This window comes from Anomaloglossus baeobatrachus, chromosome 7 (assembly GCF_048569485.1).
Source record: "Anomaloglossus baeobatrachus isolate aAnoBae1 chromosome 7, aAnoBae1.hap1, whole genome shotgun sequence".
In the NCBI taxonomy this organism is placed as follows: Eukaryota; Metazoa; Chordata; class Amphibia; order Anura; family Aromobatidae; genus Anomaloglossus; species Anomaloglossus baeobatrachus.
Window position 1 is genome coordinate 215,479,688 of NC_134359.1, and position 144,179 is coordinate 215,623,866.

Sequence of the window (144,179 nt, forward strand, 5' to 3'; positions counted from 1 at the left end):
GGAGGCACAGTGGTTCTCCTCCTCCAAATAAGTTCAGAGTGCAAAAATCAGCCAGTAAGGTGATGGCATCTTTGTTCTGGGAGAAGGCGAGTGTGCTGCTAGTGGACTACCTTCAAAAGGGTTCCAACATCAATGCAAGATATTACATTGAACTTTTGGACCAATTAAAAGCAGCTCTGAAGGCTAAAAGGTGCGGCAAGCTATATAAAGGAATCTTGTTCCTGCAAGACAATGCCTCTGCTCACACTGTACAAGCAACCACGACAAAACTGGAAGAGCTTGGCTTCCAGCTGGTTGGCAATCCACCTTAATCACCAGATCTAGCTCCCTCCGACTATGATCTGTTTCCAAACCTGAAGAAATACCTCAAGGGTACCGAATTTCACACCATTTCTGATGCCATAGCTCCTACGAATGCCTGGTTTGAGGCACAACCGAAATCCTTCTTTTTGCTAGGCTTACAGAACTTGGAATACCGATGTAAGAAGTGTGTTAACATCAGTGTAGAGTATGCGGAATAAATGTAAAGTTTCATCATCCTATCTTGTTTCTTTCTGAGTAAAGCCAAAGACTTATCAGCAGCCCCTCGTTTTACCATTAGACATATACTCCAGTGTTCTGTGTTGTTTTGCATTCTGATTTGTGGAGTGGCTTATGGATCTTTTTCATACTATTCGGCATTCATATGATCCTAAAACATTTGTCTACAATATGCACACATTGGTATAATATTTTTTTTCAAAGGATCTAAATATGCAGCTTGCAACACTCAGGAGCATTGCAATCCTGGAAAGGAGTTTTGAGCTCACTGAGCGGCTCTGGCTGGGGACAGTGATATGGAGGAGGGTGGAGTTGGGGAAGTTCAGGACCCAGAGGTTGGTAGCTGGGTAACAGTTAGAAGAAGGGGTAAAGGGAACAGTGTCAGGGAGTAGGGATGGGCGAACCAGAACTGTAAAGTTCGGGGTCCGTACCGAACATTTGATGTTCGTGCACACGACCCCGAGTACGAGCTTTCTGTGACGTTCGTGTTACAGTTTGTGTTACAGTTTGGGTCCAGGGGCTGTTAAAAAAAAAGCACGCTATTAAAAAAACAATATAATCATACTTACAGGTCCCACGACGTGTCCTGCAGACTCTGTCTCCTAGCGCTTCTGCTTCCACATCCGTCCGATCATTGCTATTTACCCCAGTAAGCACCTCTAGCTAAAAGGACCTGCCGTGACCGTGACGTCATACCCATGTGACCAGTCACGTGTGAATGTTGTATTACCTCATTGGCTACAAACTGGTCACGTGAGTATGACATCATCAAAGGTCCTGGTGCGCCATGATGCGAGTGTCATCGCATCACAGCACACAATCTCCTGACAGCAGCGGGTCAGCTGCATGTATTTCCATGCAGCAGAGGCGCTCTTGTCCTGAGAGTGGGGTAATGCAATGCGAGACGCAAGTGCAATTATCCCCTCACTGTCAGCCTCTGCTTCATCGCTCTGTCCAGAGCGATGTAGAAGACCTGACATGGCTCTCTATGCTTCTCACTCTGTATAGACACTGTCTGTGCACAGTGATGAATGAGAGTTAACTTTACGCTTTGCTTCTCACTGTGTATAGACACTGTCTGTGCACAGTGATGAAGCAGAGTTGACATTGCTCTTTGCTTCTCACTATGTATAGACTGTCTGTGCACAGTGATGAAGCAGAGTTGACATGGATCTCTGTGCTTCTCACTCTGTATAGACACTGTCTGTGCACAGTGATGTAGCAGAGATGACATTGCTCTTTACCTGACTGGCGATCAAAATATGGTGGGAGCTCACGCATTTTTTTTTTAATTATTTTTTTAACTAAAAAAAAAAATGGGCTTCCCTGTATTTTGATTGCCAGCCAAGGTAAATCAGGCAGATGGGGTGGCAGCCCCTAGCTGTCTGCTTTATCTGCTCTGAGAATCAAAAATACCACCAAGCGCTACGTAATTTTTATTTAATGATTTATTTATTTTTACAGTACTGTGATGTCAGGTAATCAAAATACAGGAGTCAGGAGAAGAGGGAGGAACGACCCAGCACCAATTCCAATGTAATAAAATCCCAAAACTTTTAAAATTTTCATTGAAAAACTATTTTATAAAAACTTCCATGATAAACACCAAAGCATAGGCACCTATGCTTTGGCGTTTATCATGGAAATTTTTGTAATATAAAGTTTTTGGATTTTATTACATTGGAATTGGTGCTGGGTCCTTCCTCCCTCTTCTCCTGACCTCACATTCTGGACATACCTGTCCGGTGGACCGCGTGCACCCTGCTAAGTCCTGGAGCGCAGTCATTGGGGTGAGCTGAATAAGTTTTTCCTTTATAATCAAAATACAGGGAAGTCCTTTTTTTAGCTATTTAAATAAATAATTTTAAAAAATATGTGAGGGCTCCCACTGCATTTTCTATTGCTAGCTAAGGGTAATCCAAGTAGCTACTGGCTGCTAACCCCCACTGTTTGGTGTTACCTTCACTGGCAATGGAAAATCCAGGGAAGCATTTTTTTTTTTTTTTTTACCAAACAACTAAAAAAAAAAATGACATGGGCTTCGCCATATTTTTGTATGCTAGCCAGGTACAGCAGGCAGGTACGGGCTGCCCCCAACCCCCAGCTGCCTATTTGTACCCAGCTGGGAACCAAAAATATAGGGGAGCTCTTTTTTTAATTATTTCATTAATTTCATGAAATAATTAAAAAAAATGACATGGGCTTCGCACAATTTTTCTGTTCAGCCAGGTACAACTAGGCAGCTGGGGATTGAAATCCGCAGCACAGGTTGGCCCAAGCTTTCTGGGCCTCCCACTGCGAATTGCAGTCCGCAGCTTCCCCAGAAAATGGCGCTTGCATAGAAGCGCCATCTTCTGGGGCTGTATCCAACTCTTCCAGTAGCCCTGGTGCTGGGTAGCATGCTGGGTAATATTGGTTAATACCAGCTTTGTTTTACTAGCTAGTATTAAGCCAAAGATTCTTAATTTCAGGCAAGTTTGACCTGGCCATTAAGAATCTCCAATAAAGGGTTTTGTAATACTACTGTATGTACTGAGGATTTCGATTGCGTTAGGGCAATGACAACCAGAGACGAGTTCTTGGTGCAAAAGACGTTTTATAATATGTAACCGCAAAATGTGCACAGAACAGAATATACACAATAATAAGTAACCGCAATATGTAAACAGAACAAGATATACACAGTAATATGTAACCGCAATATGCACACAGAACAGTATATACACAGTGGAACATAAACACAGTAAATACCTGCTGGGTTCAGAGCAAAAGGGAATTCCCGGGGCTGCACACCGGACTCCCCCAGGGAGACCACCAGGAGCGAACCCCTATACAGGGGCTGTCCGGCAATCACCCCAGAAGGCCTAAATGCACAGCAGCCGGGACACAAAAGGGCAACAGATATAGTCCAAAAAATGTCCGTACGTGATGTGAGTCCTAGGGTGGATATGAACGGAAGGGACCAGGCAGAAATGCCGACCAGAGACAGCAGACAGAGTCCGAGCACAGTTGGATGAGAGGTGAAGTCCAGAGCTGGTGTCAGGTGTTTCCACTGAATCCAAACAGCAATCAGGAGATGAGAGCAGCAGGGCAGGAGTACACAGGAAGCAATATACTCAGGCACTGGACTAAGCTTTAGGGGAGGCTTTTAAGCAGATGGACAGGAAGTAGGGCAACAGAACAGAAAACTCCATGTTAACAAAGGGCAAGCTCTTTCAAAAGAAAACTGGAAAACCCGGAACTCTGACAGGTTTAAAAAAGACACCACACAGAGAAAAAATACTTTATTAGAAATAAATACACAGACACAACTTTATTACTCCCTCTCACTCCTCCATGATCCTGGTCTTCTGTCTTCTTTCTCCTTCAACCCATGCAGCTCTGCTATATCACACAGCACGGCATGGGAGGAAGAACGCTGCTGCTCCCCGTGCAGTCTAATCCCTCAATGAGTGAGCAGAAGCTGCGGGATGGTAAGCGGTGAAGTCACCGCTGCCACCATTGCCATAGTAACCTGACGGGTGGGTTACTATAGCAATGGTGATCTCCGATCCCCTGATTCCCGGCGCCGCTATTTACTACCGGCTGTGGCAGCCAGTCCCTGCATGTGGGCTGACTCTGTAAAGAGCGGCGACCTGCAGGGACGGGGAGCAGATCATGTGCTCGAGCATCATGCCGGTATATGGCGCTCGCCAAGTATATCGAGTACTGAGATGCTTGGGCGAGCACTGCATACTGGCGAGATGCACTGACAGGACCTAGCATGACGTCATAGCCATGTGACTAGTCTGTAGCCAATGAGATAATACAACATTCACACGTGACTGGTCACATGCTATGATGTCATGTAAAGTCCTTTGGTTACCGGGCGGCACACCGATGATTGGACTTGGAAGGAGAAGTGGAGGGAGACAGAATCTGCAGGACGCTTCGCAGGACCTGTAAGTATAATGACAATGTTTATTATTAACTGTATTCTTTATTTTACAGCCCCCCGCCCCACCCCATCACAGTCTCCCGAACACCAAACATCGAGGGGTTCGCCCATCACTATCAGGGAGCCTAGTCCCGATCTGGCATAACCTAGCAAAAATGCCTGCTTGGCTTATATTAGGTATGCAGGCTGAGGACTAGGATCACTACAGTAGTAGAGATGAGTGAACAGAAACTGTAATAGTTGTGGTTCGTACCGAAAACAGACTTTAAAAAAAATCAGTGTTTGAGTTGGGAGTTCTGGTACTGTATGTATGCTAACCACTAAGTCAAGCATTGGGATGCTCGGGTACACTCGGTGCTCAGCTCAGTGAGAGATGCTTGCAGTCTCTGAATGGCTCTCACTGTGGGTAAAAAATATTGTTATAATTATTGTATAATTATATTGTAATATAATGTTTTGGATGTAGTGTGTACAAAAGAAAAAAAAACGCACTCTCCCGAAAATGCTGTTTATGGCTGGCTGTATGTGGACAGAGAGCTTAACTATCCAATCAGTGACTTCCAATGGGGTTTGGGCCCCAGGATTAAGTTAAGATCAAGTCCAGGTCCCAAACTGAACTTTATCTAAAATCTGATTGAACCCAGCAAATCCAAAGTTCCCCAGATGCACTCATCCCTACACAGCATGACACTGCTTCTAGCAACCAGGAAGATGTCTGCTGTTGGAAGGTGGGAAATATGAGTGCAGCAAAGGCTAGACAGATGTTGGTGGTGGGGGACTCTGTAATTAGGCAGACAGACAGAGTCATCTGCCACCAAGACCGTGAATGCTGAACAGTGTGTTGTCTGTGCTCGGGTTTAGCATATTATGGATCGGATAGATAGATTGCTGGATGGGGCTGAGGAAAACCCAGTGATCATGGTGCACATTGATCCCAATGACAAAGTTGGAGGGAGGTGGAAAGTCCTCAAAATGATTACAGGGAAGTAAGAAAGAAGCTGAAGTCCAGTAACTTCAAAGTGGTGTTTTCAGAAATACTGCAGGTTCCACAAACATCACTAGAAAGACAGCAAGAGCTTAAGGAGATAAATAAGTGGTTTAAAAGTGTTGTAGGAAGGAAGGGTTTGAGTTCCCAGAGAATTGGGATAACTTCTCTGTCGGCTACAGGTTCTATGGTAGGGACTGGCTGCACTTAAATTGGGAGCTGTGCTGGGGCAAAAATAGTCAGATGGATGGAAGAGCGCTTTTAAACTAGGTTCTGGGGTGAGGGTAGTTAGTTGTGCAAAAAAAGGGAAAAGATAAAGTAAACAGAGAGAGTGAGACAGTATGGGTTAATGAAAATTTGGCAAAGCTTTGACATAGAAGGAAAGAAGAAAGGCTAGGAGTAAGAAATGTGTTCATAGAATTAAATGTCTGCTGGAAAATGCATGAAGTTTTGCATACAAAATGAATGAATTGGAGACTCTTATGTCAGCCACAGATGAGGGTGTGGTGGGCATTACGGAAACCTGACTGGTTACATCACATTCAGAAAGGATAGGAATGACAAAAAAGGTAGAGAGGTGTGTATTTTCATTAAATCTAATTTAACACCTGTAATCAATGATGACATGGGGGGGAATGAGTATGGGTAAATGTGAAAGGGGATGGCAGTAATGGAAAGCTGTTAATTGGAAGTTCTTTTCTACAATTCAAGACAATTACTTCTCTTAATTGGTAGATGAACCAACAAGGGGAGATAATTTGCTTGATCTGGTCCTATCAAATAGAGCAGATACAATTTCAAACTTACAGGTCTGGGAGCACTTGGGCACAAAGATCATAATATGGTAAGTTTTACTTTAACATTCAATAGAACATTTCAAAGGGGAAATGCAAACACCTGGAATTTTAGGAAAGCTGATTTTGACAAATTAAGAGAAAAGCTTAATTGTGTACACTGGCACCCTGTCATGGTAACTGGGGATATCGAACAAAAATGGGGCATGTTTAAGCATATACTACTTGAATCTTGTAGAAAACTTACACCCCATGATAATAAAATGTCCAGAAATAAAAAGAAACCACTATGTATAAATAAGACAGTACAAAGTGTATTAAGACCAAAGCCAAGGGCAATCAAAATCTTGAATATTGAGAATACAGCAATAGCATTTTAGAAGTATAAAGATTTCAATAGGAAATGTAAAAAAGAAATCAAGATAGCAAAATTAGGTACTGAAACACAAATCACCACCAACATTAAAATAAATCCCCCAAAATGTTATAAGTACATCAATGCCAAAAAGAAACCAATGGATGGTATAGGCCCTTTTAAGATAATAAAAGTATAATTATAGGGGACAAAGAAAAGCCTGAGATATTAAACAGGCACTTTTTATTTGTGTTCACCAAGGAACTGACTGTTCTAGGGATAATTCAAGAAGGTAAAAATCAAAGTTCGCCACTTGATATAACTAATTTAACACAAAAAGATGTATGCCTGTGTTTGAGTAAATTAAACATTGACAAATCCACCAGGCCAGGTGGCATTCATTCACAGGTATTGAGGGAACTGAGCTCAGTAATTGACAGATTGCTAAAGCTCATCTTCTTAAACTCTTTTGTTACAGGGTCGGTGCCATAGGATTAGAAGATGGCTGATGTGGTACTGATTTTTAAGAAAGGTAAGGTGGATGCAATCAACTACTATTTAGCAAGTATGAAATCAGTTGTGTGTACAATTTTTGAGGGCATTTTTGAGGGTATTGCTGCATATGCATTAAATGGAAGTAAACTCTGGATCATAGAACAAGACAATGATTTGGATATTCTGGTTACAAGAAAGCTGAGCAGCAGTAATCAATGTCAAGCAGCAGCTGTGAAAGCAAACAAGATTTTACGGTGTATAAAATGAGAGATTATATCTCAGGATCCCAACATATTGTTACTTTTCTATGGTCAGATCTAAAATATGGGATCCAAATTTGGGCTTTACATTTTAAAAAGGACATTCAGAAGTTAGAGTCAGTTCAAAAGGGTTCAACTAGATTATTACAAGGAATGGAGGCCGCCCATATGATGAGAGATTGGAGAAGTTGGATTTATTCAGCTCTGAAAAAAATACATCTCAGTGGAGATCTCATTTATATGTATAAATACATGTGTGGTCAATACAAAGGACGGGCACAAGACTTATTCCTTGCAAAGACAATATTAAGGACCAGGAGCACACATTATGAGTTGAAGAAAAGCGATTCCGGCAGTTAAATAGGAAAGGTCTCTTTACAGTTGGAGCAATCAGACTATGTAATGCCCTACCACAAGAGGTAGTAATGACAGACACTATAACAGTTTTTAAAAAATGGCTGGATGATTTCCTCAGTACACATAACATTGTCGGTTACAGACAAAATGCGTAATTGTTGAAGGAAGATTGAACTTGATAGACCTAAGTCTTTTTCAACCTATGTAACTATGTAACATCATACTACTAGGATGATATAAAACAAAAATAAAAAAGTATAATGTCCTGCCATCAATTTTCCTGTTAACACAATATACCTACATTTTTAAAATTGCAATGGAAATAAAGTTATAAATGATATGAGCATAACTGAAGACATGTATTACATCTACCTATTATACCAACAAAGAATTAGCTCTCTCTGTCAGAGACCTAGTGAAATGTTGGTTAACGGAGTTAATAGTGATTGCATTTTTTTTTTTCTGTAAATAATTTTATTGGGTTTAAGAAAAACTGAACAAAGCATTGCTTATAACACGTATAAGATGTAATCAAATAAAAGTCAAGGTTGATCCAAACATGTGGATCAAGCATGTAGCACTGTATTGTAAGAGAACTTTTATCAGGATAAGGATGGTCAAATAAGAGAACATAACAGATAATACAGTTAAAACAAGACAATTCAGGTTATACCGTATCATGGTATGTCAACTCAAAGCAGTATTACGGAAACTATTTTAACTATAAGACTGAGTGAAGGTTAGAAAGAGGGACGAAGGAGGAAAAAGATAGGTATAGGAAAGAGAGGAGGGTATGAGAGGAGGAGGGGGGGGAGATATGGATAGATAGGTAGGAGAAGGTTGGGTGTCCAAAGAATTCCGGTGTCAGGTATACGAATCCTCTTAGAGATTGCAAATATCAACTAAAGGAACCCAAGGAAGGAAAGACCCGTGTAAAGCCCCTTATCTGAGCCAAGACGTAAATCTCGGAGTCTCCCAGAAAAGGAGCCAGGAAGACTACGCGCCAGCATGTTTATCCCATTTGTCCCCATCATCTGCCATCAGGGACTCCATACGCTCCAATCTATTCATCTCCTCCAAAAATTCCCTTACAGAGGGGGTTGAAGTTGTCTTCCAATGTCTTGGAATAATCATACGAGCAGCAATGAGAAGAAAGCGTAGGACACCTTTTTTGGTCACAGAGACAGATCCAGGGATTAGGGACAGTAAAGCTATTTGAGGAGTAGGAATTACCCGAATACCCGACAGTTGAAAGTATATTTCCAAAATGGAATCCCAGAAAGACCTTATCAAGGAGCAATCCCACCATATATGTTTCATAGTACCAATTTCGACTCCGCATCTCCAGCAGGTAACTGGTACTGTGGGGAAGATCTTATGCAATATGTCAGGGCATCTGTACCAGCGTGTAAGAATTTTAAAATTTTTCTCCTGTGCACTACAGGAAATGGACATTTTATGAGAGAGTGTAAAGATTTTGAGATGATCTTGTTCCGACAACGTGATCTGGAGCTCTCTTTGCCAGGCCTCCAAATACGTTGGGGCACCTTTATATTGGGCTGTACACAAGAGATTGTAGATCCATGCGATGGCATGTTGCGGCGCGGCATTTAATGAAATTAGGGTCTCAAAGTGTGTAGATTTGGATAATAGAGCATTTCCCGGGAATTTCCTTTTTATAAATGTGGTCAGTTGAGTATATTCCAGCCAGGATAGTCTCCTCCCCGGGCATGACTCCTGCAAAGCCTCAAAAGACGCCGTTCCAGATAGTTTCCTAGCAACCTGTCCCAGTGTAACTCCGTCTGCTGAGTCCCAACATAAGAAGGTAGATCTCTCCAACGCAGGGGGGAAGTCGAGATTATTAAAGCGTGAGCTCATACTCCCTGGTCTATGGGATAAGTTTAACGTCTCCAGATGCCTATCCCAAAAAAGCATGAGTGCCTGAGTCAGAGGTTGAAATCCCGAAACCGCCGGTCTCTGTTGAAGGGGGGCCCATAGAAGTCGTGCCAGAGGGAACGGGGAGAGATGGGACTCAACGCCCACCCACTGTTTATTGAGATCGTTAAATCTCCAATCCAAGACCTTCGTGAGGAGGACACTCTGGTAATACTTTTCAAAATCAGGTAAACCAGCGCCTCCCCTGGATTTGGGTCTCACCAGTGTGGCGTATCGAATCCGAGGTCTCCCCGTCCCCCAGACAAATCTGCTACATGCCCTCTGGAGTTGTCTGAAATACTGTTTAGTAACTTTGATCGGGACTGTTTGGAATAAGTAAAGGAACCTTGGGAGTATGTCCATCTTGAGGGCATTGATCCGGCCAAACCAGGAAAGTCGTCCCCGATTATATCTATTTAGATCAGCAAGAGTTCTAGTAAGCAATGGGGAGTAATTAGCCATAAACAACTCATCTGGATTGGCCGAAACAGATATCCCAAGATACTTGATAGATTGGATCTCCCACTTAAATGGGAAGGCGGATTTCAGTCTATGGACTTGTGTGGTAGGGAGAGTAATATTAAGGGCCTCTGTCTTTGAGTAGTTTACTTTGAAGTTAGAAACTATGCCAAAACGTTGGAATTCCTGGATGAGAATTGGAAAGGTGACTTCCGGATTTGTTAGATATAGAAGGAGGTCATCAGCGTATAAGGCAAGTTTATAATCTTTCTGACCTACATCAAAGCCCTTTATATCGGGGGAGTTTCGAAGGGATATAGCCAAATGCTCCATGGCTATTACATATAGAAGGGGTGGAAGGGGGCACCCCTGTCTAGTGCCATTAGATATTTGCAGGGGAGAAGATAGAGTATTGTTGGCTCGAACTCGTGCTGAGGGCTTATGATACAGGGCAAAAATTCTCTCTAACATAGTTTGGCCGATTCCCAGCTGCCTCAGGGAGGAGCGTAGAAAGGTCCAGTTGAGACGATCGAATGCCTTCTCGGCATCGATCGATAGAAGGCAGGCTGGAGTACCTTGTCTGTACATATGTGAGGTCAAAAGTAGAGTTTTAATAGTATTATCGCGCGCCTCTCTACCTCGGACAAATCCAGTTTGGGCAGTATGGATTGAGGCAGGCAACAGCGGGGACAACCGGTTAGCTATTAATTTGGCGAAGATCTTGACATCTACTCCTATAAGAGAGATAGGGCGGTAGTTGGAGCATAAAGACGGGTCCTTCCCAGGCTTGGGAATCACCGTTATGGTAGCCGCAAGGGTTTGCGTGGCGAAGGGGCAAGCTGAGGATATGGAGTTAAAGGTCTTAGTCAGGAAGGTGCAATAAGAAGCTGAGTCCTGCACCACTCGTGCGTCTCCGTTACCCAGATGATAAAATTTCACTTGCAGGAGCTTTCAGCACTGGTATAAGAATTACTCCGGACACAGCGTGCTGGTCAAGTATGAGGAAACAATCCAATCAACAAAGTGAGATGAAAAATGACCGCAAAACAGCTGCTATACCGGATGTTCTTTATTCAATCTTTGTGCAGGATAAAAATCGCGGAGGGGAGGAGACCTGGATACCGGCCCCTCACAGAGGACGACGGCCGTTTCGCCTGTAAATAGGCTTCTACGGGTCCACGTCTAAGTGCAGGAAGGCTCTCTTTAAATAGGGGAGTGTATCCAGGTGCCAAGCCGCACATGTCGACAAATGAGGAATGTCAAGTGATTTTTGTGAATACATACAAACAGTTAAACAACCATGTGTCAGCAATCACTGCTGAAGTTTAAAACCAACATTCAGATAAATCAGAGTTTTTACAGATTCCAACAAAACTTACAATTACATACAGCTTATTTTGTAAATTTTTGCAGCTACATTACAAATTTATACAGATTTCTCACCGATTTTTTGCTAAAGTTTTTTTAAAACAAAGTTTTTTTACTACTACTTTTTTCAGGTTACTCATGGATTCTTTTAGGCTGTAAAAAGCAATGGTCATAATATCATTTAATGGGTCACTCTCACCAATTGTACATGACAATTCCCACAACTCTTTACCAATTAATAGAGTATTCTATGACAATCATCGTGTACACGAGTCCCTTACATATTTTCCAGAAAAAAGGGGGAATGATCACTATATGATGCAAAAAATCGCTATAACAAAATTATTATCTATACATGATGATTATCATAACTCTTTGCCCATCAATTACATACATCAAAAAAGTGCTTTATATCCAGCCATAAAGTAAGCATATTTATAACCTTTAGACAAATAACATACTTAATCAAATACGGTCTTCTGTATCTCACAAAAATACTGCCAGATCATTTCGGTCATTAAGACCCAAACCACCTTGTGCTCCATATTTTATTATTAATTTCGCCTTTGTTTGTAACAAAATCTTGTGGAGATCCCCACCCTGTGGGGGTAGGGTAGTTCTCACCAAACCCGCAAACCGCAGAACGTCGGGACTGCTAGCATGGGTCTCACGTAAATGTTCTATTAACCTGGGGGAACCTTTTCCCGTGTGGATGGAATTATAGTGTTCTTTAAACCGAATATATAAACACCTAATGGTTTTTCCAATATAGAATCTTCCACACGGGCATGTCACCACATATACCACGTATTTCGTTTTGCATGATATAAATTGTTTTACTTTATGCGTATGTGAACCAATCTGGACGGACTTGCCCGTAAGATGCAGGCTACAAAATCTGCACTGTCCGCACCGATAATTCCCAAATGGAGATTGTGTATCCAACCAGGACCTCGGACTCATTAGCCTGTTCCTAACTAGCAAGTTCCTCAGATTATGACATCTCCTGTATGTGACTAAGGGTCTAGAGCTGGTCATGCTTGTGAGATCTGAATCCTTCTCTAAGATATGCCAATTCTTTCTCAAAATATTTTTTATTACATCATGCATAGGGCCAAATTTAAAGCTAAACATAAATCTTTTGTTAGCATCTCTTTTTTCTCTTTTTTTATTTTTATTTTTATTTTTATCCCCAATGTCGCTTAGTGAACAGATATTAGGCTCATCGTTTCTGGCTTTTTTCCATGCGGAATCAATAACCGCATCAGGATAGCCCCGATCCTGCAGTCTATGTTTCAAATCATATGCCTGTTCCGACAAACCCTCACCAGTACTGTTCGTTCTTTTCAACCTTAAAAACTGGGCATAGGGTAAGGCCGTTTTTGTATGATGGGGATGCGCGCTCTGGAAATGTAGCAAAGAGTTGGAGGCAGTCGGCTTTCTATGAACTTTAGTGGAGATTATTCCTTGTTCCACCCACATTTCTACGTCTAAAAAACTAAGGGATTTTCCTCCAAAAACCGACGTTCATGGTGTTGTTGGTATTTAGGTATGAAACAAAATCAGAAAAGACCTCCTCCGTTCCATCCCACACCATGAATACATCGTCCACATACCTTAAATAATGCCTTATATGTTTCAAGTATGGATTAGAATTATCAAAAACAAATTTGCTCTCAAAATGTCCTAAAAAAAGATTAGCCATCACGCAAGACACGGGGGTACCCATCGCGGTACCCCCGCATTGTACGTACCACTGCTCCAAAAACATAAAGGCATTCTTTGACAAAACAAAATCCAAAGCTTCCCCAACAAAATCACAAAATAAAGAATGTTTGCCACTCCGTGCCACTATAACCTTCATTTCCTCTATACCTAAAGTCTGTGGAATTCTAGTACATAAATTTTCCACATCAATTGAAGTCAAATTAAACCCTTCTTGCCACGTAATTCCTTTTAATAGTGATATGAAATCTCCACTATCCTTGACGTAAGAGGGAATGAACTGTAATAAAGGTCTTAACAGCCAATCAAGATAGTGGGAGAGTGGCTCAGTCAGTGAGCCAATCCCAGCCACTATCGGACGGCCTGGGAGATTATTGACACTTTTCTGAATTTTAGGTATACAGTACCAGTGGGGTCTTGTCGGAAAAGGTGGAATCAGTTTTTCAGCCTGTGTATGGGAAAGAAAACCAAGAGCCACATATCTGTTCAGTAAGCGAGTGAGTTGGTTTTTATACTCATTAATGGGATTCTGGGATAATGGAGTATGCGTGGAGCGATCCTGTAGTTGTCTCAAACATTCCTGCAAGTACATTTTGCGGGATAGGAGTACTATGTTACCTCCTTTATCCGCTTCACGGAAAATGGTATAATTCCAGGACCACATGGTTTGCACTGCCGCCATTTCATTCTTATTCAAATTCAAATCATCACTAGGATATACCAGGGCTTCCACTTCTCTGAGAACCGCGTCTTGAAACAAATCGATGAGATTACCATGAGCTGTGGGGGGGCAAAAATTAGACTTATTCCTCTTTGTAAATATTGTTGTGGTATTGACCAATTCATTTTGATCAATTTGGAAATCTTGTGTGGGGTCATTCAAACTCAGCAAGAGTCCAGCATCCTGGACCGTAGCTGAGTCAAAGGCACCTGTCACATCACAATACCCGTTCCCCAGAGCACATGGTTGCTCACCCTCAAATACGGTCTTCTCAGGTGCAGATACCTGATGAAAATGTTTAAACAAATGAATTTTCCTAATGGCTTTAAACAGATCGATCTTAAACTCCACAAAATCAAAGTCCTCTGGGACACAAAAATTAAACCCTTTTGAAAGAATAGACAGCATATCACTAGAGAGTACATGCTCAGACAAATTCACTATCATATTCTTAACAGGAGTATTGAAGGGCCCATTTATTAATTCCTCCAAGACACTGTTTTTCTCTTGCGATTTCTTCCCCTTGCGATTTTTCCTGCCCCCCCTCCGGATCCGTTTCCTAAAGGCAGGGCCGGATTATAGGCGGGGCAGACGGGGCTTCAGCCCAGGGGCCCCCACCACAAGAGCCTCTGAGGGGGCCCCCACCACCATCTGTGTGTCCGCCATTTTATTAATGTCACAGTTGTTCAAGACTGCACTGTACCTTTAAGGTATTTCAATCCCGGCCATCACTGTACTGCAGACACGCCCACTGCACGCTGTGTGGGCTGCGTCTGCCAGGATGACGTCACCGCGCTGCTGTTTCTTCCTGCCGTAGAGGAGCTTGTGGGAGGACCGGAGGTCTCAGTGGATCCCGGTAAGTATGAGGTCATTAATCATGGTGGCGGCCGGGCAGGAGACTGCAGTGAGGAGGGAGCAGGACGCCGCTGATAACTCCAGACCGGATTCCATAGTGTCAGCGGCCACTCTGCTATCAGTGTGAGTTATTGCAGGAGTGTGAACTGCTGCAGATCAGGTCGGGCTGTCAGTGCCGGGTCATGAGGTCGGGCTGTCAGTGCCGGGTCATGAGGTCGGGCTGTCAGTGCCGGGTCATCGGCCTCATCCCTCCCCTGCAATAACTCACACTGATCTTCAGCAGAGACATCACTACACAGAATCCTGCACTGATCACATCTGAGCCTGCAGCACACATTACACTATATGGCCCATATTACATATAGAATATGTGACGTCCTGTCCTGTAGGCCCAGGTGTGATCAGTGCAGGACATTGTATATCTGTGCACATGGTATACCACATCCAGTGTACAGAGCAGTGGGATATACACACATCAGATGGTATATAATAATGTGTATATTGTATAACATCTGGTGCCTGTATCACAGTATATTGTGTAACAGTCATGTATTCTCCTGTACACTGTACAGGGGCGTACCTTTGGGGGGCATGCGGCATATGTTCCCCTGCACAGCAATCAGGGGGGCACCATTAAAAAGTGTGAGGCAGCAGTATGGTGGGAGAAAATTGTAAGTGGAGAGTATCGGTGGAAAAAAGTGTGAGGGGCATAGAATAGAGACTGGGTAGTGGGGAACATAAGCAGTATAGAGAAGGGGCAGCATGGTGGCCAGTGTGAGGATACAGTATGCTGAGGAGGGGGAATGTGAGACTGAGGTGCAGTATAGTGACTGTATAGTGAAGGAGGTAGGCAGTATAGAGAAGGGTCAGCATGGTGGCCAGTGTGAGGGCACAGTATGGAGGGCACAGTATGCTGAGGAGGGGGAATGTGAGACTGAGGTGCAGTATAGTGACTGTATAGTGAAGGAGGTAGGCAGTATAGAGAAGGGGCGGCATGGTGGCCAGTGTGAGGGCACAGTATGGAGGGCACAGTATGCTGAGGAGGGGGAATGTGAGACTGAGGTGCGGTATAGTGACTGTATAGTGAAGGAGGTAGGCAGTATAGAGAAGGGGCGGCATGGTGGCCAGTGTGAGGGCACAGTATGCTGAGGAGGGGGGATGTGAGACTGAGGTGCGGTATAGTGACTGTATAGTGAAGGAGGTAGGCAGTATAGAGAAGGGGCGGCATGGTGGCCAGTGTGAGGGCACAGTATGGAGGGCACAGTATGCTGAGGAGGGGGAATGTGAGACTGAGGTGCGGTATAGTGAAGGAGGTAGGCAGTATAGAGAAGGGTCAGCATGGTGGCCAGTGTGAGGGCACAGTATGGAGGGCACAGTATGCTGAGGAGGGGAATGTGAGACTGAGGTGCTGTATAGTGACTGTATAGTGAAGGAGGTAGGCAGTATAGAGAAGGGTCAGCATAGTGGCCAGTGTGAGGGCACAGTATGGAGGGCACAGTATGCTGAGGAGGGGGAATGTGAGACTGAGGTGCGGTATAGTGACTGTATAGTGAAGGAGGTAGGCAGTATAGAGAAGGGGCAGCATGGTGGCCAGTGTGAGGGCACAGTATGGAGGGCACAGTATGCTGAGGAGGGGGAATGTGAGACTGAGGTGCGGTATAGTGACTGTATAGTGAAGGAGGTAGGCAGTATAGAGAAGGGGCAGCATGGTGGCCAGTGTGAGGGCACAGTATGGAGGGCACAGTATGCTGAGGAGGGGGAATGTGAGACTGAGGTGCGGTATAGTGACTGTATAGTGAAGGAGGTAGGCAGTATAGAGAAGGGGCAGCATGGTGGCCAGTGTGAGGGCACAGTATGGAGGGCACAGTATGCTGAGGAGGGGGAATGTGAGACTGAGGTGCGGTATAGTGACTGTATAGTGAAGGAGGTAGGCAGTATAGAGAAGGGGCAGCATGGTGGCCTGTGTGAGGGCACAGTATGGAGACACAGTATGCTGAGGAGAGGGAATGTGAGACTGAGGTGCGGTATAGTGACTGTATAGTGAAGGAGGTAGGCAGTATAGAGAAGGGGCAGCATGGTGGCCAGTGTGAGGGCACAGTATGGAGGGCACAGTATGCTGAGGAGGGGGAATGTGAGACTGAGGTGCGGTATAGTGACTGTATAGTGAAGGAGGTAGGCAGTATAGAGAAGGGGCAGCATGGTGGCCTGTGTGAGGGCACAGTATGGAGACACAGTATGCTGAGGAGAGGGAATGTGAGACTGAGGTGCGGTATAGTGACTGTATAGTGAAGGAGGTAGGCAGTATAGAGAAGGGGCTGCATGGTGGCCAGTGTGAGGGCACAGTATGGAGGGCACAGTATGCTGAGGAGGGGGAATGTGAGATTGAGTTGCACTTTCAGTGATTTTGGTACTAAGGGTGAGGGCAGTATAGAGAGGGGATTGCATGGGGAACAGTGTGAGGGTACAGCTCAGGAGGGGGAGTGTGAGGAGGGGGCACAGTATAGACATTTGGAAGTATAGTGGGTACACAATGTAGAGGACGGTGTGAAGAGGGGGCCCAGTACTGAAAGAAGAGGCCATGTACCATAAGAATGACATTGTGTGGGTCATTTTGTGCAGGGAGCACAGTGAGGGGCAATTATTTATTCAGGCGCACAGCGTAGGTCATATATTTATATTTCGGAGCATTATAATCATTCTGCTATTTATTTTAAGGGCATAATGTCGAGATGTGCTGCAGAAGGCCCGGGAGGTCTGCAGAGAGGAGCTGTAGAAGACCAGGGAGGTCTGCAGAGAGGAGCTGTAGAAGACCCGGGAGGTCTGCAGAGAGGAGCTGTGGATGTGAATAGTCATCATGACGTCTGGACAAGATGGAGAAGAAAGAATAAGATGACTCCGATCAGGGAAGATGTCACCTACAAGGTACCTGGATGTGACTGTATGTGTGTGATACTCAATGCTTCTCATCAGGACTGTGGTTCCTGTATGGTCCAAAGTCTGATAAATACTGATAACTCCCAGCATTTTCTTACAATTGTTGAGGACATACTGGGAGTTGTTAATTCATGTGATACAAATGTATATGGGGATGTAACATTACAATATATTGTTGTAGTAAATTTGGTACTGTAGTCATGTATTGGTGGTTCTGGTGATATATTCGTTTACTGATGAGGGTGCTAGTGATGTATTTTGGTATTGCTTTTGGTTCTGGTGCTGTACACCGTGTGCAGAATTATTAGGCATTTTGTATTTTAGAGGATTTTTTTTATTATTGATCAACAACTATGTTCTTAATTAGCCCAAAAGACTCATAAATATCAAATCTTAATATTTTTGGAAGTTGGAGTGGTTTTTTTTTAGATTTGGCTATCTTAGGAGGATATCTGTCTGTGCAGGTAACTATTACTGTGCAGAATTATTAGGCAACTTAATAAAAAGCAAATATATTCCCATCTCACTTGTTTATTTTCACCAGGTAAACCAATATAGCTGCACAAAATTTAGAAATAAACATTTCTGACATGCAAAAACAAAACCCCAAAAAATGAGTGCCCAATATCGCCCCCTTTCTTTCTGATGACACTCAGCAGCCGACCATCCATAGATTCTGTCAGTGCTTGATCTGTTTACGATCAACATTGCGTGCAGCAGCCACCACAGCCTCAGGACACTGCTCCGAGAGGTGGACTGTTTTCCCTCCCTGTAGATCTCACATTTTATGAGGGACCACAGGTTCTCTATGGGGTTCAGATCAGGTGAACAAGGGGGCCATGTCATTATTTTTTCATCTTTTAGACCTTTACTGGCCAGCCACGCTGTGGAGTAGTTGGATTAATGTGATGGAGCATTGTCCTGCATGAAAATCATGTTTTTCTTGAATGATACCGACTTCTTCCTGTACCACTGCTTGAAGAAGTTGTCTTCCAGAAACTGGCAGTAGGTCTGGGAGTTGAGCTTCACTCCATCCTCAACCCGAAAAGGTCACACAAGTTGATCTTTGCTGATCCCAGCCCATACCAGTACCCACCTCCACCTTGCTGGCGTCTGAGTCGGAGTGGAGCTCTCTGCCCTTTACTGATCCAGCCTCTGGCCCATCCATCTGCCCATCAAGAGTCACTCTCATCTCATCAGTCCATAAAACCTGTGAAAAATCAGTCTTCAGATATTTCTTGGCCCAGTCTTGAGGTTTTATCTCATGTTTCTTGGTCAGAGGTGGTGGTTTTCAGCCTTCCTTACCTTGGCCATGTCCCTGAGTATGGCACACCTTGTGCTTTTTGATACTCTAGTAATGTTGCAGCTCTGAAATATGGCCAAACTGGTGGCAAATGGCATCTTGGCAGCTTCACGCTTGATTTTTCTCAGTTTATGGGCAGTTATTTTGCGCCTTTTTTGCCCAACACACTTCTTGCGACCCTGTTGGCTATTTGCCATGAAACGCTTGATTGTTCGGTGATAACGCTTCAAAAGTTTGGCAATTTCAAGACTGCTGCATCCCTCTGCAAGACATCTCACAATTGTGGACTTTTCAGAGCCCGTCACATCTCTCTTTTGACCCATTCTGCCAAAGGAAAAAAGTTGCCTAATAATTAAGCACCCCTTATATAGGGAGTTGATGTCATTACACCGCACCCCTCCTCATTACAGAGATGCACATCACTGGATTTACTTAATTGGTAGTTGGCTCTCAGCCTATACAGCTTGGAGTAGGACAACATGTATAAAAGTATCATGTGAGCAAAATACTCATTTGTCTAATAATTCTGCACACAGTGTATTTATGTACATTTTACTGATTCTGATCCTGTACACATGTAGCAAGCCATGATTTGTAAAATTACATGACCGCAAGGGTTTCTACATTATGTTAGTAGCATTAAAGGGGTTGTCCAGGTTTGTGATGAAAGTTTCTATGTGACTGCAGACTTCTGAATCCTCAGTGTGCACACTGCACACTGTCAGGACTCTCCGATGCCAGCAGTGAGAGCTTGAGGGCATGTAACTATTGAGTGAGGCTGCAGACGTCTAATTTGAATGTGGCCGGAAGTAAGCAAATCGCATACTTGCAGTCCCATGACTACTTGCTCATGGCACGGGAAAATCATGACAGTGTGCAGTCCGCAAGCTGTGAGAATTCAGAAGTCTGCAGTCATATAACTACAAATTTTCCTTGTCGAGCTGGACAACCCCTTTAATAATAAAAGTAAGCCCTGTTGCATGCCCAATCCAACAACCTGTAATATACTCAATGTAAGGATTTAGCTCTGCTTGCTAATTTTAGAAGTGGTCACATGACCACTTGCAGGTCATTTTAATACTTTGAGTCACAATTAGCTTCTCTTCCTGCTTCTCTCTATGGGCTGTAGTATTTCACTGAACATCGAGAGAATTAGGAAGAGCAGCTCATCGGCACGTGTGAAAATGGCGTATGAGCGGTCACATGACAACTACTCAAACCGCATAAGCCGTGTATAGAAGGGGGCGCCAAACTGAACTCCCACTCCATGGACAGGAAAACCTAGATCCACCTCTGATACTGTGTATGGCATACCGTGTACAGACATCAGCTGCTATGTACTACTCCAGAGACAATACAATAGAGAGCACATTGTGATTTTCAGCAACCATTGCTGCCAGTGAGAACTTTCCCTTTCTTTATTTTTACTATTACTTGGCTGTCTTAACATTGGGATCAATAAAAAAATGTGAGTAACTTTATTTTCTGTGTATGAGTGTGAATGTGGCAGAACAGGATAAGATCCATGCTCAGTGGATTTATATCTAAATGCTACAGTTCGTGCTCTACTGTTACGGCTAAAAATGTTAACGTTATGGGGCCCCCACCAGATTTTCTGCCCAGGGGCCCCCACCAACCTTAATCTGGCCCTGCCTAAAGGGGCAGGCGTCATCGCTGGGGTAGGGACTACATTAGAGGGACCAGCAACAACATCTTCAGAGCCACTTGACTCTGAGTCTGTCATCCAGTATCCTCTGCCCTGAAATCCAGATTTTTTGTTTTTTAAATAAGATTGTTTTTTATACAACCTAGTTTTATCTTTAGTCCAGCAAAAGATTTGATCAGTGTCATAATCGTTTTTGTCTCAGGAATTTTTCCCTTTTTTTATTTTTTATATCAACCTGTGCATCAATTAATTTTTTATCTAATTTTTGTGAAAAAGCAAGCCAATAGTCCTCTGCCACCCTTGCCCGAGTGTCCAATTTCAAAGTTTCCAATTCAACTTGAACTAACGCATAGTCCTCTTCATTTTTCTTTAAAGCTAATTTCAATAATTTCATGGAGCAATCTAATTGAATCGCCTCCCATTCTTTAGTGAAATTATTATCATGTTGGAAGTGTGATAATGACTTAATCACCCGCAGTCCTCTTGGGACCCTGTTACAGTCCACATATGAGTGTAGTGATCTGACAGTCCAAAAAAGCCGTATCTCTCTTTCAGATAGAGAGTACATTTTTTGTTCGAGTGTTTTCACACTCATTACCTCTGTATCTTTCCTCTGATTACATTCCACAAAAAAGGAATCGGCATCCGCTCTCCCCGCCTGTACTCCTGAAGCTGTTAAGCCTGGTGCGCATGTGCTGTCCATTAACTCCATAGCGTGAAAACCGCAGACGATATAATCAGCAGGGAAAATCAATGGTAACTTGCCAGGAGCTGAGTGTGCATATAAGGACCCAAAATAGAACAAGTCCTGTACATACGTGCAATAAGAAGCTGAGTCCTGCACCACTCGTGCGTCTCCGTTACCCAGATGATAAAATTTCACTTGCAGGAGCTTTCAGCACCGGTATAAGAATTTTCTTAGTCAGGAAGGGCGTCAGTTCCAAAGCAAATTGCTTATAGAAGTTGGCCAGGAATCCATCCGGACCGGGGCTCTTACCATTGGCCAGACTCTTAATAACTTCAGTGACCTCTTGTTCACTAAAAGGGTCATCTAGCATGAGAGAGTCCACATGGTTCAGTGGGGGAAGAGGGGTACCATCAACATAATTGTCCACTTTCGCTTGGAAATTTGTTGAGGACATGTCCGCCACTGGACCACCTAGGTTGTATAACCCGTCATAATAATCTCGGAATACATCCGCTATTTCATGAGGTTTATGTGCTGAATGTCCAGATGGTGATTTAATGGTAGGGATAAATGTAGAGGGAAGGCGAGAATTAAGGAATCTAGCCAGAGCTCTCCCTGGCTTGTTAGAGAATTCGTACATAAATCTCCTACCTCTATCTCGATGACGGGCAGACGCTGCATCCAAGAGGGCTCCCAAGTCTAGTCTAGCCTTGAGTAAGTCTGTTAAAATCTGAGGGTCATGAGTCCGTTTATGTGTCTGTTCTAGGTGTTGAATGGAAGTCAGTAATCTGTCTATTGCGCAGGCTCTATCTCTTTTAAGTCTGGTTCCCTGTTGAATAAAGGTCCCCGAATCATCCCCTTCAGGGTCTCCCATTGGAGAGGTAAGGGTGTTAGGTCATTGGCATGAAATTCGAAGAAGTCTGTGATGGTCTTCCTGATGGCTAACTGACACATCTGATCTTTTAATAAGTGTGGGTTTAAAGACCATAACCATTCCCCGGGGCGTAGGTCTGCTAAAAGTAGAGAAAGTGACACCGAGGCATGATCGGACCATACCATAGGGTCTATAGTACAGGCCGGGTCATGTGAGAGTAGGTGGTGACTAATAAAAAAAAAGGTCTATTCTACTGTACATATCATTGACAGGAGAATAGAAAGTGTAGTCCCGTGTTTTAGGGTGTAGGGTACGCCAGACGTCGATGAGTCTCAAGTCTAGTAATTTACTTCTGAGACCTCGCAGTTTCACTGCAGGAACAGAAGACCTACCCGAGGAGGAGTCAACAGCCCGATCAAAGATGAGATTGATATCTCCTCCAAGAATCAGGGAGCCTTCAGCGAATTCAGAGAGAGTGTTCAGGTATTTTTGGCAAATCCTGGCCGGGTCCTGGTTGGGGAGATAAAGATTAGCAATGGTAAATAACTTGGTACAGATCTTAAGTTTGATAAAAATGAATCGCCCTCTGGGTCAGACTTAACTGATAAAACCTGAGCTGGGAGAGATTTATGTAGAGTGATGCTAACTCCCTTGGATTTTGTGACTGAATTGGTACTATGAAACCAGGAATTATAGTATCTATGCTTAAATGCGGGAATGTGGTCTGTTTTAAAATGGGTCTCCTGAAGCAATAGAATATGGATTCTTTTTTTATGCATGTTATAGAAGATCTTGGATCTCTTCTCTGGTACATTAAATCCTCTAACATTTAGAGAGCATAAGTTGAGGTTCGCCATCGTAGAAGCACTATCCTCTGGGCACCCAAGGGAAAAGTGAGAAGATGGGGAGGGAGAAGAAAGAAACTAAGATTAAGGAAAAGAAAGCAGAGAAAGTAGTAGAACGGGAAAAGAGATCAGAATAATAAAGACTAATATCAAAACTTGTCTTTACTTAGCCTCTTGAGTCCTAGCTCAAAAGGCAATCAATCAAAACTGAGAAAATACTCGTAACCAGTGTTCTAGGAACAGACCCTAATATGGGAGGTGACTGAAAACTATGTCGCCTGAGAAACGGCTGCTACACCACCTAACTAGATAATACCGAAAAAGGGCAGAAAAAAAAAAAAAGAAAAATCACATATGGTCATTCACCTGACCAAAATAGAAGTAGCATATATAACAGCTAACAACTCAGGCTCAGTAAATTAATCACATCAACAAAGTAAAGAATGTGGCAAGAGAGATAAAGATAAACTCCCGCCTCTAACTCACATCCCGTGAGATTTTTAGGAGAGGCATATATACCCAGGGGGGTTCAGGTACCCCAACCCAGCATTAGAGCATGCCGAGAGGGGGGACAGAGAATCCCAACATTATTAGAATTGGTGATGCCCAGGGGAGGGGGGGGGAAGGGGGAGAGGAAAAGAGGAGGGGGAGGGGGGAGAGAAAGAGAGAAAAAAAAAAGGGGGAGGGCAGATATTGGGCAATATTGGTTAGGTATCAGAGTAGGCTATAGTAACCCTAACTCCTCTCTCAAACAACACTTATCACCCAGAAGTCCCGAGAGTTCAAGTCTCCGCCGATGAGGTTCTCGGCGACTTCTGAGGTCTTTGTCGCTGAGGACGGTGTTGATCAAAGGAGAAGGAACCGCCACGACGGGCCACTCTCTGGGGTGGAGGTGTAGTATATGGCCAGTCCAGTAACTTTATCCCAGGGAGATCCAGAGCCGACAGAAAATCTGGCAGGTCAGCCGGAGATCTCAAGATGATCAGATTGGGACCCTTCCTGACTTGTAGTTGAAAAGCATAGCCCCAGGAATAAGCAATATTGTTGTTGCGTAGAACCTCCAGCAGGGGTCTCAGGGCTCTTCTCTTTGCAAGTGTGGATCGGGAAAGATCCGCTAGAAGTTGGATGGGAGTTCCTTTAAAATCAAGGGTACCTTTATCTCTTGCTTTTCTCATAATATGCTCCTTGACCTGGAAGAAGTGTACCCTGCAAATAATGTCCCTTGGCCTCTCTGGATCCGGGTTTCTGGGCCCCAGTGCCCGGTGTGCTCTGTCCATTTTAATGCGTGTTTCAAGGGGACGTTCCAACAAGGAGTTAAACATCCTCTGCAGTGTAGAGATCAGATCCTGAGGCCCGACTGACTCTGGTAAACCACGAATTCGTACATTATTTTGTCTGTTGCGGTTTTCAGCATCTTCCATCATGTCAAACAAGAGGTGGATCTGTTGAGCCTGCTGATCTATAAGCTGCTGTTGTGAACTTTGCTGAGAGTATAAATCCTGGGTGGACGATTCAAGGGCCCGCACGGAGTTGGTCAGTGATGACTTATCCTCCTTCAAGGAGCGAATTTCCGTTTTACAAACAGCCTCCAGGCGGGCAATGTACCCCTCCATATCCATTTTGGTTGGCATAGCATTGATTTGGTCTCTTAGAGCTGACATTTCTGAACCTTGTTCATCCCCATAATGTTGCAGGGGAGTAGCTGTATTCTCCATTCCACGGCAGGGGAGGGCGAGCAAGCTCTGCTCAATGGCTTCTCCTGAGCCAGCTGCTGGGGTATGTGAGTGTTGTGGGGCAGGGAACGACCGCAGGGTGCTTGGTGTGCTGGAGCAGTCAGGGAGGGAGGCAGGAGATCCCCTGCCCTGTGAAGACCCAGAGGGAGAAGCGCGCCCTGCAGCCATATTCCCACTGCTCACCCCTCCCCCATCATCCACCACAGGCCGGTCTCCGGCGTCTCTCCCAGGAGTCATCCCTCCAGAGGTCTGCGGTGCCTGGTCGGTCAGTAACTTTCCACCCGGCTGTTGTGCAGAGCGGGCGGGGGAAGCAGGAGAGCGCTCAGGCTGTGTCAGCCGGGTCGTAGCAGCATGCGTCCCGGTCGCCATTACAGGCCAGGGAGGACGCTGGGACTCGGTCAGGAATGGCACGATACATTGCCCCCCGCGGCTGGAAGTCCCTCTGGCAGGTGTCTGCGACCTGAGACCCGCTTTCCCTCTCATCTGGCTCCGGTAAGCTTCTTTAATCGCTGGTGGATGGTGGTGTTTGCAGCCATTGGTGAGGAGCTCTTACAGTGTGCGTCCTGTCGGCTCCATGTCCAGGCCACGCCCCCGTGATTGCATTTTTTTCCCAAAATGCACAAACCAATGCCCACAGATAATTCTTTAGGGAAAAACGCTTTGGATCACAAACTGAAACAACAATCGGAATGTATAGAAAGTATGCAGGTTATCTATTAACAGACTCGAATATTTTTAAATTTCCTAAAAGCACTCATTCATTTGATATACCAACATTATCTACTCTTTGTGTTAATGACTCCGAGATCAACAAGATGAATTTATTTTTGGAGATTTCTACAAACAAAAAACTAATAGTGTTCAAACTACAGAATTGGAGGAAACTGAAGTAGTTCAGCTATATAAAGAACTTAATTATATGTGTCATCCAAGACTTTGTCAACTGTGTTTCACAAGATTGTGTACCAAGAACATCTGAATGTATGTTCCAATCTCAGTCTATTGATCCATAAGTCTACTACTAACAGAAGTGTAAACACTAGTGATGAGCGAGTACTAAAAAGCTCGGGTGCTCGAAGCTCGGGCCGAGCCTCCCAAGATACTCGTGTACTCGGGCCGAGCAACGAGCCCAATGTTATCCTATGGGAGACCCGAGTATTTTTGTGAAATGACCCCCCGGCAGCATGGAGAAACCCTAAAAATGGCACAAAAGTCTCAGAAGAGTGCTCAAATGACATGGCAACAGCATGGGGAAGACCCCTTGAAGCATTTATCACTCAAAAGTCACAGCTGTGAACAATTTTGTCCGCGTTTCACGCCATTTTTACGGACTCACCAGAAAACCTTCCAAAATGACCCCAAAATGATTTTTCATGGCAGAAATGTTAAGGGCACATACCCAATAGTGAGATAGAGCTGGTGTATGTTACTTTTTGAGATTAATACATGAAAGATTTTACGTGAAAACATTGTGTGGCACTCCGATGTCCCTGAGAAGAGACGTACATGAAGGCCTCTTGAGTCTAATGTGCCCATTTTGAGGAAGTGAGTCTTTGTAGTATTTTCCTTTGCCAGGGCAGTCCAAAATTGTGAGGTTCACCAATGCCCCTGCATAGAGACGTGCATGAGGGCCTGTAAACCTGAAGTGCCCATTGTAAGGAAGTGGGTGTATTATAGTATAGCCCTTTGGCAGGGCAGCCAAAAATTGAGAGGCTCCACATTGTCCCTGGATAGAGACGTGCATGAGGGCCTGTAAACTTGAAGTGCCCATTGTAAGGAAGTGGGTGTATTATAGTATAGCCCTTTGGCAGGGCAGCCAAAAATTGGGAGGCTCCACGTTGTCCCTGGGTAGAGACGTGCATGAGGGCCTGTAAACTTGAAGTGCCCATTGTAAGGAAGTGGGTGTATTATAGTATAGCCCTTTGGCAGGGCAGCCAAAAATTGGGAGACTCCACGTTGTCCCTGGGTAGAGACGTGCATGAGGGCCTGTAAACTTGAAGTGCCCATTGTAAGGAAGTGGGTGTATTATAGTATAGCCCTTTGGCAGGGCAGCCAAAAATTGGGAGGCTCCACGTTGTCCCTGGGTAGAGACGTGCATGAGGGCCTGTAAACTTGAAGTGCCCATTGTAAGGAAGTGGGTGTATTATAGTATAGCCCTTTGGCAGGGCAGCCAAAAATTGAGAGGCTCCACATTGTCCCTGGATAGAGACGTGCATGAGGGCCTGTAAACTTGAAGTGCCCATTGTAAGGAAGTGGGTGTATTATAGTATAGCCCTTTGGCAGGGCAGCCAAAAATTGGGAGGCTCCACGTTGTCCCTGGATAGAGACCTGTTAGGTTCTTAGTGCCTCCGTGCTTGCATTTAAAAACCGCACGTGTGTGCCTGTTGGTGGCAGCTTTCCGCTGCACTTGTGTGCGTTTTGCAAAAACTTGGATATAACGCACAAGTCTAGTGAATACACATCAGCACAGCATTGCAAAATGCGCAAGGGCGTTGTCAACGAACAAGGAAGTGGACGTGATGGTGGTGCAGGCAGAGACCGAGGTCGTGTGCAAGCTCTAATTTCGCCACAACAAAGGGCCACATCTACTCGCTCGCACGTCCTGTCCCAAATTCTTGGGGACCGCAGCAGTACACCGCTGTTGAACCAAGACCAGTGTCAACAGGTTGTTAGTTGGATAGCGGATAATGCTTCCAGTCAGATTGGCACCACCACAAACACTCTGTCTTCCACACGGTCAAGTGTCAGTAGCCGTGATACTGCACCGCACATTTCAGAACCTGATCCTCCTTCCTACCACCAGGCCGAGTACACGTCCTCGGACATTACTGATCCCACACTTGGACACTCGGAAGAGCTGTTCACGTTTCAATTCGCACATTCTGGCCTCTCGCCAGCTCATGTTGAAGTGGGTCATGAGGAGATCGTATGTACAGATGCCCAAATATTTGAGCAGCCATGTTCTCACGAAGTTGGCAACGTGTCTCAACAAGGGGTGGACGATGATGAGACACAATTGTCAGGAAGTCAGGAGGAGGAGCAGGGTGCGGAAGAGGAAGACGACGTGGTGGATGATCCAGTAACTGACCCAACCTGGCAGGAGGATATGCAGAGTGAGGACAGCAGTGCACAGGGGGAGGGAGGCGTAGCATCCCAACAGGCAGTAAGAAGCACAATTATATAACGCACAAGTCTAGTGAATACACGTCAGCACAGCATTGCAAAATGCGCAAGGGCGTTGTCAACGAACAAGGAAGTGGACGTGATGGTGGTGCAGGCAGAGACCGAGGTCATGTGCAAGCTCTAATTTCGCCACAACAAAGGGCCACATCTACTCGCTCGCACGTCCTGTCCCAAATTCTTGGGGACCGCAGCAGTACACCACTGTTGAACCAAGACCAGTGTCAACAGGTTGTTAGTTGGATAGCGGATAATGCTTCCAGTCAGATTGGCACCACCACAAACACTCTGTCTTCCACACGGTCAAGTGTCAGTAGCCGTGATACTGCACCGCACATTTCAGAACCTGATCCTCCTTCCTACCACCAGGCCGAGTACACGTCCTCGGACATTACTGATCCCACACTTGGACACTCAGAAGAGCTGTTCACGTTTCAATTCGCACATTCTGGCCTCTCGCCAGCTCATGTTGAAGTGGGTCATGAGGAGATCGTATGTACAGATGCCCAAATATTTGAGCAGCCATGTTCTCACGAAGTTGGCAACGTGTCTCAACAAGGGGTGGACGATGATGAGACACAATTGTCAGGAAGTCAGGAGGAGGAGCAGGGTGCGGAAGAGGAAGACGACGTGGTGGATGATCCAGTAACTGACCCAACCTGGCAGGAGGATATGCAGAGCGAGGACAGCAGTGCACAGGGGGAGGGAGGCGTAGCATCCCAACAGGCAGTAAGAAGCACAATTATATAACGCACAAGTCTAGTGAATACACGTCAGCACAGCATTGCAAAATGCGCAAGGGCATTGGCAAGGAACAAGGAAGTGGACGTGATGGTGGTGCAGGCAGAGGCCGAGGTCGTGGGCAAGCTCTAATTTCGCCACAACAGAGGGCACATCTAGTCGCTCGCACGTCCTGTCCCAAATTCTTGGGGACCGCAGCAGTACACCGCTCTTGAACCAAGACCAGTGTCAACAGGTTGTTAGTTGGATAGCGGATAATGCTTCCAGTCAGATTGGCACCACCACAAACACTCTGTCTTCCACACGGTCAAGTGTCAGTAGCCGTGATACTGCACCGCACATTTCAGAACCTGATCCTCCTTCCTACCACCAGGCCGAGTACACGTCCACGGACATTACTGATCCCACACTTGGACACTCGGAAGAGCTGTTCGTTCACGTTTCCATTCCCACATTCTGGCCTCTCGCCAGCTCCTGTTGAAGTGGGCCATGACGAGATTGTATGTACAGATGCCCAAATATTTGAGCAGCCACGTTCTCACGAAGTTGGCAATGTGTCTCAACAAGGGGTGGACGATGATGAGACACAATTGTCAGGAAGTCAGGAGGAGGAGCAGGGTGCGGAAGAGGAAGACGACGTGGTGGATGATCCAGTAACTGACCCAACCTGGCAGGAGGATATGCAGAGCGAGGACAGCAGTGCACAGGGGGAGGGAGGCGTAGCATCCCAACAGGCAGTAAGAAGCAGGGTGGTGGCCCCAGGCAGACGTCAGGCAACTGTTCCCCGGAACAACACGACACAAGGTGCCTGTACAAATGTTAGGTCTTCCCGAGTCTGGCAGTTTTTTAAGTTGGCTCCAGATGATTCTAAAAAGGCCATTTGCAACACCTGCCATGCCAGCATCAGCAGGGGTACCAAAACTAGCAGCCTGACCACCACCAGCATGATCAGGCACATGTCAGCCAAGCACCCGACTTTGTGGGATGTACAACAGAGTCGAGGAGCAGTGCTTGCTGATGTCACTGCTTCGTCTTCGCTTGTTGTGCATGCGAGCCAATCCCCTGTCCATGCTGCCCGAGAACAAGCCTCCTCCGGCCCTGCACCTGCAGTTGCCCACGCAGAAATAACACCATCATCAAGCACGTCCTTGTCCCAGCGCAGCGTTCAGTTATCCATTCAGCAAACCTTTGAACGCAGGCGCAAATACACTGCCAACGACCCACATGCCACACTTCTAAATGCTAACATTTCGCGACTGCTTGCGCTGGAAATGTTGCCTTTTAGGCTGGTTGAGACAGAAGCATTCCGCGACCTGATGGTGGCAGCTGTCCCACATTACTCGGTCCCCAGCCGCCACTATTTCTCCCGGTGTGCCGTCCCCGCATTGCTAACCACGTGTCACAAAACATCACACGTGCCCTGAACAACGCTGTTTCAGCCAAAGTGCACCTAACCACAGACACGTGGACAAGTGCATGTGGGCAAGGCCGCTACATCTCGTTGACGTCACACTGGGTTAATATTGTGGAAGCTGGGACCCAGTCTGAGCGAGGGACGGAACACGTCCTTCACACACCAAGTTTTGCAGGCCCTACCTCAGTCAGGGTTTCACCCACACTCTACAGCTCCGGAATGTCATGCTCCTCAGCCTCCTCCTCCTGCGCATCCTCATCCACTTTACCCTACACACCAGTCCCAAGCTGGAAGTGTTGCGGGCGGAGGAGGGGACGCTGCGCTCTCCCACTGCTCGGGTCCGGCTGCCGCTGCTCTACGGCTGCTGCTGCTCGGTGGCTCGAGCGATGGCCGGATCCCGGGGACTCGAGCGGCGCTCATCGCCCGTGAGTGAAAAGGGGTCGTTTGGGTTTTGGGGATATTGTCCGTGATGCCATCCACGGTTGTGGTGATTGTGTGGACACCACCGCTGCTCTGGACGGGGATCCCGGGAGCCTGTGACAGGGAGCAGCTTTGTTGTTATTTCTCCACGCCGTGGGTAGGGGGGTTGGTTGTCCCAGGGCCCGGTGATGGGGTAGAGATGGATGACAGGCGGGTTGCGGGGCCTGATGAGGTGCAAGGTCGCAGGGGCAGCGCTGTGCCGCACGGCACGGAGGTACTCACTCAGCCCAATGATGATGACACAGTTCATGGTAAAACAAGTGGCTGGATGGACGGGTCCCTCGGACGGCTGCGGTTGTTCCTCCCTGCAGGTTAGTGATGACTGTCTCTCCCTGCACCTAAGTTCAGTGTTGGTAGTGATGGTTTCCCACCGGTAACCCGCTCCCCGACCTGGATATGGGCCGGAGGAGCCCCTTTTGCCCACAGGCGCTGGCCCTGGGAGACGGTTGCCCTTGGCGGTGGCGGTGTCTCCCCTTCACGGTTGGACGGTTGCCTTCTATCGTGACTTGGCTGTTTGGAAACCCTGAGGTCCCCTTCACTAACGGATTTGGCAAATTCACGGCGACACCAAGCCTTGCCGGGATCCGAAAGGCCCCTGCCAATGGTGCTGGCTTCTCTTTGTATACCGGTCCGATACGGCCGGGTCACCACCCGTCCATGGTCCTTACGGCAGACTCCAATCGGCCTCCACTGCAGACGGTCACCACATCCTGCCAACCTTGCTGTCCTGTCCGGGCCACACACCCGGACCAACTTCAGGCTCTTTGCTGTCACTTTTCTCCTCTCTACTACTTTCCTCCTTCAACTTCCTTAGCTTAACTCTCACTGCCTGTTTTTTCCCTCCTCCTTGGTGGGTGGAGACCAACCGCCTGGCTCCACCCCCTGGTGTGGACAACAGCCCCTGGGGAAGGCGACAAGGATTTTGTGTTTTGACTATGATATGCCTGCAGGGAGTGTGGGGTGTGTAAGTGTTGTGCTCTGTGGCCCCTGGCTTGTCCAGGGTGACACAGAAGCACTGCAGCACTGCCTCGGCGAAGCGGCAACAGGCTGTGCTGAAGCTAATCTGCATAGGTGACAAACCCCACAATGCAGAAGAGGTGTGGAGTGGACAGCTCTGAAACAGCAGGCAGATCACTGGCTCACACCTCTGAACCTAAAGCCAGGAAAGGTCGTGTGTGACAATGGCCGGAACCTGGTGGCGGCTTTGAGGCGAGGCCAGCTGACACATGTTCCATGCGTGGCCCATGTGCTCAACCTCGTGGTTCAGCGGTTTCTAAAGTCATACCCAGAGCTGTCTGATCTGCTGGTAAAAGTTCGCCGCCTGTCTGCACATTTTCGAAAGTCACCTACTGCTTCAGCCGGCCTTGCTGGCTTTCAGCGCCATTTGCATCTTCCGGCTCACAGACTGGTGTGTGATGTCCCCACGCGTTGGAATTCAACTCTGCATATGTTGGTCAGGATATGTGAGCAGAAGAGGGCAGTTGTTGAGTACCTGCATCACCTAAGCCGTAGGGAAATGGGTCAAACTCCACACATAACACCTGAGGAGTGGAGATGGATGTCCGACCTATGTACCATCCTCCAAAACTTTGAGGACTCCACCAAGATGGTGAGCGGCGATGACGACATTATTAGCGTCACCATACCGCTTCTCTGCCTTCTAAAATGGTCTCTGCTCAAAAAACAACCATGATGCATTGCAGGCGGAGCGCGATGAGTTTGAGCAAGAAACAGTAGTGGGTGTGGGTGATAACACACAGCCCAGCCTCGTCTCATCACAACGTGCAGTGGAGGACTATGACGAGGAGGAGGATGAAGACATGGAGCAACTCTCTGGCCAAATTGAGGATATGACATGCAGTCATATCCTCGGTTCAGCGTGGCTGGCCAGAGGACAGGGTAGATGATGATGAGGAGGAGGAGGAGGAGGAGGAGGACAGCATGTTCAGTCATCGTGTTGGTCAGGATACTGAAGTGATGGCTGTTAAGAGTCTGGCACACATGGCTGACTTTATGGTAAGCTGCCTGTCTCGTGACCCTCGCGTTAAGAACATCTTGGCCGACAATCATTACTGGTTGGTAACACTGTTAGACCCACGCTACAAGGAGAACTTTATGTCTCTTATTCCCGAGGCGGAGAGGTCAGGAAAAATGCAGCAGTTCCAGAAGGCCATAGTCACGGAAGTAGGCAAAGCATTCCCCTCACAAAACGATAGCGGCATAGGTCAGGAATCAGTGGACAACCAAGGCGTACAGCCGAGAGGGGCACAAGTCCAATCCGCCAGAGGTAGGGGAACAGTCTTTAAGATGTGGGACAGTTTTCTCAGCCCCTCACATACCACAGCCCCTGAGGTGCGGGGTAGTGCCACAAGAAATCCTAAGTTTGCCCAGATGCTCAAGGAGTACCTTGCAGATCAAACAACTGTACTCTGACATTCCTCTGTGCCTTACAATTAATGGGTATCCAAGCTGGACACGTGGCATGAATTGGCTCTCTACGCCTTGGAAGTCCTGGTCTGCCCTGCCGCTAGCGTTTTGTCAGAGCGTGTTTTTAGTGCTGCAGGTGGAATCATTACAGATAAACGCACCTGCCTGTCAACTGTAAATGCTGACAGGCTGACTCTAATCAAGATGAACAAGGGTTGGATTGGGCCAGACTTCACCACACCACCAGCAAATGACAGCGGAATTTAAAGTTTGTAACGGGATTTTGCCATGTACCTCCACTCATCCATGGTAACACACTTCTGGACTTTGGCTAATCGCTGGACTGCTCCTCCTTCTCCTCATGCGCCATCATGCTGACCGTTACAAGAGTTAGGCCTTTGTTTCAGGTATACCCCCAGTGGTAAATTTTTTCGCCCATTCTTTCAGAATGGGCATTACAACGACAGGAGACCCGCTCCTTTGCAATGGGAACAATGTTTTGAGGCCCTCATGCACATCTCTATCCAGGGACAATATGGAGCCTGACGCTGCCACCGACAGGCACACACATGCGGTTTTTAAAAGGAAGCACGGACGCAATAAGAACCTAACAGGTTTTTAGGAGCGACAATTACTGAGAAGTCTGACACTATCAGCCACTGCTGACTGACGTGTATTATACACTACACTTGTGTGTTATATAATAGTTTGTGAAAAACGTGCACCTGTACGCTGCCACCGACAGGCACACACGTGCGGTTTTTAAAAGCAAGCACGGACGCAATAAGAACCTAACAGGTTTTTAGGAGCGACAATTACTGAGAAGTCTGACACTATCAGACACTGCTGACTGACGTGTATTATTCACTAGACTTGTGCATTATATAATAGTTTGTGAAAAATGCACACAAGTGCACCTGTACGCTGCCACCGACAGGCACACACGTGCGGTTTTTAAATGCAAGCACGGACGCAATAAGAACCTAACAGGTTTTTAGGAGCGACAATTACTGAGAAGTCTGACACTATCAGCCACTGCTGACTGACGTGTATTTTACACTACACTTGTGCGTTATATAATACTTTGTGAAAAACGTGCACCTGTACGCTGCCACCGACAGGCACATACGTGCGGTTTTTAAATGCAAGCACGGACGCAATAAGAACCTAACAGGTTTTTAGGAGCGACAATTACTGAGAAGTCTGACACTATCAGCCACTGCTGACTGACGTGTATTATTCACTAGACTTGTGCGTTATATAATAGTTTGTGAAAAATGCACACAAGTGCACCTGTACGCTGCCACCGGCAGGCACACACGTGCGGTTTTTAAATGCAAGCACGGACGTAATAAGAACCTAACAGGTTTTTAGGAGCGACAATTACTGAGAAGTCTGACACTATCAGCCACTGCTGACTGACGTGTATTATACACTACACTTGTGCGTTATATAATAGTTTGTGAAAAACGTGCACCTGTACGCTGCCACCGACAGGCACACACGTGCAGTTTTTAAATGCAAGCACGGACGCAATAAGAACCTAACAGGTTTTTAGGAGCGACAATTACTGAGAAGTCTGACACTATCAGCCACTGCTGACTGACGTGTATTATTCACTAGACTTGTGCGTTATATAATAGTTTGTGAAAAATGCACACAAGTGCACCTGTACGCTGCCACCGACAGGCACACACGTGCGGTTTTTAAAAGCAAGCACGGACGCAATAAGAACCTAACAGGTTTTTAGGAGCGACAATTACTGAGAAGTCTGACACTATCAGCCACTGCTGACTGACGTGTATTATACACTACACTTGTGCGTTATATAATAGTTTGTGAAAAACGTGCACCTGTACGCTGCCACCGACAGGCACACACGTGCGGTTTTTAAATGCACGCACGGACGCAATAAGAACCTAACAGGTTTTTAGGAGCGACAATTACTGAGAAGTCTGACACTATCAGCCACTGCTGACTGACGTGTATTATTCACTAGACTTGTGCGTTATATAATAGTTTGTGAAAAATGCACACAAGTGCACCTGTATGCTGCCACCGACAGGCACACACGTGCGGTTTTTAAAAGCAAGCACGGACGCAATAAGAACCTAACAGGTTTTTAGGAGCGACAATTACTGAGAAGTCTGACACTATCAGACACTGCTGACTGACGTGTATTATTCACTAGACTTGTGCGTTATATAATAGTTTGTGAAAAATGCACACAAGTGCACCTGTACGCTGCCACCGACAGGCACACACGTGCGGTTTTTAAATGCAAGCACGGACGCAATAAGAACCTAACAGGTTTTTAGGAGCGACAATTACTGAGAAGTCTGACACTATCAGCCACTGCTGACTGACGTGTATTATTCACTAGACTTGTGCGTTATATAATAGTTTGTGAAAAACGTGCACCTGTACGCTGCCACCGACAGGCACACACGTGCGGTTTTTAAATGCAAGCACGGACGCAATAAGAACCTAACAGGTTTTTAGGAGCGACAATTACTGAGAAGTCTGACACTATCTGGACTGTTTTAGACTGTGTACACCAGCCCCAGATATGATGAAGGCTGGTATACGGTCACCACTAGGAATGGCTATATACCCTGCCTGCCTGCCTGCCTGTATACTGCTACAATAGTCCTGACAAGGACTCTTTTGGTCACTAGCCTGTATTCCAACCTGGCTATACCCTGCCTGTATACAGCAACAATAGTCCTGAGAAGGACTCTGCTACTGTACTCCGACCTGGCTATACCCTGCCTGCCTGTATACAACTAGAATAGTCCTGAGAAGGACTTTTGGTCACACTGTTTGCAGCCCTGCTACGGAAATAGCTATAAAGGGCCGCAAACCTTTCCCTGAAGCATCGACACTCTCCCTGCACTGACTGTCTGGATAGCTGTGAGCAGAGCACAGCGCGCCGGCCGGTATAAAGGCTCGGTCACGCTGTGCAGGCCGGCCAATCACTGCAATTCCACAACTAACAGGGCTGTGGCATTGCAGTGGTCTGCCAGCCAATCCCTGCATGAGGGCTGGCTCTCAAAAGAGCGCCAACATGCAGAAATGAAGACCACGAGTACAGCACGAATATCGCATGATTACTCGGTCCCCGCCGAGTAGACCGAGTACAGTGATACTCGTGCGAGTACCAAGTAGTAACAAGCATGCTCGCTCATCACTAGTAAACACATCTCATTGACCTTTCCCTTCTGATTTATCACTCTTTAATAGTGAAGAATCAGGATCATATAGACAGTTGGACTTTTGTTATAATAAAAGCAGTAGTGATCATAACAGTATTTCTTCTGAAGAATTAAATGACCCGTTTTTCTATCTTTCAAACTTAGAAGAGAAGAAGATAATGAAAATGACTTTTGTATTGGACTCTGACACTGAAGATGAAGAAATGAAAGGCCAACCATCCATAACTGATAAGCTAGAAGAAATAACTGGAGTGAATGATGATGACCCCATTCAATCTATATTTAAAGGATTTCATAACTGCATTGAAAATTTACTGGAGAGACAATTTGAAAATCTATAAAATTTTGTACCAGAACTGTATAGTAGCATGAAAGTAAAGAATAATGTCGATGAAATTTGATTAACATTCTAAGTAGAAAACTTGGGTCCTGTATTAGCAGTGATATGAAATGGGAAAATAGACATGTACAGTACATCATATTTGGACGTCAGGCAAGAAATAACACCAATACTAACTGGAAGCCGTATGTTTGCATTCAGATATTTGACTAGGTAGTCTAATACCTGTGATGCATTTAGCAATAAGCATTTTTTATAGTTTGCACATATTTATGATTTCAAGATCTACTTATTACCGCAGCGAACCTATTTATGTTTTTCTAACGATTAGTGATGAGCGAGTACTAAAAAGCTCGGGTGCTCGAAGCTCGGGCCGAGCCTCCCAAGATACTCGTGTACTCGGGCCGAGCAACGAGCCCAATGTTATCCTATGGGAGACCCGAGTATTTTTGTGAAATGACCCCCCGGCAGCATGGAGAAACCCTAAAAATGGCACAAAAGTCTCAGAAGAGTGCTCAAATGACATGGCAACAGCATGGGGAAGACCCCTTGAAGCATTTATCACTCAAAAGTCACAGCTGTGAACAATTTTGTCCGCGTTTTACGCCATTTTTACGGACTCACCAGAAAACCTTCCAAAATGACCCCAAAATTATTTTTCATGGCGGAAATGTTAAGGGCACATACCCAATAGTGAGATAGAGCTGGTGTATGTTACTTTTTGAGATTAATACATGAAAGATTTTACGTGAAAACATTGTGTGGCACTCCGATGTCCCTGAGAAGAGACGTACATGAAGGCCTCTTGAGTCTAATGTGCCCATTTTGAGGAAGTGAGTCTTTGTAGTATTTTCCTTTGCCAGGGCAGTCCAAAATTGTGAGGTTCACCAATGCCCCTGCATACAGACGTGCATGAGGGCCTGTAAACCTGAAGTGCCCATTGTAATGAAGTGGGTCTATTTCAGTATAGCCCTTTGCCAGGGCAGCCAAAAATTGGGAGGATCCACATTGTCCCTGGATAGAGACGTGCATGATGGCCTGTAAACCTGAAGTGCCCATTGTAAGGAAGTGGGTCTATTTCAGTATAGCACTTTGCCAGGGCAGCCAAAAATTGGGAGGCTCCACATTGTCCCTGGATAGAGACGTGCATGATGGCCTGTAAACCTGAAGTGCCCATTGTAAGGAAGTGGGTCTATTTCAGTATAGCCCTTTGCCAGGGCAGCCAAAAATTGGGAGGCTCCACATTGTCCCTGGATAGAGACGTGCATGATGGCCTGTAAACCTGAAGTGCCCATTGTAAGGAAGTGGGTCTATTTCAGTATAGCCCTTTGCCAGGGCAGCCAAAAATTGGGAGGCTCCACATTGTCCCTGGATAGAGACGTGCATGAGGGCCTGTAAACCTGAAGTGCCCATTGTAAGGAAGTGGGTCTATTTCAGTATAGCCCTTTGCCAGGGCAGCCAAAAATTGGGAGGCTCCACATTGTCCCTGGATAGAGACGTGCATGAGGGCCTCAAAACATTAAGTGTCCATTTTAAGGAAGTGGGTGTATTATAGTATAGCCCTTAGGCAGGGCAGCCAAAAATTGGGAGGCTCCACGTTGTCCCTGGGTAGAGACGTGCATGAGGGCCTCAAAACATTGTTCCCATTGCAAAGGAGCGGGTCTCCTGTCGTTGTAATGTCCATTCTGCAAAGAATGGGCGAAAAAATTTACCACTGGGGGTATACCTGAAACAAAGGCCTAAGTATTGCAATTTGTAACGGTCATCATCATGGTGGCGCATGAGGAGAAGGAGGAGCAGTCCAGCGATTATCCAAAGTCCAGAAGTGTGTACCCATGGGTGAGTGGAGGTACATGGCAAACTTTAAATTCCGCTCTCATTTGCTGGTGGTGTGGTGAAGTCTGTCCCAATCCAACCCTTGTTCATCTTGATCAGAGTCAGCCTGTCAGCATTTTCAGGTGACAGGCGGGTGCGTTTATCTGTAATGATTCCACCTGCGGCACTAAAAACACGCTCTGACAAAACGCTAGCAGCAGGGCAGGCCAGGACTTCCAAGGCGTAGAGAGCCAATTCATGCCACGTGTCCAGCTTGGATACCCAATAATTGTAAGGCACAGAGGAATGTCGGAGTACAGTTGTTCGATCTGCAAGGTACTCCTTCAGCATCTGGGCAAACTTAGGATTTCTTGTGGCACTACCCCGCACCTCAGGGGCTGTGGTACGTGAGGGGCTGAGAAAACTGTCCCACATCTTAAAGACTGTTCCCCTACCTCTGGCGGATTGGACTTGTGCCTCTCTCGGCTGTACGCCTCGGTTGTCCACTGATTCCTGACCTATGCCGCTAGCGTTTTGTGAGGGGAATGCTTTGCCTACTTCCGTGAGTATGGCCTTCCGGAACTGCTGCATTTTGGTTGACCTCTCCTCCACGGGAATAAGAGACAAAAAGTTCTCCTTGTAGCGTGGGTCTAACAGTGTTACCAACCAGTAATGATTGTCGGCCAAGATGTTCTTAACGCGAGGGTCACGAGACAGGCAGCTTACCATAAAGTCAGCCATGTGCGCCAGACTCTTAACAGCCAGGACTTCAGTAGCCTGACCAACAAGATGACTGAACATGCTGTCCTCCTCCTCCTCCTCCTCCTCCTCCTCCTCCTCATCTACCCTGTCCTCTGGCCAGCCACGCTGAACTGAGGATATGACTGGTGTGCATGTCATATCCTCAATTTGGCCGGAGAGTTGCTCCATGTCTTCATCCTCCTCCTCGTCATAGTCCTCCACTGCACGTTGTGATGAGACGAGGCTGGGCTGTGTGTTATCACCCACACCCACTACTGTTTCTTGCTGCAACTCATCGCGCTCCGCCTGCAATGCATCATGTTTGTTTTTCAGCAGAGACCGTTTTAGAAGGCAGAGTAGCGGTATGGTGACGCTAATAATGGCGTCATCACCACTCACCATCTTGGTGGAGTCCTCAAAGTTTTGGAGGATGGTACATAGGTCTGACATCCATCTCCACTCCTCAGGTGTTATGTGTGGAGTTTGACCCATTTCCCGACGGCTTAGGTGATGCAGGTACTCAACAACTGCCCTCTTCTGCTCACATATCCTGACCAACATGTGCAGAGTTGAATTCCAACGCGTGGGGACATCACACACCAGTCTGTGAGCCGGAAGATGCAAACGGCGATGAAAGCCGGCAAGGCCGGCTGAAGCAGTAGGTGACTTTCGAAAATGTGCAGACAGGCGGCGAACTTTTACCAGCAGATCAGACAGCTCTGGGTATGACTTTATAAACCGCTGAACCACGAGGTTGAGCACATGGGCCACGGATGGAACATGTGTCAGCTGGCCTCGCCTCAAAGCCGCCACCAGGTTCCGGCCATTGTCACACACGACCTTTCCTGGCTTTAGGTTCAGAGGTGTGAGCCAGTGATCTGCCTGCTGTTTCAGAGCTGTCCACAGCTCTTCTGCATTGTGGGGTTTGTCACCTATGCAGATTAGCTTCAGCACAGCCTGTTGCCGCTTCGCCGAGGCAGTGCTTCCAGCTTGTGACTGGTGTGGAGGGCACAGTGGATGAGGATGCGCAGGAGGAGGAGGAGGCTGAAGAGCATGACATTCCGGAGCTGTAGAGTGTGGGTGAAACACTGACTGAGGTAGGGCCTGCAAACCTTGGTGTGGGAAGGACGTGTTCCGTCCCTCGCTCAGACTGGGTCCCAGCTTCCACAATATTAACCCAGTGTGCCGTCAACGAGATGTAGCGGCCTTGCCCACAAGCACTTGTCCAAGTGTCTGTGGTTAGGTGGACCTTGGGTGAAACAGCGTTGTTCAGGGCACGTGTGATGTTTTGTGACACGTGGTTATGCAACGCGGGGACGGCACACCGGGAGAAATAGTGGCGGCTGGGGACCGAGTAACGTGGGACAGCTGCCGCCATCAGGTCACGGAATGCTTCTGTCTCCACCAGCCTAAAAGGCAACATTTCCAGCGCAAGCAGTCGCGAAATGTTAGCATTTAGAACTGTGGCATGTGGGGTGTTGGCAGTGTATTTGCGCCTGCGTTCAAAGGTTTGCTGAATGGATAACTGAACGCTGCGCTGGGACAAGGACGTGCTTGATGATGGTGTTCTTTCTGCATAGGCAACTGCAGGTGCAGGAGTGGAGGAGGCTTGTTCGCAGGCAGCATGGACAGAGGATTGGCTCGCATGCACAACCAGCGAAGACGTAGCAGTGACATCAGCAAGCACTGCTCCTCGACTCTGTTGTACTTCCCACAAAGTCGGGTGCTTGGCTGACATGTGCCTGATCATGCTGGTGGTGGTCAGGCTGCTAGTTTTGGTACCCCTGCTGATGCTGGCACGGCAAGTGTTGCAAATGGCCTTTTTTGAATCATCTGGATCCAACTTAAAAAACTGCCAGACTCGGGAAGACCTAACATTTGTACAGGCACCTTGTGTCGTCGTGTTGTTCCGGGGAACGGTTGCCTGACTTCTGCCTGGGGCCACCACCCTGCTTATTACTGCCTGTTGTGATGCTACGCCTCCCTCCCCCTGTGCACTGCTGTCCTCGCTCTGCATATCCTCCTGCCAGGTTGGGTCAGTTACTGGATCATCCACCACGTCGTCTTCCTCTTCCGCACCCTGCTCCTCCTCCTGACTTCCTGACAATTGTGTCTCATCATCGTCCACCACTTGTTGGGACACGTTGCCAACTTCGTGAGAACGTGGCTGCTCAAATATTTGGCTATCTGTACAGACGATCTCCTCATGACCCACTTCAATATGAGCTGGCGAGAGGCCAGAATGTGTGAATGGAAACGTGAACAGCTCTTCCGAGTGTCCAAGTGTGGGATCATTAATGTCCGAGGAGGACGTGTACTCAGCCTGGTGGTAGGAAGGAGGATCAGGTTCAGAAATGTGCGGTGCAGTATCACGGCTACTGACACTTGACCGTGTGGAAGACAGAGTGTTTGTGGTGGTGCCAATCTGACTGGAAGCATTATCTGCTATCCAACTAACAACCTGTTGACACTGGTCTTGGTTCAAGAGCGGTGTACTGCTGCGGTCCCCAAGAATTTGGGACAGGACGTGCGAGCGACTAGATGTGGCCCTTTGTTGTGGCGAAATTAGAGCTTGCCCACGACCTCGGCCTCTGCCTGCACCACCATCACGTCCACTTCCTTGTTCCTTGCCAATGCCCTTGCGCATTTTGCAATGCTGTGCACTGCTGACGTGTATATTCACTACTTGTGCGTTATATCAAAGTTTCTAGAAATTGCACACAAGTGCACCTGTACGCTGCCACCAACAGGCACACACGTGCGGTTTTAAAAACCAAGCACGGACGCAATAAGAACCTAACAGGTTTTTTTGGGGAGCGACAATTACAGACAAGTCAGACACTATCTGGACTGTTTTACACTGTGTACACCAGCCCCAGATATGATGAAGGCTGGTATACGGTCACCACTACCCTGCCTGCCTGCCTGCCTGTATACTGGTACAATAGTCCTGACAAGGACTCTTTTGGTCACTAGCCTGTATTCAGACCTGGCTATACCCTGCCTGTATATAGCAACAATAGTCCTGAGAAGGACTCTGCTACTGTACTCCGACCTGGCTATACCCTGCCTGCCTGTATACAACTAGAATAGTCCTGAGAAGGACTTTTGGTCACACTGTTTGCAGCCCTGCAACTGAAAAAGCTATAAAGGGCCGCAAAGCTTTCCCTGAATCAGCGACACTCTCCCTGCACTGACAGTCTGGATAGCTGTGAGCACAGCACAGCGCGCCGGCCGATATAAAGGCTCGGTCATGCTGTGCAGGCCGGCCAATCACTGCAATTCCACAACTAACAGGGCTGTGGCATTGCAGTGGTCTGCCAGCCAATCCCTGCATGAGGGCTGGCTCTCAAAAGAGCGCCAACATGCAGAAATGAAGACCACGAGTACAGCACGAGTATCGCGAGATTACTCGGTCCCCGCCGAGCAGCCCGAGTACAGCGATACTCGTGCGAGTACCGAGTAGTGACAAGCATGCTCGCTCATCACTACTAACGATCCATCAGTAATAAGAGCCAGAACAAAAGAGATTGTTTCATCCCTCGGCCAAAAAGCTGATTTTCTGCCAAGTATTGTATCTACACAGTGATGGAGAGTGATGAGCTAATCATTCAACCAACAACAGTTATGAGTCTTGAGAAATACTGAACAAAGCTATACAATCAGTCCTCAAATAAAATGTAAAGGTTAAATTAGTTGTAAAGTGAGACATGTTGGCATACAAAAATGTCTCTGAGTATTATCCACACATAAATCACCTGTTGAAAAAGTGAAAAAATGCAGCACTATCATCTTGTATAGCTCCATCGAAAAACCATCTTCATGGTCAAAGATTGTAGATATAACTGTGAAGAAGACCCTGATTACTTGCGAGATGGAAGTCATCATGTTACAAATATTCTTGACTAGAACACAACACATGGGAAAGAGTGGGCACAACTACACCAATTATGTACTGAAGAGGAGCCCCTTGTTGTATGGAAAAGTGTGAAAAAGTTTATTAACAACACAGAGAAATAGTATTAAGAACACTTAAAAATGGGGAAGATCAAAAAAGTGATCCACCCATGAGCAAAGTGGCACATCACCACTAAAGACTCACAAAGTGATGAAGGTGGAACAAGTCACATAGGCTCAAAACACAGTAAGAAAAAGGCATTATACAGCAATACATAGTCACCAAATGTGAGACTAACAATAGTATGGTACAGATCAAAGAGAGCCAATACAATACCAGACAAATAATGAGCAGGGAAGGGGGTAGTGTGGGTGCACCAAAAAATGCAAATATTCTTGAATGAGAAACCAAATGAACTCTTTTTTCAGTATCATTACCCTTCAAAACTTGAAGATTGAAAGTGGTTTGACCTAACTCAATGGGCCAAGAAAAGCTCTAAAACATTGTGGAAAATCAATCCCAATATTGTAACATTAGATGGTTGTCTGTCACGCTGTACAAAGGATTGGTAAGATGTAGTACAGCGTATTTCCCACTAGGTGGCAGCAGAGTAGTGAAAGAGAGTCAAAATAACACTGTAACAGAAAGGAGGCTGAAGTACAGCAGAGTAACTTCAGCAGGCAGTTCACAGGCAAACCACCAGGGGGCAATACAGTAGTCAAGCAGTCAGGGTCTAGCCGGGAAGTAAGTCACTGCAGAGGGAGTATCAAGATCAGGTCAGGAAACAGAACCGAGGTTGGATGCCAGGAGATAAGGTATGAAGAGGAAAACACAAAGGGCACAGGGAACAGAAGACAAGACTGGAGGGTGAGGAGACACAAATACGGGAAGGAGGATGAACCAGGATGGGCACATAACTGACAGGAGTGGGAAGTCAGGGACTGGGACAGATGGACGAATGTGGGAGAGTACAGGTCAGGGCATCATAACAAGGAGTCAAATCAAACAGGAAATCTCACTAGACCCAGCCACAAACTGCAGAGAAAAACTATAACCAGCACTGGAATGCTGGTCCAGCCACCAGATATAGTGCCCCCTGAAACCAGAACGAGGCTGTTGGGAGTTAACCCCTGACATAACCAGGCCGGATCTGAAAAAATCTGGAACAGGGAATACCGTTACTGGATCATGACATTGTCATTTTTCATACAGGTGAATTGGAATTTTTTCACTCAAAAGCCTTAAACATCAGATAACAATCAGTTATTTTTTTATGCATAGTTCTGTCACAGGGTGATAGGGGATAACAGGGGACTGTAGCTTCTAGAGTGGCCCTCAGGCTAGGGGGCCTTAGCTTTCCCCAATCGCAGAGATACTTTTAATGGTAATGACATTTGAGCCATCTTCCTTGTCTTGCTCCTGGAAAACCTTGATCTAATACTCCCACTCCTCTACCCCATTGGAGAACAGGGACAGGAGTAGTTCACCCCACATATACACAAAAGGGAAACCAAAAAACTCTATCACACAGCTAGCACACATGGAGATATAATACAATACATGATAAGGAGGAAGAGCTGAGAGGACATAACAAGATGATGACAGGATTTCCACAGCACACCAAGCAGCATACAATAAATCACCAGAAACTGGAACACAACATCACATGAACCGGTTTAGTAAAAGCTATAGTTGACATGGGAAGACACGATCTTAAAAAGGTGGGGAGTAACTGTGATAGGTCTCCCATAACATGTGATCCAAGATGTAACCAGCAGGCTAGCAGAGATTAACTCCTAAAGAGCACACAGCTGGTCGATGCCCTAGGCTGTCTGTGCAACTCAGAAACACCGGAGAAGGCATAGTGTGGAGTGTCAGATTCTGCAGTGTGAACAGCATCAGATGCCGCAATGACATTTGGTGAGTTTAGAGCTAAACACCATGTGAGAGGTTCTGCAGACAATATTGGCTGTACTAAATCATAGAAATTTTTTTCCCCAATTTGAAAGTAGATTCCAAATACAGATTCAGAAAAAGGTAAAGCTGAGGATTTGAGAAGATTTCATTTTTAATTCCGAATCTGAAAGGCATAAATGTGTTTGTGCTCAAACACTGCATGAGTCTATCTGAATGCTTATAGGGAACCTGTGATGTTATAGAGCAGGCAGCATGTTGCAAAAAAAGACAGTATAACTAGTCTTTTAATCATTTAAATCTCTGCTCCTTCTGGGATTTTTGATCCTGTAGGTGGTCCTAACAGAGACTGATAGCTACTTATGTATACACTCATAAAAAACAAGGGTGTACTAAGAGGATGTCACCGAAGGGAAATCCCAGCTCTAGTTATAGATGGCGGTGTCCGCTAAGCATAAAAAAAGTGCTGAGGATCAGCAGAGGTGGATGGACAGATGAGTGGTGAGGCAAGTATTAGTTTGTTTTTTTGCAACTCATGGGGGCCCGCTACAGATGAACCAACCACTATTTTACTGAAATCACTTGGAAAAAAATTACAAAAAAATCTGCATTCCAGAGGGTACAAATTCTTGTAAAATACTAAAGATGGACAAATTTGTTTAAGTAGAATTGAATTATTTTCGAATAAATTTAACCAAATTCTAGTAAATATGTTTGCTTAATTAAGCAGTGGTAAAAATACACAGTAGTAAATATTCATTTTTCAATCATTCCCTTTATTGAATAATTAAATGCATGGAAAAATTGAGAACACATAGAATTAATGTTTATGAGACACAAAGTGAAAAAACAGTTTTTTGTTCTACAATATCTCAATGATGGTGACAGATCACTATATCATTGCAGTCCAGAATTATCTTGTGTTATATAATATATATTATTTTAAAAAATAATGCATCATTTACATTATGACATCTGGCATTGTAGTCTACAAGGAATCTTACCTTTCTTCAGAGATCATTGATTTGATCAGGTGTAAAACAATGATGCCTTTTGACTCGCATGCAAGCTCTCCTGGTACATCCATTACTGTGTCCTCACTCGCAGTAACATCCTTTTAATGGATGGGCATGTTGCTCAAACTTGGAGTCTTCTGAACAAAATTGGCATGCTTGTAGAAGCTGAATAATTGGAATATTTGAAATCCATTGTTTTACATATGCAGATTTTGTATAGAGTAAGGTGTTAACTGCAATATTTTTTTCTGAAGGGATCAGCTTCTGGATAACCAGACTTGTTGACTCTGAACTGTACATCACGAAAAGCAATGTTAGTCTTATTCTTCTTGTATGTCAATTAAAAATTTCATGAAATGTAAAGTTTACTCTTTGGATGAACGTATCCAGGTCTACCATGCTTGCCATATATGAAAGAAGTCGTCAATATATGTACCCCAAGATTGTATTTTTCCACTCTGGTTCACTGTATCTGTGAAAAATATTGTTCTTTTCCACCACCCGAGAAGCTGATTAGCAAAAGAAGGGACAGAAGAGGTTCCCATAGCATCTTTGGTGTTGTAGATAGAACATCTGCTTAAAGATGAAAAACCTATTGGTCAAGATGACTATAGATGGCCGTAATAGAAAGTCAGACCATTCTTAGCCTTCAAGACAAGCTTAAAATAAAAAACTAACCTAAGCCTCTCCAATAGAGTTGAGCGCGGTTCGAGGTTCGAGGTTCTCCAGTTCTAGGCTCGAGTGATTTTGGGGCCTGTTCTAGATCGAACTAGAACTCGAGCTTTTTGCAAAAGCTCGATAGTTCTAGAAACGTTCGAGAATGGTTCTAGCAGCAAAAAAACAGCTAATTCCTAGCTGGCTTTCCGCTGTAATAGTGTAAGTCACTCTGTGACTCACACTATTATGACATTTCAGTGTATAGTGTGCGTGAACAGCGCCTTCAGATCACTCCTGTTTGTATAATGGCGATCGCCATTTTTTTTTTTTTTCCTTGTCTTCCTTCCCTAAGCGCGCGCGTGTAGTGGGGAGGGCCATTATGTCAGCCAATCCCAGACACACACACAGCTAAGTGGACTTTTAGCCAGAGAAGCAACGGCATGTGTGATAGGATGTCCATGTCACATGTCCCTGCATTATAAAACCGGACATTTTCCTCCAGGACGCCATTATCTGCCTTCTGCGTCCTTGGTGTCAGACATCACTGGCGCAGCTCCGTCCTGAGTCCTATCGCTGATAGAGCTGTATGCGCTCCATACACAGCGCTGGACAGCATAGGGATAGCACTTTCCATCAGTCCTTTTAAGGGCTCGTACCGGCAGGGTCAGAGCCATAGGTGGCAGGTCCTGAAAACAGAGACAGCGTCTGTGTAGCTAAGGTCAGGGATTTCGTAGCTGCATTTCCCCATTAGGAGGGAATAGAAAGGCAGGCTTCCTTTCCTCTACCCAGAGCCCCACAATCCTGGCACTGTACTCTCATGTCCTCTGCACACTCTAACTCATTATAACTAAGCCATTATACTAGCAAACACTGAGTGTACCTAGTGGCATCCTAAACGTGGCTATTGGACTTTGCTATAGTCCCACTAGTGCAAAGATGTTTGCAGCACCTCTGCCTGCAGTGCACACTCTAACTCATTATAACTAAGCCATTATACTAGCAAACACTCAGTGTACCTAGTGGCATCCTAAACGTGGCTATTGGACTTTTGTCTAGTCACACTAGTGCAAAGATATTTGCAGCACCTCTACCTGCATTGCACACTCCAACTCATTATAACTAAGCCATTATACTAGCAAACACTCAGTGTACCTAGTGGCATCCTAAACGTAGCTATTGGACTTTGCTATAGTCCCACTAGTGCAAAGATATTTGCAGCACCTCTGCCTGCATTGCACACTCCAACTCATTATAACTAAGCCATTATACTAGCAAACACTCAGTGTACCTAGTGGCATCCTAAACGTGGCTATTGGACTTTTGTCTAGTCACACTAGTGCAAAGACATTTGCAGCACCTCTGCCTGCATTGCACACTCCAACTCATTATAACTAAGCCATTATACTAGCAAACACTCAGTGTACCTAGTGGCATCCTAAACGTGGCTATTGGACTTTTGTCTAGTCACACTAGTGCAAAGACATTTGAAGCACCTCTACCTGCATTGCACACTCCAACTCATTATAACTAAGCCATTATACTAGCAAACACTGAGTGTACCTAGTGGCATCCTAAACGTGGCTATTGGACTTTTGTATAGTCCTACTAGTGCAAAGGTATTTCCAGCACGTCTGCCTGCATTGCACACTCAAACTCATTATAACTAAGCCATTATACTAGCAAACACTGAGTGTACCTAGTGGCATCCTAAACGTGGCTATTGGACTTTGCTATAGTCCCACTAGTGCAAAGATATTTGCAGCACCTCTACCTGCATTGCACACTCCAACTCATTATAACTAAGCCATTATACTAGCAAACACTCAGTGTACCTAGTGGCATCCTAAAATTGGCTGTTGGACTTTTGTCTAGTCACACTAGTGCAAAGACATTTGCAGCACCTCTACCTGCATTGCACACTCCAACTCATTATAACTAAGCCATTATACTAGCAAACACTCAGTGTACCTAGTGGCATCCTAAACGTTGCTATTGGACTTTTGTCTAGTCACACTAGTGCAAAGACATTTGCAGCACCTCTGCCTGCATTGCACACTACAACTCATTATAACTAAGCCATTATACTAGCAAACACTCAGTGTACCTAGTGGCATCCTAAACGTGGCTATTGGACTTTTGTCTAGTCACACTAGTGCAAAGACATTTGCAGCACCTCTACCTGCATTGCACACTCCAACTCATTATAACTAAGCCATTATACTAGCAAACACTTAGTGTACCTAGTGGCATCCTAAACGTGGCTATTGGACTTTGCTATAGTCCCACTAGTGCAAAGATATTTGCAGCACCTCTGCCTGCATTGCACACTCCAACTCATTACAACTAAGCCATTATACTAGCAAACACTCAGTGTACCTAGTGGCATCCTAAACGTGGCTATTGGACTTTTGTCTAGTCACACTAGCGCAAAGACATTTGCAGCACCTCTACCTGCATTGCACACTCCAACTCATTATAACTAAGCCATTATACTAGCAAACACTCAGTGTACCTAGTGGCATCCTAAACGTGGCTATTGGACTTTGCTATAGTCCCACTAGTGCAAAGATATTTGCAGCACCTCTGCCTGCATTGCACACTCCAACTCATTATAACTAAGCCATTATACTAGCAAACACTCAGTGTACCTAGTTGCATCCTAAACGTGGCTATTGGACTTTTGTCTAGTCACACTAGTGCAAAGACATTTGCAGCACCTCTACCTGCATTGCACACTCCAACTCATTATAACTAAGCCATTATACTAGCAAACACTGAGTGTACCTTGTGGCATCCTAAACAAGGCTATTGGACTTTTGTATAGTCCTACTGGTGCAAAGATATTTGCAGCATGTCTGCCTGCATTACACACTCAAACTCATTATAACTAAGCCATTATACTAGCAAACACTGAGTGTACCTAGTGGCATCCTAAACGTGGCTATTGGACTTTTGTATAGTCCCACTAGTGCAAAGACATTTGCAGCACCTCTACCTGCATTGCACACTCCAACTCATTATAACTAAGCCATTATACTAGCAAACACTCAGTGTACCTAGTGGCATCCTAAACGTGGCTATTGGACTTTTGTCTAGTCACACTAGTGCAAAGACATTTGCAGCACCTCTACCTGCATTGCAAACTCCAACTCATTATAACTAAGCCATTATACTAGCAAACACTCAGTGTACCTAGTGGCATCCTAAACGTGGCTATTGGACTTTTGTCTAGTCACACTAGTGCAAAGACATTTGCAGCACCTCTGCCTGCATTGCACACTCCAACTCATTATAACTAAGCCATTATACTAGCAAACACTCATTGTACCTAGTGGCATCCTAAACGTGGCTATTGGACTTTTGTCTAGTCACACTAGTGCAAAGACATTTGCAGCACCTCTACCTGCATTGCACACTCCAACTCATTATAACTAAGCCATTATACTAGCAAACACTCAGTGTACCTAGTGGCATCCTAAACGTGGCTATTGGACTTTGCTATAGTCCCACTAGTGCAAAGATATTTGCAGCACCTCTGCCTGCATTACACACTCCAACTCATTATAACTAAGCCATTATACTAGCAAACACTCAGTGTACCTAGTGGCATCCTAAATGTGGCTATTGGACTTTTGTCTAGTCACACTAGTGCAAAGACATTTGCAGCACCTCTACCTGCATTGCACACTCAAACTCATTATAACTATGCCATTATACTAGCAAACGCTCAGTGTACCTAGTGGCATCCTAAACGTGGCTATTAGACTTTTGTCTAGTCACACTAGTGCAATGACATTTGCAGCACCTCTACCTGCATTGCACACTCCAACTCATTATAACTAAGCCATTATACTAGCAAACACTCAGTGTACCTAGTGGCATCCAAAACGTGGCTATTGGACTTTTGTCTAGTCACACTAGTGCAAAGACATTTGCAGCACCTCTACCTGCATTGCACACTCCAACTCATTATAACTAAGCCATTATACTAGCAAACACTCAGTGTACCTAGTGGCATCCTAAACGTGGCTATTGGATTTTTGTCTAGTCACACTAGTGCAAAGACATTTGCAGCACCTCTGCCTGCATTGCACACTCCAACTCATTATAACTAAGCCATTATACTAGCAAACACTCAGTGTACCTAGTGGCATCCTAAACGTGGCTATTGGACTTTTGTCTAGTCAGACTAGTGCAAAGACATTTGCAGCACCTCTACCTGCATTGCACACTCCAACTCATTATAACTAAGCCATTATACTTGCAAACACTCAGTGTACCTAGTGGCATCCTAAACGTGGCTATTGGACTTTGCTATAGTCCCACTAGTGCAAAGATATTTGCAGCACCTCTGCCTGCATTACACACTCCAACTCATTATAACTAAGCCATTATACTAGCAAACACTCAGTGTACCTAGTGGCATCCTAAATGTGGCTATTGGACTTTTGTCTAGTCACACTAGTGCAAAGAAATTTGCAGCACCTCTACCTGCATTGCACACTCCAACTCATTATAACTATGCCATTATACTAGCAAACACTCAGTGTACCTAGTGGCATCCTAAACGTGGCTATTGGACTTTTGTATAGTCCCACTAGTGCAAAGATATTTGCAGCACGTCTGCCTGCATTGCACACTCAAGCTTATTGTTACTAAGCCATTATACTAGCAAACACTGAGTGTACCTAGTGGCATCCTAAACGTGGCTATTGGACTTTTGTATAGTCCTACTAGTGCAAAGATATTTGCAGCACGTCTGCCTGCATTACACACTCAAACTCATTATAACTAAGCCATTATACTAGCAAACACTGAGTGTACCTAGTGGCATCCTAAACGTGGCTATTGGACTTTTGTATAGTCCCACTAGTGCAAAGACATTTGCAGCACCTCTACCTGCATTGCACACTCCAACTCATTATAACTAAGCCATTATACTAGCAAACACTCAGTGTACCTAGTGGCATCCTAAACGTGGCTATTGGACTTTTGTCTAGTCAAACTAGTGCAAAGACATTTGCAGCACCTCTACCTGCATTGTACACTGCAACTCATTATAACTAAGCCATTATACTAGCAAACACTCAGTGTACCTAGTGGCATCCTAAACGTGGCTATTGGACTTTGCTATAGTCCCACTAGTGCAAAGATATTTGCAGCACCTCTGCCTGCATTACACACTCCAACTCATTATAACTAAGCCATTATACTAGCAAACACTGAGTGTACCAAGTGGCTTCCTAAACGTGGCTATTGGACTTTTGTATAGTCCCACTAGTGCAAAGACATTTGCAGCACCTCTACCTGCATTGCACACTCCAACTCATTATAACTAAGCCATTATACTAGCAAACACTCAGTGTACCTAGTGGCATCCTAAATGTGGCTATTGGACTTTTGTCTAGTCACACTAGTGCAAAGACATTTGCAGCACCTCTACCTGCATTGCACACTCCAACTCATTATAACTATGCCATTATACTAGCAAACACTCAGTGTACCTAGTGGCATCCTAAACGTGGCTATTGGACTTTTGTATAGTCCCACTAGTGCAAAGATATTTGCAGCACGTCTGCCTGCATTACACACTCAAACTCATTATAACTAAGCCATTATACTAGCAAACACTGAGTGTACCAAGTGGCTTCCTAAACGTGGCTATTGGACTTTTGTATAGTCCCACTAGTGCAAAGACATTTGCAGCACCTCTACCTGCATTGCACACTCCAACTCATTATAACTAAGCCATTATACTAGCAAACACTCAGTGTACCTAGTGGCATCCTAAATGTGGCTATTGGACTTTTGTCTAGTCACACTAGTGCAAAGACATTTGCAGCACCTCTACCTGCATTGCACACTCCAACTCATTATAACTATGCCATTATACTAGCAAACACTCAGTGTACCTAGTGGCATCCTAAACGTGGCTATTGGACTTTTGTATAGTCCCACTAGTGCAAAGATATTTGCAGCACGTCTGCCTGCATTACACACTCAAACTCATTATAACTAAGCCATTATACTAGCAAACACTGAGTGTACCAAGTGGCTTCCTAAACGTGGCTATTGGACTTTTGTATAGTCCCACTAGTGCAAAGACATTTGCAGCACCTCTACCTGCATTGCACACTCCAACTCATTATAACTAAGCCATTATACTAGCAAACACTCAGTGTACCTAGTGGCATCCTAAACGTGGCTATTGGACTTTTGTCTAGTCAAACTAGTGCAAAGACATTTGCAGCACCTCTACCTGCATTGCACACTGCAACTCATTATAACTAAGCCATTATACTAGCAAACACTCAGTGTACCTAGTGGCATCCTAAACGTGGCTATTGGACTTTTGTCTAGTCACACTAGCGCAAAGACATTTGCAGCACCTCTACCTGCATTGCACACTCCAACTCATTATAACTAAGCCATTATACTAGCAAACACTCAGTGTACCTAGTGGCATCCTAAACGTGGCTATTGGACTTTGCTATAGTCCCACTAGTGCAAAGATATTTGCAGCACCTCTGCCTGCATTGCACACTCCAACTCATTATAACTAAGCCATTATACTAGCAAACACTCAGTGTACCTAGTGGCATCCTAAACGTGGCTATTGGACTTTTGTCTAGTCACACTAGTGCAAAGACATTTGCAGCACCTCAACCTGCATTGCACACTCCAACTCATTATAACTAAGCCATTATACTAGCAAACACTCAGTGTACCTAGTGGCATCCTAAACGTGGCTATTGGACTTTTGTATAGTCCCACTAGTGCAAAGATATTTGCAGCACGTCTGCCTGCATTGCACACTCAAGCTTATTGTTACTAAGCCATTATACTAGCAAACACTGAGTGTACCTAGTGGCATCCTAAACAAGGCTATTGGACTTTTGTATAGTCCTACTAGTGCAAAGATATTTGCAGCATGTCTGCCTGCATTACACACTCAAACTCATTATAACTAATCCATTATACTAGCAAACACTGAGTGTACCTAGTGGCATCCTAAACGTGGCTATTGGACTTTTGTATAGTCCCACTAGTGCAAAGACATTTGCATCACCTCTACCTGCATTGCACACTCCAACTCATTATAACTAAGCCATTATACTAGCAAACACTCAGTGTACCTAGTGGCATCCTAAACGTGGCTATTGGACTTTTGTCTAGTCACACTAGTGCAAAGACATTTGCAGCACCTCTACCTGCATTGCACACTCCAACTCATTATAACTAAGCCATTATACTAGCAAACACTCAGTGTACCTAGTGGCATCCTAAACGTGGCTATTGGACTTTTGTCTAGTCACACTAGTGCAAAGACATTTGCATCACCTCTGCCTGCATTGCACACTCCAACTCATTATAACTAAGCCATTATACTAGCAAACACTCAGTGTACCTAGTGGCATCCTAAACGTGGCTATTGGACTTTTGTCTAGTCACACTAGTGCAAAGACATTTGCAGCACCTCTACCTGCATTGCACACTCTAACTCATTATAACTAAGCCATTATACTAGCAAACACTCAGTGTACCTAGTGGCATCCTAAACGTGGCTATTGGACTTTGCTATAGTCCCACTAGTGCAAAGATATTTGCAGCACCTCTGCCTGCATTACACACTCCAACTCATTATAACTAAGCCATTATACTAGCAAACACTCAGTGTACCTAGTGGCATCCTAAATGTGGCTATTGGACTTTTGTCTAGTCACACTAGTGCAAAGACATTTGCAGCACCTCTACCTGCATTGCACACTCCAACTCATTATAACTATGCCATTATACTAGCAAACACTCAGTGTACCTAGTGGCATCCTAAACGTGGCTATTAGACTTTTGTCTCGTCACACTAGTGCAATGACATTTGCAGCACCTATACCTGCATTGCACACTCCAACTCATTATAACTAAGCCATTATACTAGCAAACACTCAGTGTACCTAGTGGCATCCTAAACGTGGCTATTGGACTTTTGTCTAGTCACACTAAAGCAAAGACATTTGCAGCACCTCTACCTGCATTGCACACTCCAACTCATTATAACTAAGCCATTATACTAGTAAACACTCAGTGTACCTAGTGGCATCCTAAACGTGGCTATTGGACTTTTGTCTAGTCACACTAGTGCAAAGACATTTGCAGCACCTCTGCCTGCATTGCACACTCCAACTCATTATAACTAAGCCATTATACTAGCAAACACTCAGTGTACCTAGTGGCATCCTAAACGTGGCTATTGGACTTTTGTCTAGTCACATTAGTGCAAAGACATTTGCAACACCTCTACCTGCATTGCACACTCCAACTCATTATAACTAAGCCATTATACTAGCAAACACTCAGTGTACCTAGTGGCATCCTAAACGTGGCTATTGGACTTTGCTATAGTCCCACTAGTGCAAAGATATTTGCAGCACCTCTGCCTGCATTACACACTCCAACTCATTATAACTAAGCCATTATACTAGCAAACACTCAGTGTACCTAGTGGCATCCTAAATGTGGCTATTGGACTTTTGTCTAGTCACACTAGTGCAAAGACATTTGCAGCACCTCTACCTGCATTGCACACTCCAACTCATTATAACTATGCCATTATACTAGCAAACACTCAGTGTACCTAGTGGCATCCTAAACGTGGCTATTGGACTTTTGTATAGTCCCACTAGTGCAAAGATATTTGCAGCACGTCTGCCTGCATTGCACACTCAAGCTTATTGTTACTAAGCCATTATACTAGCAAACACTGAGTGTACCTAGTGGCATCCTAAACGTGGCTATTGGACTTTTGTATAGTCCTACTAGAGCAAAGATATTTGCAGCACGTCTGCCTGCATTACACACTCAAACTCATTATAACTAAGCCATTATACTAGCAAACACTGAGTGTACCTAGTGGCATCCTAAACGTGGCTATTGGAGTTTGCTATAGTCCCACTAGTGCAAAGATATTTGCAGCACCTCTGCCTGCATTGCACACTCCAACTCATTATAACTAAGCCATTATACTAGCAAACACTCAGTGTACCTAGTGGCATCCTAAATGTGGCTATTGGACTTTTGTCTAGTCACACTAGTGCAAAGACATTTGCAGCACCTCTACCTGCATTGCACACTCCAACTCATTATAACTAAGCCATTATACTAGCAAACACTCAGTGTACCTAGTGGCATCCTAAACGTGGCTATTAGACTTTTGTCTAGTCACACTAGTGCAAAGACATTTGCAGCACCTCTGCCTGCATTGCACACTCCAACTCATTATAACTAAGCCATTATACTAGCAAACACTCAGTGTACCTAGTGGCATCCTAAACGTGGCTATTGGACTTTGCTATAGTCCCACTAGTGCAAAGATATTTGCAGCACCTCTACCTGCATTGCACACTCCAACTCATTATAACTAAGCCATTATACTAGCAAACACTCAGTGTACCTAGTGGCATCCTAAACGTGGCTATTGGACTTTTGTCTAGTCACACTAGTGCAAAGACATTTGCAGCACCTCTGCCTGCATTGCACACTCCAACTCATTATAACTAAGCCATTATACTAGCAATTGATGCTGCCAGTTTAAGGGCCGTAGTTGCATTGTCAGGGATATTTATTCTTTATTATTCTGCTGTTAATAAAGCTAGACCACCGCTGCAATCTACACCACCTCTCAATTTTTACTACCACATTTTAAGTGCACAATCTTGTCGCAATCAACATGAGTGTCAAAATGACAGATGCTGGTGGAAAGGGGAAGAGGCATGGTGGAAAAGGAAAAAAAGGGTTTGTCCGTGGGGAAGGTGGCAAAGCTCCATTATCATCTGCTGAAGAGAAACCATCTACCAGCAAAAGTAAGATGTCTACTACTTACCGTGGACAATCCGATGTGCTTCCTTTTTTACGGACACGAACAACAGGAACAAAGGTAGATGATGGCCAAAAAAGGAAAATGCTTGAATGGATCTCAAGTGGTCCAACAAGTGACCTCTCAGCCACTTCAAGTACCGCATCCAAAAAACACCAGTCCTCTGAGTTGTCATCCCAATCAAACTTGCTTTCTCCCAGCTCTGAAGTCTCCATCAGCCCTGCACAGTATGGTGGAACTGAGATGGCTGAGTCTGCAGAGCTGTTCAGTCACACTATAGCCTGGGAATCAGAGGTCTGCTCCCAAGCTACAGTGAGTACAGAACAGGAAATGGTCTGCAGTGATGCCCAGAACCTTTGTGACTCTGATTCAGGCCGTGAGGACCAAGTTTCTGAGCATAATGTTGACCCTTTGTCACAAACTGTAACACCTGTGGTTATAGACAATGAGGAACATACTGATGAAGATGAGACGCAGAAACCCGATTGGGATGACAACTTAAATATTCGGTCAGGGCAAGAAGGCTCAGTCTGAAGGGGAGGGGAGAGCAAACACAACAATTGATGATGAAGTTCTAGATCCCACCTACTGTCAACCCACAGTCAGGCACTCGAGGAGGTCAACAGAGGTGGTGGAGGAGGATGCAACTGATGACGAAGTTACCTTGCGCCTTCCTGGACACAGTCGGAGTACTGGTAGCACGTCTACAACTGCATCCTCAGCCACCACTCTGCCTCTGAGCATTATTCGGGGTGGATCAACAGGTCGCATGGCCTCTAAGCCTTGCCTAGCCTGGTCCTTTTTTTACATAGAAAAAGATCGCCCAAATTATGTGATCTGTAAAATTTGTCATGGTTCTCTTAGTAGAGGTCAAAACCTCAGCAGTTTGACAACTTCTTCCATGAATCGTCACATGAATAAATATCATATGTCCCGGTGGGAAACTCACCGTGCTGCAATGCGGCCTAGCGGAGCGAACCATCCAACGCCTGCCCCTTCCAGTGCATCCGCACGCTCGTCATCTTCTAGGACTGTGGGGACAGCTGTCACACCTGTTTTTCCACCCACAACTTCCACCACTGTAACCGCAACAGGCAGTTTGCTTGGTAGGTCGTCAGTTGGTTTGGAAGGGGAAACAAGTGAGTGTGTACAGCTCTCTCAGACATCGATAGCACCAACGTTGGATGAAGGCAACATCACGTCTCCGCCTGCAGTTTCCTCACAAACCTGCATTTTTCCAGGGACACCCTACTCAACACCGTCTACACACAGGAGCCAGATCTCTGTCCCTCAGATGTGGTCAAATAAAAGGCCACTTCCTGCGACCCATGACAAAGCTAAGAGGTTGACTCTATCCCTCTGTAAGCTGTTGGCTACCGAAATGCTGCCTTTCCGCCTAGTGGACACACAGGATTTTAGAGACCTTATGTCTGTCGCTGTGCCCCAGTACCAGATGCCTAGTCGCCACTACTTCTCTAAGAAAGGTGTGCCCGCGCTACACCAGCATGTCGCACACAACATCCCCACTTCCTTGAGAAACTCTGTGTGTGAACGGGTGCATTTCACCACCGATACTTGGACCAGTAAGCATGGACAGGGACGTTACATGTCGCTGACTGGGCACTGGGTAACTATGGTGATAGATGGTGAAGGGTCTGCTGCACAAGTCTTGCCGTCCCCACGACTTGTGTGTCAATCCTCTGTCTGTCCAAGTTCCGCCACAGCTTCTGCATCCTCCACCTCATCTGGGTCCTCCACCTCCGCCCCAAGCCTGCCTGGTCAGGCCACCAGCATTCTCACTGCGCAGAAGGAAATACGCACCCCTCATTACTATGCTGGCAGCAGAGCGCAACGGCATCAGGCGGTCTTTAGCTTGACATGTCTTGGGAATAAGAGTCACACAGCTGAGGAGTTGTGGTCAGCTCTGCGGTCCGAGTTTAATAAATGGTTGTCTCCACTCAACCTGCAGCCTGGTAAGGCCGTGTGCGACAATGCTGCAAACCTTGGTGCGGCCCTTCGCCTGGGCAAGGTGACACACGTACCTTGTATGGCTCACGTGTTGAACCTTGTCGTCCAGCAATTTTTAACACACTATCCCGGCCTAGATGGCCTTCTGAACAGGGCACGAAAACTGTCTCCTCACTTCCGCCGTTCAAGCGCCGCAGCTGAGCGACTTGCATCGCTCCAGAAGTCTTTCGGCCTGCCGGTTCATCGCCTGAAATGCGATGTGGCGACACGCTGGAATTCAACTCTCCACATGTTACAGCGACTGTGGCAGCACCGCCGAGCCCTGGTGCAATACGTCATGACGTATACCCTGGGCCAACGAGATGCAGAGGTGGGTCAGATCACCCTGATGGAGTGGTCTCAGATCAAGGACCTATGCACCCTTCTGCACAGTTTCGACATGGCGACGAATATGTTTAGCGCTGACAATGCCATTATCAGCATGATGATTCCAGTCATTTACATGCTGGAGCACACGCTAAACACTATTCGTAGTCAGGGGGTGGGACAACAGGAAGGGGATGAACTACAGGAGGATTCATATGCGCAAGACACAACAACATCACCAAGGTCCAGACGTTCATCATCACCAAGGCGCCAGGCATGGGACCATGGGGGACAGGGATCAACAAGGGCACATAGTAGCAGGCTAAATGTTGAGGAAGGTGCAGGAGAACATGAAGAAATGGAGGACGAACTGTCCATGGACATGGAAGACTCAGCAGATGAGGGAGACCTTGGTCAAATTTCAGTTGAAAGAGGTTGGGGGGAGATGTCAGAGGAAGAAAGAACGGTTAGCACCTCTATGCCACAAACACAGCGTGGACTTGGTCCGCATGGCTGCGCAAGACACATGAGTGCCTTCTTGTTGCACTACCTCCAACATGACCCTCGTATTGTCAAAATTAGAAGTGATGATGACTACTGGCTTGCCACACTATTAGATCCCCGGTACAAGTCCAAATTTTGTAACATAATTCCAGCCATAGAAAGGGACGCACGTATGCAGGAGTATCAGCAGAAGCTGTTACTCGATCTTAGCTCGGCTTTTCCACCAAACGACCGTGCAGGTGCAGGGAGTGATTCTCCCAGTTGTAACTTGCCAAACATGGGACGGTCTCGTCATCTTCAACAGTCTACCCGTACCAGTAAGACCATATCTGGTGCTGGTAACAGCAATTTTATGGAATCTTTTCATAATTTTTTTAGACCCTCTTTTGCAAGGCCACCAGAGACAACAAGTCTGACACATAGTCAACGGCTGGAGAGGATGATACAGGAGTATCTCCAAATGAACATCGATGCCATGACTTTGCATGGAGCCTTGCTCCTTTTGGGCTTCAAATCTAGAAAAATGGCCAGAGCTCTCCAGTTACGCCTTGGAGATTTTGTCGTGTCCAGCTGCCAGCGTTGTCTCTGAACGTGTCTTCAGTGCTGCTAGGTGTGTGCTGACAGATAAGCGCACGCGTCTGTCCAGTGACAATGTGGACAGACTGACGTTCATCAAAATGAACAAGTCATGGATCCAGAAGGAATTTACTACCCCTGTGTCATCCTGGGGAGAGTAAATGCTTGTGGATTTGGAATGTGCTTGATGCAAATCAAAACATCCTGGTTGCAACTAGGGCACAACTGCTGCCACTGAAGGGGTGGGTGTGTGTGGGGCCCAATTTTTGGAAAAAAGGGAGACTCCACTAGGAGTAACCCTTGCTTACATTGTTTTTAAAAGAAGCCAAGCTGAACAGAGCTGGGATCAGGAAAGACTTTGCTACCTACCCTGGTGCCATCCTGGGGACGGTTAATTATGGCGTATTTTTGAATGTGCTTGATGCAAACCTAGCTGTGAATTGTACAACTGGGGCACAACTGCTGCCACTGAAGGGGTGGGTGTGTGTGGGGCCCAATTTTTGGAAAAAAGGGAGACTCCGCTTGGAGTAACCCTTGCTTGCTGTGTTTTTTAAAAGGATCCAAGATGAACAGAGCTGGGATCAGGAAAGACTTTGCTACCTACCCTGGTGTCATCCTGGGGACGGTTAATTATGGCGTATTTTTGAATGTGCTTGATGCAAATCTAGCTGTGAAGTGTACAACTGGGGCACAACTGCTGCCACTGAAGGGGTGGGTGTGTGTGGGGCCCAATTTTTTGAAAAAAGGGAGACTCCGCTTGGAGTAACCCTTGCTTGCTGTGTTTTTTAAAAGGAGCCAAGATGAACAGAGCTGGGATCAGGAAAGACTTTGCTACCTACCCTGGTGTCATCCTGGGGACGGTTAATTATGGTGTATTTTTGAATGTGCTTGATGCAAATCTAGCTGTGAAGTGTACAACTGGGGCACAACTGCTGCCACTGAAGGGGTGGGTGTGTGTGGTGCTCAATTTTTGGAAAAAAGGGAGACTCCGCTTGGAGTAACCCTTGCTTGCTGTGTTTTTTAAAAGGAGCCAAGATGAACAGAGCTGGGATCAGGAAAGACTTTGCTACCTACCCTGGTGTCATCCTGGGGACGGTTAATTATGGCGTATTTTTGAATGTGCTTGATGCAAACCTAGCTGTGAATTGTACAACTGGGGCACAACTGCTGCCAATGAATGGGTGGGTGTGTGTGTGGCCCAATTTTTGGAAAAAAGGAAGACTCCGCTTGGAGTCACCTTGCGGTGTTTTACATGATTTTAGAAGGGCGTGCCATGCCTATATCTGTGTCTCCTCCTCTTTTTCCTTGTCCTGCTCTTTTGTTTTCACATGAGCATATGTCCTTGTCACTTTCTCATGTGTTTGTGTTGTGTTGTGAGTTGTTTGTCACCTTTTGGACACCTTTGAGGGTGTTTTCTAAGTGTTTTTATGTGTTTGTGAATGCCTGCCATTGTTTCCTATGCGGTTCGAGTTCGGTTCGTCGAACGTTCGACGAACCGAACTCGAACGGGACCTCCGTTCGGCGAACCAACCTCGAGCCGAACCGGGACCGGTTCGCTCATCTCTACTCTCCAAGCATAGCCCAAGCCCCAGTTCAGTCACCAACCCCTAAAAAATAGCTTCTCTCTGTTCAGCCAAGAAACAAAAAAGAAAAATGACCAGTAGAGGGGAAGGTGATGAATGTGAGAATAAACTCCCAGTGGTCACTACTTACACAATTTATTGCACATCAACTGGTCTGGTAACCCTAACGCTGAATAATCTGCCATCAGAGAAACACCAGTGTTACCGAGTCTACTGTGTACACAACTACAGCCAACTCAAGCACCAACATCCCAGAACCACATGCTGCATTTACCATAGAAAGCAACCTGTGCACTGCCTTCTCTGCCCAGGGTGCGGCCAAAGTGGGAAGTGAGTCGCTGGACCTGACTGCACCCTACAGCGAGGTCTAGGACAAGTTAACATCTACCAAAGAGAAAAAAACATGGGAATTAACCACCAAGGAGGAGATGGAGAAATTTGCTAAATGCCATTCCCGACCATGCTCACTCAATGATCAAAATGTGTGGACAGCAATTTATCTTGATGACACATGTAAACCAATGTAAACAAAGATTTCATGTCACAGGTAACCAGGTAACCATTACTATGTTTTCATACTGATGTTCACCATTTACCAGAAAGTCTGTTATAATCTGTATGTACTAGTGAGAGTCTCCACTGTTTGTTTACTATTATCTAAAACCTATCTGCTTAGTGGTTCACACATCTTGTTAGCGCCTAAAATGATTGATCCTCTTGGGGGTTGATTTTACTGAATTTTGGGTATGACATATATTGTGGGGATTGTTGGTTCAAAAAGACTTAATTCTTCAAACTATTTTTTGATAAGTTCGATGTAGCAAGAAATGTATTTCCTCATTGAACTTCAGATGTACAGTATGTGTTGTGCTTTCAACATTAAGTTTGATGTTTTTTTTATTGAGTTTTTGTTGACAGTACAATGGCTCCATCTAGTGGCTGCATTTGCTTCTCAGTATTTGTTTTTTGTCCATCCACGCCTTCCTTTCCTCACTCTGCAGTAGTCCATTTTGGTAAAAAGGAGCCCATTTTCCTTATGGACTGAGGTACAGAGGCCATTCACGATTTTATGCTCCTTATGATAACCTCGCTGGTAAAGAGGAGTATGTGGCTTCTGTTTGCAGCCATCAGACACTCTAGTGTCCCACCCCTACTTTAGTCAGCTGCACTTTTAAGACTCATAACGAGCTGGTATAGCAGATGTTGTTTACACACTGTTCAAACATTTTTGTCACGTGTATTTCTGTGTTACCTGCATACCTGCAATTATTTTTTTCTTATTTCATTGCTTCTAATTTCACCAAATATATTTACTTAACCTCTTCACTTCCTTGCACGTACCAATATGTCCAAATTTGTGCCATTCCCTTAAATGGGGACTCATAAAAAGAGCCTGCATATTTCTTGCACATTTTAGCTGATCTGTTCATCCCACATGTGCCTCTAAAAGGCGAAAGTGGATCAGAGATCCTCCCATTCCTGTTAACTAGTTAAATCACGCTGTCAATCTCCGACAGCGAGATTTTACAATCACCGGCAGGGAGCGCGTCATTTCCTGTCCCCTTCGGCTGCTTTGTAATAGGATCACTGGGTGCCGATGAGTTGACATGACAGCCAGGGGTCAGCCGATGACCCCTGTTACTGCCATGATGTATTTCCTGTGAATGCCGGCTGAGCGCCATGGTTCATAGAAAGACAGCATTTGTGTTGTACAAGGCAGGGCTGATGGATTGCTCTGTACAGCAGATGTGATCAAAAAATTGCAGCTTTATGTCTCCTAAGTGGACTAGTAAAAATTATAAAAAGTGTAAAAAAAAGTTTAAATAACACAAAAGTTCAAATCACTCAATTTTTGCCCTATTTGCAAATAGAAAAAATAAAAAATACACATATTTTATATCACTGAGTTCAGAAATGCCCGATCTATCAAAATATAAAGTAAATTAAGGGTACTTTGCACATTGCGACATCGCTACTGCGATGTCTTCGGGGTCAAATCGAAAGTGACGCACATCCGGCGCCAGTAACAACGTCGCAATGTGTAAAGCCTAGATGCACCAATAAACAATCGCAAAAGCATCGTAAATCGGTGATCTGTGTAGTGTCGGTCATTTTCATAATTTCGATCCAACTACAGGTACGATGTTGTTCCTCGTTCCTACGGCAGCACACATCGCTGTGTATGAAGCCGCAGGAGTGAGGAACATCTCCTTACCTGCGTCTTGCCTGCAATGAGGAAGGAAGAGGGTGGGCGGGATATTTACGTCCCGCTCATCTCCGCCCCTCCGCTTCTATTGGCTGCCTGCCGTGTGATGTTGCTGTGACGTCGCACGAACCGCCCCCTTAGGAAGGAGGCGGGTCGCCGGACAGAGCGACGTCGCAGGGCAGGTAAGTGTGTGTGAAGCTGCCATAGCGATAAGGTTCGCTACAGCAGCTATTACAAGAGATCGCATCTGCGGTGGGGGCGGGGACTATCGCGCTCGGCATCGCTACAATCGGGTAGCGATGTTGCAGCGTGCAAAGTACCCCTAAGTCTGATCAATCAATAAAGAGTGTTACAAGAAAAGAAATCAAAATGGCTTTTTGATCGCTGCAACATTGCAATAAAATGCAATCAAAGATAATCAAAACATGGCATCTATCTAAAAATGCTATAATTAAAAATATCAGCTCAGTACATAAAAATAAGCCCTCATACAGCCCCAGATCACAAAAATGAGAACGTTAAGGGTCCTCGAAAATGGCAACAAAAGCGCAATTCTTTTGTTTGACAAATTTCTGAATTCTTCTTCTATACATGTTTGGTATCTACTAACACTCATACTGACCTGGGGAACCATACTGCCAAGTCAGTTTTAACATATAGCCAATATTGTAAACAAGAAAACAAAAAAATAACCCTTGACTTGCCGTTTTATTTGCAATTTCACAGCACTTGAATTATTTTTCCCATTTTTCAGTACAATAAGTAACACAATGAATGATTTAATTCAAAAGTTCAACTCGTCCCACAGCAGGTGGTCAAAAATACTCATTTCCAGAACTGCCCCATCTTTTGATAGCATCCACAGCTGGGTACTGCACATCTGCTTCCCATTCAATTCAATAGTACCCGGCCGTGACCACTATCACAAGACGGAGCATTCTAGAATTGAGCATTTCTGTCTGCCTCCTGCACCGGCACCTCAAGCAGCTGATCGGAGGGGGGTGCCAGGTGTCGGACCTTGGCTAATCAGATATTGATGACCTATTCTAAGGATGGCCATCGATGTAAAAATAGTTGACAACTCTTTTAATGTTCAAAAGCTACATAGACTTCAGGATATGGTCTTCTTATTGTACTAAAGTAGATTGGTTTATCTGTCTGTAAGACTACACACATCTCAGGGTACCGTGTAGCGAGGACAAAACAGTGAGTTCAAGATGAGCTTTTGATAATACTCTTCCACAGATGACTAAATTGCTCCCTTTCATACATTTTTGCTAGGGAAATAATAACATTCCATCCTTTATCAGAGTGTTGATGACCACCCTCTTAGGTTTGGTTAACTCTCCGGTGCAACTTCTGATTCTGTCTTAATTTATCATTTCTAATGCAGTCTGGAATTTCACTTGGTTCATTAGCCAATTTCCTAAAAAGAAAATGTCAGAAAACCTTTAGAATAGAGAGGACTAACAAAAATTATACAATTTGTATTTCTGAGTTGCCCTCAGTTTGTAGGACTATTAAAGCAGCTTGTTGTGGATGTCCTACCGAGCTGACGGGAGTTAGGTATCAGATCAGGAGCACAATCATAATCTCTTCTCTATGTGGGGTTTATGTTTCAGATTCAGACACAGAAAATACATCAGTTAATATTTCTAAATATTTCAGACAAACCACTGGATATGGCTTTTGGCAGATTCACTGATAAAAGTCAGAAATGTGTTCTGGCACTCAGGACTCCAACATACAATAACACTCTGGTGTCAGTCAATAACCTGGTTATGTTTAAGAAACCAAGGCATGCCCAATGTCATAGCCACAGACAGGTTTTTAAGAATAACACATAAAATAGATTCCTAATGTAAGGAATCAAAAACCAGGGAAACCTCCTTAATGATATACTGTTGTGCGGTGTTCTGCATTACATTCGCTGGGTGTCATGGTGGTGTTGGACTCTGTTCACACTGCAGAGTCCGACAAGCTGCCTGGGATTCTTTAGTTTCACGGTCTGCCATGGGCATTGGCTGGTTCTGGCTTCACTGCTCTCCAGCACAGCGGGAGTTAATTTCTGCTGGTCTGTAATTAGCTGCTGAGAGCTCAGTCTGATGATCACCATCTCCAGCCTTTATAAGCTTCTGGAGACTGGGGCTCTATGCTGGATATAGCTCTTTTACTTCCTGGTTCCTGTTGCTATCCAGTTGCATGGGATCAGTTTGCAGTTCTGCATGGTGTGTGAATTCTCCAGTTGTGTAGTTATTATCTACCCCTTTTGGGTTACTCCCCTGTTCACATATCGTTGCTCCTCTGTGTTTGAGTGCAGGGTGCATGAATTTTGGTTTACGCTTGTCTGTGACTATTTGTGGGGTTGGCAACTAGGTCTTTGACCCACTCCCTGGGTTGGAGGAAGTAGTATCAGGGCTTGGACATGAGACAGTGTCACGTTGGAGGCTCGAGCTTGACTACTATAAAGTCTACAGTCGGGATAAGGGACAGCACAGGGCTCCCAGTCTTAGGGTCAGCGTAGGAGCCCCTGTCCAATCCATACATCCCTTTGACATATACACTGTGTGAAGTTTAGACAATTTATATTTTTGATGATGACTTTTATTATTGAACAACTACAATGCTATATGTCAATCCAAAATATTTATAAACCTGAATATTTAAGAAATTGAAAGTGCCATTTTGTCTTTCTTAGGAGAACATCTCTGAGCATTAATGGTCTAAATAGATAGGGTTAATGCCAGCACTTAACAAAAATCTAATCTTACCTATATAGTAAGATGATGGCATGGTTTTGTAGTTTTTCCACATGCCACCATGCTACCATTTTACTTGTTTGGAATAAACGTTTTTTGAAGTTTATTACATGGCTGAGTACCCCATATTCATTCTTTCCATTGAGAGGATTATTGGAGTGAGATAGTGCACTTCTATTTCTTTATGCTTTATGCTGAGAATCTGCAATGTTTTGCAGCTTACTATCAATATACAGTAGTCAACGCTACTAATCAGTTCCGGGGGAGATGTTTGCTTTCTGAGCTTTGCTACATCAACAGCAGAGAAAACTCTGATAGTGTCACAATTGATGCAGTACCCTAAGTGATATGTGCCGCCCCTGCAGCGGTCAAACCGCTCGGATCCGGGATTGCTGTGGCTCGAGGGTCTCCAGACCCGAGGGCTTGCGGCAACTCAAATGTAAAGGGGTCTATTTACAGGGGATAATAGTTTGTGACGCCACCTGTGGTGTGCGGTAAGGGGAGTACCGCCGCTGCTGGTGTTGAGTGTACCCAGGGGAGATGGAGTGGGGCAGCCAGATGACATTTCCCTCCATCGGTAGGGGAGACCCCAGGATTCTGGATGATGGTGTGCAGGGGAGCGCAGGGCTAGGTGGTAGCAGGGGATGACCATGTATTCACTCAGACAGTGTTGGTGATGAAAGCACAATCTGACAATAAGGTAAACCAAGTCTCTGGGTGCCGCTGCCCTCTCGAGGGGAGCCTGTCATCTATCCGTCACCTACAGTACTGCCTGATGGTCTGGAGCCTGCATCCGTGCACAAATTTAGAAGTGTTCAGTTGGCCCGTAGGCGTAAAGCTGTCCGGGCCCCGCTCCCTACTATTGGCAGAGGAACTTTGCTCTCAAGGGCTCACGCTTGGGATTTCAAAGGGCTGCTTGGGTTGGAAAGCCCTATCCCCCTTCGTTGCGCTAGTGCCCCTGATCTCTGAGCTTCGTGGAGACAGTCCATAAAGTCACTAACCTCCGCAGGTTAATTGCCGGGTTGCTTGAAGCTACTCCCCGACGTAGGGTCCAGTACCCCGTTGTGCTTTCAGTCTCGGATCAGCTATTGAACTCGAGCTGCTGACCGTCCTCCAAGACTAGGTCCAGGCACCCAGTCCCAATATCCTGCGTCCGGATCTCCGACTCCTCCGGGTCCTGACCACAGTCTGCAACCCAACCTTTTACTTAGCTTCTCTGGGAGCTCCAACCCTCAGTTTCCTCTCCCTTTGAGAGCTACTACTTCACTTACTTTCACTTTGCTCCCCTGGAGCCGACTACTCTGTCACCTCCCACCAGTCTGCCTGACCCCTCGGTGGGTGGCCCTATTCCAGCTCAGCAGCCCACTGGTGTGTCTGACAGGGTGTGGTGTGAAGTGTGATTGGGATTTTGGATGCTGATGGAGGCAGTACTATAGGTTGGGAACCCAGAACCATGGGGGGTTGAGTCCTGCACTAAGAATAAAGAGCGTGCAGTACCCTGTGACGACCTGACTAGTCCAGGGGTGTCACAGATACATCATTGGAGTCAGAGTCTGTTTTTCTACATCATGCTTTCTCAGTCAAGGTAGCAAAAACCTGCTGACAGATTCCCTTCAAAGTGATATGTTGCCAAAGCAGTTGCTCTGTGGCCTGTGAAATAAAAGGCAGTTACTCTTTTGCTGTAATACTAAGTGACCATTAGATTAATTACCAAACAGATCCCAGATTAGCATTTTTCAAGACTATAATTAGGGCATATTATAGAATAAATATTAAATATGAGAACATTGAGTGTGTATACAGTGCTGGCCAAAAGTAGTGGCACCCCTGCAATTTTGTCAGATAATACTCAGTTTCTTCCTGAAAATGATTGCAATCACAAATTCTTTGGTATTATTATCTTCATTTATTTTGCTTGTAATGAAAAAACACAAAAGAGAATGAAACAAAAATCAGATCATTGATCATTTCACACAAAACTCCTAAAATGGGCCAGACAAAAGTATTGGCACCCTTAGACTAATACTTGGTTGCACAACCTTTAGCTAAAATAACTGCAAACAACCGCTTCTGGTAACCATCAATGAGTTTCTTACAATGCTCTGCTGGAATTTTAGACCATTCTTCTTTGGCAAACTGCTCCAGGTCCCTGAGATTTGAAGGGTGCCTTCTCCAAACTGCCATTTTGAGATCTCTCCACAGGTGTTCTATGGGATTCAGGTCTGGATTCATTGCTGGCCACTTTAGTAGTCTCCAGTGCTTTCTATCAAACCATTTTCTAGTGCTTTTTGAAGTATGTTTTGGGTCATTGTCCTGCTGGAAGACCCATGACCTCTGAGGAAGACCCAGCTTTCTCACACTGGGCCCTACATGATGCTGCAAAATTTGTTAGTAGTCGTCAGACTTCATAATGCCATGCACACGGTCAAGCAGTCCAGTGCCAGAGGCAGCAAAGCAACCCCAAAACATCAGGGAACCTCCGCCATGTTTGACTGTAGGGACCGTGCTCTTTTCTTTGAATGCCTCTTTTTTTTTTCCTGTAAACTCTATGTTGATGGCTTTTCCCAAAAAGCTCTACTTTTGTCTCATCTGACCAGAGAACATTCTCCAAAAATGTTTTAGGCTTTCTCAGGTAAGTTTGTCAAACTTCAGCCTGACTTTTTTATGTCTCGGGGTAAGAAGTGGGGTCTTCCTGGGTATCCCACCATACAGTCCCATTTCATTCAGACGCCGACGGATAGTACGGGTTGACACTGTTGTACCCTCGGACTGCAGGGCAGCTTGAACTTGTTTGGATGTTAATCGAGGTTCTTTATCCACCATCCGCACAATCTTGTATTGAAATCTCTCGTCAATTTTTCTTTTCCTTCCACATCTAGGGAGGTTAGCCACAGTGCCATGGGCTTTAAACGTTTTGATGACACTGTGCACCGTAGACACAGGAGCTTTCAGGTCTTTGGAGATGGACTTGTAGCCTTGGGATTGCTCATGCTTCCTCACAATTTGGATTCTCAAGTCCTCAGACAGATCTTTGGTCTTCTTTCTTTTCTCCATGCTCAAATGGGTACACACAAGGACACAGGACAGAGGTTGAGTCAACTTTAATCCATGTCAACTGGCTGCAAGTGTGATTTAGTTATTGCCAACACCTGTTAGGTGCCACAGGTAAGTTACAGGTGCTGTTAATTACACAAATTAGAGAAGCATCACATGATTTTTCAAACAGTGCCAATACTTTTGTCCACCCCCTTTTTTATTTTTGGTGTGGAATTATATCCAATTTGGTTTTATGACAAATTATTTTTTTTTCATTGAAGACAAATTAAATGAAGATAATAATACCAAAGAATTTGTGATTGCAATCATTTTCAAGAAGAAACTGAGTATTATCTGACAGAATTGCAGGGGTGCCAATACTTTTGGCAATACTTTTGGCACTTTTGGCATTAAAATCATGCTTTTAGTATTACAAGTTTCTTTCAAATACAACAAATTGTTCGTGTAAAAACATCAATTATTGTATTCAAAAGGAAACCTTAATCACAACATTCTGACACAGGCTATAGATAAAGAAGGCTATAGATAAAGAAGAATTCTAATTAGAATTTAATAGGTAAAAATATGCACTATGATATAAATAGTTGCATCTACTTGGGTACAATGGATATTCTATTAGTTTACCTGTGTACCTGCATATGTGATTTCTCATGGAATTTCTTTCACAAGTAATCTTGCATAAGGTATATAGGCGCATATCATATGTCAGTTCTTGTGAAAACACAATCAGCACTATTTAAATACAAAAGTTTCAATTCAAATTCCAATCAACAGAGCAACGTACAGTGGTGTGAAAAAGTGTTTGCTCCTTTCCTGATTTCTTATTCTTTTGCATGTTTGTCACACTTAAAGGGAACTTTTCAGCTCCTGTATGCACCCAGAACCAAGAGTGGTTCTGGGTGCATATTTCTAATATTTCTAATCCCTGCCTAGCAGTGTCAGCCTATAGTGGCATAGATAAAGGAAACTTTAGAAAAAGTATTCTAAAGATCCTTTATGATATGCTAATGAGGCCAGTGACTAGTCGCAAGAGCGTTAGTTCCCTTGGCTAGTCGGCCATCTTAGCATGTAAGCATGCCCCTGTGGGCATGCTAACATGCTAATGAATGTGCAGCATCAGAGGCATGGTTGATCTCACCTCTCTGCTGCCACCTTGCCTGTTGATGGATTTTGGCACAGTGTGCATGATCAGAAATCCCGGACTTACGATCATGCGTACTATGAAGCTGGGTGTACACGTCCTGGCTTCAAACTGTTGTAGTTTGCATGACCAGTAGTCCGGGGATATTCTGAGCCAAAATCCAGCACCCACAGGGGCATACTTTTATGCTAAGGGGGCCAAATAGCCAAGGGAACTAGCCAAGGGTGTTTCATTTGTAAGGAGTCCCAGCGTGTATACCGGTTTTTTATTAATTACAATGTTTGTGGCTGATTCACCTTTATACAGTAAGTTAACCCGGTGTAGTCATCATCTCTTCCTTCTTCAACCACTGTAACATCATTTGATTAATTCCTTTGGGTACTATTTATTATTTATATTGATTGTGATATTATACTGTACACCTTTATATGGTCTTAGGAGGAGACTTTTTAGTATACCTGGATATTCACCATCTTTATTATTCTAGTCATAATTTTACCACATCATCTTTTTTACATTAATTATTTTACCCGTCCTACTGTTCCTTTCATGTCAGTCCCTATCACTGTGCATTGTTTTGTGGATTATATGCATGTAATTTGTATTTTATATTTTTGGTATGTTCCAATAAAGATTATATGTTTTTATGAATCTTTGAGTAGTTCTTGTAGGTTTACATTCATGTCACTGTGGATTACTCTTTCTGATTAGTCAGGTGGCTCATTGTTTTCAGTAGTGACCAAAATTGAAGGTTTTTGGGTTTTTTTACATGCTAAGGGGGCCAAATAGACAAGGGAACTAACGCCCTTGCGACTAGTTGCTGTCCTCATTAGCATATCATAAAGGATCTTTAGAAATACTTTTTCTAAAGATCCCTTTATCTATGCTACTATAATCTGGGACTGTTAGGCTATGTGCGCACGTGTGCGCTCTGCACCCCACCGAAAAGGTGCGCTTCAGAGCGCAGCTGAAAAGCTCCGTTCTGAAGCGCATGGTGCCGGCAGAGAATGTGCGCTCTGCATGCTGCCTCTCCCTATAGACAGCATGCAAACAGCACGAAAGAAGTGACATCCGAATCGCTGCGTTGTAATATGCCACGTGCGCACGGCTCCTGCAAAATCTCCATAGACTGTGCAGAAGACGCATGATGCATGCAGTTACGCTGAGGTGCAGAACGCAGCGTAACTGCATGCAATACGCACACGTGCGCACATACCCTTAGGCAGGGATTAGCAATATACACCCATAATAGCTCCTGGCTTTGGGTGCAAACAGGAACTGACAGGTTCACTTTAAATGTTTCAGATCACCAAATTAATATAAATATTAGACAAAGATCACACAAGTAAGCACTAAATGCAGTTTATATAGGAAGGTCTTTCTGATTAAGAGAAAAAGAAATCCAAACCTACAGGGTCTTGTGTGAAAAGTGATTGACTCCTAAACCTGATAACTATTTGTGCCACCCTTAGGGTACTTTCACACATCCGGATTTTTGCTCTGCGGCACAATACGGCGTTCTGCAGAAAAACCGCAACCGGCTTTTGTAACGCCGATTGCGGTTTTTTTTTGCATTGACTTACATTAGTGCCGCATTGTGCCGCAGGGGCTTGTGTTCGGTCCGGTTTTTGCCGCATGCGGCAGATGTAGCCGATGCGGCGGCCGGATTGAACGTTCCCTGCAACGTTTTTTGCTCCGGCAAAAAACACCGCATCGCGCCGCATCCGGCCGCTGCGGCGCATTTTTCAATGCATCCCTATGGAGGCCGGATGCGGCGCGATGCGGAAAAAAACGCATCCGGTCGCCGCATGCGGTATTTTCCACTGCGCATGCTCAGTAGCATGCCGCAACCGGAAAAAACCGGACCGGCCGCATGTAAAAACTTATGCAAAGGATGCGGTGTTTTCACCGCATCCGTTGCATAGTTTTCACAGCCGGATTGAGCCGCAGGGCTCAAACCGGATGTGTGAAAGTAGCCTTAGCTGCAACAAGTGCAATCAAGTGTTTGCAATAACTGGCAATGAGTTTTTTTCGATGCTCTTGAGGAATTTTGTCCCACTCAGCTTTGCAGAATTGTTGTAATTCACCCATATTGGAGGGTTTCTGAGCATGAACCATATTTTTAAGGTAAGACAGGCTGTTTTCTTTTAAAAATAGTATTATACCAGTCCACGGACAACTGGGGTGCTGTTTCTGAACAGAAACCGCTTATTCTTGTAATCATGTAGATCATGTACATCCCTATAAATGTGGTAGTCACATTGTATAGTATGGTTATGCTGCCAGATCTTGGTATCAAAATAGAAATGTCAAATTAAAAAAATGGAATAGGAAAGATGATTGCAATTTATTTAATACTCTAACCATTTTGCTGGGGTTTCCTGTTATGTCCAGAAATAGCAAACAATATCAAAGGAAAATTAATATCCTGTCTCAGATACCATGTGTAGTCAATCGGCATGATCTACTTACGGCTAACAAAAGAGAATGAATCACGTAACTGGTTAAACAAAGAGATATACTATATTATAAAAAGGTAAATAAGTTCTTTGTTAACCTTTTCATTTCAAAGCTTACTTTGCCCAGGATAGAAAGCATTAAATCACAAAATTAATCTTCCACTTATATGGAGAGCGCAAAAGAATCAAATGTAAACATATAATGAGGGCAAACATCTAAAAGTGTGCAAAACAGAACAATGATAAATATATAATCAGACAGAGCCTCATTAATCCCCATCAGTCTTGCTTAAAAATAGAGCTGTGATGTGTTCAGTCACGATGGGTAAGGGACAAGAAGCCTAACGGATTGTCTCACCTTTAAAGCCTCAGTGTCAAAATGCATCATTCTTGTTCTCAGGTCATCTCCTACCATGTGGCTTGATATCAGCCTGCAAAAAAAGAGCAAAGTAATAGACAAAATGATATATTGTATTTGTTGAAAAAGTTGAATACTTTTTTATGAAAGGTCTTTTGAAGGTTACACTGACTGCATACATATCAATTAGATTCATGCAAGGGGTTAAATAATAAATGACTCGAAAGTATAGCTATAAATCTATCAAGTGATCAATAACTATAAAGTGAAACACCTTAATGAGAACCTATCAAATGATACATACTGCCCAATGCAATGCAGCATGCATCAGCCATTGGCTGTATGAACTTAACTATGTATGTTTAAAGGTGTTGTCCACTACTAGAACAACCCCCTCTGATTCCATATGATTCCCCCAGGTAAAATAAAAAAGCTTATACTAACCCCCTGTACTGGCACCATTCCAGCGGTGCCACAGCTCGCATCCTGTGATGTCAGGCGAGCCCCGAATCCAGTCAGCTCCAGTTCTGTCTCCCCACCTTCAGACACACGAGCTATCAACAGGAAGTGAGTGGTAGCTGCAGCTCTCACTTCCTGTTGATTAACTCATTTGGTCTGAAGACGGGGAGACAGAAGCAGTTGCTGATTGGGTGCGAGGCTCGTATGACATAACATCGTTACATGAGCCTCGAGGATGCAAGCTGCGGCACCACTAGAATAATGCCGGTACAGGAGATGAGTACAGGCTTTTTGAGCATGTGGAATCAGAAGGGTTTGTCCTAGTAGTGGACAACCTCTTTAACTCTGAAATGATCCTTTAACATTAAAAGCATCAATGTTAAACGTCCGTAAATACATTTTTAAGCAATCTCCTATACAAGATCTTGTTTTGCAAAAATATCATATTGTTACATTTAAATAATTTAAGAAAATGTCAACCCCAAACATAAAAGATAGTTATGTACTAGCAATCTAGACATATGAAAAGAATGTCTATATTGGTTGTCACTCTTGAGTTCTCATTAAATGATCAACTTGTAATTTATTATTAGAATGTACTGACTAAATAAGAGATGTCATAACGTTTTGCAGATTCACTAAGTTCCAGTGCCACAAATCTTCCATATTGAAGAGGAGTGGACCATATAACTTAACTAGAGATGAGCGAACCGGTCCCGGTTCGGCTCGAGGTCGGTTCGCCGAACGGAGGTCCCGTTCGAGTTCGGCTCATCGAATGTTCGACGAACCGAACTCGAACTGCATAGGAAACAATGGCAGGCAATCACAAACACAGAAAAACACCTAGAAAACACCCTCAAAGGTGTCCAAAAGGTGACAAACAACTCACAACACATGGGAAAGTGACAAGGACATATACTCATGCGAAAACAAAACAGCTGGACAAGGAAAAAGAGGAGGACACACAGATATAGGCATGGCACGCCCTTCTAAAATCATGTAAAACACCGCAAGGTGACTCCAAGCGTAGTCTCCCTTTTTTTCCAAAAATTGGGCCCCACACACACCCACCCATTCAGTGGCAGCAGTTGTGCCCCAGTTGTACAATTCACAGCTAGATTTGCATCAAGCACATTCAAAAATACGCCATAATTAACCGTCCCCAGGATGACACCGGGGTAGGTAGCAAAGTCTTTCCTGATCCCAGCTCTGTTCATCTTGGCTTCTTTTAAAAACAATGTAAGCAAGGGTTACTCCAAGTGGAGTCTCCCTTTTTTCCAAAAATTGGGCCCCACACACACCCACCCCTTCAGTGGCAGCAGTTGTGCCCCAGTTGGACACTTCACAGCTACATTTGCATCAAGCACATTCAAAAATACGCCATTCTTATCCGTCCCCAGGATGACACCGGGGTAGGTAGCAAAGTCTTTCCTGATCCCAGCTCTGTTCATCTTGGCTTCTTTTAAAAACACAGCAAGCAAGGGTTACTCCAAGCGGAGTCTCCCTTTTTTCCAAAAATTGGGCCCCACACACACCCACCCATTCAGTGGCAGCAGTTGTGCCCCAGTTGTACAATTCACAGCTAGATTTGCATCAAGCACATTCAAAAATACGCCATAATTAACCGTCCCCAGGATGACACCGGGGTAGGTAGCAAAGTCTTTCCTGATCCCAGCTCTGTTCATCTTGGCTTCTTTTAAAAACACAGCAAGCAAGGGTTACTCCAAGCGGAGTCTCCCTTTTTTCCAAAAATTGGGCCCCACACACACCCACCCATTCAGTGGCAGCAGTTGTGCCCCAGTTGTACAATTCACAGCTAGATTTGCATCAAGCACATTCAAAAATACGCCATAATTAACCGTCCCCAGGATGACACCGGGGTAGGTAGCAAAGTCTTTCCTGATCCCAGCTCTGTTCATCTTGGCTTCTTTTAAAAAAACAGCAAGCAAGGGTTACTCCAAGCGGAGTCTCCCTTTTTTCCAAAAATTGGGCCCCACACACACCCACCCCTTCAGTGGCAGCAGTTGTGCCCCAGTTGGACACTTCACAGCTACATTTGCATCAAGCACATTCAAAAATACGCCATTCTTATCCGTCCCCAGGATGACACCGGGGTAGGTAGCAAAGTCTTTCCTGATCCCAGCTCTGTTCATCTTGGCTTCTTTTAAAAACAATGTAAGCAAGGGTTACTCCAAGTGGAGTCTCCCTTTTTTCCAAAAATTGGGCCCCACACACACCCACCCCTTCAGTGGCAGCAGTTGTGCCCCAGTTGGACACTTCACAGCTACATTTGCATCAAGCACATTCAAAAATACGCCATTCTTATCCGTCCCCAGGATGACACCGGGGTAGGTAGCAAAGTCTTTCCTGATCCCAGCTCTGTTCATCTTGGCTTCTTTTAAAAACACAGCAAGCAAGGGTTACTCCAAGCGGAGTCTCCCTTTTTTCCAAAAATTGGGCCCCACACACACCCACCCATTCAGTGGCAGCAGTTGTGCCCCAGTTGTACAATTCACAGCTAGATTTGCATCAAGCACATTCAAAAATACGCCATAATTAACCGTCCCCAGGATGACACCGGGGTAGGTAGCAAAGTCTTTCCTGATCCCAGCTCTGTTCATCTTGGCTTCTTTTAAAAACACAGCAAGCAAGGGTTACTCCAAGCGGAGTCTCCCTTTTTTCCAAAAATTGGGCCCCACACACACCCACCCATTCAGTGGCAGCAGTTGTGCCCCAGTTGTACAATTCACAGCTAGATTTGCATCAAGCACATTCAAAAATACGCCATAATTAACCGTCCCCAGGATGACACCGGGGTAGGTAGCAAAGTCTTTCCTGATCCCAGCTCTGTTCATCTTGGCTTCTTTTAAAAAAACAGCAAGCAAGGGTTACTCCAAGCGGAGTCTCCCTTTTTTCCAAAAATTGGGCCCCACACACACCCACCCCTTCAGTGGCAGCAGTTGTGCCCCAGTTGGACACTTCACAGCTACATTTGCATCAAGCACATTCAAAAATACGCCATTCTTATCCGTCCCCAGGATGACACCGGGGTAGGTAGCAAAGTCTTTCCTGATCCCAGCTCTGTTCATCTTGGCTTCTTTTAAAAACACAGCAAGCAAGGGTTACTCCAAGCGGAGTCTCCCTTTTTTCCAAAAATTGGGCCCCACACACACCCACCCATTCAGTGGCAGCAGTTGTGCCCCAGTTGTACAATTCACAGCTAGATTTGCATCAAGCACATTCAAAAATACGCCATAATTAACCGTCCCCAGGATGACACCGGGGTAGGTAGCAAAGTCTTTCCTTATCCCAGCTCTGTTCATCTTGGCTTCTTTTAAAAACACAGCAAGCAAGGGTTACTCCAAGCGGAGTCTCCCTTTTTTCCAAAAATTGGGCCCCACACACACCCACCCATTCAGTGGCAGCAGTTGTGCCCCAGTTGTACAATTCACAGCTACATTTGCATCAAGCACGTTCAAAAATACGCCATAATTAACCGTCCCCAGGATGACACCGGGGTAGGTAGCAAAGTCTTTCCTGATCCCAGCTCTGTTCATCTTGGCTTCTTTTAAAAACAATGTAAGCAAGGGTTACTCCAAGTGGAGTCTCCCTTTTTTCCAAAAATTGGGCCCCACACACACCCACCCCTTCAGTGGCAGCAGTTGTGCCCCAGTTGGACACTTCACAGCTACATTTGCATCAAGCACATTCAAAAATACGCCATTCTTATCCGTCCCCAGGATGACACCGGAGTAGGTAGCAAAGTCTTTCCTGATCCCAGCTCTGTTCATCTTGGCTTCTTTTAAAAACACAGCAAGCAAGGGTTACTCCAAGCGGAGTCTCCCTTTTTTCCAAAAATTGGGCCCCACACACACCCACCCATTCAGTGGCAGCAGTTGTGCCCCAGTTGTACAATTCACAGCTAGATTTGCATCAAGCACATTCAAAAATACGCCATAATTAACCGTCCCCAGGATGACACCGGGGTAGGTAGCAAAGTCTTTCCTGATCCCAGCTCTGTTCATCTTGGCTTCTTTTAAAAACCCAGCAAGCAAGGGTTACTCCAAGCGGAGTCTCCCTTTTTTCCAAAAATTGGGCCCCACACACACCCACCCACCCATTCAGTGGCAGCAGTTGTGCCCCAGTTGTACAATTCACAGCTAGATTTGCATCAAGCACATTCAAAAATACGCCATAATTAACCGTCCCCAGGATGACACCGGGGTAGGTAGCAAAGTCTTTCCTGATCCCAGCTCTGTTCATCTTGGCTTCTTTTAAAAACACAGCAAGCAAGGGTTACTCCAAGCGGAGTCTCCCTTTTTTCCAAAAATTGGGCCCCACACACACCCACCCACCCATTCAGTGGCAGCAGTTGTGCCCCAGTTGTACAATTCACAGCTAGATTTGCATCAAGCACGTTCAAAAATACGCCATAATTAACCGTCCCCAGGATGACACCGGGGTAGGTAGCAAAGTCTTTCCTGATCCCAGCTCTGTTCATCTTGGCTTCTTTTAAAAACAATGTAAGCAAGGGTTACTCCAAGTGGAGTCTCCCTTTTTTCCAAAAATTGGGCCCCACACACACCCACCCATTCAGTGGCAGCAGTTGTGCCCCAGTTGTACAATTCACAGCTAGATTTGCATCAAGCACATTCAAAAATACGCCATAATTAACCGTCCCCAGGATGACACCGGGGTAGGTAGCAAAGTCTTTCCTGATCCCAGCTCTGTTCATATTGGCTTCTTTTAAAAACACAGCAAGCAAGGGTTACTCCAAGCGGAGTCTCCCTTTTTTCCAAAAATTGGGCCCCACACACACCCACCCCATCAGTGGCAGCACTTGGGCCCTAGTTGCAAACAGGATGTTTTGATTTGCATCAAGCACATTCAAAAATACGCCATAATTAACCGTCCCCAGCATGACACCGGGGTAGGTAGATAAAGTCTTTGCTGACCCATGACTTGTTCATCTTGGCTTCTTTTAAAAACACAGCAAGCAAGGGTTACTCCAAGCGGAGTCTCCCTTTTTTCCAAAAATTGGGCCCCACACACACCCACTCCTTCAGTGGCAGCAGTTGTGCCCCAGTTGGACACTTCACAGCTACATTTGCATCAAGCACATTCAAAAATACGCCATTCTTATCCGTCCCCAGGATGACACCGGGGTAGGTAGCAAAGTCTTTCCTGATCCCAGCTCTGTTCATCTTGGCTTCTTTTAAAAACACAGCAAGCAAGGGTTACTCCAAGCGGAGTCTCCCTTTTTTCCAAAAATTGTGCCCCACACACACCCACCCCTTCAGTGGCAGCAGTTGTGCCCCAGTTGGACACTTCACAGCTACATTTGCATCAAGCACATTCAAAAATACGCCATTCTTATCCGTCCCCAGGATGACACCGGGGTAGGTAGCAAAGTCTTTCCTGATCCCAGCTCTGTTCATCTTGGCTTCTTTTAAAAACACAGCAAGCAAGGGTTACTCCAAGCGGAGTCTCCCTTTTTTCCAAAAATTGGGCCCCACACACACCCACCCATTCAGTGGCAGCAGTTGTGCCCCAGTTGTACAATTCACAGCTAGATTTGCATCAAGCACATTCAAAAATACGCCATAATTAACCATCCCCAGGATGACACCGGGGTAGGTAGCAAAGTCTTTCCTGATCCCAGCTCTGTTCATCTTGGCTTCTTTTAAAAACACAGCAAGCAAGGGTTACTCCAAGCGGAGTCTCCCTTTTTTCCAAAAATTGGGCCCCACACACACCCACCCATTCAGTGGCAGCAGTTGTGCCCCAGTTGTACAATTCACAGCTAGATTTGCATCAAGCACATTCAAAAATACGCCATAATTAACCGTCCCCAGGATGACACCGGGGTAGGTAGCAAAGTCTTTCCTGATCCCAGCTCTGTTCATCTTGGCTTCTTTTAAAAACACAGCAAGCAAGGGTTACTCCAAGCGGAGTCTCCCTTTTTTCCAAAAATTGTGCCCCACACACACCCACCCCTTCAGTGGCAGCAGTTGTGCCCTAGTTGTACACTTCACAGCTAGATTTGCATCAAGCACATTCCAAATCCACAAGCATTTACTCTCCCCAGGATGACACAGGGGTTGTAAATTCCTTCTGGATCCATGACTTGTTCATTTTGATGAACGTCAGTCTGTCCACATTGTCACTGGACAGACGCGTGCGCTTATCTGTCAGCACACACCCAGCAGCACTGAAGACACGTTCAGAGACAACGCTGGCAGCTGGACACGACAAAATCTCCAAGGCGTAAGTTGCGAGCTCTGGCCATTTTTCTAGGTTTGAAGCCCAAAAGGAGCAAGGCTCCATTTGCAAAGTCATGGCATCGATGTTCATTTGGAGATACTCCTGTATCATCCTCTCCAGCCGTTGACTATGTGTCAGACTTGTTGTCTCTGGTGGCCTTGCAAAAGAGGGTCTAAAAAAATTATGAAAAGATTCCATAAAATTGCTGTTACCAGCACCAGATACGGTCCTACTGGTACGGGTAGACTGTTGAAGATGACGAGACCGTCCCATGTTTGTCAAGTTAAAACTGGGAGATTCCCTCCCTGCACCTGCACGGTTGTTTGGTGGAAAAGCCGAGCTAAGATCGAGTAACAGCTTCTGCTGATACTCCTGCATACGTGCGTCCCTTTCTATGGCTGGAATTATGTCACAAAATTTGGACTTGTACCGGGGATCTAATAGTGTGGCAATCTAGTAGTCATCATCACTTCTAATTTTGACAATACGACTGTCATGTTGGAGGTAGTGCAACAAAAAGGCACTCATGTGTCTTGCGCAGCCATGCGGACCAAGTCCACGCTGTGTTTGTGGCATAGAGGTGCTACCCGTTCTTTCTTCCTCTGACATCTCCCCCCAACCTCTTTCAACTGAAATTTGACCAAGGTCTCCCTCATCCGCTGAGTCTTCCATGTCCATGGACAGTTCGTCCTCCATTTCTTCATGTTCTCCTGCACCTTCCTCAACATTGCGCCTGCTACTATGCGCCCTTGTCGATCCCTGTCCCCCATGGTCCCATGCCTGCTGCGTTGGTGATGATGAACGTCTGGACCTTGGTGATGTTGTTGTCCCTTGCGCATATGAATCCTCCTGTAGTTCCTCCCCTTCCTGTTGTCCCACCCCCTGACTCCGAATAGTGTTTAGCGTGTGCTCCAGCATGTAAATGACTGGAATCGTCATGCTGATAATGGCATTGTCAGCGCTAAACATATTCGTCGCCATGTCGAAACTGTGCAGAAGGGTGCATAGGTCCTTGATCTGAGACCACTCCATCAGGGTGATCTGCCCCACCTCTGCATCTCGTTGGCCCAGGCTATACGTCATGACGTATTGCACCAGGGCTCTGCGGTGCTGCCACAGTCGCTGTAACATGTGGAGAGTTGAATTCCAGCGTGTCGCCACATCGCATTTCAGGCGATGAACCGACAGGCCGAAAGACTTCTGGAGCGATGCAAGTCGCTCAGCTGCGGCGCTTGAACGGCGGAAGTGAGCAGACAGTTTTCGTGCCCTGTTCAGAAGGCCATCTAGGCCGGGATAGTGTGTTAAAAATTGCTGGACGACAAGGTTCAACACGTGAGCCATACAAGGTACGTGTGTCACCTTGCCCAGGCGAAGGGCCGCACCCAGGTTTGCAGCATTGTCGCACACGGCCTTACCAGGCTGCAGGTTGAGTGGAGACAACCATTTATTAAACTCGGACCGCAGAGCTGACCACAACTCCTCAGCTGTGTGACTCTTATTCCCAAGACATGTCAAGCTAAAGACCGCCTGATGCCGTTGCGCTCTGCTGCCAGCATAGTAATGAGGGGTGCGTGATTCCTTCTGCGCAGTGAGAACGCTGGTGGCCTGACCAGGCAGGCTTGGGGCGGAGGTGGAGGACCCAGATGAGGTGGAGGATGCAGAAGCAGTGGCGGAACTTGGACAGACAGAGGATTGACACACAAGTCGTGGGGACGGCAAGACTTGTGCAGCAGACCCTTCACCATCTATCACCATAGTTACCCAGTGCCCAGTCAGCGACATGTAACGTCCCTGTCCATGCTTACTGGTCCAAGTATCGGTGGTGAAATGCACCCGTTCACACACAGAGTTTCTCAAGGAAGCGGTGATGTTGTGTGCGACATGCTGGTGTAGCGTGGGCACACCTTTCTTAGAGAAGTAGTGGCGACTAGGCATCTGGTACTGGGGCACAGCGACAGACATAAGGTCTCTAAAATCCTGTGTGTCCACTAGGCGGAAAGGCAGCATTTCGGTAGCCAACAGCTTACAGAGGGATAGAGTCAACCTCTTAGCTTTGTCATGGGTCGCAGGAAGTGGCCTTTTATTTGACCACATCTGAGGGACAGAGATCTGGCTGCTGTGTGTAGACGGTGTTGAGTAGGGTGTCCCTGGAAAAATGCAGGTTTGTGAGGAAAGTGCAGGCGGAGACATGATGTTGCCTTCATCCAACGTTGGTGCTATCGATGTCTGAGAGAGCTGTACACACTCACTTGTTTCCCCTTCCAAACCAACTGACGACCTACCAAGCAAAGTGCCTGTTGCGGTTACAGTGGTGGAAGTTGTGCGTGGAAAAACAGGTGTGACAGCTGTCCCCACAGTCCTAGAAGATGAAGAGCGCGCGGATGCACTGGAAGGGGCAGGCCGTGGATGGTTCGCTCCGCTAGGCCGCATTGCAGCACAGTGAGCTTCCCACCGGGACTTATGATATTTATTAATGTGACGATTCATGGAAGAAGTTGTCAAACTGCTGAGGTTTTGACCTCTACTAAGAGAACCATGACAAAGTTTACAGATCACATAATTTGGGCGATCTTTTTCTATGTGAAAAAAGGACCAGGCTAGGCAAGGCTTAGAGGCCATGCGACCTGTTGATCCACCCCGAATAATGCTCAGAGGCAGAGTGGTGGCTGAGGATGCAGTTGTAGACGTGCTACCAGTGCTCCGACTCTGTCCAGGAAGGCGCAAGGTAACTTCGTCGTCGGTTGCATCCTCCTCCACCGCCTCTGTTGACCTCCTCGAGTGCCTGACTGGGGGTTGACAGTAGGTGGGATCTAGAACTTCATCATCAATTGTTGTGTTTGCACTCCCCTCCCCCTCAGACCGAGCCTCTTCTTGCCCTGACCGAATATTTAAGTTGTCATCCCAATCGGGTATCTGCGTCTCATCTTCATCAGTATGTTCCTCATTGTCTATAACCACAGGTGTTACAGTTTGTGACAAAGGGTCAACATTATGCTCAGAAACTATGTCCTCACGGCCTGAATCAGAGTCACAAAGGTTCTGGGCATCACTGCAGACCATTTCCTGTTCTGTACTCACTGTAGCTTGGGAGCAGACCTCTGATTCCCAGGCTATAGTGTGACTGAACAGCTCTGCAGACTCAGCCATCTCAGTTCCACCATACTGTGCAGGGCTGATGGAGACTTCAGAGCTGGGAGAAATCAAGTGTGATTGGGATGACAACTCAGAGGACTGGTGTTTTTTGGATGCGGTACTTGAAGTGGCTGAGAGGGCACTAGTTGGACCACTTGAGATCCATTCAAGCATTTTCCTTTTTTGCCCATCATCTACCTTTCTTCCTGTTGTTCGTGTCCGTAAAAAAGGGAGCACATCGGATTGTCCACGGTAAGTAGTAGACATCTTACTTTTGCTGGTAGATGGTCTATCTTCAGCAGATGATAATGGAGCTTTGCCACCTTCCCCACAGACAAAACCTTTTTTGCCTTTTCCACCACGCCTCTTCCCCTTTCCACCAGCATCTGTCATTTTGCCACTCATGTTGATTGCGACAAGATTGTGGACTGAAAATGTGGTAGTAAAAATTGAGAGGTGGTGAAGATTGCAGTGGTGGTCTAGCTTTATTAACAGCAGAATAATAAAGAATAAATATCCCTGACAATGCAACTACGGCCCTTAAACTGGCAGCAAAAATTGCTAGTATAATGGCTTAGTTATGAGTTGGAGTGTGCAATGCAGGCAGATGCGCTCTGCAAATGTCTTTGCACTAGTGGGACTATAGCAAAGTCCAATAGCCACAGATAGGATGCCACTAGGTACACTGAGTGTTTGCTAGTATAATGGCTTAGTTATATGAGTTGGAGTGTGCAATGCAGGCAGATGCGCTCTGAAAATGTCTTTGCACTAGTGGGACTATAGCAAAGTCCAATAGCCACAGATAGGATGCCACTAGGTACACTGAGTGTTTGCTAGTATAATAGCTTAGTTATATGAGTTGGAGTGTGCAATGCAGGCAGATGCGCTCTGCAAATGTCTTTGCACTAGTGGGACTATAGCAAAGTCCAATAGCCACAGATAGGATGCCACTAGGTACACTGAGTGTTTGCTAGTATAATGGCTTAGTTATATGAGTTGGAGTGTGCAACGCAGGCAGATGCGCTCTGCAAATGTCTTTGCACTAGTGGGACTATAGCAAAGTCCAATAGCCACAGATAGGATGCCACTAGGTACACTGAGTGTTTGCTAGTATAATGGCTTAGTTATATGAGTTGGAGTGTGCAACGCAGGCAGATGCGCTCTGCAAATGTCTTTGCACTAGTGGGACTATAGCAAAGTCCAATAGCCACGTATAGGATGCCACTAGGTACACTGAGTGTTTGCTAGTATAATGGCTTAGTTATATGAGTTGGAGTGTGCAACGCAGGCAGATGCGCTCTGCAAATGTCTTTGCACTAGTGGGACTATAGCAAAGTCCAATAGCCACAGATAGGATGCCACTAGGTACACTGAGTGTTTGCTAGTATAATGGCTTAGTTATATGAGTTGGAGTGTGCAACGCAGGCAGATGCGCTCTGCAAATGTCTTTGCACTAGTGGGACTATAGCAAAGTCCAATAGCCACAGATAGGATGCCACTAGGTACACTGAGTGTTTGCTAGTATAATGGCTTAGTTATATGAGTTGGAGTGTGCAACGCAGGCAGATGCGCTCTGCAAATGTCTTTGCACTAGTGGGACTATAGCAAAGTCCAATAGCCACGTATAGGATGCCACTAGGTACACTGAGTGTTTGCTAGTATAATGGCTTAGTTATATGAGTTGGAGTGTGCATTGCAGGCAGATGCGCTCTGCAAATGTCTTTGCACTAGTGGGACTATAGCAAAGTCCAATAGCCACAGATAGGATGCCACTAGGTACACTGAGTGTTTGCTAGTATAATGGCTTAGTTATGAGTTGGAGTGTGCAATGCAGGCAGATGCGCTCTGCAAATGTCTTTGCACTAGTGGGACTATAGCAAAGTCCAATAGCCACAGATAGGATGCCACTAGGTACACTGAGTGTTTGCTAGTATAATGGCTTAGTTATATGAGTTGGAGTGTGCAACGCAGGCAGATGCGCTCTGCAAATGTCTTTGCACTAGTGGGACTATAGCAAAGTCCAATAGCCACAGATAGGATGCCACTAGGTACACTGAGTGTTTGCTAGTATAATGGCTTAGTTATATGAGTTGGAGTGTGCAACGCAGGCAGATGCGCTCTGCAAATGTCTTTGCACTAGTGGGACTATAGCAAAGTCCAATAGCCACGTATAGGATGCCACTAGGTATACTGAGTGTTTGCTAGTATAATGGCTTAGTTATATGAGTTGGAGTGTGCAACGCAGGCAGATGCGCTCTGCAAATGTCTTTGCACAAGTGGGACTATAGCAAAGTCCAATAGCCACAGATAGGATGCCACTAGGTACACTGAGTGTTTGCTAGTATAATAGCTTAGTTATAATGAGTTGGAGTGTGCAACGCAGGCAGATGCGCTCTGCAAATGTCTTTGCACTAGTGGGACTATAGCAAAGTCCAATAGCCACGTATAGGATGCCACTAGGTACACTGAGTGTTTGCTAGTATAATGGCTTAGTTATATGAGTTGGAGTGTGCAACGCAGGCAGATGCGCTCTGCAAATGTCTTTGCACTAGTGGGACTATAGCAAAGTCCAATAGCCACAGATAGGATGCCACTAGGTACACTGAGTGTTTGCTAGTATAATGGCTTAGTTATGAGTTGGAGTGTGCAATGCAGGCAGATGCGCTCTGCAAATGTCTTTGCACTAGTGGGACTATAGCAAAGTCCAATAGCCACGTATAGGATGCCACTAGGTACACTGAGTGTTTGCTAGTATAATTGCTTAGTTATATGAGTTGGAGTGTGCAACGCAGGCAGATGCGCTCTGCAAATGTCTTTGCACTAGTGGGACTATAGCAAAGTCCAATAGCCACGTATAGGATGCCACTAGGTACACTGAGTGTTTGCTAGTATAATGGCTTAGTTATATGAGTTGGAGTGTGCAACGCAGGCAGATGCGCTCTGCAAATGTCTTTGCACTAGTGGGACTATAGCAAAGTCCAATAGCCACAGATAGGATGCCACTAGGTACACTGAGTGTTTGCTAGTATAATGGCTTAGTTATGAGTTGGAGTGTGCAATGCAGGCAGATGCGCTCTGCAAATGTATTTGCACTAGTGGGACTATAGCAAAGTCCAATAGCCACAGATAGGATGCCACTAGGTACACTGAGTGTTTGCTAGTATAATGGCTTAGTTATATGAGTTGGAGTGTGCAACGCAGGCAGATGCGCTCTGCAAATGTCTTTGCACTAGTGGGACTATAGCAAAGTCCAATAGCCACAGATAGGATGCCACTAGGTACACTGAGTGTTTGCTAGTATAATGGCTTAGTTATATGAGTTGGAGTGTGCAACGCAGGCAGATGCGCTCTGCAAATGTCTTTGCACTAGTGGGACTATAGCAAAGTCCAATAGCCACATATAGGATGCCACTAGGTACACTGAGTGTTTGCTAGTATAATGGCTTAGTTATGAGTTGGAGTGTGCAATGCAGGCAGATGCGCTCTGCAAATGTCTTTGCACTAGTGGGACTATAGCAAAGTCCAATAGCCACAGATAGGATGCCACTAGGTACACTGAGTGTTTGCTAGTATAATAGCTTAGTTATAATGAGTTGGAGTGTGCAACGCAGGCAGATGCGCTCTGCAAATGTCTTTGCACGAGTGGGACTATAGCAAAGTCCAATAGCCACGTATAGGATGCCACTAGGTACACTGAGTGTTTGCTAGTATAATGGCTTAGTTATATGAGTTGGAGTGTGCAACGCAGGCAGATGCGCTCTGCAAATGTCTTTGCACTAGTGGGACTATAGCAAAGTCCAATAGCCACAGATAGGATGCCACTAGGTACACTGAGTGTTTGCTAGTATAATGGCTTAGTTATGAGTTGGAGTGTGCAATGCAGGCAGATGCGCTCTGCAAATGTCTTTGCACTAGTGGGACTATAGCAAAGTCCAATAGCCACGTATAGGATGCCACTAGGTACACTGAGTGTTTGCTAGTATAATTGCTTAGTTATATGAGTTGGAGTGTGCAACGCAGGCAGATGCGCTCTGCAAATGTCTTTGCACTAGTGGGACTATAGCAAAGTCCAATAGCCACGTATAGGATGCCACTAGGTACACTGAGTGTTTGCTAGTATAATGGCTTAGTTATATGAGTTGGAGTGTGCAACGCAGGCAGATGCGCTCTGCAAATGTCTTTGCACTAGTGGGACTATAGCAAAGTCCAATAGCCACAGATAGGATGCCACTAGGTACACTGAGTGTTTGCTAGTATAATGGCTTAGTTATGAGTTGGAGTGTGCAATGCAGGCAGATGCGCTCTGCAAATGTATTTGCACTAGTGGGACTATAGCAAAGTCCAATAGCCACAGATAGGATGCCACTAGGTACACTGAGTGTTTGCTAGTATAATGGCTTAGTTATATGAGTTGGAGTGTGCAACGCAGGCAGATGCGCTCTGCAAATGTCTTTGCACTAGTGGGACTATAGCAAAGTCCAATAGCCACAGATAGGATGCCACTAGGTACACTGAGTGTTTGCTAGTATAATGGCTTAGTTATATGAGTTGGAGTGTGCAACGCAGGCAGATGCGCTCTGCAAATGTCTTTGCACTAGTGGGACTATAGCAAAGTCCAATAGCCACATATAGGATGCCACTAGGTACACTGAGTGTTTGCTAGTATAATGGCTTAGTTATATGAGTTGGAGTGTGCAACGCAGGCAGATGCGCTCTGCAAATGTCTTTGCACTAGTGGGACTATAGCAAAGTCCAATAGCCACGTATAGGATGCCACTAGGTACACTGAGTGTTTGCTAGTATAATGGCTTAGTTATATGAGTTGGAGTGTGCAACGCAGGCAGATGCGCTCTGCAAATGTCTTTGCACTAGTGGGACTATAGCAAAGTCCAATAGCCACAGATAGGATGCCACTAGGTACACTGAGTGTTTGCTAGTATAATGGCTTAGTTATATGAGTTGGAGTGTGCAACGCAGGCAGATGCGCTCTGCAAATGTCTTTGCACTAGTGGGACTATAGCAAAGTCCAATAGCCACAGATAGGATGCCACTAGGTACACTGAGTGTTTGCTAGTATAATGGCTTAGTTATATGAGTTGGAGTGTGCAACGCAGGCAGATGCGCTCTGCAAATGTCTTTGCACTAGTGGGACTATAGCAAAGTCCAATAGCCACGTATAGGATGCCACTAGGTACACTGAGTGTTTGCTAGTATAATGGCTTAGTTATATGAGTTGGAGTGTGCAACGCAGGCAGATGCGCTCTGCAAATTTCTTTGCACTAGTGGGACTATAGCAAAGTCCAATAGCCACAGATAGGATGCCACTAGGTACACTGAGTGTTTGCTAGTATAATGGCTTAGTTATGAGTTGGAGTGTGCAATGCAGGCAGATGCGCTCTGCAAACGTCTTTGCACTAGTGGGACTATAGCAAAGTCCAATAGCCACAGATAGGATGCCACTAGGTACACTGAGTGTTTGCTAGTATAATGGCTTAGTTATATGAGTTGGAGTGTGCAACGCAGGCAGATGCGCTCTGCAAATGTCTTTGCACTAGTGGGACTATAGCAAAGTCCAATAGCCACAGATAGGATGCCACTAGGTACACTGAGTGTTTGCTAGTATAATGGCTTAGTTATATGAGTTGGAGTGTGCAACGCAGGCAGATGCGCTCTGCAAATGTCTTTGCACTAGTGGGACTATAGCAAAGTCCAATAGCCACATATAGGATGCCACTAGGTACACTGAGTGTTTGCTAGTATAATGGCTTAGTTATATGAGTTGGAGTGTGCAACGCAGGCAGATGCGCTCTGCAAATGTCTTTGCACTAGTGGGACTATAGCAAAGTCCAATAGCCACGTATAGGATGCCACTAGGTACACTGAGTGTTTGCTAGTATAATGGCTTAGTTATATGAGTTGGAGTGTGCAACGCAGGCAGACGCGCTCTGCAAATGTCTTTGCACTAGTGGGACTATAGCAAAGTCCAATAGCCACAGATAGGATGCCACTAGGTACACTGAGTGTTTGTTAGTATAATGGCTTAGTTATGAGTTGGAGTGTGCAATGCAGGCAGATGCGCTCTGCAAATGTCTTTGCACTAGTGGGACTATAGCAAAGTCCAATAGCCACAGATAGGATGCCACTAGGTACACTGAGTGTTTGCTAGTATAATGGCTTAGTTATATGAGTTGGAGTGTGCAACGCAGGCAGATGCGCTCTGCAAATGTCTTTGCACTAGTGGGACTATAGCAAAGTCCAATAGCCACAGATAGGATGCCACTAGGTACACTGAGTGTTTGCTAGTATAATGGCTTAGTTATATGAGTTGGAGTGTGCAACGCAGGCAGATGCGCTCTGCAAATGTCTTTGCACTAGTGGGACTATAGCAAAGTCCAATAGCCACGTATAGGATGCCACTAGGTACACTGAGTGTTTGCTAGTATAATGGCTTAGTTATATGAGTTGGAGTGTGCAACGCAGGCAGATGCGCTCTGCAAATTTCTTTGCACTAGTGGGACTATAGCAAAGTCCAATAGCCACAGATAGGATGCCACTAGGTACACTGAGTGTTTGCTAGTATAATGGCTTAGTTATATGAGTTGGAGTGTGCAACGCAGGCAGATGCGCTCTGCAAATGTCTTTGCACTAGTGGGACTATAGCAAAGTCCAATAGCCACAGATAGGATGCCACTAGGTACACTGAGTGTTTGCTAGTATAATGGCTTAGTTATATGAGTTGGAGTGTGCAACGCAGGAAGATGCGCTCTGCAAATGTCTTTTCACTAGTGGGACTATAGCAAAGTCCAATAGCCACGTATAGGATGCCACTAGGTACACTGAGTGTTTGCTAGTATAATGGCTTAGTTATATGAGTTGGAGTGTGCAACGCAGGCAGATGCGCTCTGCAAATGTCTTTGCACTAGTGGGACTATAGCGAAGTCCAATAGCCACAGATAGGATGCCACTAGGTACACTGAGTGTTTGCTAGTATAATGGCTTAGTTATGAGTTGGAGTGTGCAATGCAGGCAGATGTGTGAAGCCCCACAGGTGTAGTGTCGGTGCATTACCTTCAGGGACTCCACTCGGCTGGATCCTGTCACAGGTAGGAGATCTTCTTCTTGTCGTGACGCCACTCTCAGTATTGCGGCCAGTAGGGACCGCCACTGCAGGTTGAGGGACGCCTGGGGCTGATGGTGAGTGCAGTTAGTTGGAATAGCCTCCTGAGAGTGAGGCAAGCCCCAGGGCCCTGTGTAGGTGCGTAGAACCACAAGGCGCAGAATAACTCCACACAGGCAGAATGTCTTTCAAGGGCTTTACTCACATTTGATGGCAGGGTGAGTAGCCCGGGCGTAGCTGAGATGAACCAGGTGGGAACCAGGTATCCTTCAGGCTGACTTGTGAGGGTGACTACCAACTCGCCTTCCTTAGCCCTTTTTGTGTTTGGAGTAACCCCGACTTTGAGTCCCTATGGGGGTCACCCAGGGAAGATGCTGCAGCCTCTCTCCCCTTCGTTTGCCGTGTGCTTGTCGCCTGGGCCAGGCCACTCCAGCTGCTTGCCTCCTGTGACCTATGGGCCCTAACTGTGGCTACGTGGCTGCGGCTTTTGTGGTGTTGTGGCGTGGGCTTTGAGAGCCCCACACCGGCAGGTTTAGCAGAAGAAAGCTGGATCTATCTTCGCTTCGGGATCTGCCGCCCGGTTGGGCCTGGTGCTCTCTAGCAGTCTCCTTACTTCCCACTCCGTGCTTTCTCTCTAGCTGAAGCTGGCTTTCAGGCAGCACTCCTAGTTGACCGTTCTCCCCCGTCAGTAGCCACTGCGCGGGCGCTGTTAGACAGCATCAACCCCACAGGTCTGCTCCTCACTGAGCCCTCTGGAGTTCTCCTGTTCTTGCCTACGCCACCTAGCAACCAGACTCTCTTACCACACCCCTTGAGAGGAGATGGAGGCTTTTGGCCCCCTCCACTATTCCAGTGAAGGTCAAGGCTTTTCCCCCTCCTGGGATCCCCAGGGGTCCTCTCATGGGTACATGTGTGAGACCTGATCACTATGCGCCTGTGTTCCACACCCCTGTCAGCCTTCTGGATTACCTGTGTTGTACTGTCCCCAGCATGGGTGCAGTACTCAGTGGTGCCTGACCAGGTCAGGGGCGCCACATTCCCCCTTAGTTATCACCAGCACGTCCTCGGGCTGCAAGACAACATTTTAAAATGCATAAAACATTAAAACATGTAAAACATTTTTAAAAGCACCAGGTACCATACATCACCACCCTCCACCCACAAGTCCGTTAACCCACCCAAAACCCTTTCACGTTGGCCGCGACTTCAGCCACTTCTGGCAGGATGTAGAGGCGGCTTCCATGGGCTGGTGGTTTTCAGGGTATACCTGGCCTGGTGGATCCGCGCCTTCAGCCTCTTCTGGCAGGATGCAGAGGCGGCCTCCACAGTTGGTGCTGACCAGGTACCCTCTTTGTGGTGGAGAGCCAGGCCCCATAAACAGGCATGCTCTCTGGTCGCAGGTGAGCCAAGGCCCTATATACGGACGGGCTCCTCCTGGTTGCAGACGAGCCAAGCCCCTAAACAGGCTGACTCTGGTGGTGGTGGTGCCCTCTGGTGTAACTATTTACACTGCGAGAGTTTGTGGCTATAGCCAGTTCATAGCCTTAAGGTTTATGGTTTTCTCACAATAGTTTTTGTGGGCACATGCTTAAACTTGAGAACGTTGCAAAACAAAACTTTTCAAAACTTCAACTGGTAACTTCTTTCTTTACTTTACTCCTCCATTTCACCAGGGCTTTGGCCTGTTGGGCTGCGGCACCTGCTGCTTTCTTGCTCTTTGTCGTCGTCTGAGGTAGTTTCATCTGTAGGTTCCTTGTCTCTGCTTTCTCGATCTTCATCTGTTTCCTTTGCTGCATCTGTTTCTTTATCTCTGTCTTTTCTTTCTTCTTTGGGACATGGTGCTACATCAAGCGCATACAATCCTCTTTCGCCTTCATGCATAGTGAATTGTACTGTATTTCCCCTCTTTAAGTTTCTGCCAGGGTGTCCTCTAGGCAGATGAGCGTTCACATCTCTTCTGTTGACAAATATCCCTTCTTTGATACCAGGGGCTACAATGAATCCATATCCACTTCTCAAATTGAAATCCTCCACTACTCCTCTGCAAAGGGGTCCTCTGACCTGGGCTCTGGACCTTCTCAGTAACCTTTTCTCCTGTAGGTCTCTGGCTGCAACTTCTCTCTGCTCTGGAGACTGTGGTGCAGGGGACAGCGTTGTTCTATTGCGACGCCTTGTCTTGCGGCCTGAACTCTGCGTGGTACAGCTTGCAAACTCCCAGGTGAGACTTTTAGGCAGATCTTCGTCAGCGGACGGTGTCAGGTCTTCCTCATCCCAACGGGAATAGGGCAACATCTCCGGCTCTGAGTATAGATCCACTGCTGGTGGCTCCGGAGTCAGCTCCTCAGCTTCCTGGCCTCCTCTCCCCCTTAGTTCTTCGCTGCACTCTGGTTGTGGCAGTGCTGGGGATGGGCTTTCTTCAGCAGGCCCAGGCGGGGGACTCTTTGACGCGGCTGCAGGGGTTGCCTGAATCTCCTTGGGGGTATGCGGAGGGAGCAGATACCGATCCACCATCTCTTGTGGGAACTGGGCCTCTAGGTCAGCCTTCAGCTTCCAGTATTCGGGGTCCTCTCCTATCAGGGTCTTCCTAGCAGGGACCTCTTTGGACTGGGGAGCGGTGTCTGCTCTGGCCTTGCAGGCCGGGGTAAATAATGAGGTAATCTCTTGGCGGGCCGCGCCTGGCATGGCGGCGGCCTGGTCTTGGCGGGCCGCGCCCTGGATGGCGGCGGCCTGGTCTTGGCGGGCCGCGCCTGGCATGGCGGCGGCCTGGATCAGTGTCGCTGTTGCAGGGGGCTCTGTGCAAGCTGGGCTGGACGTCGCTGCAGCAGTCTGGGCTTGGCGGGCCGCGCCTGGCGTGGCTGCGGCCTGGTTCAGCACCTCACTTGCGGCGCGGACGAGCGTTGCTGCGGCGGTGGGGTCTCGGCGGGCCGGGCCTAGCAGGGCGGCGGCCTGGGTCAGCGTTACGCCTGCGACGCGGATGAGGGTCGCGGTGGCAGCCGGTTCTTTGCGGGCCGGACTGGGCGTTGCTGCAGGGACCGGGTCTTGGTGGGCCGAGCAGGGCATCGGTGCGGCCGCTGGGGCTTGGAAGGCCGCACCTGGCGTGGCTGCGGCCTGCTTCAGCGTCGCCGCACCGGACGCCTCTTCGGGGACCACGGGCGTGGCAGCAGGGGTCGGGGCACTTGCGCTGGCCGGGGCATCACTCGACTCACCCACCGGTGGCAGCATCGGGGTCTGCGTCATCGCCGTCCTGTCTGGCACTCGGCGCGCGGCTCTCCTTTCATAGGCCCGAACCGCGGCAGCCATCTCCAGCAGTTCCATTCGTTCTTCTCTAATCTGCTCCACGACCCGGTTCTCCAGTCGGTCGCAGAACTGGGCCAGCTCCCGATACCACCAGGCAGCGGAGCCCGGTTCTGGATTTCTGCGGTCAGACGCCATCTCTTCTGCGCCCTCTTCTGCACGACTCTCCAGCTGTGGACTCGCCGTTGCCTCTGATAGCAAGCTGTTCAGTTTCTGCTCTGCCTCTTTCAGCAGCTCCTCTCCCAGCAGCAGGCTTGTGGCTTCCTTTCCTTCCCGCCGTCTCTGGACGCTTCCACTCTCATAGCTGGCAAGGTCAGAACTCTGCAGGGGATCTCTGGGTAGCCACACCTCTTCGTGGGCGGTAACTTCTTCCAGCGCGGGCTGCTGTTGTTTTTCAGCGCGCTTTTCATGGTGGCAATATGGCGGCGCTTCCAATTTTTCAAGCGGACCGCCTAGGCACATGGTCACCTGTCTGAACAGGTCTAGTCCTTATCCTGTTCGTGACGCCAGATGTGAAGCCCCACAGGTGTAGTGTCGGTGCATTACCTTCAGGGACTCCACTCGGCTGGATCCTGTCACAGGTAGGAGATCTTCTTCTTGTCGTGACGCCACTCTCAGTATTGCGGCCAGTAGGGACCGCCACTGCAGGTTGAGGGACGCCTGGGGCTGATGGTGAGTGCAGTTAGTTGGAATAGCCTCCTGAGAGTGAGGCAAGCCCCAGGGCCCTGTGTAGGTGCGTAGAACCACAAGGCGCAGAATAACTCCACACAGGCAGAATGTCTTTCAAGGGCTTTACTCACATTTGATGGCAGGGTGAGTAGCCCGGGCGTAGCTGAGATGAACCAGGTGGGAACCAGGTATCCTTCAGGCTGACTTGTGAGGGTGACTACCAACTCGCCTTCCTTAGCCCTTTTTGTGTTTGGAGTAACCCCGACTTTGAGTCCCTATGGGGGTCACCCAGGGAAGATGCTGCAGCCTCTCTCCCCTTCGTTTGCCGTGTGCTTGTCGCCTGGGCCAGGCCACTCCAGCTGCTTGCCTCCTGTGACCTATGGGCCCTAACTGTGGCTACGTGGCTGCGGCTTTTGTGGTGTTGTGGCGTGGGCTTTGAGAGCCCCACACCGGCAGGTTTAGCAGAAGAAAGCTGGATCTATCTTCGCTTCGGGATCTGCCGCCCGGTTGGGCCTGGTGCTCTCTAGCAGTCTCCTTACTTCCCACTCCGTGCTTTCTCTCTAGCTGAAGCTGGCTTTCAGGCAGCACTCCTAGTTGACCGTTCTCCCCCGTCAGTAGCCACTGCGCGGGCGCTGTTAGACAGCATCAACCCCACAGGTCTGCTCCTCACTGAGCCCTCTGGAGTTCTCCTGTTCTTGCCTACGCCACCTAGCAACCAGACTCTCTTACCACACCCCTTGAGAGGAGATGGAGGCTTTTGGCCCCCTCCACTATTCCAGTGAAGGTCAAGGCTTTTCCCCCTCCTGGGATCCCCAGGGGTCCTCTCATGGGTACATGTGTGAGACCTGATCACTATGCGCCTGTGTTCCACACCCCTGTCAGCCTTCTGGATTACCTGTGTTGTACTGTCCCCAGCATGGGTGCAGTACTCAGTGGTGCCTGACCAGGTCAAGGGCGCCACAGATGCGCTCTGCAAATGTCTTTGCACTAGTGGGACTATAGCAAAGTCCAATAGCCACAGATAGGATGCCACTAGGTACACTGAGTGTTTGCTAGTATAATGGCTTAGTTATATGAGTTGGAGTGTGCAATGCAGGCAGATGCGCTCTGCAAATGTCTTTGCACTAGTGGGACTATAGCAAAGTCCAATAGCCACAGATAGGATGCCACTAGGTACACTGAGTGTTTGCTAGTATAATGGCTTAGTTATATGAGTTGGAGTGTGCAACGCAGGCAGATGCGCTCTGCAAATGTCTTTGCACTAGTGGGACTATAGCAAAGTCCAATAGCCACGTATAGGATGCCACTAGGTACACTGAGTGTTTGCTAGTATAATGGCTTAGTTATATGAGTTGGAGTGTGCAACGCAGGCAGATGCGCTCTGCAAATGTCTTTGCACTAGTGGGACTATAGCAAAGTCCAATAGCCACAGATAGGATGCCACTAGGTACACTGAGTGTTTGCTAGTATAATGGCTTAGTTATGAGTTGGAGTGTGCAATGCAGGCAGATGCGCTCTGCAAATGTCTTTGCACTAGTGGGACTATAGCAAAGTCCAATAGCCACAGATAGGATGCCACTAGGTACACTGAGTGTTTGCTAGTATAATGGCTTAGTTATATGAGTTGGAGTGTGCAATGCAGGCAGATGCGCTCTGCAAATGTCTTTGCACTAGTGGGACTATAGCAAAGTCCAATAGCCACAGATAGGATGCCACTAGGTACACTGAGTGTTTGCTAGTATAATGGCTTAGTTATATGAGTTGGAGTGTGCAACGCAGGCAGATGCGCTCTGCAAATGTCTTTGCACTAGTGGGACTATAGCAAAGTCCAATAGCCACGTATAGGATGCCACTAGGTACACTGAGTGTTTGCTAGTACAATGGCTTAGTTATATGAGTTGGAGTGTGCAACGCAGGCAGATGCGCTCTGCAAATGTCTTTGCACTAGTGGGACTATAGCAAAGTCCAATAGCCACGTATAGGATGCCACTAGGTACACTGAGTGTTTGCTAGTATAATGGCTTAGTTATAATGAGTTGGAGTATGCAGAGGACACGAGGGTACAGTGCCAGGATTTTGGGGCTCTGGGTAGAGGAATGGAAGCCTGCCTTTCTATCCCTCCTAATAGGGAAATGCAGGGAGGAAATCCCTGACCTTGGCTACACAGACGCTGGCGCTGTTTTCAGGACCTGTCACCTTAACTCTGACCCTGCCGGTTTGAGCCCTTAAAAGGACTGCTATAAAGTGCTCTCCCTAAGCTGTCTAACGCTGTGTATGCAGCGCATACAGCTGTATCGGCTATAGGACTCAGGAGGACGGAGCTGCGACAGTGATGTCTGACACCAAAGACGCAGAAGGCAGATAATGGCGTCCTGGAAGAAAATGTCCGGTTTTATAATGCAGGGACATGTGACATGGACATCCTATCACACATGCCGTTGCTTCTCTGGCTCAAAGTCCACTTAGCTGTGTGTGTGTCTGGGATTGGCTGACATGCTGGCCCGCCCCACAAGACGCGCGCGCTTAGGGAAGGAAGACAAGAAAAAAAAAAAAAAAATGGCGATCGCCATTATAGAAACAGCAGTGATCTGAAGGCGCTGTTCACGCACACTATACACTGAAATGTCATAATAGTGTGATTCACAGAGTGACTTACACTATTACAGCAGAAACCAAGCTAGGATTTAGCTGGTTTTTTGCTGCTAGAACCGTTCTCGAACGTTTCTAGAACTATCGAGCTTTTGCAAAAAGCTCGAGTTCTAGTTCGATCTAGAACAGGCCCCAAAATCACTCGAGCCTAGAACTGGAGAACCACGAACCACGAACCGCGCTCAACTCTAAACTTAACATAAATGTGTATTTTTTTAACATGATGTAAATGCCACTAGTCTACTGATTCTGGCATTTTTCTTTTATACCTGCACCTTCCAATTCTTAAGATGTGAACTCATCATTGTTGTAGCCAAATTGGCATGGTCCTCAATTTAGTGGAGTTATATTGAGCACCATGCCCAGTTGGCTAAAAGACCACCCTTAAATGAAAGGAAAGAGTGCCATATCCTAGGAATTGAGAGGCACAGAAACAAAACTCATAGCATCACGGTGATCACACTGGATTAGAAGCTGTGCCGATTCAGTGACTATTGCGTTTGTCTAAATGCATATCCCACAAACAAAGTATTAAATACTTTAATAAATCTTAGGTTTCACAATTGAATGTGTTAAAATAAATGTTCTGGTGCTGAGTTCATGTTATGTTTGCTATTAGTTCCTCTGTCCAACCATGCAGAGTTGTTCCAGTTTATGGTTGGCACAAACCACAGCTCATGGCAAGGGAAGAAAGCATAAGCTTGCAGCTGTTTCTTTCTGCTAAGTAACACATTTCCCTGCCTGTTTTATCACAGGAGTGAGTGTTTCTACCATGGTGCCAGCCCTCTGAACTCATAATAAATTGAGTTAGTGGTGTAGGAGCTCCAGTGGATGCTGATCTCATATGTCAGTCACTGATTTGATTTATGATGTGCTCACAGAACTGGCAAAAGGACAGAAGCATTAATTCGTCTGATAAAACAGGAAGGGTAATGTATTACCTCACAGAAAGAAGCAGCTGTGAGACTGGTTTGTTGTCTGTTTACTCTTTTATGCATTATTGCCAGATTGGAAGCTATGGTATGTGCCAACCATAAACTCTAGCTGGCCAAACACAGTAAATAAGGCAGTGCATAGAAGGGGCAAACCTAAAAGTTTATCTCAGCAAAGGAACATTTTTTAAGACATTTTTAAGACATCCAATTGTGGAATTTATTACTCCAAGATCTATTAAATAAAGTATATTTTCTGGAACAACCCTTTTGCCATCTAAGTGGTTAAATAGAGCTCAACTCTATTTTTACTTAAAGGGAACCTGTCAGGTGCAATATGCACCCAGAACCATGAGCAGTTTCGGATGCATATTGCTAATACCTGTATAACCGTCCCTGTATACACTACCATAGATAAAGAGATCTTTAGAAAAAGTATTTCTAAAGAACCCCTATGATATGCTAATGAGGCCAGGGACTAGTCGCAAGGATGTTAGTTCCCTTGGATAGTCAGCCCCGTTAGCATGTAACACGCCCCTGTGTGCGTGCTAACATGCTAATGAATGTGCAGCATCGGAGGATGGTTACGCTCACCTCTCAGCTGCCATTGCGTCCAACTCCTGGATTTTGGCTCAGTGCGTATGATCCCGGACTTTCGGTCATGTGCACTACATGTGAATAAAGCAAGGACGCGTACACCTGGCTTCAAACTTGTGTAGTGCAAATCACCAAAAGTCCACGATCATGCGCACTGAGCCAAAGTCCAGCTGAGAGGTGAGCGCAACCATGCCTCTGATGCTGTGCATTCATTAGCATGTTAGCACACCCACAGGGGCATGCTAACATGCTAAGAGGGCAGACTAGTCAAGTGAACTAACGCCCTTGTGACAAGTCAGTGTCCTCATTAGCATATCATATGTGATCTTTAGCAATACTTTTTTGAAAGATCTCTTCAACTATGCTACTAGACACAGGGATGATTAGGCAGGGATTAGCAATATGCAGCAAGTACTTCTCATGGTTTTGGGTGCATACTGCACCTGACAGGTTTACTTTAAAGCAAACCTCTAGCCTGGCACTGAAAATTGACTTTACATGTGTCTTCCATGCTTGATACCTTCTGTTTGTCTCCTATACTGAGGCTCAAGTTTTGGTCATTCTGCGTCCAATATGGCCACCAAAGTGGCATAGGGGGATGTGGTAAATCTACACTACACCTTTACAGCACAGGGTCTAGATTTACTACTGTACAACCCATGCTTCTGTGGAATGCGAGGTCAAAGCAAGGCAAATGGAGGGCACCAGGTAGCGTGACTGTGCATGGCAAACATTTAGTCACTTTCAGTGCCAGGGTGTAGGGTCATTTTTAAGAAAAGTGTAGCTAAACCATTTTATTAGAAGCATAATTTAGATTGACATGAAGAATGGTTCCCAGATACAACAAATTTTAAACGTCATCAAATTGGATACTGTCACAAATTAGTAACATAACTCTCGTAAACTGAATCTCCTGCAGGAACGCATTGTTCTGTGTATATAACAAAAAAAGCCCAATGGTTGAAGCGGTTTTAATTAAACTGATGATAAATGTTGGTAATACTCATGAGGCCACCAGCTGATAGGCCATGTAGTGAAGACAGAATTTTTAGCCTTTCACTAGGGGATCCATTGTATTTAAGCATTCAATAGATATGGAGCATTTAAAATATCTTATTTTTACAGTTTGACATCTATTAACTCTATGCAAAATCCCATGAAAGCAAATCAATTTCATGTCGAACGAAATGTCAACCTTGAATCTGAGAGCTTGACTTTCATTTTCCACGTAAGGCATCTCATGAATAACACGAATATGAATGAAGATAGAGGATTTTCAAGAGATTTGTTCAGTGCCCTGTCTGATAGATGCACTTTTTAGATTAGAATAGCTAAAGAGAAGCTGTTTCTGCATTGCGAAGGATTAGTGGAACCATACACTTTCCTTTATCAGATCTGAAAGCACAAGATGTTGCCTAATCCTCTAAAGTCTTACACTGCTATAATTCCATAGTAAGAAAACTAAAAACAAAAACAGACTACGTGCCCCACTCATGATTGCATTTGTGCCTGTTTTCTTTCGAGTTTTCTGAGCTTTTTTAGTTTCCACAAATTCATCTTTTTAGCACATTTTCAAAGTCTATTTTATGTGTTCGCCTGTTTTTTTTTGTAGTTCCCCAGTCACCACTAATCCATTTATTGAGATTTTTTAAAAATGTTTCTTAAATGTACTCAAGTTATTCCCTGGAGTGATTTAGTGCATGGCAGAAATTGCTCGATTTTGCAACTTGTTGTGCTAAAAATGGACAAAAATAGATACACACCAAAAAAATGAACATTTTAATTTTTTTGCCATTTTGATGAATTTTGTACAAAAAAAGTCAGGAAAATAATAAAAAAACAAAAAAAGTGTCTAAAAATCCTAAAATGATTAATCATGCCATTACAGTATTTTATATTGCCCTCCCTTATAGTAGAGTTTATTAATAAAGTGAAATAAAAGTGTAATCACAATAATTTCTATAAAACAAAATGTTGGTATCAAAAAAATTATTTTATATAATAATTTTTAGATGGTAGCAACGTAGTCCACAGATCTGTACAGAAATTGTTACAATTGACATGACTCCCTGACTTAAAAAAAGCTCACAATCTGAATATATATTTTAAAGAGAACCTATCATCATGATTTAGCATTTTAAAGTAAATGCATAGCCATAATGGTGCATTTATACAGATTCAATAGTTTCCTTTAGTGAAGAAATGCGCATCCAGGTTGTTTTTTAATCAAAATTTGTAATATTTTCAGTGAATTGGTGCAGGACTGTGGGGCGGGACTGTAGGTGGGGTCTTGGGCTCTGCTCTGGCCCATCCTCCTGTCTCTGGGGTCTAAATGTGCAGCCTTTTTTAATGTTCATGCTTACCCTGTTCTTGCTCCAGGCAGCATTTGCACAGATTCATCTCCTCCCAGTCTTCAGTAAAATTGCGTTGGTGGCAGCAATACTGAGCAATACTGAGCAGCAGTGGTGGAGCATTAGAGAAAAGCAAAGCAGTGTATTACTTATAACACATTCAAGTTTGGTGCTTTGGTCTCCACTGCTGCTGCTCTTCTGTGTTTCAAAAGTAGGAAGAGACTAAAGAATTTTCGCGGTCCGACGGAGCGCTAAGAAGGAGGAAGATGACTTCTAGCTTTAAAAACTTTATTTTCATACCACAACGCATTTCAATAGAGACTATCTTCATCAGGTGGATAAAGATAGTCCTCTATCAAAACGTGTTGTGGTATGAAAATATAGTTTTTAAAGCTAGAAGTCATCTTCCTCCTTTTTAGCGCTCCGTCGGACCGCGAAAATTCTTCAGTCATCATATATATTCCCAAGTTGGGACTCATGGCAGGAGCTGCTTTCAACTCTGAGGCTGATAACTTCACCCAGGATCGGCGGTGACGTGGTTTCTATGTGACCGGTCACATGACCGCTCCACAAGCAACACACCCAGATGACTTGGATAGAGGAATTCTATAGTGGCGTCTGGGTCACTACCCAGCCCCACTACCAACGCTTTAACCATGGTTGTGCAGGGTTGCATAACCTCCCCAGCTGATCGGTTTCACAGATTGTTCATCCACCTTGTCCCTGAAGTTCTTCACATGTGCTCCCCTCCCTCCTTCTTTTGTGTACTCAATAGTAGGAAGTGACATGACAACTGTGGAGTTATAACTAGAGTTGAGCGCGGTTCGCGGTTCAAGGTTCTCCAGTTCGCGGCTCGAGTGATTTTGGGGGCTGTTCTAGATCGAACTAGAACTCGAGCTTTTTGCTAAAGCTCGATAGTTCTAGATACGTTCGAGAACGGTTCTAGCAGCAAAAAGACAAGCTAATTACTAGCTGGCTTTCCGCTGTAATAGTGTAAGTCACTCTGTGACTCACACTATTATGAAATTTCAGTGTAAAGTGTGCGGGAACAGCGCATTCAGATCACTGCTGTTTGGATAATGGCGATCGCCATTTTTTTTTTTCCTTGTCTTCCTTCCCTAAGCGCGCGCGTGTAGTGGGGCGGGCCAGCATGTCAGCCAATCCCAGACACACACACAGCTAAGTGGACTTTTAGCCAGAGAAGCAACGGCATGTGTGATAGGATGTCCATGTCACATGTCCCTGCATTATAAAAACGGACATTTTCCTCCAGCACGCCATTATCTGCCTTCTGCGTCTTGGTGTCAGTCACTGCTGGCGTAGCTCCTGTCTCCGATACTGCTGTGTACGCTCTATACACAGCGCTATACAGAATAGGGATAGAAGTTTCTATTAGTCCTTTTAAGGGCTAATACCGGCAGGTAGAAAGCAATCCTGCCGCAATGGCAAAGCAGTACAGCCCAAATCCTTAATTAAAGTGCAAGTGAAAGCAAGGATTTAGAATTAAAATATAACTTTTAATATCATTAGTCTAAAACACGATATAACAAAGTGCAGTGCAGTGCATGAAATTAATAACCAGAAAGCTCTCACCCAGTACTTCTCCTGATGAGATCAGAAACCACCGGAATATCCAAGGCAGAAGCAGGTCATACCAGACCCTAAAGGGGGGGGGGTGTGGAGCGACCAATATCCAAGTTCCCTGCCCCTGTCGTGCCCCCGCAACAATTGCTTCCGCCCTTACACTGGCCACTAGCATGCACATGTGCACCACGAACGTGCATCGTGTGTATACACATTTGTACCACTAATGTACACTGTGTAGTATTGTCCTGCCATTGCAGGCTTTACTTTAAGATTTTCTTCCCTGATGAACTCTCTTATCATATAGAGAGGGAAACGCGTTGGGAGGGTGTGTTTGTCATCAGGGCTAGCATTCCTGACTTGGGTGCTGCCCTTGTAAGGGCGGAAGCAATTGTTGCAGGGGCATGACAGGGGCAGGGAACTTGGATATTGGTCGCTCCCCCCCCCCTTTAGGGTCTGGTATGACCTGCTTCTGCCTTGGATATTCCGGTGGTTTCTGATCTCATCAGGAGAAGTACTGGGTGAGAGCTTTCTGGTTATTAATTTCATGCACTGCACTGCACTTTGTTATATCGTGTTTTAGACTAATGATATTAAAAGTTATATTTTAATTCTAAATCCTTGCTTTCACTTGCACTAATACCGGCAGAGTCAGAGCAATAGGTGACAGTCAGGTCTGTGAAAACAGATTTTAACAGCTACACAAGATGACAGCGTCTGTGTAGCTAAGGTCAGGAATTTCCTCGCTGCATTTCCCCATTAGGAGGGATAGAAAGGCAGGCTTCCTTTCCTCTACCCAGACCCACAACCCTGCCACTGTACCCTACTGCCCTTTGCACACTCAAGCTCATTGTTACTAAGCCATTATACTAGCAAACACTGAGTAAACTTAGTGGCATCCTAAAAGTGGCTGTTGGACTTCCATTAGTGTCCCACTGGTGCAAACCTATGTGCAGCACCTCTGCATCGCACACTCAAACTCATTGTTACTAAGCCATTATAATAGCAAAAACTGCTGCAACTTAGTGGCATACAAAAAGTGGCTGTTGTACTCCATTTGTGCCCCACAGGTGCCAAGCTATTTACAGCACCTCTGCATTACACCCTCCTGCTCTGTTTTTAAAAGCTATAATAATAGCAAAAAAGGCTGCAACTTAGTGGCATACAAAAAGTGGCTGTTGGACTTCCATAAGTGTCCCACTGGTGCAAAGCTATTTACAGCACCTCTGCATTACACCCTCCTGCTCTGTTTTTAAAAGCTATAATAATAGCAAAAAAGGCTGCAACTTAGTGGCATACAAAAAGTGGCTGTTGGACTTCCATAAGTGTCCCACTGGTGCAAAGCTATTTACAGCACCTCTGCATTACACCCTCCTGCTCTGTTTTTAATAAGCTATAATAATAGCAAAAAATGCTGCCATTTAGTGGCATCCTAAAAGTGGCTGTTGGACTTCCATTAGTGTCCCACTGGTGCAAAGCTATTTGCAGTACCACTGCATTACACCCTCCTGCTCTGTTTTTAATAAGCTATAATAATAGCAAAAAATGCTGCCATTTAGTGGCATCCTAAAAGTGGCTGTTGGACTTCCATTAGTGTCCCACTGGTGCAAAGCTATTTGCAGTACCACTGCATTACACCCTCCTGCTCTGTTTTTAATAAGCTATAATAATAGCAAAAAATGCTGACATTCAGTGGCATACAAAAAGTGGCTGTTGTACTCCATTTGTGCCCCACAGGTGCCAAGCTATTTCCAGCAACTCTGCATTACACCCTCCTGCTCTGTTTTTAAAAGCTATAATAATAGCAAAAAATGCTGCAACTTAGTGGCATACAAAAAGTGGCTGTTGGACTTCCATTAGTGTCCCACTGGTGCAAAGCTATTTGCAGCACCTCTGCATTACACCCTCCTGCTCTGTTTTTAATAAGCTATAATAAAAGCAAAAAATGCTGCCATTTAGTGGCATACAAAAAGTGGCTGTTGGACTTCCATTTGTGCCCCACAGTTGCCAAGCTATTTACAGCACCTCTGCATTACACCCTCCTGCTCTGTTTTTAATAAGCTATAATAATAGCAAAAAATGCTGCCATTTAGTGGCATCCTAAAAGTGGCTGTTGGACTTCCATTAGTGTCCCACTGGTGCAAAGCTATTTGCAGTACCACTGCATTACACCCTCCTGCTCTGTTTTTAATAAGCTATAATAATAGCAAAAAATGCTGACATTCAGTGGCATACAAAAAGTGGCTGTTGTACTCCATTTGTGCCCCACAGGTGCCAAGCTATTTCCAGTAACTCTGTATTACACCCTCCTGCTCATTTAGCTACTCTATTTTTATAGCAAATTGATGGAATTCCTTGCTGCATTTCATCATTAGGAGGAATAAAAAGTGAGGCTTCTCTTACTGTCCTGGTACCCACAGAACACGGCCACTGTACTCACCTGCCCACTTTTGCTGCCACGCTATTTTATTTGCCCAAAGAGCTGACTCTTTTTCTACCATCATAAAATTATCTGGAATACTAAGTTATTGTTCGTTTGCTGCCAAGCAAGGTGCAACACCTGTGCATTTTTTACTCCTTTCCATTTGTGGAACGTAATTATTAACTGCAGGTAGTCCAGCCAATCTGTGACGAAGGTGCAGGCATGGATATAATGTTTCCTTCATCCAATGGTGGTTCTCTCGATGTCTGACAGCTCAACAATAACATCTGTTTGCACTTACAAAACAAGTGACGACCTGCCAATCACACTCCCGCTTACGGGTAATGGGGTGGAAGTTGAGTGTGAAAAAGCATGTGTGACTGCTGTCCCCACAGTCACAGAGGATGAAGAGCATGCAGATGCACGTGATGGGGCAAGCGGTGGTTGCACAGCCCCGCCAGGCCGTATTGTAGCACAGTGAAATTCTCATTGCGACTTATGCTTCATTTTAAGTCTTGTATTTGGTGTGATCCCCAGTATGCAGCAAAACTACGCAACATGAAAAGCACTATATGCAGTTGGGTTCATAAATGATTGTTTCACTTTCTGAAAACAAACAATAAGAACCATGCATTAAATTGAAATAATAGAACAATCTATTCAGTTGACTACTGCTTGGTAAGCCCTCTGCGTAGCAGCAGTAATTGTGTGTTTGTGTGTGTGTGTGCGCGCGAAGACAACTTACTAGTGGCGCATCACAAGAGCTTCCCAGTTATCTACCTAAACATAGCAGAGATGTAATTCTGTGGAGTGACTTCTCCATGGTCATCATTCATCTATGATATTGACAATCCATCTGTCTCATTCACAGGTATGAACACTGTTCATTTGAATTGACCCTCTGAATTTCCTGCACAGATCCTAATCTATTCTCCTGCTCTGTCTTCACACTTAAAGCTGTTTCTGATATTGGTATGTTAAACTGACCTATCTCTGCTGTGTAATTAGTTATGTGTTGTCTTCTCTCCTGTGAGTTGTTTCCATACATGGTGTAACTCTTTGATCTGCTTCCTTCTCTCTTGCTCACCTGCTGTTCATCTTGTGTAATGAGACTGGTATAAATTTAGGGCATTAGGTCTGTGTACCTTGGTCTGTGTACTTCTACAAGTGCTTCATAAGTGCTCAGAAATATACCAGAAATGTCCCAGAAGTGACCAGAAGGTGAACTCTACTTCTTTAACTGTGTCTTTCACTTGCATTTTGCTCCTTCCCCCTTATTCCCACTTGAAAACCCAATTCACACCATGTTCACTTACGCCCTCACAGTCTTTGCTCCACTCCTCCTCACTCTCCTTCGCTATCCCCAAACCCCAGCACTCTCCAAACAAATATTCATCTCCCCTTCCCTCTTACCTCCCCACCTGTCCTCATCTGCTGACCTGCTCCTAAACCGCAGATCGCTTCTAGTATCGCGCAGACCAGGCCGTCCACTCTCCTTCTCCCACCTGCTCTCCCTTTCTCTACTTCTCCTCACTGCTGGTGACATATCTCCCAATCCTGGACCCCCACAGATGGGACACTCCTCTTTATCACCCCCCTACCGCTCCCCATCTAGTAGTAACTACCGCAACCTCTCCAACATAAAATCCATTCCCCTCTCTGCCACTCCGCAGCCCCCTCTCTCTGGAGCGCTCTGGAATGCCCGTTCCATCTGTAATAAACTGCACTTCATTCACGACCTCTTTATCTCTAGCAATCTATCCTTTCTGGCCCTCACCGAAACATGGCTGACACCATCCAACACTGCCTCCCCTGCTGCGCTGTGCTACGGCGGCCTCCACTTCACCCACACCCCTCGCCCTGGCAATAGACAGGGTGGAGGAGTGGGCCTCCTCCTTTCTAACAACTGCAGCTTCACCCCAATGCCACCTCTACCCTCCCTTGTCCTGCCTTCCTTTGAAGTGCACTCTGTCCGCATCTACTCTCCCTCCAACCTCCAAGTGGCCGTCATATACAGACCCCCGGGCCCAACCACTGCCTTCATCGACCAGTTCTCCGCCTGGCTTCTACACTTTCTCTCTGCTGACATCCCCACTATCATCATGGGTGACTTCAACATCCCCACTGACACCCGCCAGTCAGCGGCCTCCAAACTCCTCTCCCTCGCCTCATCTTTTGGTCTAACTCAGTTGTCCGCCTCTGCCACCCACAAAGATGGCCACACACTAGACCTTATCTTCACCCGTCTCTGCTCTCTATCTAACCTCACTACCTCCCCTCTCCCCTTATCTGACCACCATCTGCTGACCTTTTCAGCCCTGTCTTCCTCACCTGCCCCCCCTGTCCAGCACATATCACACCCCCGCAGAAACCTTGCACACATCAACATACACACCCTTTCTGACTCTATCCTACCGCTGTCCTCCATATCTTCACTCCACGACACAAACAGTGCCACCACTTTCTACAACGCCACTCTCACATCAGCTATTGATTCAGCCGCTCCTCTTGTGAACGGCAGAGCAAGACGAATCAATAGACAACCCTGGCACAACAGCCTCACTAAAAAACTACGGCAAGTGTCTAGAGCCGCAGAGCGGCGCTGGAAGAAAACGCACTCCCAGGAAGACTTCACCACATTCAAAAATGCAATTCACACATTTCGCTTGGCCCTTACCTCGGCTAAACAGAATTACTTCAAAAACCTCATATCCTCTTTAACACACAACCCCAAACAGCTATTTAACACTTTTACCTCCCTCCTTCGCCCACCGCTGCCCCCTCCAACCTCCCTCATCTCCGCAGAAGAATTTGCCACATATTTCAAAGAAAAGATCGACCAAACCAGACAAGTCTTTTCTGCTGAACCACCACAACCCCTTTATATAACAGACCACTGCCCCTCCCCCATAAACTTCCTCCCCACTATCACCGAAGGAGAGCTTGCACATCTTCTCTCAAAAGCGCACCTCACTACATGCGCACTTGACCCCATCCCATCCCACCTCCTCCCCAACCTCACCACTATCCTTATTCCCGCCTTATCCCATCTCTTCAACCTATCTCTAACAACTGGTACCTTCCCTTCTGCCTTTAAGCATGCAACAGTCACACCTATCCTAAAGAAACCTTCCCTCGACCCAACCTCTACTACCAGCTATCGACCCATATCGCTACTCCCACTTGCCTCAAAACTCCTGGAACAGCATGTCCATGCTGAACTTTCCTCCCACCTCTCCTCTAACTCTCTCTTTGACAACCTACAGTCCGGCTTCCGTCCACATCATTCCACTGAAACTGCCCTGACTAAAATCACAAATGACTTACTTACCGCCAAAGCTAACAACCACTTCTCTGTACTCCTACTTCTAGACCTATCCTCAGCCTTTGACACTGTTGACCACTCCCTGCTACTACAGATCCTCTCTTCCCTTGGTGTCAGAGACCTCGCTCTCTCTTGGATCTCTTCATACCTCTCCAACCGCACTTTTAGTGTCTCCCATTCCCACACAACCTCTTCATCCCGTCCTCTCTCTGTTGGTGTCCCTCAAGGCTCTGTCCTGGGACCCTTACTTTTTTCTATCTATACATTTGGCCTGGGACAACTCATAAAGTCCCATGGCTTCCAGTACCACCTATATGCTGATGACACTCAGATCTACCTCTCTGGTCCAGATGTCACATCTCTGCTGTCCAGAATCCCAGAGTGCCTATCTGCTATATCTTCCTTCTTTTCCTCTCGCTTCCTAAAGCTCAATATGGCCAAAACTGAACTGATCATCTTTCCTCCATCTCACCTACACTCTCCACCCGATCTATCCATTACAATTAATAACATCACGCTCTCCCCAGCACCCAAAGTTCGGTGCCTCGGAGTGACCTTTGACTCTGCCCTGTCCTTCATACCGCACATCCAATCCCTCACCACCTCCTGCCGTTTTCAACTCAAAAATATCTCCAGAATCCGCCCTTTTCTCAATCCCCAATCTACAAAAATTCTAGTGCACGCCCTCATAATCTCCCGCATCGACTACTGCAACATCCTCCTCTGTGGTCTCCCTGCTAACACACTCGCCCCTCTCCAGTCCATCCTTAACTCTGCTGCCCGACTGATCCACCTCTCTCCTCAATACCACCCCGCTTCTCCTCTCTGCAAGTCCCTCCACTGGCTCCCAATCTTCCACCGTATCCAATTCAAATTACTAACACTGACCTACAAAGCTATCCATAATCTGTCTCCTCCATATATCTCTGAACTAATCTCTCGCTACACTCCAAAACGTAACCTCCGGTCCTCCCAAGATCTCCTTCTATCCTCCTCTCTCATTCGCTCCTCATGCAACCGACTCCAAGACTTCTCCCGAGCATCCCCAGTCTCCTGGAACTCACTGCCTCAACACGTCAGACTATCTACTACACTCGCAAGCTTCAAACGGAACCTAAAGACTCATCTGTTCAGAAATGCCTATAACCTTCAATGACCTCACTGCTTCACCCCCGTGCGGAGCTGCCGCCCCACCCCCGTGCGGAGCTGCCGCCCCACCCCCGTGCGGAGCTGCCGCCCCACCCCCGTGCGGAGCTGCCGCCCCACCACCGTGCGGAGCTGCCGCCCCACCACCGTGCGGAGCTGCCGCCCCACCACCGTGCGGAGCTGCCGCCCCACCACCGTGCGGAGCTGCCGCCCCACCACCGTGCGGAGCTGCCGCCCCACTACCGTGCGGAGCTGCCGCCCCACCACCGTGCGGAGCTGCCGCCCCACCTACACCCCACCTACTGTCTCCTCCCCAAAATCCTTTAGGATGTAAGCCCGCAAGGGCAGGGCCCTCTTCCCCCTGTGCTAGTCTGTCTATTGTAACGTGTACATGTATTCTGTATGTAACCCCCTCATGTACAGCACCATGGAATCAATGGTGCTCTATAAATAAACAATAATAATAATAATAATAATAAACATAGACAAAACACATTACCCACCCTGAATACCCTTGTTAGCTGAAGCCTCACAGATAAGGCAGATGATAACAGTGTGAATGCAAACCACACAGCTCTGCAACACAGTCATGCAAATCTTGTAAAGCAACATTCAATGCAAACATGTGGCGCTGTACCTCTATGATTTAAACTGTACGTGACAATTTGACAGTGCAGAGGCAGCAAGTGTGATTGTCTATATAGTCGTCCTACCCAGAACAGATATGTGTTTTCATAATAAAACAAAGTATTGCGTGCACGCATTACTATCTGGGCACAGCCTACCGTACCCGGGTAATCTGATGTCCAGTTGCCATAAATACAGACTTTACGCTCCTATCATGGTTAACAGTATAGACAGCACCGGAAGAATGTTGGTCTGTGGCACAGGATGCTGCTCACTGGCGTTACGGTACTCCTGACCAAACTCCACAATGACTCCCCTCACAATTGAATGAAGTGTTTCCGCAGTTGCTCTTTCCTGTGTGCCGATTTACCCCAGCCGCAGCCTAACTCCAGTGTTTCGCCAACTGAGCATGCTCTGCCTGACTGTGTCATTCCTGAGGCAAAGTCTTAATTTTGGGTTACAGCGCATGCTCGTTTGGACTGTGCCTGAGTCATTCTGCGACCTGCGGCTCAACACACTTACACAGGGCCCTGGTGCTTGACTCACTCTCGGGAGGCCACTAAAACTAACTGCACCCAACATCAGCCCCAGGTGTCCCCTTACACTGCAGTGGTGGTCCCCACTGACCGCAATACTGAGAGTGGCATCACGAAAATACATATAAAGAAGCAACCTAAGTGTGACCAAACTCTTCCTCCACGTGGAGTCCCTGAAGGTAATGCACCAACACAACACCTGTGGGGCTTCACACTGACTGAGAAAAGCCTCTTTGCACAGGTACTTGCACTCCGTGCCGGGTCTAAGTCCTGTGTTGTGCCTAGACAGCATGCTGAAGCGGATAGTCTTTTTTTCAGAAACTGTATTTCATGCTACTGAGCATGCTCAGGCACTTACTGAATCAGAGGCTAGGTCGGGTAATGAACTCTTTGGCCCTGCCCCTGATGTGGGGAGCCCATATAGACCACAGGGAATCAGGTGTTCTGACAATTTGGCCAGGCTACTCCCAACAGGCTTGCAGAGGGCCGCCCCTATGACTTGTCACCTCATTGTTGTTGGTCAGACGATGACTGTTGAGGTGTTTTGGTTGTGGAAGCCATGAGGTCATCATTCAAGTGGCGGTTCAAAAGAGGACGCTAGTTATGCCACTCATGACGTGTCACTCTGCTTTTGTCTCCAGGAGGTGCATTGTGGTCCACCCTGGTTTGGGACGGACCCAGGTTATAAAAGGGGCTGGAGCCAAGAAGAAGGTGCCCAGTCTTCTATTATGCTCCGAAAGAGCACACCTCCATGTGTTGAACCCATTGCGGCTTTAGGCCAGAGGTAGGCAGGGATAGGTCATCGATGCAGGCCGCCACCACAGTTGGTAATGCAGAACATTTAAGAACAGCTCCTGTCCTACCAGTCCTGCTAGTGCAGCCCAGTGGCATAAACAGGCCTGCTGCTGCTGATGCGCCTGCTGTCCACAGGTGTGTCCCCTACGCACACGGACTGCGTAACCAATGGCCCCTGTGTTGTTAACAGGGAGTTCCGGGGCTGGGTGGTCGTGTGGACCCTGTCACGCTAACAGGGCTCCAAGTCTCCAGATCCGAGTTGCGTCTAACTCGGTTCAGGCTACTATTTGTTTGAGAGTCAACCTGCTCTGTATCCTCCACCTAACCTTCCAGGTGCCAACCTCTCCTTTTCCATCTATGAGCACGGTGGACACCGAATGGCGATTGGGATATCTACCTTTCTCTTTCTTTTCTTCTTAATATTTTTGATATAGCGGTAACATAGTATGTACCACCTCATCCAAATCTGCCAGTCCCACCATACCAGATGTTGTTTCTTCAGCAAATGTTAATGTTGCTTAACCACCAAACCCACGGACACAAACTTTTTTACCCTTTCCAACACACCTGTTCCCCTTTCCACCAGCATCTGTCCTTTTTCAACTCAGTTTGTATATGACCAAAAATGCAACTCTGCAGAGACACCGTACTCAACGCCGTCTAAGCACAGCAGCCAGCCCTCGGTCCCTCAGATGTGGACAAGTAAGACCATTTCCTCCTATCGATGAAAAAGCGTTGAGATTCACTCTGTGCACCACTGGTGTTTAGTGGAAAAGCAGATGTAAGATTACGTACCACCTTCTGCTGATACTCCTGCATACGTGCTTCCCTTTCTATGGCAGGAGTTATTTCGCAAAATTTTGTCTTGTACCGGGGATCTAACAGTGTGGCAACCCAGTAGTCAGCATGACTTGTAATTCGTACAATCCGAGGGTCATGTTGTAGGTAGTGCAGCAAGAAGGCGCTCATGTGTCTTGAGCATCCAGGAGGACAAAGTCCTTGGTGTCTTGGTGGCGGAGAGGTGAGAATCGTGCCTCCTTCCTCTGCCCTCTCCCCACAACCTCACACAACCAAAATGTGAGCAAGCTCTCACTAATCTGCTGAGTCTTCCATGCCCATCGCCAGTTCGTCCTCCATTTTCTTCCTGGGCTCCTGCACCTTCCTCAACTGTTTTGTTGATACTATGCTCCCTTGATAATCCCTCTCCCCCACCGTACCATGACTGCCGACAAGGTGCCGCTGAACGTCTGGACCTTGTAGATCTTGTTATCCCTTCCGCATATGACTCCTCCAGTACTTCCTCCCTTCCTCTTGGACCAACACCTGACTCCGAATAATACTTACAGTGTGTTCCATCATGTAGATGACCAAAATTGTCATGCTGAGAATGTCATCGCCAGTGTTAAACATCTGCGTCGACATTTGTAAACTGTGTAGAACGGTGCATATGTCCTTGATCTGACACCACTCCAGCAGCGTGATCTGCATCACCTCTGGATCAAGTTAGCCCAGGGTATACGTCATAATAACGTATTTCAGCTGGGCTCTGCGGTGCTGCCACAGACGCTGCAACATGTGCAAATTAAAATTCCTGCATGTCGGAACATCGCATTTCTGACGTTTAACCGCCAGACCTTAAGACTTCAGGAGTGATGAAAGTTGTTGAGCTACTGGGTGCGAACGATGGAAGTGAGCACATAGCGAGCGTGCCCGCTGTACAAGGCCATGTAGGCCGGGATGTTGTTTTAAAAATTGCTGGAGAATCAGATTAAACACGTGAGCCATACAAGTCACGTGTGTCACATGGGCCTGACGAAGGCACGCTGCCATGTTTGCATCATTGCCGCACACAGCTGTTAAGTCACCACCGTAGTCCGCTACGTCAATTTGTACTCCTGTCGCAAGGTGACAACGTGTTCCTTTCGTGCATAGTGATGATGATGGGAGAGGAGTCGACGCCAGCGGTGCAGGTGGACACAGGTTATGCTCACCCACTGGGATGCGTTACCTTGACAGATGCAGAACCACAGGCTGAATGCAGGTGGTGGGTATCTCACAGATGAAGTACCATCATTCAGCTACAACCAATGGGAAGACACAACACCCTTTTTTAGGCCCCTCCTGTCTGAAGACCACTGCCAGACATAGCTATGAACCTCTGGTTACTGTTACCCCCAGTTTAGTTTTATGAGTTTGTGTGCTTGTTACCTGACTACTTTTCCTGCTTGCTGTTTAGGTACCTCGTTGGCCGATTTGCATTTCACCTCTGTTTGTTTTCTGATTAAGTCCTGTCCCTCCCATTCTGTTCCTCTTCCTCAATTAATGTTTTGACCCTGCATGACTACTATTCTCTGGAACTGCAGCCTTCCACAGGTATTGATCAACTTGGGCCCTGTGTCATTCAACATCACTGTATAGGGATTAAAGGGTTTCAGGGTTCTGGGGGTCCAGCTTGGTGAGTGGGTTCCCTCTAGCCTATCCTTTACAGCCCGTCTGAGTGTGTCAATCCAGGCAGGCGTTACACCGTGCCCTCGACAGAAGGACATGTAGGCCGGGATAGTGTTTTAAAAATTGCTGGAGATTCGGATTCAACACGTGAGCCATACAAGGCACGTGTGTCACATGCCCTGAAGAAGGGCCGCAGACTGTTTAGCATCATTGTCGCACCCGGCATTCTCTGGCTGCTGGTTGAGTGGAGACAACCATTGATGAAACTCGGTCTCACTCTACAGAGCTAACCGTCCACAATTCCTCAGCGGTGTCTCACATTTCCCCTACATTTCAAAGTAAACATTTGACCGCCTGATGGCCTTGAGCTCTGCTGCCAGCATAGTAAGGAGGTGTGTGGGATTCCTTGGGCGCAGTTACAAGGAAGGGTGGCCTGAGGTGCAGGAACAACACGAGGTTGATGAGGCAGAAGCAGTGGAGGAACTTGTACATACAGAGGAAGGATTGAAACACACAACTCGTGGGGACGGAAAGACTTGTACAGCAGACACCTCTCCATCTATCACCATAGTTACCCAGTGCCCAGTCAGCGACATGTAACGCCCCTGTCCATGCTTACTGTTCCAAGTATCTGTGGTGAAATGCACCCTGTCACACAGAGTTTCTCAAAGAAGCGGTGATATTTGGTGCGACATGCTGGTATAGCGCGGGCACGCCTTTGTTGGAGAAGGAGTGGCGCCTGGGCATCGGCTCTTGGGGCACTGCGATGGGCATAAGGTCTCGAAAATCCTTGGTTAAAAAGGTTGGAAAGGCAGCATTTTGGTAGCCAACAGTTTGCAGATGCAGAAAGTCAACCTCTAAGCCATGTCATGCCCTTCTAAAAGCATGTAAAACACAGCAAGGGGACTCCAACCACAGTCTCCCTTGTTTCCAAAAATTGGTCCACACACACCCTACTTGACTGGCATCAATTGACCCCCCATTTTCAAGCTTACAAAGATGCTTTGCATGAAGCACTATGAAAAATACGCGTGCCTTTGGCCTCCCCTGGCTGACCCAGGGGAAGAAAAGTCCTCTGAGAGCCATGACTTGTTCATCTTGGTTCTTTTTTCAAAAGCGAGGGGACTCCAACCACAGTCTCCCTCGTTTCCACAAATTGGGCCACACACACCCCACTTGACTGGCATCAGTTGACCCCCCTTTTGAAAAAGAAAAAGATGCTTTGCATGAAGCACTCTCAAAAATACGCATGCCTTTGGCCTCCCCTGGCTGACCCAGGGAAGAAAAGTCCTCTGAGAGCCATGACTTGTTCATCTTGGTTCTTTTAGAAACACAGCGAGGGGACTCCAACCACAGTCTCCCTCGTTTCCACTAATTGGGCCACACACCCCCCACTTGACTGGCATCAGTTGATCCCTCTTTTCAAAATGAAACAGATGCTTTGCATGAAGCACTCTCAAAAATACACGTGCCTTTCGCCTCCCCTGGCTGACCCAGGGGAAGAAAAGTCCTCTGAGAGCCATGACTTGTTCATCTTGGTTCTTTTTTCAAAAGCGAGGGGATTCCAACCACAGTCTCCCTCGTTTCCACTAATTGGGCCACACACACCCCACTTGACCGGCATCAGTTGACCACCCTTTTGAAAAAGAAAAAGATGCTTTGCATGAAGCACTCTCAAAAATACGCGTGCCTTTCGCCTCCCCTGGCTGACCCAGGGGAAGAAAAGTCCTCTGAGAGCCATGTCCACATTGTCAGTGGACAGACACGTGTGCTTATCTGCCAGCAGACCCCCAGCAGCACTGAAGACAGGTTCCGAGAGAACGCTGGCTGCAGGACACGACAAGATCCCCAAGGCGTACGTGGCAAGCTCAGGCAATTTATCCAGATTGGAAGCCTAAAATGCGCAGGGCTCAAGTTGCACAGTAATGGCATCGATGTTTCCTTGCATATACTCATATATCTGTGTCTCCTCCTCTTTTTCCTTATCCAGCTCTTTTGTTTTCGCATGAGTATATGTCCTTGTCACTTTCCCATGTGTTTGTGTTGTGTTGTGAGTTGTTTGTCACCTTTTGGACACCTTTGAGGGTGTTTTCTAGGTGTTTTTATGTGTTTGTGATTGCCTGCCATTGTTTCGAGTTCGGTTCGTCGAACGTTCGCCGAACCGAACTCGAACGAGACGCCCGTTCGGCGAACCGAACTTGAGCCGAACCGCAACCGGTTCGCTCATCTCTAGTTATAATGTGCTGAACCAAAGATGTAAATGTGACCTGCACTGTGAGCATTTGCTTCTTCCCCTCTGTAATGTGTCTGTATTTTGATTTGCCAACATCATAGAGATGAAAAAGTAAACAGAGAAGAGTTGTGTGGTACACGCCCAGTTAGTTAAAGGGAACATTTGCATCTTTATTACTGAAGGGCATAACTTTGAAAGGAGGGACACAGAATAAAAAAAAAACTGTTCCAGAATCAGTGGAGGAGTACCAATTGGAAGAAGTACTCAGATTAAATTTTTAAAAATAATCCAGTGAAAAGTGGTCTCACAGCTCTGATTTTTACATGTTAGTGGTAATAAAATTGCACTTTCAGTCTGCATTCTTCATTCCTTTTCTGAACCCATGATATGAAGTTTACAATCAGATTCAAACTTCAGATTTTTCTCATGTGAGAGTGTCCCTCCTAGTAATCTACGCTGTGAGATCTGTGTGTATCTAGGATGCTGCAGAGTTGTTTTCTTGTTTTCACAGCTCCAATACTTTTATCTTGCCATTTCATGTGCTTTACTTATCCATAGCCTTTTTTCTTTGCCTTCCACATTACTCTCTGTAAACAAACTCCTCTCCAATGCTGAGTGAAGGAATTAGGTAGCCAAGAGCATCCTAGACTTTTAGCCTATCTTCCAACCCCACCAAAAAATACCAAAAAAGTGAAAAAAAATGTCATATGCATCCCAAAATGGTGTTAAGCTATCGCGCTACCTCCTATGTGGTCCAGCCACTGTGAACAGCGGTAACTTATGATAGCTCTACTCGGCACACTCATCGACTATCATGGAGAGCAGCATAAAATCTGGTAGTGGCTGCTGTAACAGCCTATGGAGATTCTCTGAATGAAGCTCCATATGCTGTGCAACTGAGCCGGGGAATGTTGTGAGACCTCTATATGGACTACATTGCAACTGTATAGGAGTTCTTTTGGGATTTAACTTGTAAATGAGGGACTGTGTCCTGTCTTAATCTCTTAAATTCTCTCTCTTTATGTCTTTCAATGTGTTTTTTTGTGCATTTTTTTCTGTTCACATCTACTGGGTTAGTAATATGGGTGACTGATAGACTCCTCTCCATTACGAACACCAGGTCTTGATGCCAGGTGACAATCCACAGTTAACATCAATCCCAAAATTACTACCCCAATCGCCACCCCACCAGGGCAATCGGGAAGAGCCAGACAAAGCGCAAGCTTTGACACATGTAATGGATGCACCACTTCTGCTGTTGCTGCAGACTTCTATTTTTAGGCTGGGCATGACCAAATAACCATGGGCCTTGCCATCCTAATAATTCCAGTACACAGCTGTCTTCCTTACATTGACTGGTAGTCAAAAATGGAGCAGTTTTGTTTTAATTATTTATTTAAATAATTTAAAAAAAAAATGGCAATTTATTCCCTCTGTTTTTGATAACGAGCCAAGGTAAATCTGACAGCAAAGGATTGCGCTGGTTATCAAAAATACAGGGAACCCACATCATTTTTTTTTCTCATTTAGTTATTTGTTTATTTGGATAAATAGTTGTACATGCCATATCTATTATCTATCTACTATCTACGGCAGGGGTAGGCAATTAATTTTCCCATGGGGCCGCATGAGAAATTGGGATTGGTTTAGAGGGCCGGACTAATATAATTAACTCAGTTCTACCCAATATACTACATTACTACACACCCTCCATATACTACACCTGTAATAAACTACATCATTACACCCCTATATACTACACCTGTATTATACTACACCCCCTCCATATACCTGTAATATACTATACCCCCATATACACCTGTATTATACTACACCACTATATAACACACCTGCGATATACTACATCACTACACCCCTATATATTACACCTGTAATATACTACATCACTACACCCCATATACTACACCTGTAATATAGTACACGCCCATATAGTACACCTGTAATATACTACATCACTACATCCCTATATACTACACCTCCATATAGTACACCTGTAATATACTACACCTCCATATAGTACACCTGTAATATACTACACCACCATATAGTACACCTGTAATATACTACATCTCCATATAGCACACCTGTAATATACTACATCTCCATATAGCACACTTGTAATATACTACATCTCCATATAGCACACCTGTAATATACTACATCACTACACCCCTATATACTACACCTTTATTATACTACACCCCCTCCATATACCTGTATTATACTACACCACTATATAATACACCTGCGATATACTACATCACTACACCCCTATATACTAGACCTGTATTATACTACATCACTACACCCCATATACTACACCTGTAATATAGTACACCCCCATATAGTACACCTGTAATATACTACATCACTACATCCCTATATACTACACCTGTAATATACTACACCTCCATATAGTACACCTGTAATATACTACACCTCCATATAGCACACCTGTAATATACTAGACCTCCATATAGTACACCTGTAATATACTACACCCCCATATGTCACACACCCTGCTCCCCATACAGCCTGCACCCCCATATCACACACACTACACCCCCATATGTCACACACCCTGCTCCCCATACAGCCTGCACCCCCATATCACACACACTACACCCCCATGTGTCACACACCCTGCTTCCCATACAGCCTGCACCCCCATATCTCACACACCCTGCTCCCCATACAGCCTGCACCTCCATATCTCACACACCCTGCTTCCCATACAGCCTGCACCTCCATATCTCACACACCCTGCTTCCCATACAGCCTGCACCCCCATATCTCACACACCCTGCTTCCCATACAGCCTGCACTCCCATATCTCACACACCCTGCTTCCCATACAGCCTGCACCCCCATATCTCACACACCCTTCTCCCCATACAGCCTGCACCCCCATATCACACACACTACACCCCCATGTGTCACACACCCTGCTTCCCATACAGCCTGCACCCCCCAGATCACACACACTACACCCAGATATGTCACACACCCTGCCAAATATCTCACTCTGCCTGTACCCCAACTTACCTCTTTCAAACACTCTTCACCCCTTCATATCATTCTGTGAGTCTGCAGCCCTCATATGCCACTCACCCTGAAGCCCCCTTCCCCTCTCATGTCCCCTCTTTTCTTATTACCAGTCATCATGTGTCCAAATCTCTTTCAGGAATCAGTATCTTTGCTTTCTGCCGGCATCCTGTGTCTCCTCCCACACAGTCACATGGGCGTGACATCATCGCAGGTCCTGCAGGATGGATTATTCCATCTGCTGTACAGGTCAGGAGCACTCCTGCTCCGCCGCAGCTCAAAAACGGCTGGTGGCCTCTCCAGGTCAGGGGCCCCTCTGCTGACACTGGGCTCCCCTGACTCACAGGCCGGCCCCCTGACGGTCGCGCAGTCGGCCACTACACAGCGGCACTACACATAGGAGCCCGGCGCCGGCTCTGCAGAGCGGTTGCCGGGCCCCTATAACCCTGCTGGCCCAGTCGCAGTGGCGACCTCTGCGACTGAGGTCATTACGCCCCTGACCCCATGTACTACACCACTATATACTACACCACTATATACACAACACCATATACTACACCTGTAAAACTACACCACTACACCCCCAGTATTAGTCACCAGTCCCCCCCCTCCCCCATTGTCCCCTCCTCAGCTTATTAGTCACTACTTACCTCTCCCTTGTTTTTGTCCCCGTCCTCAGGCACCTCCGTACAGGCCCCCGCTGAGCTGCTCCTTCTGTTGTACGGGCCACCGCTGAGCTACTCCTTCAATTATACGGGCCCTGGCTGCGCTGATGCTGTTCTGAGAAAGGCCCCCGCCGCTGCTTCTCTCCGTGAAGGCCCCCGCTGTGCTGCTCCTTCTGTTGTACGGACCCCCGCTGAGCTGCTCCTTCTGTTGTACGGACCCCCGCTGAGCTGCTCCTTCTGTTGTACGGACCCCCGCTGAGCTGCTCCTTCTGTTGTACGGACCCCCGCTGAGCTGCTCCTTCTCTTATACAGGCCCTGGCTGCGCTGATGCTGTTCTGCGAAAGGCCCCCGCCGCTGCTTCTCTCCGTGAAGGCCCCGGCTGTGCTGCTCCTTCTCCTGTCGGGCGGGAACTTTTGAAATGACACACGCAGCGCAGTACTGATAACATCAGAGCGCGCGTGTGTCACTGACAAAGTGCCGGCAGGGAACAGAGGAGAAACTCCTGCGTTCCGCTGCCTGCACTTACTGTGTGGAGCTGCAGAATCTCTCCCTGCTCGGAACGCTGCATCCCAGCTCCACTGCACCGGCTGAAGATGGGCAGGCCGGTCAGAGAGAGTAGGCGGGCCGGATGTGGCCCGCGGGCCGCCCCTTGCCCAGGTCTGATCTACGGTATCTATACATCTATCTCTCTGTCTCTATCTATCCAGCCATCCATCGCTATCCATCTGTCTATCTGCACATCTTTAACAAATAAAAAAAACATTAATTTCAGTGTCATGTGTTTTTTTCCGGTACATGTCACGTGAATGTCACAAGGATGACACAAGTAAACACGTATGGCCACACAAATGGACAAAACGGACAGTGAAACATGTGCGTTTTTCAATGGCGATATGAAGGGGGCCTAAAGGCCCTGTCACACACAGAGATAAATCTTTGGCAGATCTGTGGTTGCAGTGAAATCATAGACATATTGTTCCATTTGTACACAGCCACAAACCTGGCACTGATTTCCACAATTTCACTGCAACCACAGATCTGCCGCAGATTTATCTCTGTGTGTGACAGGGCCTTAAAACTGCTTTTTCAGGCTGATTCCATGCAAAATCCTTCTGAAAAGGACATGGCACATACCCTAAGTTTTGTGTCACCGTAATTTTACTGATCTTAAGAATCATATTGCTGGGTCATTTCTACTGCACAGTGAAAGCTGTAAAATCAAAACCTAAAAATCAATGGCAAAATTGCTTTTTTTTCACCGTTTCACGACACATGAAACTTTTTTTCCCCATTTTTCAGAACACTATATAATAAAATGAATAAAGTCTTTCAAAACTATAACTCATCCTGCAAAGAAACTAGCCCTCATATGGCATTGTCAGCAGAAAAATATAAACGTTATGATTATTGGAAGAAAGGTAGGAAAAAACAAATGCGCAAAAACAAAAAAATCTAGGTTTTTATAGGGTTAAATGGAAAAGTTATAAGTATAAATAGACGTGCAAAGCCTTGACCATGTATCACTAAAGTAGCAGTGTCAGTAACAGCAATATTGTTTTATCATATTTGTCTTTATTATTGTAGAGAATAAAATTTCCCAACTTAAGATATTTCAAATTTTTATCATTAAATCCAAAAAGATATTATATAGACGTTTGCCTCAAATAGTGGTATATTTACTGACAGTTGGCAGTCTGTGAACCATGAACTAACACACTGGACTACAAGGCAGGTTACAGAAATACTCTAAAAAGCCTTTGTAATAATATTCCATGTAGTAAATTGTGAAGAAATAGCAGAGAAACTACCAAGCACCCTGGTGATGGATATTTTGATCAATTTGCTGTAAAAAGCATCTTTCATTTCATGTTACACATTGCCCTATGGGAGGGACCAGGCGCCGCTTGAAACATCAATTTTTCCTTTATAGATTTTTCCTTTGGTTTTTGTTTTAATATTAAAGTACATGACACTACTGGTGAACCATAGAAGTCGGATTTCTAAGATGTTAAGAAATTTATGTAAAATATGGAAATACCATTTTGTGTCTCTCCTACAGACCTCATTTGAATAAATGAATGTGTCATTATTATCTATGTCCTAATATTTATCTCTTGCTTTTTGAATATTAGTACATTAAAATGAAAGTCACGTTATCAGCTTTCGCACTTTAAAGTCGCTCTGCAGAAGTCTTCTTCAGTAATGAGAGGAATGAAAAAGTTTTAGTTATATACATAAAAAAATCTTTAGTATAACTAGGGCAACTTTAAAGAGAATTTGCCATTAAATCATATAATTCTGCTAAAGTTAACTGAGCACTTCAATATTGGGATCATATGTAATCTCATGGAGGTCAAAGTTAACTGCTTCAGACATATACATGTGATTAGACCAATTTGCAGTTGACATGACCCTAACACAAGCTAAGCTTATGATAATTTAAGGGTAGGTTTGCACTAGGTCTTCATTAAAATCCTGATGTGAAATGTGTAATAAGCTCATAAACTTTCATTACCTAAGATCTTCAACTTTTCTGACCTTGAGAGCCACATTCATCTCTAAAGCTCGCTTTACACACTACAATATATCTTACGATGTGTCGGCGGGGTCACATCGTAAGTGACGCACATCCGGCATCGTAAGGTACATTGTGGTGTGTAACAGCTACGTGCGATTGCGAATGAATGGTAAAATGTTCATCGCATGCACGTCGTTCATTCCTCATGAATTGAACATCAGGTTGTTCATCGTACCCGGGGTAGCACACATCGCAGTGTGTGACACCTCGGGAACGATGAACAGATCTTACCTGCGTCCTGCGGCTCCCAGCCAGCAATGCGGAAGGAAAAAGGTGGGCAGGATGTTTACGTCCCGCTCATCTCCGCCCCTCCACTTCTATCGGCCGGCTGCCGTGTGACGTCGATGTGACACCGAACGTCCCTCCCACTCCAGGAAGTGGACGTTCGCCGCCCACATCGAGGTCGTATGGATGGGTAAGTACGTGTGACGGGGGTTTGTGCGGCACATTCAACAAATTGAACGTGCTGCACATACGATGGAGGCGGTTACGATCGCATACGATAACGTATGCAGAATCGTAACATGTAAAGCAGGCTTAAGAGAGGGTCACAAGCCACATCTACCTCCCACCCCTTCACAGTAGAGACATGCAGAACCCCCTTACTGGTATAATCACAGGCAAAGCTTTTCAACAGAAATCAACTGAAGCCACTACTGTATTTGGGGACCCATAACCTAAAGATTTGCCAAAAAGTTGTGATACTCAACTGTAAAAGGCTATGCATTGACCTAATATACATAACACTATTTGTTGCTTGCACGAATATCAAGGTATTTGTGTAGCACCCAGGGATATGGGGTACTCAGTTCCTGGGCTGTGTCTCTATTGGGAGTGTCATGTTGGTGGCCATTCCCAATTCCGTGCCCTGGGCCCTTTTTGTAATGGGGGATATTTACAGGTGATTTGTGAATAAAGTTATTTGTGATGCCACTTGCGGTAATGTGGCTAAGTGTAGGGCGCCGCTGCTGCAGGTTTTGCTGGGGCTGATGGAATGTGCAGCACTGATGACTTGGGCCTTCCGCAAGTAAGGTATTACCCCAGCAGGTGTATGCTGCAGTAGATGTCAGAAAAAGGAGTCCAGACAGGTATTCAGTGCAACTGGTTTACTCACTTTTCGGGTGCTAACTGGTTGCCTGACACCAGCTGGTTTCGCCTCCAGGTCCCCTTCGTCCGAGTGCCAGTCTGGTTCTCTGATACCTTCTTCCCCTGCACCTTTCTCTGGTAAATGGGTCCCTGTGGTATGGAATACTGGGGGTCCCCGGTTTGTGGTTTGTCCACCTCTGTCCGCCTGATGGTAGCATGAGCCCTGTAAGGTTGGAGTCTCTGGTCCTGTCCTCGGCTCTCTCTTTGCTATTGAGACTTCAGATTCTTTAGGGTCAGCAAGGTCCTTGATGGTCCCCTTGCTGTGTAGGTGTTAACAGGTCGGCTTGAAGCTCTTTCCTGTCCTAGTGTCCTGTACCCAGTCGGTGCGTAGTTCCGGGAGCACTCCACCGTACTCCACCGGCAGCTACCTCTCCTGAGTACCAGGTCACTGTCAACCCGAGTCAGGGAGTCACTTCCTTCACCTTCACTGTCACTGCAGTTCAGACTTAGACTTAGTTAAACTGACTACTGACTTCCTGTGTTCCCGACTACTCTCCACAGTCTGACCCTCCCACCTGATCAACTAGTGGACTGGAGTGGCTCCACTTCTAGGCTGCCATCCATGGTCCCACCCTAGCTAGGTACTATTGTATGGGGGATTGTTGGGGAAAACTGGGATTACCTGGGTTTTTGGTCTTACCGCCACTAGGGTTCCGGGTCCCTAAGGAGGTAGGCCCTGCATCCAGGTGGGGATGCAGAACCTTGTAGCACCCTGAGGTGTTCAGGTGCACTACATTTGCAATATCCGTTACTTGTTGAGTATTTTGGTTTTCGCCTCGTTAGGTGATTGGAGGTCACTCTCAGAGTTACCCACTGTTCTCAGTGAAAGTGGAACCTGCTGCCAGATTACCATGTGATTGTCCTGTAATCCAACAGCGAGTTCCACTTTCACTGAGTGCAGGAGGGAGCCCCAGTGTGACCTTCAGAGGCCTGACTGCCAGATTATCGGAATGCTGTGTGGCCGTGTTCCTCAATCTAATAGATCACCAATCTGGCAGCTGTGAAGCCTGGAAACCTTAAAGGAGCCTTTTAGAATTCATTTAAGTTTTTTGGAGTTCCCAGTTGTTTGGACACCTGGAAGCTGTGAACTCTGGTAACAGACCACTGCCTCCAGATGTCCCAGCAGTTGTGATCTCAATTAACGTTAATGGCTATCTTAAAGGTTCCTTTAAGGTTTTTGGGCCTCCCAACTGCTGGGATACACGGTGGCTGTGAGCTCTGGTAACATTTACCATAGCTCACAGTCACCGGGTCTCGTGGCAGCTGTCAACACAGTAACTTTCAGGGACTCTTGAAGAGAGCTTTTAATGTTCCTTGAATTACCAGCTGTTGGGATATCTGGAGGCAGTGGTCTGTTACCAGAGTTCACAGCCTCCAGAGGTCCCAACAACAGGGAACTACAAGTGTCGCAGGCGGAGGAGGGGCCGCTGTGCTCTCCCACTGCTCGGGTCCGGCTGCTGCTGCTGCTCGGTGGTGGCTCGAGCAGTGGGCCGGATCCCGGAACTCGAGCGCCGTTCCTCGCCCATGAGTGAAAAGGGATTTTGATTGGGGGATTTGATTATTGTCCGTGACGCCACCCACGGTTGTGGTGATATTGGTGACACCACCGCTGCTCTGGACGGGGATCCCGGGAGGGGTGACAGGGAGCAGCTTTGTTGTTAGTTCTCCCCTCCGTGGGTAGGGGGTTGGTTGTCCCGGGGCCCGGTGATGGGGTAGGAATGGATGGCAGGCGGGTTACAGGGCCTGGTGAGGTGCAGGGTCGCGGGGGCAGCGCTGTGCCGCACGGCACGGTGGTACTCACTCAGCCAATGATGAGGACATAGTTCTCGGTAAAACACACAGCTGGATGGACAGGTCCCACAGACAGCTGCGGTGTTGTTTCTCCCGGCAGGTTGGTGGTGACTGCCTTTCCCTGCACCTACGTACTGTAAACGGTTCCAATGGGTTCCCACCGGTAACCCGCTCCCCAGCTTGGATATGGGCTGGAGGAGCCCCTTTTGCCCGCAGGCTCTGGCCCTGGGAACTTTAGTCTTGGCGGTGACTGTGTTTCCCTCTCTCGGTTGGACTGTTGCCTTCTGTCGGGACTTGGCTGCTGGGAAACCCAGGAGGTTTCCTTCGCTAACGAATTTGGCAAATTCACGGCAACTCCAAGCCTTGCCGAGGTCCGTAAGCCCCTGCCAGATGGTGCTGGCTTCTCTTTGCGTACCGGTCCGGTACCGCCGGGCCACCGCCACCGCCACGGTCTTTACGGTAAACTCCAATAGGCCACTCCTGCAGACGGTCACCACCGTCTGCCAACCTTGCTGTACCGCCCGGGCCACACACCTGGACGCTGTCAGTTAGACTGTCTACTTTTCCCGCCTCCAGGACTGTGAACTCCTCGGTGGGCGGGACCAACCGCCTGGCCCACCCCCTGGTGTGAACATCAGCCCCTGGAGGGAGGCAACAAGGGATTTAGTCTGACTTTGGTGTGCCTGACCGGGAGTGTGGTGTGTGTTGGTGTTGTTCTCTGTGGCCCCTGGCTTGTCCAGGGCACCACACAAGAACCTTAAAGGCTCTCTTAAAGGCTCCTTTAAGGTTTCCGGGCCTTACAGCTGCCAGGAGACCCGGTGGCTGTGAGCTTTAGGTTACCAGAGCTCACAGCCGCAAGTCTCACAGCAGCTGTCAACCCAGTAACTTTAAGTGAGCCTTTAAGAGAAGGTTTAAGAGAGCCTTTAACATTCCTTGAGTTCCCAGCTGCTGGGACTTCTGGAGGTTGTGAACTGTTACCAGAGTTCACAGCCTCCAGGTGTCCCAACAGTTGGGAATTCTAAGAAACGTAAAGGTTCCTATTCCCGTAATCCAACAATCCAACAGTGGGTGGCGAAAACAGTAAATATGTATGAGATCTAATGAGCACACCCGGAAGTAGTGTGACAGCTCAGTGTTATTTTCATACTGTTAATCCACGTAAAACGTTGACAACATTATTCCCAGATACAAAATGTGAGTCAGAAATGCATCCAGGCATCTTCTTCATGCTGTTTTCATTCAGTTTTAACACTTTTCCATCCATTTCAGCATTTTTAAAGCCCTCCTGGACCGATTTCCAAGGTCCTCCAGAAAATTATTTGAGTTTCCCATTGACTTGTTGAGATGGTCAGAGATGCTAAAAAAACAAGGATTGCAGCACCTAGGTAAAAAAAACTGCATGTGTATAAAAACACAATATTAGCAGACTAGGAATGCACTTTAAATATCAAGGGATATGTGATGCCCTGGACTAGCCAGGTAGTCACAGGTAGACCCCCGCACTAGACCTGTCCCCCAATAAGGTAACATCAGCCAACCATAAAAACCTAGTCATCTCCCTCAGAGCTTGATGAACACACCAGGGGGCGGAGCCAGGTGGTTGGCCACGCCCACCAAGGAGTTCAGAGGGCCTGAGGCAGGAAAAACACGTTCAGTGCAGTTCAGATGAGTTTGAGACTTCAGTGGAGTAGGAGTGAAGGAGTCTGACAGGTGCCGGGGTTGGAGCCCGGGCAACTTTGGCTAGGAGGCAAACAGTGGCCTTATGTAATACTATTGTATGAACTGAGGATTTCGATTGCGTTAGGGCAATGACAACCAGAGACGGGTTCTTGGTGCAAAGAAGTTTTATAATATGCAACCAACAATATGTACACAGGAAAGAACATAAACACAGTAAATACCTGCCAGGTTCGGAGCAAAGGGGAATTCCCGAGACTGCACACCGGACTCCCCCAGGGAGGCCACCAGGAGCGAACCCCTATACAGGGGCTGTCTGGCAATAACCCCAGAAGGCCTAAATGCGCAGCAGCCGGGACACGAAAGGGCAACAGGTTATAGTCCAAAAATGTCCGTACTGGATGTGGTACACGGGTCCTAGGGTGGATATGTACCGGAAGGGATCGGGCACAAACGCCAACCAGAGACGGCAGACAGTGTCCGGGACCAGCGAGGGCACAGCTTGATGAGACCAGGTGGAGTCCAAGGCCAATGTCGGGTGATTCACCAGGATCCAAAATAGGAACCAGGAAATGAGAGCTGCAGGGCAGGAGTAGACAGGAAGCAGTATACTCAAGAAACTAGACTAAGCTTAGGGGCGGGCTTTTAAACAGATGAACAGGAAGTAGGGCAATAGAACAGAAAACTCCATGTTAACAAAGGGCAAGATCCTTCAAAAGCAAACTGGAAATCCCGGAACACTGACATTACTCCTCCCCCAGAAACGGCCTCAGGACGAACCAGGGCCAGGCTTGTCCGGGTACCTCCGATGAAACTGAGCAATCTTCCGGGGTGCTCGGATGTTACCCACAGATTCCCAGGAATCGTCGTTGGCGGAGTACCCCTGCCAACGAACCAGATACTGAAGCCGATGCCGATGGAGCCAGGAGTCAATAATGTCCTCAACCACAAACTGCTCCTGGCCATCAAACATCACCGGTGGTGGAGGAGGCACGATAAGTCCCTGAAACGTATTAGGGAAAACCGGTTTTAGCAGGGAAACATGAAAGACCGGGTGTACCTTCAAATTCCGCGGTAACTTCAGCCGACAGGCCACATAGCTCACTATCCCAGTGATCTTGAATGGACCAATGAATTTCTCCCCCAGCTTCTGCGAAGGAACACCCAGTTTTAGATTCTTGGTGGATAACCACACCGAGTCCCCTACCTTATACATGTGTGCCTGTTCCAGTGAGTGTCTGCCGACTTCTTGTAACGCTCCTGAGCCGAAGCCAAAGAGTCCTTCAAAACCTCTAGATTTTGCTGTAGCTCCGTCAATCTGTCCTCCACCGCTGGCACCGGAACCGCTACTGGTGACCGAGGCAAAATACTCGTATGATAACCCAAGTTAGCGAAAAAGGGCGTTACCTTAGTGGAGCTGCTTTGAGTGTTGTTATACGTGAACTCCGCCAAAGGAAGCAGCTTCAACCAATCATCCTGCAGATGGCTGACATAACATCGCAGTTACTGCCCAGGGTCTGATTAGTCCGTTCTGTTTGCCTATTTGTCTGGGGATGGTATGCAGATGACAAACAGACATCAATATGGAGTGCAGAACAAAACCCTTTCCAGAATTTAGAAGTGAACTGCACGCCCCGGTCAGAGATGATCTCATCCGGTACCCCATGCAACCGAAATATATTCTGGATAACCAAATCCACTGTCTCTGCGGCTGAGGGAAGATCGGTACATGGAATGAAGTGAGGAGCCTTTGTCAACCGATCCACTACTACCAAAATGGTATTGTTACCGCCCGAGATGGGCAATTCCACAATAAAATCCATTGAGATGGATCCCCAAGGGTGAGATGGTACAGGTAATGGTTGAAGGAGTCCCGTAGGAGCCACACGAGGGACCTTGCACCGGGCACAAACCACACACGAGTGGACATAGTCTTTCACATCCTTCAAACAGGTAGGCCACCAGAAAAAATGACTCAGAAATTCCTGCGTCTTCTGTACCCCCCTATGACCTGCCAACACGGAGTCATGGACCAACTTGAGAACCCAAAGTCTTACAGCCTCCGGGACATAAATACGTCGCTCTCTCAACCACACACCATTCCGAAGGACAAGAGTCACATCATTCGGGGGGGCAGCAAGAAATACGTCACCATCATAGGCCAGCTTGATGTCCTTCCACAAATCCTGGTCCCGGATTACTCCAAAAAAATTGGCATCTGATAAAACGGTCTGAGACGGGGTTCCAGGCACGGAGTTCGTGGTGTGGATTTGGGACAAGGCATCGGCTTTCCCATTACGTGACCCTGGACGGTACGTAACGATAAAACTGAACTGGTTAAGAAACAGGCTCCACCGGGCTTGCAGTGGAGACAGGCACCTGGCAGATTTAAGGAATTTCAGGTTGCGATGGTCTGTGAGAACTACCACTTGTTGCGCTGCTCCCTGTAAGTGGTGTCTCCATTCCTTAAAGGCAGAAATAATAGCCAACAATTCCTTGTCCGCAATGTCATAGTTCTTTTCTGCAGGGAACAACCGTCAAGAAAAGAAGGCACACGGGTGCAAGAGACCCTTGTCCCCAGTCCTCTGTGAAAGGATGGCCCCTAATGCATATTCGGAAGCATCGACTTCCACAATAAAAGGGAGTGCGGGATCCAGCTGTATTAGTATTGGTGCCGAGGTAAAACAAACCTTGAGACGATCAAAGGCTTCCTGGGCCTGGGCGGACCACACAAACTTCTGCCCCTTTTTGGTCAACAAGGTGATAGGACGGACAATCTCCGAAAAGTTGCGGATAAAGCGTCTGTAAAAATTAGCAAAACCGACAAAACGTTGTACCTCCTTGATGTATCCCGGTTCCTGCCAGTCTAGAATTGCCCGAATCTTGCCAGACTCCATGTTCAGTCGCTGCGGAGAGATAACATATCCTAAGAATTGAATCTTTGAGCAATGGAATTCGCACTTCTCCAGTTTAATATACAGGTGGTTATCCCTCAGACGGGCAAGGACTGTCTTGACGTGCTCCTGGTGTTCCTGTAGGGAATCAGAAAAGATCAAGATATCATCTAGGTAAATCACCATGAACTGGTCCATTATATCCCTAAAAATATCATTGACTAGGTGTTGGAAAGTCGCAGGGGCGTTACAGAGTCCGAAGGGCATCACTAGATACTCATAATGTCCATACCGACATCTGAATGCTGTTTTCCACTCGTCCCCGGGACGTATGCGGAGTAGATTATATGCCCCACGGAGATCCAATTTAGTAAATATTTTGGCCTGTCGTACTCTCTCCAATAGTTCGGGAATCAACAGTAACAGATACCGATTCCGGATAGTTATCTTATTAAGTTCCCGGTACTCAATACAAGGTTGCAGAGTCCCCTCTTTCTTCTTCACAAAAAAGATGGGTGCCCCCGCTGGTGAGGTAGAAGGTTGAATAAATCCCTTGGCTAGGTTTTCATCGATATAATCTTTCAGTGCTTGTAACTCTGGGGCCGCCAACGGGTAGACATGACCAAACGGGATTTCTACCCCTGGGAGTAATTTTATGGGACAATCATACGGTCTATGCGGGGGAAGCTGATCTGCTTTTTTTTTGTCGCATATATCTGCAAATTCATTATAAACCGGGGGTAGAACAGGTACCTGTACAGTGCCCTTCGCATTCTGTGTTACTGGAACCGGTACAGTTGGACTAATGTCGGACGACTCTGGGGTGGGAAAGATATTTCTATAGTCTCCCAATCGATGACTGGATTTGTAGACCGCAGCCAAGGAATTCCTAAAATTATCGGAAAATGGGGAGAAGAAATCAACATGAAAACAAGGGTCTCCTGCTGACCTGGTTTTATCACACATTCAAGGGGTACTGTCTCCCGAACAACTGGACCGGAAACTAATGGAGAACCGTCTACCATCTCCATGGTAACCGGTGAGGATCTTTGTTGAGTCTGGATACCGTATTTCCTGGCAAAAGAAGAGTCCATAAAATTTCCCCCTGCCCCAGAGTATCATAGCAGATGTAGGAATTAACTGTCCCTCCCACCGTATCTGAATGGGAAGCGATCAATGGGTGTATTTCCCTTCCAGGTCCTTAGGTGAAGTTGACATCAATGTCGAGGGAAATACCGCATCCAGGTGTATACTTGCTTCAGAGACATCGGACTCTGCGTCCGTGTAGTCACACTCTGCCACTGCTGCCAGTACCTTATTTGGGTGATTGGGACATTTTGGGCAGTCAATCAGAAATGGTCCGATTGACCACAATAGAAATACAAACGCTCACGGAGCCGGTGTTCACGACGTTCGTTGGCCTCTTGCCTTTGCAGAGAGTCCACTTGCATAGGAACATCCTCGGCCTCCCGTGGTGTCTTGTGAGCGGGTTCCCTAGAAGGAAAAGCAAAGTTGGTTACCCGGTTTACAGCTGCCCATTTTTCCTGTCTGCGTTCCGTCAAGCGGGTATCGATACGCACACAGTGTCGGAGAAACAGTTCAAAATCCAGTGGCGATTCGGCACGAGCTAACCTGTCCTTGATGGTACCGGACAGACCCTTTCTGAAAACTGACAATAGTGCATTATTTCCCCAGTCGGTGTCTACCACTAACCTTTTGAACTCAGTGGCGTATTTGACGACAGACCGCTTTCCCTGACATAAGGAAAGCAGAGCCGATTCAGCGGTAGCACGGCGATTAGGATCATCAAAAATTTGTGCCATTGCTGTTAAAAAGTCATACAGGTTATCTAAACGAATATCACGATTCTCAATCATAGGATTAGCCAAAGCCAGTGTTCATGAGGTTAACAACATGATTATACATAACACCTTTGACCGGTCAGACCGGTAATAATCAGCATGTACATCAAAAAACAATATACACTGATTAACAAACCCATGGAACGGACTTCGATCGCCACTGAAAGGAAAAAGAGGTAACCTAGTCATACCAGGAGCTGCTACGGATGTAGTGGGGGTGGCTTCCTGAGCCTTCACTCTGGCTTGCAACTCCTGAATCGCCGGACCAAGTACCTGGTGATTGTGGCCCAGCTGTACCTCCACGTCTCTAAGCTTAGTTTGCACCGCCTCCATCTCCTGCTGCAAGGAGTTAATCATGGAGAAAAGTTGATCTAATCGTGTCTCCGTCATTGCCCCAGCGAAATCCTCTTAGTTAGGCTTGAGTATAATGTAATACTATTGTATGAACTGAGGATTTCGATTGCGTTAGGGCAATGACAACCAGAGACGGGTTCTTGGTGCAAAGAAGTTTTATAATATGCAACCAACAATATGTACACAGGAAAGAAAATAAACACAGTAAATACCTGCCAGGTTCAGAGCAAAGGGGAATTCCCGGGACCGCGCACCGGGCTCCCCCAGGGAGGCCACCAGGAGCGAACCCCTATACAGGGGCTGTTTGGCGATCACCCCAGAAGGCCTAAATGCACAGCAGCCGGGACACGAAAGGGCAACAGGTTATAGTCCAAAAATGTCTGTACTGGATGTGGAACACAGGTCCTAGGTCCTAGCACAAACGCCAACCAGAGACAGCAGACAGAGTCCGGTACCAGCGAGGGAACAGCTTGATGAGACCAGGTGGAGTCCAAGGCCGATGTCGGGTGATTCACCAGGATCCAAAATAGCAACCAGGAAATGAGAGCAGCATGGCAGGATTAGACAGGAAGCAGTATACTCAAGCAACTAGACTAAGCTTAGGGGCGGGCTTTTAAACAGATGAACAGGAAGTAGCGCAACAGAACAGAAAACTCCATGTTAACAAAGGGCAAGATCCTTTAAAAGCAAACTAGAAATCCTGGAACACTGACACCTTAGCCTGCAGGACCCGGGAAGACGGCTCGGTGGAATCGTGGTGGACCGGGACAGGGTGGTGGCCCGCCAGTACCGACCCGGGGAACCGACTCAGAAACCGGAGCTCACAGGGGGGTATTCAGACCCTGAAATGAGGTCCAGAATCCACTGGACTGAGTTAATTAACTGATTGTGGTCTGGACTATAGGTCCTTTCCACCCAAGTCCCGACTGAAGACAACAGCCCACCGAGGGTGATAGAAAGCCACCGCACAGGCAGAGAGATCCCATGGGCCAGCATCTGCGAGCAAATGGGCTCTCCCGACATACACACAGCCGGGGAGCGGACTCCCGTCACTGAAGCGCAGGCAGTCTACACATACACTACACGGTGCAGGAGAAAGGCAAAGACCACCAAACCGGGTGGGGGACCAGATGCAGCCGGCTGCGGGCACCGACCACCATCAACTTTGTTTACCAGAGACTTGTATGTGTCAATAACAGTGAGTACAACACTGCCATCCGGCCGCGCACCGCCCTGCACCACCCAGCTACCCCCCAACGAGTCCCAGGGGCCACCACCCCTGCCCATGGAGGAGTTAACATCTTGCTGCCCTACCATCAGCCCCGGGTGCCCCGTAACTGCAGCGGTGGTGTCTACACCTTCACCACATCCCATGGGTGGCGTCACAAACTCAAGCGCGGCTCCGGCCGTGCACCTACCTAACCCCCACCAAAAGCACCAGCATCCCCTTTCAGAGCGAAGTGACTCCGGGTCCGGAGCTGCTCGAGCCACCCACCAACGAGCCCGGATCAGAGCGGCTCGGCTGCAGCCGAGCGCGGGGCGGTACAGATACACTTGATGTAAATGTACTATATGGAAAAGGATGACAGCGTCAATGCGGGAAAAAATTCAGTCCATATATATTCCAGCAACGTTTGGATGGTAGTCTAGCAGATCAGATCTATGAGGATGCCAGGGCCTGCAATTTTGAACGCTTTTAGGATTGGCCTGTTTTTTGGTCATGTGACACATTATCCAATGGACATTAAGCATTCTGTCTCTATGACAGATTCCCAAATTCTTAAACTCCTTTCCCAAGAAGCTGCAAAAACCCTAGTGCATGCACTTATTATCTCCCTCCTGGATTATTGCAACCTCCTGCTCTGTGGCCTCCCTTCTAACAGTTTCGCACCCCTACAATCTATTCTAAACTATGCTGCCCGACTAATCCACCTGTCTTCCCTCTACTCCCTGACCTCTCCTCTCTGCCAATCCCTTCACTGGCTTCCCATTGCCCAACGACTCCAGTTCAAAACCCTAACCATGACCTACAAAGCCATCTACATCCTGTCTCCTCCCCACATCTGTGAATTAGTTTCCTGGTACTAACCCGCACGTAACCTTCGATCCTCACAAGATCTGCTTCTCTACTCCCCTCTCATCTCCTCTTCCCACCATTGCAACCAAGATTTCTCCCGTGCATACCCCATACTCTGGAATGCTCTGCCACAACATATCAGATTCTTGCCTACCTTGACAAGCTTCAAAAGGAACCTGAAGACCCACCTCTTCTGACAAGCCTATAACCTGCCGTAACCCTCAGTCCGATTTAGCACCACACAACCATCTCTAAACTCACCTATTGTATCCTCACCCATCCCTTGTAGACTATGAGCCCTCGCGGGAAGGGTCCTCTCTCCTCCTGTACCTGTCTGTGCCTTGTATTGTTTATGATTGTTGTACTTATTTTTATGTATACCCCTTTCACATGTAAAGCGTTATGAAATAAATAGCGCTATAATAATAAATAATAATAATAATAATAATATGACAACAACACTGTGGAGACAAGCACTGCGACACTGTATTTCATTATCTTGTAAGTGTATTTTGGGGTTATCTGACATATTTAGTCATTCTTGGAGAACTGATCTGTGTTATATGTGTATCGTTAATTGTGTATGGGGGGTTAATCGTTAATTATGTTTATTGAGTATCGTTAATTAAGTATCATTAATAATGTATGGGGGTGTTACTATTGTGATTGGTGAATTGATGTTTGGTGTAGTGTATAAAATAATATAAATATAAACAGCCAGTATGTATTTTATGCTATGCTTGATAAAGACTATGGTTGAAGCGTTGCTGTTTATACACGTGATGGAATAAATATGGACTGAATTTTTTCATCCATTGGGACGCTGTTATCCTTTTCTATATGGTGAGAGATTTTAAATCTGTCTCTACTGTGCTACAACTGACCTTCTCACTCAGATGTAGCAGAGCTGAGATGGTCATATATAGAAGAGTAGAGATGATCAGAGACACTACACTATATCAGATGTAGTGTGTCTGACCATCTCTACTCTGCTACATCTGACTGTTTCTGCTCTACTACATGTGACCATTTCAGCTCTGCTCTATCTGAGTGAGATGGTCAGATGTAGCAGAGCAGAGACAGATGTAGAATCTCTGAACGTCTCAGCTCTGCTACATCTGAGTGAGAATGTCAGAAGTACTGTAGTAGAGCAGTTACAGATGTAGCCTCTGACCATCTCTGCTTTGCTACATCTGACCACCTCAGCTCTGCTACAGCTGATTGAGATGGTCAGATGCAGCAGAAGCACAGACAAATGTATTGGCTTTGACCATCTCTTCTCACTATATCTAACCGTCTCAACTCTGCTACATCTGAGTGATATAATCAGATAAAGCAGAGCAGAGACATACAGTAGTAGGTAATGGTAATGATACTATAATGTTGGGTCTACACAATGTAATGTAATGTAGCACTTTATGGCTGTGCTATGCTGAGTTTATACAATGCAATGTGGTTACTATATGGCAGTATTATGCTGGGTCTATACAGTGCAAAGTGGTTACTATATGGTGGAATTATGTTGGACCTATACAATGCAACAAAATTTGGTTATTTGGCGGTATTATGCTGGGTCTATACAATGTGATGTGGTTATATGGCGGTATTATGCTAGGTCTATACAACGAAACCTCATTACTATATGGTGGTATTATGCTGAGTCTATACAATACAATCTCATTACTATATGCCGGTATTATACTGGTTCTATACAATGCAATGTACTTACTATATGGTGGTATTATGCTGGTCTATACAATTGAATCTGTTTATTATATGGCGGTATTATGATGGGCAAATATATTGCAATCTCGCGTTTACTCTGCAACATCTGACCGTCTCTGCATTGATACATCTGACCGTCTCAGCTCTGCTACATCTGACTGTCTCTGTTCTGCTACATCCCTCTCTCTCTACTTGAGTAATGGGTACCCAAGTATTTAAGTGCTTACCCATCACTACTCATTATTAAAGGGAATCTTTCAGCAGGTTTTTGAAACTTAATGAAAGAACAGCAGGATGTAGAGACAGAAGTCCTGATTCCAGTGATGTATTATTTACTGGGCAGCTTGTTGTAGTTTTCATAAAATGGTTTTATTAAAAGTGAATTATCACAAGAAGACTTATAAACCTGCTGCCAAGTAGTATAACCCCGCCAATACAAGTGATTGCTAGTGTGACGCCCAGGAGACCGGGGTACCCAGCACCGGATCGGGGTCTATTTCTTGAGGGGATGTCACGGGTGGCTCGACCCGGGCTGTGGTCTCCGGCGATGCACAGTGCAATGGGGGGTATTTACAGGGGATAAATAAAAGTTTATGAGTTTTTCGTGACGCCACCCGGAATAAATGTGGCTATTTATGGCCACCGCTGCCAGTAGCTGGCCGGGGATGATGATGTGGGGCAGCTGAGGTGGAAAGCCCTTTCCGGGTAGGGCTGTGGGTCCCAGGCAGGTGAGGTAAAAGTCAATGGTGGTTATAGATAATGGTATTGTGAGGAGACTTTAGGGGCGCAGACACTTACTTGATCAGCAATAGGTTTTTTCAGCTTCGATGGTCCCAATCCTGGATAGGTGGCTACTGCCCAAATGAGAGACTGAGGTACAGGCGACGTTTAACCGGTTTACTTCAACAAAAAAATGCATAACAACAAGTCCCGTCACCGGAGTCTGTATAAGGAGGACTAAGTTACTCTGCCCTGCCAGGTCCTTGGCCTCCTTCTTTGCGCTGTCTGTGTGTGGCCCTGCTGCTGTTTGTGAACTGGCTGCCGGCCCAAACTGTCCCTCCCGGGTCCTAATTCAACAGGCAACTCGAGTCCTTTTCCCCTGCTTACCCCCTCTGGGAGTACCGCTGAACTCACTGGATGTTGCTGTGTCTGACCCTGGTGAAGCTTGAATCGCCTTCACTTCTCCTGGTTGCTGTATTGTGAAACTAATGCAGCCACGGATCCGGTGTCCGTATTTGCGCCTTTTCAGGGGTAGAGATTAATGGCTACCCGGTTCCTAAAATGTTCCTCTTCTCTGTCTCCTCTTCCTCAGAACAATGGCTTGGGCCTGGAAATTGTCAGTCTCTCCTAAGTACCTCAGAGCAATTTCTCTGTGACTGCTCCTTTGAGCGTCCCGGCTCCAACAGAAAAACTAAACTGTTAATTTTACCTCAGATCAGAATATCTCTAGAGGAGTCTCTTGAGCTCCCCCTTCTGGCCAGAGGTGGTAGTGCGGTGTCTGCTCTAGTGCTTGTATTGAGTAACTAATGATGGTTTTATTGTGGCTAATACCCCTAGGGGTGCCACATTCCCCCTTAGTGAATAACAGTACTCTGGGACTGTGATACAATAAACAAATGATATAACAATTAATATTTACAGAGTCGTAAAAATAAAAAAATTACAAAAACCACTAAAAGGGCAAAAATAGAGTTCTGTAAAAAGTCACTTCAAACAGCGTCCATTAATACAGTTCTATTCTTGAAGATATTGAAATAACTAACTATCCGCTAGAAAAGGCAATGCAATTAGCGTCCTCGAACTCGGTTCCATTTTTCCAACAAAGTCTAAAAGAAAGTCGAAAAAGATCAAAAAGCAAAAGCAGTCTTTCCGGAGTTTTAGTCTATCGCCTACGGGCTTGTAACTATTTACATAGTAGTTTTACCACAACCAGTCCTGTGACATGGTTCATAGTTAATAATGAAGAAAAGTTCAAGAATATGTAAGTAGTTCATGCAGGAAAGTCTCTGTAGGTACTGGGCTTAAACGTTGCAAACTAATAACTAATGACTAAACTAAATTTTTCTGAATTCTATTAAATGTACCACATAACATATACACAATTCACATTTCGACTTATTCACATTTGATAATCTGCATATTTTGCCGGTAGTTGACATTGAGTATTACGCTGGGACCTACGTAAGGTTAGTGTACTAGGCGTACTTAATGTTATGGTATGAGTGGATGTGTACCTACCGGGTGCTTCTGGTTCTGCTAAGGATGATTCCACGTTTGTGGGGTTGGCAAGTCCACCGTGACCGGGATCACTATAACTAGGAATCTGTTCTTCCTGTCTTGGGACTTCTTGTGGTACAGGGTCAATTTCTGATTCTGTTTGTCTTGGGGCTTCTGGTTGTAAGGGCTCTGGTGTTAGTTCTGGTACTTGGTAAAAGGCCATCATTGGTACTACCACTGCACCATGGTACGTGGGCCAGGTTTTAGGAAAGTCTCCTATGAATGAATGAATTTTTTCTTCCTCTTCCTTAACTGGTTGAACCTGTACGGGTTGGATTACTTCAGGTTCCGATTGGATAACTTCTGGCTCTTTCAAGGTTTCAGGACATAGTTTCAGATTGTCTCTTGACACTAGTACTGATGTTAGCCCTCCATTTTTGCTGATAAGGCACATTTTAGGATTGTTCACTCTTGCTGGTAAAACTGTGTACGGGATGGTTTCCCGCTGATTATCTAGTTTATTGGTGCGACGATTTCTCTTTAGTATTTGGTCACCAGGTTTTAACAGGGTTGCTAGAGAATGCTGATTATAAGTTTGTTCTTGTCTTTCTCTAGCTTGCTGGAGACTTCTTTCCACACACTCTTGAACTTGGCGATACTGCTGTTGACGTAGGGTATCCCAATTGGAATCTTGCACTTCTGCATCCGGTTTCAGAATTCCCATTTCGAGATCAATTGGTAGCTTACTGGGTCTTGCACGCATAAGGTAAGCTGGGGTGCAATTTGTAGAGCTTACTGGGACATTGTTATATAGGTCTACCAAGTCGGGCAATTTCTCTGGCCATTGATTTCTTTCTGACTCCGGCAAGGTCTTCAATAAGTCAATTACAATATGGTTCATCTTTTTGCATAAGCCATTTGTTTGAGGATGATATGCTGTTGTCCAGATCTTCTTGCAACCCTACATATTGCAGAACTCTCTGAAGATCTCTGATTCAAAGGCTGTACCTTGGTCTGCAAGTACTTGCTCAGGGTAACCATGGGGTCTGCAAAAGTATGTTTGGAACGCCTTAGCTGCTGTTTTTGCTGTGAGATCTTTCACTGGTACCACCACTAAGAAGCGTGAGTAATGGTCCACGATGGTTAAGGCATAGACATAGCCAGACCGGCTTGGTGTCAACTTCACATGGTCTATGGCAACAAGCTCAAGTTGTTGCTTGGTGACTATGGGCTGGAGTGGTGCTCTTTGGTTTCGTTGATCTTTCCTTCTGAGGTTGCACGGGCCACAGTTTCTGCACCATTCTTCAATTGATCTTCTCATACCAACCCAGTAGAATCTTTCTCTCAAGAGTATTTCTAGTTTCTTCCATCCAAAATGACCGGCACCATTGTGGTAACTTCCAGGACCATCTTTACATCCTGTTTAGGCACTATTATTTGCGGGACTAATTCATGTGTCTTTGGATTAGTGTACCTTCTGCAGAGCTTCCCTTGATACAAGAACATTCTGCCTCTCTCTTTCCAGAGTTGATGTGTCTCTTCCGGGGCATTCTGGTTGGGAAATGCACCTTGTTCCGTCAGCAGTTCCTTTACCAACTTCACAGCCGAATTGCTGCCTTGCGTGTCAGCCCATCTGTGGTGTGCTAATGGGTTAAGAGTTGCTTGTTGTTGTTTCTGATAGGCACCTGACTGATACTGTCCTATCTTGGGACGATGGAAGGCCGGTAGTTCAATTTCTTCAAGCTCCTCCGGTTCCTCTTCCACATTTTCCAAGTGTGGCATCCGGGATAAGGCATCTGCATTTCCATTCTTGCGGCCTGCTCTATACTTGATCACAAAGTTGTAATTAGACAGCCGGGATATCCATCGTTGTTCCAGCGCACCTAATTTTGCTGTATCCAGGTGGGTCAACGGGTTGTTATCAGTATAGATGGTGAATTCTGCAGCTGCCAGATAGTGTTTGAAATGCTCGGTTACAGCCCAGACTACTGCCAATAGTTCTAACTTGAAGGAGCTGTAATTTTCCGGATTTCGTTCAGTAGGCCGGAGCTTTCTACTTGCAAAGGCGATGACTTTCTCCTTGCCTCCCTGCTTTTGTGACAGTACTGCTCCTAGTCCCACATTACTGGCATCTGTGTAGAGGATGAAGGGTTGATGGTAATCTGGGTATGCTAGAACCTCTTCTCCTGTCAGTGCCTTCTTTAGCTTCTCAAAGGACTCTTCCCTCTCGTCACTCCACTGGAAAGGAGGATTTCGGGCTGAGGGCTTCTTTGACTGCCCTACCAGGATGTCTTGTATGGGTGCTGCTAACTTTGTGAACCCTTTTATGATTCTGTGATAGTAGCCCACCAGTCCCAGGAATTGCCTCACCTCTTTCATGCTGGTGGGTCTTGGCCAATCCCTTATCACGGTTACTTTCTCGGGATCCGGTGCTACTCCTTCTGAACTTACAACGTGTCCCAGGTACTGTACCTTTGGCTTAAGAAGGTGACATTTGGATGGCTTGATCTTCTAGCCATATTCGGACAAGGCTTCAAATACTTCTGCCAAGTCTTGTAGGTGTTGCTCATAAGTCTTGGAGTAGACTATTACGTCATCTAGGTACAGGAGGACGGTTTCAAAATTCTTGTGTCCTAGACAGCACTCCATCAGTCGCTGGAAGGTACCGGGTGCATTGCAGAGTCCGAACGGCATACAATTAAATTCACAGAGACCCATCGGTGTGGTGAATGCTGTTTTATCCTTGTCTCTCTCCGCAACAGGGACCTGCCAATACCCACTCGTTAAGTCTAAGGTGGAAAAATAGTTAGCAGATCTTAATGCGGCTAATGATTCCTCTATTATAGGTAGGGGGTACGCGTCTTTATGGGTAATGTGATTAATCTGCCGGTAGTCCACGCACATTCTCATGGTTCCGTCTTTCTTTTTAACCATCACTAGAGGGGCCGCCCAGGGGCTACAGCTTTCTCTTATTACCCCGGCTTGTTTCATATCCCTCAGCATATCTTTTGCACATTGGTAGTGAGCGGGCGGTACGGGTCTATATCTCTCTTTTATTGGTGGGTGGTTACCGGTGGGTATTGTGTGTTCTACCCCTTTGATCTGCCCAAAATCTAGCGGGTGTTTACTGAAGACTTGTTCATATTCTCCCACTAGCCTGTACACCCCTTGTTTTTGATGGGTAGGTGTTAAATCTGTTCCTACGTACAACTGTTGACACCAATCCTCCAATTCTCCACGTGAACCATTGTCGTCCGCCTGACATGAAGGATCCAAGGGCTCAATGGCTGTGATGGCATTGTTGTCAACGGTATATAGTTTCGCCATAGTAGCATACCTCGGTAAAGTGACCTCTTCTTCTCCACAATTTTAAAGCCATATTGGCACCCTTCCCCGGTGTACCTCAACTACTCCCCTGGCTGTCAGTATAGTGGGCCTACTATCAGTGTACATGGGTTCTACCAAAGCCTGATAATCTCGCCCTTTTATGCCTATTGCGGCTCTGCACCATACCAACATTTCGGTTTTAGGCGGAATTACAATAGGGGTTTGATCACTTAAGGCTACTTTACACACTGCGATATCGGTCCCGATATCGCTAGTGTGGGTATCCGCCCCCATCTGTTGCGCGACACGGCCATATCGCTGCCCGTGCCGCACAACATCGCCCAGAGCCGTCACACATACTTACCTGTCCGGCGACGTCGCTGTGACCGGCGAACCGCCTCCTTTCTAAGAAGGCGGTCCGTGCGGCGTCACAGCGATGTCACTGAAACGTCACTGAACCACCGCCCAATCGCAGCGGAGGGGCGGAGATGAGCGGGACGTAACATCCCGCCCACCTCCTTCCTTCCGCATAGCGGCCGGGAGGCAGGTAGGGAGAGCTTCCTCGCTCCTGCGGCGTCACACGCAGCGATGTGTGCTGCCGCAGGAACGACGAACAAACTCGTTACTGCTGAAGTAACGATAATTGGGAATGGACCCCCGTGTCGCCGATTAGCGATTTTGCACTGTTTTGCAACGATGCAAAATCGCTTATCGGTGTCACACGCAACGGCATCGCTAATGCGGCCGGATGTGCGTCACAAAATCCGTGACCCCAACGACTCCGCATTAGCGATGTCGCAGCGTGTAAAGCCCGCTTTACCCTCACACTGCCAATTTCTCCACCTGCAACTTCTACCTGTTGCTTTAACACCAAAGCTTTTATCTCTCTCTGTAGAATTATTTGCTGGTCACATCTGGCAGTCTTGGCGAGTTGCTGTAAGGCTTCTGCCACACTCACGTGAAATTCACGCACGTGCCGAGAGACATGTATTTTCCCTGCGTGTTGCGTGCAGGTAAGTACGTGTCTCTGGTACGTGCGGGACACGTGTGTTCTACGTGTGCTATCCGCGATAGCACACGTAGAATCGGTAATTATTATACTCACCTGGTCCTTCCTGCTGTCTGCGCTGCTGTCCGTGGTGCTGATCCTCGGGCTCCAGCCCTCCCGTCTCCCCGCTGCTGCTGCTGCCAGGCAGTGAAGTGAATATTCAATGAGAATAATGAGCGGCGGTCGGCAGCAAGAGGCAGCATGCAGCAGAGACAGGAGGGCTGGAGAAGGTGAGTTAATGTTTTGTTTTTCTTTCACTGACATGTTTGTTTTCTCCGGCGCGTGTCACACGGGACCGCATCCACACTACACCCGTGTGGTACGGGTGCGGGCCGTGTGACACCCGTGCTGCCGGAGAAAACACTGACATGTCAGCGCTTTCAAAATCGCACACACGTACAAACGCACACGGACACACGTTCCGTGTGGTTTTACGTGTGTGTGCCTGCTACCATAGGGTAGCATTGCTGTACATGTCTCCGTGCCGCCGGTACGTGTAAAAAATGCCAAACACGTACCGGAGGCACGGATGTGTGGCGCTAGCCTAAGACAGTAAGGACCTCGGAAAAACAATTTTCTATTACATTCATTCCTATCAATACAGTTGGTTCACGATCTCGCCGGTCAACATCAACAACAATAATACCTTGCTTCTGTAATTCTACTCTACCAATTTTGACAGTCATTTCTCTAAAACCTACTTGCGGTACTATCTCACCATTACTAGCCCATATACTCAATGCAACGTTAGATGGTCCTTTATCAATGTCTGTATCAGCCCAGTACCTCTTGTAAAGGATATGCGGAATTGATGATATCTGGGAACCGGTGTTCAGCAGGGCGTTGAGGGGAATATCGTCCAGCACGATAGGGATAACGGGACACCCTCCTACGTACTTGTCATGCCAGGGTGTTGGACCTTGAAAGTTCAGGCTCCTGTAGATTTAAAGCAAAGTCTCTCACGCTCTCATTGGGTTTCTGTTTACAATTAAAGAATCTTGTTTTAGCCTTACTGCCGGCAGTGATTTCAAAAGCTGCTTTCAATCCGGCTATTACATGTTCAACAGTGTCTTTTGCATCTACTGGCCAGGCTGTGACTTCCCGCAGGGCACTGCCACCTAATTGTCCCATAAGATGACCAACACGCTGAATCTCTGTCAGGGCAGGGTACATGTTGAAGTAGGCTTGCAGCTTCTCATTAAAGTTATCAAGAGTATTTGGCTTACCTTCATAGTGTGGTAGCCACGGGGCACCCGGAGTATAGGGCATCAGAAATGGCATGATGGGCGCTGCTCCTTGCGCCGCTGGGCTGCCAGACGCTCTATTCATATTTTGTCCTTCTGCTGCGGTCGCATCACCTGGTGCATCAGCATCTCCGTGTTGTGACATGTTGCGCCCCCTTAGTTAATCTGAACCCTTCCGGTCCTCTGCTTCCTTCAGGATGGCGCACAATAGTTCCACGGTGCAGCATCCACGGTGCAGCAGGATTTATTTATTTATTTTTTTTATAGTCAGAGCTCAGGCTGTGGCGCTGTTCAAATAACACAGTCTCGCGTCCTGGCAGTTATACGGTGATTACCTCAGAAGATGGTGGTCATTTTGTCCCCATGTCTTTCAATGGGAAAAAGTCAATTTCAATGGTTTTCAATGGGGAAAA